At 43.8% G+C, this 112,732-nt stretch overlaps 1 protein-coding gene across 13 annotated transcripts; it reads right to left on the reverse strand.

The window, feature by feature from the left end:
- Window positions 1–10,846: 10,846 nt before the first annotated feature.
- Window positions 10,847–107,929, reverse strand: add3a (adducin 3 (gamma) a). 13 transcript variants are annotated; one of them, XM_076728848.1, is made up of 17 exons: window positions 107,701–107,828; window positions 88,152–88,189; window positions 43,282–43,526; window positions 32,337–32,475; window positions 31,468–31,619; window positions 31,302–31,382; window positions 26,042–26,191; window positions 25,541–25,684; window positions 24,824–24,922; window positions 23,352–23,528; window positions 21,745–22,002; window positions 20,922–21,026; window positions 20,571–20,657; window positions 19,674–19,697; window positions 18,811–18,934; window positions 15,940–16,032; window positions 10,847–13,910 (listed from the first exon to the last, which is right to left on the reverse strand). In XM_076728848.1, exons 3-17 carry the CDS (start codon window positions 43,474–43,476, stop codon window positions 13,660–13,662), a joined length of 2,079 nt encoding a protein of 692 aa, XP_076584963.1. In that variant the 5' UTR covers window positions 43,477–43,526; window positions 88,152–88,189; window positions 107,701–107,828; the 3' UTR covers window positions 10,847–13,659. The 13 variants fall into 13 exon arrangements, with proteins under 13 accessions (XP_076584963.1, XP_076584965.1, XP_076584968.1 ...); XM_076728850.1 differs by lacking the exon at window positions 88,152–88,189 and having other exon boundaries at window positions 107,701–107,929; XM_076728853.1 differs by lacking the exon at window positions 19,674–19,697 and having other exon boundaries at window positions 107,701–107,790.
- Between the last annotated feature and the right edge of the window lie 4,803 nt (window positions 107,930–112,732).

Genomic DNA, 112,732 nt, shown 5'->3' on the forward strand with positions numbered 1-112,732 from the left:
AAACCTCAGGGCAGAGCACGTGACCCCGGATGTTTGACGCTGGTGTGAAGGGGTCAACATCTAAAGTGACCCATGACTGTGCTCCACACCTGGGTGCGATGTGGGTCACTAACTGCTCAGCTTTGGCATGAGAGGATGAACAAGACGAGGGATTGGTCAAATGTGGGTTGAAGGCCTGTGCGTGATCCCACATCAAACAGTGTTTTTGTATCAAAGTGGTGTTCGTCTCATCAGCAAATGGAGATGCTTTCCCCTGTGGGAAGCATGAAATTGGGCAAACTGGGCCAGCAAATGTGATTCCAGTCAAATGAAATTCATCAAATCCTCAGTACATTTTCAGAGAAATATCTAATATTTAACCTGCTGCTCTTGTTTTTGTATGATTAAAAAAAAAGAAAAATATTGCCTATATTTTTCTTATTTGTAGTGCCGTTATGGCGTCAGCTTGTATATTTCTCGCACCGTGAGTCTCTCTACATCAACTAAACGTCAGGGTAATATACATGCAAGTGTTCTGGGGAGGGAAACTGATTCTGATATATTAATGTTCATTTTTGAGTCTTTGGCTGTCAAAACGAGATATGTACTATTTGAAAAGTGACAATTGCAAAACGCATTTTGGTAAACTGCTCAAGTTATTACAGTCATTATTTGCTTTGGATGGAAATGTCTATTTCTTTTGAGGGATACATTTTAAAGTGCAGGTTTTCCAGAAAATGGACACCATTTCTCATCCTCCTGTCTCCTTCTGTACCATACTCTGTTGTGATGCCTCTCACACCGCCAGCAGGAGCTCAAACTCCTCAGTAGCACGATATAAACAAGCAGGAAGTTTAATCTGATCCATGTTCTCCCTTCGCTGCAGTCCCCCAGCTCTCCTCCACATCTTACATCTCTCCTCTGTCTGTCTGCTACACCTTTCCTCCCCTGTGTCCTTCACCGCCTCCATCCACCTGTCCTTCCCTTTTTCTCCTCTTTCTCTCCTCTGCAGAGAGATGGTCACCGGGGAGTCACATTTCTATCTCTTCTCCCTCCTCCTCCAAAATCCCCCACTGTTGTTGTTGTTGCCTTCCAAATCACTGCTGGCAGACTATGGAGTGAGCGAGATAGGCAGACAGAAAGAAACAGACCTCTGCCTCCCAACCCCAAAACCATCCTCACCTCCCCATCCCCCAACTGTTGTTGTCGCCCCTCCAAATCTCTGCTGGCAGGCTATAGAAAGATAGAGAGAGAGAAAGAGGGAAGGTAGGCGGGAGGGAGGGAGAGAGAGGTTTGGGAGTCTTCTCGACTGGGGGATAGTTCTCAGGGCGGCAGGAAATTACCCATGTTGTTTTTCAGTAATCCTTTTTTAATATCAGGTTTTGGGAAGGGGGGGTAAGGAGGCAGGAGTGGCGAGAGGGGGAAAGGAGGAGAGAGACAAAAGAGGGATCCAGGCCAGACAAAACGATTGGCGGCTCCCAGGGGGACGATATGGTGTCTGTGTGTACATAACACACGTCTCGAGTGCTGGACATGAATAGCATTATGAGACTCACACAGTATGTCTCTGCTGCCCAGTGGATACCATTGGTATCCCCTGAAATGAATAACATCAATGAGGTTCAAAGTTTTTCTCTTTGGCAAGAACCCCCCCCACCTCGTTTTTTTTTACATTTACAAAGGCCCTTTCACAAGGCTTTGGTTCCAACAAGACAAATAAATGACTGAATGAAATACAGCTTCCTACACGTCCAAATAATTCTGCATGACAATCCAGTCAAAGGGGTGACTTGAAATTTTACTTAAACTTACTTGTTTAAATTATTCAGCTGTGTTTCCTATTATTTTCCATGATAGCATTGTTGGCCTTCCACAGTTTAACCAGGCTATAAAAATTTAAAGTTGCAATTGTAGTTTTACATCAGCAATGATTCAAATCAGTATATGAAGCCTAATGTGAAAAGCCTTACACGTAGTTACAAACTCACAGCAAATTATGCAGTGCAGTGTTCCTCAGCTCTACTGAGCATTTTTGCCTTTTTAGCTCTTTGTCTTGGTTTTCTTGCCTACAAACGGCTCCCATCAATATCATTTTCAGACACATCAAGCACTTGCGTCAACACTGAAGTCTCAAACCAACAGAGAGTTATCACCGTTTTCCAAAAGTCTGAACATTCCTTCAGAGGCACACTTCACTTCATACATCAAGGCCAGATAAGAATGGGCTTGTACTGATACGGGGGAGAAGGATCTTCCCTCATTCTCAGCCATTAATCAGTGTCACTTAGGGAAATCCAAGCCTCCCATTAGTGTTCCATTGTAGAGATAGTGGCTGACACAAAAGAGGAGGATCAAGCCCACAAGACACAACTCACAGTAGCCTGGTTGTAGCTTATTGACCCTCTTTATGGCAAATGCACCCCTTCCATAAGGGAGTTGGGCATCTGTTTTCGTTGTCTTGCACTCCGCTCACACCCCCTTTTCTTCAACTGGGTGTGGTGGACGGAGAAAGAAAAGAAGGAAGTAATGACAGAAGAATAGTGAGAAAAAGAAGACCATACAGTGTCTATTAAGTGATTGTCAGCAAACATGTATGCTTGTTTTGAGGATGCAGCGCGACTCTGGTATTTAGTGTAGGGATGATATATAAACACACTACACACATGCACACACACACTCCACAAATTGTCTAGCTAGCAGGAGTTGGACAATTGCAGCAGTTTCTAGGGGTCATGGTAGGAAAGGGTGCTTTTACTCAACTTAGTCCAACACAGGTCAAAGGAGGCCAGAGACATAAAATCCATTTCACCTCATTAACCCTAGAGCCTTGATAGTGCGGTAATCAGCCTAACAACCAGGTGTCTGATCTTTGATTATCTGATGTGTACACCTGAGGGGTCTCTGCGGCCAACTTTAACAAAGACTTGCCCTTCAGTTACATTTCACTTAAGTTCAAAAGTTTCTAGTTTAAGGTACTTGAGTTACCTTAGAGGTACTACGACTGAGGTACTACTAGAGGCATTAGGGCAGTGTCTGGTATATTGGACCCAAATATATTCAAGTTGTGTCAAGATCAGGCATCACACTGACTTTCTATGCTGTCTTTTGGTTTGATTTTATGGATTAGACATCTAAATGATATTGCAATGAAAGAACACACATTCGGCTTAGACATGCAGCTAAAACTAGTTTTGATCATATTTGGTGTCCTGCTTTATTGTTGAATGGATTTGGCTTGATCTAACCAATCTCATTACATCCTCAGTGGGTGCAGTTCAAGGCTCCTGGATTTATCAATAATTCTGTGGATTGCAGTCAAATCAGTTCATTTATAGAGCACATTTTAAAACAACAAACATTGACTAAAGAGCTTTACAGAGAGATTAAATTATCGGATTATTCAACTGATGATTACAATCAAACAAAAACAAATGGAGGATCAAATATAAACACAGACATAAATAAGAGGATATAAGCATAGAATACCTTGTTAAAATCATAACAGCATTGCACGAACAACAGATAACACACAAACAAACACAAACCAGCTTGTGGTCAGGCATGTGTTCATGATGAACTGGTATGAAAAAGCAAATTTTAAACCACAAGATTTCTTGAGTGGGACTTTATATTCAGTGACAGAGGCCTGAGGGCATTGGATTGTGGTTTTGGAGGGTCAAAGATTAGGATCTCAGTTGTGTTCTGGTTTAGCCAAGGAAAGCGTTTAGAAAGGAGCAAACACTGCATGGATCACAAGGAGGTACAGCTGGTTGTCATCAGCGTAACAATGATAGTAGATATTATATTTTCTGAAAATAACCCTACAGGAAGCATACGTAGGAAAAATAAAATAGGGCCTAATATGGAGCCTTGTGGTACTCCACAGGAGATGGGTGTAGACTGAAGAGGACACATTATCAGTTTTAAGAGGGCTGATCGGTCTTGGAAGTAAGAAGCAAATCACTGAAGGGTCTGTCCAAGAATGCCAACAATATGCTTAAGGCGGTCCAAGAGGATGGAGTGGTGGACTGTGTTGAAAGCAGTTGATAGATCTAAAAGAATTAAAACGGTGTAATTTCCTAAATCTAAAGACAAGAACAAATCATTTATCATCCTCAGGTGAGCAGACTGCGATGTGGTGTGTCCTAAAACCTGACAGAAGTCTGATAGACAGCCTGGTCTCACTCCCAGCATGTTAAATGATGTTGTATAGAGTGAGAAAGTCCACATTTTGAGGAAGGTGGGATGTTTGGGTGGTTGGGTGGGTCTAGCACAGGACCTTCACCCAGGAAACTGGGGTTCATGTCGCATGTGAAACCAAACGTGAATGTTAATTTCTTTGAAAGTGACGTTCTTTCCGTAATTTAGTGTCCATAAGTAACACATGTTATTAACATACTTATGTTAAGTCAAACCATGAGTGTGACCGTTTCACAACGTTAACCACGTTTAATATTTTTCTCTGTGTACTTTATTCTGAAAGTCTAAGCACACATTGCCAAACTGTCGTTGTATATTTATTATCACTAACTTGACCATGGAAAAGCAGTGCTCTCTGTATTTGAAAATTAGTGTGTGACGAGTTGGTAGAGAGAATGTGTTGGTAATTTGTTGGAGCACTAAAGATGAAAACTTCAATGTAGAAATGAGTTCCAGAATGTAAATACATTGAATGATTATTTCTGAAAATCATTCAATGTACTTCTTTACATCTGGCTAATCCTAAATGAATTCAACTGATATTTTTTCTGTTAATGTAATTAAAGTCAAGTACATTTCAGACCAATCACACTCACTTAAGACCAGTTTAGTCCAGTAAAGTCCAGTTAAATCCAGTTCAGCTGTTGTCAGTCTGCTAGTCCAGTCCAGCCCTCTTCAGTTCAATGTTATTGAGTGAAGTCATGCTCAGGGCAATCAAATCAGGCACAATTTAGCCTACTTTACCCCACTCCTGTCCAACCCAGCAGTCTGGCCCAGTTGACTCTGGAATTTTCCTGCCAGTTCATGCCCTCATCTTAACCTACATGACGAAACAAGCACTGCCCTGCCAAACCCATCTTAGATCAGCACACTTCAGACCCTTCTCTGTCTCTTCCTTCCTGCATCCCTGCTTTCGTGCGATAAGGAGGTCAAAGGGCAGCGTGTGTGTATGTGGTTGACAAGGGACTATAGATCACAATGAGTGGTCGTCGCTCTTCCTTTTTCTGCTGAGGATGCACAAACATGTCCTTCAATCACTTCCTTTGTGAAGCAGCATTGATCCCTGAATCGTTTACAGCAATATTACCAAATGATCAGGTCAGATTGATTAAGGTGATGTGGTGCTGTGCAGTTACGAGTATATGACGCTTAGACCCAAACACTATACTTCGAGCACATCTATCAGATGACGTATGACATGAGAATCCTCTGCTTAACCAATGGTCCTGCATTTTTCAAATTCTGAGCAGAAGTCCAGTCCAAACTAGTGTTGTATTGAATCCTTCACAAGCGAAGAGGAATAAAGAGGCTATTGATCCCCAGTGGAGGATTAGATTTCCAATGGGAGACCGATAGAGGTCTCATTCTACAAAGGGAGGGCCATGTGACAGAGTGGTCTATATATAACGCATAGCAGGGAGTCAATAGCAAGGAAAACAAATGATACTGTGGCTAAAGGCAATCTATGCCACTAATTCCTCTCAGCAGTCGCTGCATTTGTCACGTGGATCTCTTAATTGTATGAGCGTATAAGGCAGCTTTCCATCTGTTTCCAGAGCTGAAGTCAGTGGGAGCTCCTGCATGGTTTTTGTTTAATGGCGCTTCATATACATCACTAACGATTAGCTGCAGCGTGTGACCACTGTTCCTCTTTGCTGGGCATTGTTTCTCTGTTCTTTTAGTCCTGGCGGTTTGAAGCATTGACTTTTTTTTTTTTTTTTTTTTTTTTGTAGTTCTGGGTTGTAAACTGTATTTCTGTTTTTCCACACTGTAATTCTGCCACTGCTATGTCTCCATAAAAGCAGCACTTATATAATGTTTCTCTGTCCTGTTACTCCCCTGAAATCAAGGGACTAAGGACAGAGGGTGTTGCATGTTTCTGACACAAACTTTGACTACTGTGTTGGTTGAAAAAAGCTGTTCTTGAAAATGAAATTTAGTCCAGTTCTGCTCTGTGTTGCAAGTAAAATGGCTGGCCAATGGGCACATACACTGAGCATTAATAGTTACGGGATGGATAAGCATCTTGTTTTCACTCATTTTCCATCCTGCTAGCAGCTTAGTCAACAGTCTTTCTAGTAATCTGTACTTTTGGAGTGTGTTCCACTGAAGCCAATTGCCTTCAATGAGCTGCATTGTTTTAAAGTTGCATTAATCAATATTCCCACACTAACAATTATTTTTTTAACCACCAGGCCGTTGTTGAGGACTCCATTGTGTCCCCTGCCTTTGAATGGAAAAAAAGTGGTAGTGGGTCATCTGCTGGGAGAGGAATGATAACACACCAGGATAATGCTGCACAGCAGATTTCGTGTCTTGGTTTCCTGAACAGCATCTATGTCTGTCTGACGGCCTTCAGTGAATTAAAGATTAAGGGGCAATAAGTGAGATCCTTACTGGCCCATAGAACAAAATGAATATAATACATCTTCAAGGATTGGATAGAGCAGTTGATCAATAACAGTGACTCCCCAAAATAATCTCCCCAAACACACACACACACACACACACACACACACACACACACACAAACACAGACTGACTTGCACTTTTCACCTGCTCAGTGATGGAGGGCAGGGCTGTGAGGGGACCATTATGAACTCAAGCCAACAAAGCCAATAACACAGCAGTATCATAATCACAGTTTAATGCATTGAGATCACCTCATCACAAGACACTTTTGCTGCAGCTCTAATTACTTAGCTAACCTATCTCTGCTGTGAAACTTTGGCTGGGCCACTGGGACCTCAAACAGTGCTCGCAGAAAAAGTTCAGTCAAGGTCATTGATTACTTAATACACTATTAAACTTGCATTAACTGATTTTTTCTGGCCTAATGCAGACAGTATGGAGGACTTGTTAGCATGTTAGCAAACAGTTGCTCATTTGCACATCCAACAGTTATGGATCAACATCATCAATCATTTGTATTTGTGTTTGTGTCCACCTGATGAATGTAAATCCACTGTCTTTTAGCTCTGTTTTGGCCTCCACCGACTCCTCCAGGAAAAATATCTGAAATTTAGCTGCTAAATGTTCCACTTTGTTCACCACCTAGTTGCTAACTCTGCCTTTTTAACATTTGCAGATGCTAAGCAGGTAGCATATAGTGGGTTTTAGAACCTTTTTGCTGAAAACTTCTTCCTGCTGCAGCTGGAAACATTATACTAGCTTTAATTTAACACTATGAAAGGCCTTTGTGGCTAAAGACATAGAGTAGGGTAAAGCATGGATCAAGGTTTTAATCCGTACTGAAACCACTCTGCTAAAGACATATGTATTTGTGGTAATGCATGTTGGATAAAAGCATCCACACCAAACAGCCTCTGCGATGTGAAATGTCACGACACATGAGGAAGGTAAAGAATCAAAGAAGAACTTTGGTCTTTTGGTGACAACAATCTGAGGACATTTAACTCATGGCCTGTCAACAAGTCCAGATCCAGCCTTTACTCCTTTCTTCACTCATCGTGTTTCTCCACTCATCACATGAAAAGCATCTCGGATGAACACAGTTTACCACCAGCTTGTTGTATGACTGTGTGTGTGTGTGTGGGTGGTCCCATGGGGTATGCATTTGGGCTCAGACCTAACTGACCCCGTATGTTGTTTATCTGTCCTTAATTCATCCCAGTGGCATCTGGGCATCACTGCAGTCTCTGGTGGCCGTGAACCTTGGAATGGTGGGGTGTCTAGTCGGGTATGCTGGGGTGGGGTGGGTGCTTGAGTGTGTGTGTGTATGTGTGTGTGTGCGCACGTTTGTGAAGGGGTGTGGGGGTTGCCCTGAAAAAAAAGGCCTATCATGGTTTCCACACTCCCCTAACAGAGCATCCATCTGGACGCAAGTAGGCTCATTGTTTTGACACTCACAGCGTGGTGCTGTCTGGAGAGGAGCGGAGAAACCCCTCTTCACCTCTGCTGAACATGATGCAAAAGCATGAGTGCAGTGTTTCACTCAAGCGCTGTATTTAAGTACAAAGTACTTGTACTGCGATTTTATGCAATTTAAATTTCTATCCCTCGACATCTCAGAGGTAAATATTTTACTTTTTACTCCACTACATTTGTCTGACAGCTTTAGTTACTAATTACTTTTCAAATTACAGTTTTTCATACCCCTCCTGTGCGGTAAAAAACATGTATCTCCTATATGGGTTAATTTCAAATGTGGATGTTTGTGATAAACTGAGGGATCGAGTGCTCCTTTATGTGTTGAGAAAAATCTCCTACTTCTCCAATTAAATAAACTATTTAAAAAAAAATGATGATCTCGCACAAAATGCACCAAGTCACAGGATCGTTCATACGCTTTTATTGTTCATATCAGGAACGTCTCCAAGTAAAGTGCTGCATACTGGTCTCACATTCACTGACACCAGGACAGGATTACAATGCTGTTAATACGATATATGGAAGCTACATCTAGCAATATGTTAAACATTAATGATCCCAGATAAAGACAAGGGAGATGGGGAGAAGAAAAATGGGGCCAGTCCAGTTTCTCTCATGTAATTCTGTCCTTTCACAAACACACTCTGATTTATCTCTTATGGGGCATCAGCAGAGACAAAGATCGAGTCAAACAGGATTTGATGATTCTTAGTGTTTGTGTTAACCTGCTTATACGACCACTAAAATGACATTCAAATATCTTTGTCTCCAACCATTCAGGCATTTACTAAATGCTCAAACTCGAGTATCTAGTGTGTAAGTATCTTAGAAATGTCATTTTTCAGAGTAGCTGAGTTTAATGTTTGAGTTCAAGTTGCTGATAGTGACTCAGCAAAGAGTTGAGAAGGTGAAAATAGGCCAAAGTGAGAAAAGGCATCATTTCTTTGAATTTCTAATCTTATCTAAAAAGAGACATCATACGGCGTGACGGAGAGTGTGTGGATCTGAAAACTCTGCTAGATCTACTTCTAAATCTAAATATTCAGTCAATTGGTAGATACTGAAAAACCGGAGCACACGATGTCTTGATATAGGTTTTTGCATATTTTGTTTTGCATCTACGGATATAAATGCAGTCAAGGCACATTGGCTGCTCCTATGCACAGAAAGTCCCTCAGTTGTCTGCATGCTCTACTGGACAGTCCACGCTCACTGTGCAGCACAGACGCCATGTTTGCTCAACATGTCATGGACATGAGACAGACATCCCTGCTGTGACTGGAAAGATAGCAGCTGGTTTGGATTTGAAGCAAACTCTTTTGGGGGTAGAGAGAGCATCTGAAGACACATCAAAGGGACGTCAACAAAAAAATCACACATACACCCATACACAAAACACGAGCACAACATAAGCATTGTTGAAAGCAGTGGTTCCCAACCTTGTTGCTTTTGACCCCTGGACGGGGAACTTTTACAGATTTTACATATGAAAGTGTGTTTACAGGTCCTGCAGAGTACGACTGCAAGAGAGCTGTATAAAGCTTTTGTGGCTCCAGGGGGAGCTGTGTGAAATCTGATAAAGTGCTTCAAGTGATGCCACTTCAGTCCGTGTCAGCTGGACCTGAAGGCTACGAGTTTGACACTGAAAAAAATCTGGAGGTTTGGGATTAGCCAGACCTCTGTAGCTCTGCTCCCCATCTCTTGTTGAGGCTACATTAGCAGCTACTAGCATAACACATGCGACTGAACTGTCTGTAGTTGAGTTGCATTGTGGGTAATGTAGGCACCGGGTTTTAAACTGACCATATCGCTGGTTCTGCTGCAGATACTTGAAAACCTATCATGCATCTAAAAATGTCATATACACAAATATCTATCTATGTATGCAACCCCTCATCACAGGATGCAAGTCTATGAGCAGTGAGCTGCATGATTCTGTTTTAATTGGACATCTTTCAAAGGGGTAAAGTGGTCAAAACTATACAGCAGTTCATTCAGGTTCAAGAAAGAAAGAACCAACACTTATTACCTACACCAGTAATCACCACCCATCGTGGAGGTCCTGGCTGCCAGGTAGGGAACCACTGCTCTAGAGGATACATGAGTTTACAGGTAAACACAGTGACATACAGTATTTAGGGTATGTCAGAAACAAAATATCTCTCCTATTGAGGGGCAAATTTCTTGTAATAAGTACCTCCTGAATGAAAATACAGCATTTTGGAGAAATAATCTCTTATGTACTGCTCTCCCTTTTTCCAGAGGCAGACCACCTCTACAGTTATGGCCATTGGGTCATGGAGAAATGCATATCTCAGTATGTGGAGGGAAGTGTCATTGTGCTCACTCTATACGTAACAGCATGTCTGCTCAAGTGCTTCCACACTCCCTGTGCCTCTGTTAGGATCGCCGTCACATTTTCACTTGCATTTAGTTAATCATTCCATTAACAGCTTGATTGAACTATTCATACATTCTTATCTTTTAACATCATGGATGGAGATAAAAAAAAGGCACCAGTTACTGTATTTTCCTGCTCATTTAACACTGAAGTATTTCAGCATAGGCCCATCTTTTTGAAGCCGTTCTACAGTACTATAAAATTAGGATGAAAAATGCAGCATTAAGCTTGTGAATCTGTGAATCTGTACACTTCATCATACAACTGCCCCATTCATGGTAATGGCATAAAGCAAAATGAGTGTGTATGGATTATGTTGAACTTAAAAGCAGTTGATGTGATTTGTGATGCGTAAACATGAAAAATGAGCTTCCGTTTCTTAAAATAGTTTTATTTGTGAATTTACACTGATTAGCAATACATCTAAAAGCAACTCCATTAGATAACCATTTATATAGGATTTTCACAGGTCACAAAGTAGCTTGGCTCATTCTGGCATGCCAAAGCAAAACTCGTTCTTTTTTTAAAAACAGAAAAAAGTGGATAGAGAGGCATTAGTAAAGCAAGGTGCAAACAGTCGGAAACAGAAGAGGAGAAAATAAAAAGGATGCAATGCACATTCAGTTCATTTGGGAGCAGCTTATGCTCTTAAAATGGTTAATAAAAAAAAAGCCTAGTGCTCTCTGAAAGCTAAAAGAAAAGAGAAAGCGTACTGCGATACAAATGGAGGATGAAAAAAAGGGAACTTTCCTGGAGGAGAGATGGTATGAAAAAAAAAAGACAGTCTGAGTGATAAAAACATGGTGCGTTAGTGTCAGGTTGTCCTTACCCCCTGCCCCTCTCTACTACACACACGTATGCACTTCCATTTCCAAACTCACACCTCCCTTCTCCAGCTTTCAGTTGTGTGACCTCGGCTCTTTGCCCAGAGCCAAAAGCTATCGTTTAACACAGCTAAAGATGTGTCTCTAAACCCTCCCTCCCTCCTGCCCTCCCTCCAAATCCAATACTTCACATTGCTAGCTGGGATATTGGTACATCTGGTTAAACTGCGGGGGGAGGATATGTGGCAACCCATCACACTTTGGCTTTGCAGAGTTCAACTGTGGGTCATCTGACAGCTACAACACGATGGTGTTTACTAGCGAAATTACATGAGGGGAGGCTTTAAAAGCTGAAATGATGACCGGGCTCGCAGAGCGATCAAATCAAATAAAATGTCCACGTGACCTCCTTATAATGTTCCAGTTCCAGGAGGAGATAAATGGCAAATTAAGCGAGGAAGCGTAGCTGCTGTAAATGTAGCTACTGGAGGGGGAAACCCCCCCCCCAAAAAAACACAAAGTTGAGCTTTTGGGAGCCTGTGGGGTGTCGATGCAGTCACTGGGGTGATTTAACAGAGGTCATGTTAGGGTCCTTGACGCCTGAGCAGGCAGACGAGAATCGCAACCCTTGTCTCATCATTAAAAACGATGGAGGAAAAAAAAAATTACAATATGGCTTTAAAAACACACACACACCAAACAAAAGATGTCACCACGCCACACTCCACGACCCACGACTCTCATTTCAGCTGGCGACTGCAGATAGTTTGACGTCGTATATCGGCACTACACTTCCTGTTTTTTTTTTTTTTTTGTTTGTTTTTTGTTTTTGAGTTGAGAAGTAGAGATCATTTCTCACGCGTGACACCAATGAAAGACTACTCTCCCTTTTGTCATTCGACTCACTTTCTGGGTCCCGACCTTTCTCCGACACCATGCCTTGCTTGCTACTTGCACAACTTTTAACCAAATACTTCACAATCTCCTTCACTGGTGAAACCACCTGCAACTAAAATGTGTTATATACCACAAGGAAAGTGCAGCACAATAAAATAAAAAATATATAGTTAAAAATCTATAGCCAACATATCCAGTTTTCATATATCTGTGTTATATAGTAAATTTGTGTACTCTGAAGATTAGAATATAATTTGAGCAATCAGGCATCACTACAGAACATAGTCAGCCATAGAAATTCAGTTCTTGCAAAAAGAGAAAACATGCGTAACATCTGTATTCTCTGCAAAAGCTTAGAAATGAGTACAAAACAGAGTTGACTAATACCAAATTTGTGTTCAATAAAAAAAAAATCAAATTTCATGAGATGACAAACGAGACACAAACAGTGACGCTTTACTAAAATGAGATTGTTTCGTCTTTTCTTGCATTTAGTTTGGCAAAAAAAAAAAACAAAAAACGCTGAGATGAAGAGGAGGAGATATGAAAACGCTACATAAATATTCTGAGTGAGTCAGCGGCTCTTTGAGATAATGTCAGCTTGGTTGTGACAGACCGCCGGCCTTCATCCCCACTATCTCGTCCAGTCTAGTGACCCTTTACTCAACTGCAGTTCAACCACAATCAGCTGAGGAGAAGGTTTGTATCAGAAGCCTGCACTTAAAGAAGCCTGAAGAGCGTGAGAGGCAGAGAGGAAACTCCCCTCACAGCAAACATATCAACACAAACCCTGTGGCTGCTTTTCTGAGACCAGTTTTCCAGTGTGACTGCAAATGTCATGCGGCCTCTCGGTTCCCTACGCAGAGTCAGGTGACCAGAATGTAAAAACAAACCCTTAAACGATGGCGGGAATCTTGACAGAAAAGGTTTCGTTTCGACGTGTGCAGTTTTGCAACCCTCGTGCTGCAATCCGATCATTTACTAAAACTGGATTTTGAGAGGAAACACTCGAGGTGGTTTCAAGTTCTGTTTTCAGCCTGCGAAACAACACAGAAGGAGCCAGTTTTTCAGGATCTAAATGGCCTCAAATGACACTTTACAACTTCTAAGGAGTCCTGTTAGAGCTCTGCACAGGTGATCAGGTGTGTAGACACCAGACACCCACCCGAGTCACCCTACCTCTGCTGCAACTTTAATCTGTGGACCCACATACCTATGGCAGACTTTTAACACCTGACTGCAGAGACCTTTCTTTTGTGTTACAAACCAATTCAATTTTCATGTTATCCATTCCTCTGCCTTTTGCACATAAAACCTTTTTGTTAAAAAATTAAAAACAAAAAAGGGCTTCAAAACAGAGACGAAATAAAAACACAGACATTAAACAGAAAAGGTGGCTGCCGCCGCTCTTTCTTCTTCTGTGCAGGTGGTCTCCCTGCCTGCCTTCCTCCCGCTACCTCTCTGCTCTCAGGCCTCCGTCTTCTCTTTCTTTTTGTTCTTCTTCAGGAAGGACGGGGTGCGGAACTTCTTCTTCTTCTTGGTGTTGGGCGACTTGGAGGGCGAGCTCTCGGGGGACAGCGCCTCCTCGATCTTCTCGCCGGAGCGCACCGTGGTCTCCATGCTCTCCACGCTGGTGGTCAGCTGGCTGACGCGCTTCGACAGCTCCTCGTCCATGTCGCCGTGGTTGTCTTTGCCGTTCATCAGGCCCGTGTGGTTCTCTGAGGGAGGGAGACAGAGGTTAGCTGAGGACAGGTAAGAAGAGGACAGAGGACGGCCACGTCACTTATTTCTGCAAGACGCACGTTATCAACAGACAACACTCACAACAAATAAATAGCCATATGACTCGTGGTAATAATATCGGAAAAAGTTCTACCCAGTTGGGTCAAATCCTCTGTTTTTCTGTAGAAGAAGAATGTCATAAGATTCTCTAAAGTTCAATTTTTCTTGCAGGAATACTGTATTGGACTGCATCATATTTTACAGGTGTTCATGTTATTGTGTCCACCCCCTCTCCTCATGCAGTAAATGTGAGACTTTGCTGTCCCTGCTGTACCAAACACACTAATACCATTTGAACTCCCACCGAGAGGCACGCTGTCCCTCTGCTCTACATATTTCATAACATCCCGGCGTAAAACTCCACTGACCTCATAGCCTACAGAGTCTGTCCTCCTTTCACCTCGAATAAGTGGGACTACACCCACTCCCTTAATGACTGTTCACGTAACAGGTCTGCTGGTGTCACGTCCCTTTCTGCGGCTTGCAGATGCAGGTTCGTGAAAGCAGGGCAGCGGCTTCACGTTACTACGCTAACATACGGAGAGAGCGAGGTCGTCTCTGGTATTTTCATCTCGGCGACATTAAAAAGCACCTCACACAACAGCTGACCTGGTTCGAGCACAACAACTGGCTGACCTCACAGCGGTGGTGTCAGAACATAATGGTCCCCTGAGCCAATGTGCTGTCGTGGGTTAATTGTTACTCATTGTGTGGTTTGTGCTGGAGGGAAGCTGACAGGAAGTCAATCCCACAGTGTCATTATTTACAACTTGTACAGGGGCGTGTGATCTTTGTCTCTCTTGGATGGACACCAACTGGCTTCAAATGGCACACACAAGATTTCTAGACTGTAGATCCAGCAAGAGACGACAATTCAAGTCATGTGACGTGACATCACAACACGCTCATGGTACCAAGCCGGCACGTGAGATGCTGTATGCCACAGATTTCACAGTTACAGTTAGCGGTGCGGACAAGGACGCTCCAGCAGTCAAGACTGAGAATTAGCTCGTAAAAAGCGTCTGTGCTCTTTAAAAGGCATGGTTTGACGCCACCCACAAATCTATGGAGCTAGAGCTAGGAGGGTGTTAGCATAGCTTAGCATAAAGACAGAGTTGCTGGGTGTACAGAAAAAAACTGCTGTCCATCACGTCACAGTTAGAAGAACAGACATTTTATACATTTCTTTTGTTTAACTATGATATATAACATTTGAATTCTTAAGTTTTACTGGTATTAGTAGGCGTATTTTTGCTTCCAGTCTTAATGCTAAGCTAAGCTAACTCATCTCCTGGCTCTAGCTCCATACTCAATGTACAGACATCGGAATCACGTTTAACTCTCTGCAACTAAGCAAATGATAACTAACTCCTTTAAAATTAAACCCAAAAAACGATAAGCAAGAAGCAAATATGTACACTCACAAAGTGAATTTGGTCTTTCTTCTTGCATTGAAAAGTTTTGGCTTTGACAACATCTGAGGTCTTTGTTGTGCCTGAATGCACCAACAAGGAGAGCTTTTTAAAAGCTGTTCAAGCGAGGTCAGAACATTGCTCCTGTGACGGATTACCTATCATAAAGAAGTCTTTACTTGATTCTCATATTGAACTGAAATGAAGGAAAATCTGTGGTAGGTAAGAAATGTACCAGTGTGCATCCCAAAATGTACAAAATATCAATGCGTGCTTTGAAAAGAAGTAATGTAAAATGAGTCCATGAGTGCTTTAAAGGTTAGCTCCATCACCTCTGGTGGGCGAGGACGAGTTTTTAAACCAACAGCGGAAAGCGCTTTCATTGATTTCGACGTGAAAGTTCTTACATGAAAAATCATTAGTGCAGTTACAGTTTAGACGGAGCTCTCATGCACGCACACACAAACACACATCAGATCATATAGACACACAGCAAGGCAGTGAAAATCATTCAGAAAAGTTGTCTCTCTCTCTCTCTCTGAGTGAGTGATACCTTCTTTAGCTGGAGTGCTTTGCGGGGACTGGGTGAGAGACAGAGACTGAGAGAGAGTGGAGCCGTCGTCGGAGGTTAGCTCGTGCTCTCCATCTGCAGGGAGGGTGGGGGTGAAGGATGGATGAGAGGATTGCAGGGTGGTGCAGAGGATTGAAGTAGTGGGATGACAGCAGGGGTGAGTGGGATGAGAGGGGGGCGGGATTTGGGATGAAGGGTCAGAAGGGGGGGTGGTTGAGGAGGGTTCGAGAGATTAGTGGTGACACACACATGTTAGAATCAGGCCATGCACAGCTGCTTTTCCACAAAATTTCCCAAATCCTTGTCTGTTGATCATCCGGCTCTCGGAGCGCCACGACTCCACTGTGATGTGTTTCTCCTGGTGGATGAGCACTGGAGCTTTTTGCTGCGCCTTAAAATTTTTGTCTGATAGCACACATCGCTAACACAGTTAATTGAAAGAGTCATTACTTTGATCATTTTCTGTGGAATTTTACAAATGTTTGCTGCATCTTGATGCTGTTTGTCTTGATATCGGAAAATGTTCTTTTTCTAAAACTGTGGAATCGATATTGATCATATCACCTGGATGTTATCTCCACCTGATGTACACCTCACAACTGGCAGCATTTTTTAAAAATAAGACTTTTAATGCCGTTCACATGCTTACTGAACCAAGAGTATTTAATTATTTATTTCATCATCAGGTTTTTTTTTTTTTTTTAATCTCTAAGAGCACCATATGGTTCCTGGCCCTTAATGAATTAAAACCTTATCGAGCATTTGGCTTTGTGTATCTCTTACATGACAAAAAAACAACTTTTGTACATACAGTAAATGTTGCTGTCCTGCTCAGCGTTAGTAGCCTCATTAGTCTTAAACACTGATTAGTGTGACTGAGTGACATTCACTTTAACACATTAAGGAGTTACACACTCAGAGTTACACATTCGGTTGAGGCGTCACCGTCATTCACAACTCGTTCATGTGCAGCATATAGAACGTGGTTGCATAACCGCCTGATCTGTGCTGTGAAAGTGCTCATTATGTTCTCGTATGTGCTCATCGAGTGTTACAAGTTGAGTTGAGATTTGAGGAATGAGCTCAGTTTGAAGTCAGTGCATCGTAATTTAAACCTTTCGCGATCATCTGGTGGCTGCACTTTGATTAGATCAGTTTAGACATTTAATGTTTAAAATAATCTCATTGCAAAATGAATACACAGAGTGGACGTGACTAATCACAGCCTAAACCTATAAGTGTGTGTGTGTGTGTGTGTGTGTGTGTGTGTGTGTGTGGCATATATCAGGCCATTACAGACGGTCTCCAGCTTGCATCCAGATTGGCCACCAGGGATTCATGGGGCTGTGGGGGCAACAGTGTCATAGCAACGGCCTCCGTTCATGTGGCGGGTGTGAAGACCTGCTGTCTGTTCGGTCTGCCATCTTAGTCACACCAGCCCCTCACTCACACACACACACTTGCACCATGTTTCCCCATACTAAGAGCATTTGGATGATCCTGTAAACATGCATGAACACATGTGGCTGCTGATGTACACACGTAGGTACAAAATACACACTTTAATCTGGTCCAACGTGGCAGGAGTCTGTGCGGGGGGGGGGGGGGGGCGAGTGGACAGCCCCCCTTCACTATCTGTTCTCTATTGGTTTTTCCGCTGCCTCTCTGAAAGGCAGTGGGACAGAGGGCTAATATGATTAGAATTGACTATCCAGTGTGTGAGGTTAATGCAGATGAAGGCAACAGTGGGACACGCCCTCATGCTAAAAGGTATATAGGTGTGTGTTTGTGTGTCATACCACAGGCAGTGTGTGCTAGAATATGTGTGTCCACTGGGGTCGCTGCTAAGGCCCTACAGACCCGGGGGTATATGGATGTTTAATAACAAGAACGCTGAGAGAGCACAGAGCAAACTCAAGATGTTCAGTAATCAATCCGCAAGTCAAGATATGAGGAGGAAGGGGAGGACGAGGAGGGGGAGGAGGAGGAGGAGGAGGAGAAGGGGGAGGGGGGACAGATTTGCAGGTTTTAAGAAATCCTGATTTGGTTCGAGCTCAGTTTGAAACCTGCTCCAGCTGTTTTAGCCGACTTGAGCGGTTGAAAATGTCAGATGGTGCTTGTTAACAACTGTAACAGGCTTCAGCAGGACATGTCCTCATCTGGCTGTTAGGATCGGGGCTTTTCTGCAGTTGAAAATCTTTTGGCGGCTGAAAAGGCTCACGGGGCGTGCTGACGCCTCAGAAGGAGGAACTACAAGTTTGAGACTTCACTTCCAGGCCACATTCAACAGATTTTAGTCTCAGTGTGTCAGAGATTTGGTGGTTTTGAGGTTGGTACTGGCTGATAATATCGGTCACTGATACATGAGCAGGGTCTAATGCAAACTGCAACTTTTGAAGACAGCAAAGACCTGCTGCTCACACAAATCTAGTGACAAATCTTGCTGCCTCAAACTAATCTCTCTCTGTGTACTTTCACACTGGTTAACAGATTGATTATTGACTGATCGCTTTAAAATGCGCTCAGTAATTCATTGTTAAACAAACCTTGACAGACCGAGTCGGATTGTTTGCTGCTCACAATGAGGGACACGTCTCTGGCTTAGAATACATGTCACTCTGTGTGTGTGTGTGTGTGTGTGTGTGTCTGCGTGTGTGGCAGTGTGTCCAGTCCATATGTCTCTCAGTGTGACTGGGCTCTTGTTGTTTTGCAACTTGAGCGTGAACACGTTCAGATTAATAAAGTCCACACATGTATGAACACTGATTTATAGACCGGTGTGTATCAGTTTACAGGTTTGATTAAGTGAGTGTGTTTTCAGTATGAGTGTGTGTGTGTGTGTGCGCGGCGTACCGCTGAGGCCCAGGTGCCTCCTCTCCACGTTCTTGCGGTACTCCTCCATGTTCTGCTCTGACAGCTCACTGAAGGGGTTGGGAGGCAGGGGAGCCATCTGCTCCTCCTCTGTGGGCACGTATGGCTGGGAGGAGACAGGGACAAGGGTGAGCATGGGAGCGCACGCACGCACACGCACGCACACACACACACACACACACACACACACACACACACACACACACACACACACCCACCCACACAGAAACAGTCAGGAGGCACATGCACGCACTCTGAAATGCTTAAAACAAAGCACAAACACAGGAGCACACACGCTGTCTCTCAGACTTATTTAAAACACACAAATGGAAAAAGAAGACAATCATTCATTACGACATAACTACGGCTGCTCATATAAAGATAAAAGTGACGACCACATCACACAGAACTCATCTAACCACAAACTCTACACAGAAACTCAACCAATTAGTCCCTGACTTGTTTGCAACAGACTCTAGAAAAGAAATGAAAGCATGTGACGTGTATGAAAGCACCGTCGTACTCATAAAACAAGCCTCACGCATGCACACAAAACACACACTTTATAACGTGTCTGCTGAGACTTTTGTGTGAAAATACGTCCTAAAAAACCACCATGCTCTAACGCAACATCTCATCTCAAGAACTCACACACGGGAAAACAAGCAGTGCAACTCTGCCCGAGGCAGAAAGGAAACTGGTGGAAACTGGTGTCGATCTCAAAGCACAACACTGATAAACACATGCAATGTTTTCTGCTCTGAAAGGACAAAAAAAGTGTCAAATAATAGAAAAAAAAAACACCACTGCATACAGCAACACTTAAGACACTTGTGGATATTTACCAGAACTTTTATCTGCACCAGATCCTTCAAGACAAGACACCAACCACAAAAGCATCAGCATCAAAATGTCTAAATGTGACATTTTTATCTTCATCTTTCCTTTGTGTTAAGAGTCGTCTGCTTCTCATTGAACCTACTGGAGGTTCCCTTTGCCTTTGCAAAATGTGCTCGCCTGCCTCCACCTAGTGGTCAAGAGGTGTCATTAAACTGCATCAGTGGAACATGGACAGGTGTGTGCATTTGTTTGACTGATTGAATCTCTTCTCATGAGTGTGTGTTTACTGCACTCCTCTTTGTCTTGTTGCACCTGCGACAGTTTGCACCTTCGTCACCCTTCTAAGTTTAGCGACCTCAGGTAACTTCTAGCTTAGCTCTACCGAACTGCAGCCTGAGCAGATGAGCCAGACTAACTTAAAACACCTTTTGAGTTATATTGCTCAATAAACAAGCAATTAGGGAAGCTTGTATCGTTCCCTCAGTGCAGCAGGGAGGCCCAGCGGTTCAACAGACTGTGCATCCTGCAGTAAACCACAGCACGCTCATAAACAGACACATGCTGGACCACTTTCTTGGTGCATTTGCCAAAATCCTGAAACTTTAATATGAGGGAAATGTCTCTGACTCTGAACAAAAAGAAAAAGGAAAAGCAGCGACTGTTTTTGCTGGCGCTGCTGTGCATTATGAAATTTAAAAACAGGCAAAGACTCACCATGAAAATGTGAATTTGTGTTTCTTAAAATTTCTATCATTACTTCCTATGAATATTCCTGGTGTCCCCACTGTCTGGCACCAGTATTTGAACACAACAAAGTCCGGCTGGAAGGCCGGCAAACCAAGTGGATTTAGGGTTTGTTTTTTTTTCTTAAGATCTGAACATGAGAGAGAGGACGTTCTCACCCGTCGCGGTACATCATCGGGGATGCCTGCAAGGTGCTGAGAGCGCGGCCCCGATGTCATCACATCAAACCGGTTCTGCTCTCTGATCTGCAATAGGACAAACCACATGATGATATCATCAGGAAGCAGGAAGCGTGACTTTCAATTGTTTCAGTCAAAAAACTGCATTTTGCTCAGATCTTAATTCAGCTCATTCACCTAATTACAGTCTTCAGCTTTTAGATTTTCATCACCTTGATGTAATATCAGCTTCAGGCTTCTGCTGTCACTCTAAACAACATCACCAGATGATGCTACGACTTCACATCTAACAATCCTTCACAGAGGTGGAGAGGAAAGACTGAGACTCACTTTGTTCCTCTTCAGCAGCACCTCACTGGGGTCTGTGTTGAGAGGGACAAACTGATTGGGGTCCTCGATCCGGATCGGGGTTCCCGTCTCCTCCGCTTTCATCCACTGTAGAAAGAAAGCAGGTGAAAACAGGTGAGATCAAAACTGTGTGCTCAAAATAACAGTGGCACACCACTGTAAAAATATGTGAAACTCTGTTGTGACTATTGCATGTAACCCTATTTACACATATAGAACATTAAAAACAATGTTTAAAACCAGGTACACTCAAACAAGACTCAGCTGTAATAATTTAAATTGTCATTTATTATGAAAAGGATGCAGGTTCATTTTCTATTTACTGCTATATATTACAGGAACACATCTATTATCTATAATGTCCTGGATCTAGTCTAAATACTTATCATCAGGAAGCCTGGGCTGCAGGCATTCAGTGCAACAGATGCAAAATCAATGTAGTTCTCTCTTCAGCCTCAAGGTGGCGATCTAATATCAGATTTTAAAACACTGGGAAACAACTCCAGTGAAAACAAACCAGTTACAAACTAAATGAAAATGAATTGAATGACAAGTCAGGCTATGATCTACTCTTTGAAACTCCTTGTTTAGGTTTATCATATAAATCTATAATCAAGTGCAAACACACAGACTTTAAAACCACACAGAAGAGTTTTGGTTCTTATATTTTCAAGAGGATATAAAGATCCTCCTGTTTGCTGTCATGTTTTTCATATCAACACACACACACACACACACACACACACACACACACACACACACACACACACACACACACACACACACACACACACACTGTGCTCACCGTGGTTGTCCGGCTGTTGTAGCGCTCCTCTCCGCCCTCCACGCTGACCTTGGTGTAGCTGTTGGGCGAGTTGAGCCAGCGCGTCTTCTCCCTCTGCTGCCGCTGCTGCAGGAACTTGAAGGGCAGCCGCGTGGCACCTCCGTCCACGTCCTCCACGAACGTGAACGCCGTGACCGTGGCGGGGATCTCCACGTCACTCTTGTGCCTCGGCTTATCCCTCACGATGGGGTGCCTGTAGGCGTAACCTGTCCTGTAGCCCTGCAGCAAGATCACACATACAGTTTGTTTTCTTTGATCTGAAGTTATTTGGTTTGTTTAGGTTCATGTGCAACGGCCAGGAAACAAGACCACCTCATGGCCTCAGGAGGCTAATTCACGTTTATGTTGTCCCCACTCGACTCCTCCTCCTCCATCCACTCCTTCCACTGCTGTGGCATCCTGTTTACCCCACGAGGATCATTACATGGTCCTACTTCATTACATCATTACACACATATAAAGGTTCTAATTCAGAGTGTCATTTTTACACCAGCAGAGACTGAACTGAACCAAATGCAGAGTAGAAATTAGTATTTATTCTGTGACTTTTCCTTCCTGTAATGCTGATCGAGCTGCCAGTTTCACATTTAGTCGAATGGAAAAGAAGGAGAGAAACAGAGTTGAGACTGCAGGGTTTCTGGCAGCACAGAGGACAGAGTCAGAGAGCCACTTCCTGCCTGACCCTTTCTCTCTTGCCCCTCTCTCTCGCTCCCCTCATCCCCCTCCTCTCTATCCTCATCTTCGCTTTTCTCTCACACCGCCCCCTCCCCCCCGTTGCTGAACTCTCACTTGATCCTGATGTTTTTCAGGCTTTTTTCCACGCTTGGCTTGACAATGAAGTTCCGTTCTTTTCCGTTTTGTCCTTTTCTATTCATCCACGGCTGTTGAACTTTCAACTTGACTCAAACCCCTTTTTTCTATTCAGAAACAGTCAGCTGGGCTGCCGTGCTCCTTCCCAGCAATGTCCTGCTTCATATTCCCACAATTTTTACACGTTCCCATCAAGAAGTTCTTTGCACTTGTATGCTGGTTGCTAACGACTTTATTTTCTTCACCCTCGTTCTCATCACTGTGTCTGGGTCTTGTACTGAATCCAAGATCTTATCTGACTCAAAGGCTGTCTTTATGAGGTGTGAGAGAAGAGAAGGATGGTGGGGGGGACACAGAGGTGAGAAAGATGAAGAGTGCGGGGTGTAGAGTGACGCAAGGGAGGAAGACGATAAGAGAAGCTGAAGCTGAAATGCTTCTAGGTTTTGTCACTGTTGTCTTTTATCAGTTCATGACAAAGAAACAGACAAACTGAAATTTATTACACGTATTACCAATTTAAGGACTGGTTTTGTAGGAAAACAACCTCTCACCAGTGCACAATCTGCTCAGATTGCAGAAAGGAAAACAAATCTTTTAAGTACCCTGGTCTACAGGTAAGTTTAATATTTACCTGTGAGCTTATTTGTAGGAGGAGTACACACAGAAATGAAGTAAAAGTGAGGGTTAAGTGGCCTCACGATACCACTGTGATTGTGTTTAATGTACAGATCTTCTCACTCTGATGTCTGTGGACTCACCAGGTTGTCCAGCATCCTCATCAGAGACTCAAACTCCAGCTCGCCAATCTTCCACTTGTACTGGCCGGCCATGTTGACAGCTTCCGCCGAGGCCAAGGCGTGCACTCGGGATTTGTACTTCTCCTGGTCCAGCACTATCAGGTTGTCCACGCCGCCAGCACATGAGATTGCATTCACCTAAAATCACATGGGACAAACGGTAAAAGTAAACATGCGAGCCTCGACTGACTGATGGCTTTTGCGACACAAAACAGACGAGCAGAAGAGCTTTCTCTCACCAAACATCTGCGGCATTAGATGGTCCACCTAATATGAAAATGCTTCCTGACCAGTTTCCGTGCAGGAGAAAGACGTAATTTACCAAAACCACAATGAGATACCCCTCAATCTAAAGCCACCGCAGCACCAAAGATTTACATGTTTGGGGGATTTATTTATAGAAATTAAGCTGGGCTTTGCAGGATGGATTAATGTTTTCTTTTGCTTGACCAGGGAGAGTCAATCAGGAGATTTGGTATGCCTATTACATCCAAGGCCACAACAACATCTCTAAAATCCTCCACACAAGTGAACAGCAAGACACGCAAGAATCCAACAGCACAACACCACAGAACACCACACACAACACTATTGTGCCATCACTCTGCAACAGAAGTGACGACATGTCACTGAAACGCCAGATAACTGTACATCTGCTGATGTTAGCACTGTAGTTTATGTATATCGTCCCCCCAAATGTCTATGTGATATTATAACAGTATTTCTTTCTTACAGTCAAAACTGTCGATGTTTAGTTTTGGTGAAGTGTGGATTCGTACTGCTAACTGCAACTTTAAGCTAACTATTTCAATGGCTCATCCATTAATTTAATTAACATTTCAACTTTTTTTCCATTACTATTAGCTATTTCAAGCATGTATTTCAATTGCTACATACTGCTAAGAATTACTCTGCTATCTTCTGTCCCCTCAGGAGCACACATGACGGAATATTTCAGTGTCTTATTGGCTAAGATTTTTAAAATACAATCCGCCAATAATTAATCCCGAATCAATAATCATGCATTCATTTCTCCTGCCTGATCCATCCCTCGTGAACCCTCTGCCAGCTTCCTCTCAGCGTTCTTACTGGCTCAGTATCTAAAAGGAAGAACACCACCCTTCTCTAAATGCTGCTTTGGACCGACATCAACAACAACACATCAGCTTGTTGCTCTCGTCATCAAACCACTAACGGCCAGGCTGTAAGGCTGTTCAGCCAACATTTTCCACAAGGCAAGAGATTAGGACTTATGGACTGTTGTTAAAATAGTGAGAGCGGGGAAACGTGAATACCGCTGTGGAGAGATTAGATTTAGCGGGAAAGCTGCCGCCCTGCTGGTCTAATGCATGTGCAGGGGAAGCTGAGTGGTGCTGGAATTTGCTGGATACCCAAAACAGCAGCAGCTAGCTCGTGTGTGTGTGTGTGTGTACCTGGATTTCGCAGGCATACTGGGCATTGTAGATGTAGTGAAAGGCCTCTTCAATGGTCTCCCCGAGAGCAACCACGCCGTGATTCCTCAGCACCAAAAGCTGGAACACACACGGCGACCAGGAACAGAAGAAGAGTCAGATCACAGAGTCTTTAGAGGTCCATTTGTCTAACCTGCTTTCATTGTTAATCTACAATTATGTGACAGTGCGCCCTGTAATAAACAAGTAGCCACCAACATATTTCTGATTTCATGCATCAACAAGGGTTGGGCCACTGGATGATGACAGCAGGACCTGGAAACAGACCGGTGGTGGAAATTCCCTTGAATTCCCTGAATTTTTGCCAATTTAAATTCTGTCGATCTGTGATCATTTCAAAAAAGGAGCCAAGTGCAAGAGTGCGCTCATACTGGGAAGCAAATGCAGGCACAGAAATAAGGAGGCCCAGAAGGTAGAAAACACCCCTAATATTTCAACAGGATGTGCTGGTCTGACTGTCTTGCTACTGTTTCCTATTGGAAATACACCACACCCTGATAATTAGTTCATTTCTCTTTCTTGACGGCAAGGACAAAGAATAAAAACAGCCCTTCCTTAAGCAAGTTAAAAATACCTTTTCAAGATATCATGTCCGTGTTTCTAAACTCTCTGACAGAACGATGGGGACTGTCCAGCTGGAAGACCTTTCTCAGCGCTAGCTTTTCTTGGCTGTCCTACCTTCGCCGTAGGCCCCAGGGCCTTCTGCAGCTCTCTGCGCTCCTCCTGGTCATCCAGGCTGCCCTGGTAGTTGTAGTAGGCGATATCACCCAGGATCAATGCTTCCTGGGAAATGGGCAGGATGCCACACTTCATAGATGACACCTAAAGCAAGAGAAAGGTGAAAAGAAGGCAGCAGAGACATATGGGAGATAAGGAGCTTTGGCAGGAAGAGTAACTCAAAACTCCTTCTCTAAAGACTGCAGAGTCGAGCCTCTTTGCTGCACATCACAAACACTTCTGATAACAGCGCCTATTTACAGATAATTATCCCTTTTCAGCTGAGGTGTGATATAATTACACCATTCACATTTCCAAACCTCCCTGACTTCAACTCAAAATCCATCGTCTGATTATCTCTGTCAAAACAAGCTTTGGATGTCCTGCAGGTTAATCAGGAGGCTCGTCGGTCATTTGCTTGCAAGGCGGGTATGAAACCCTCGTAGTGTGACGTGAACTTACAGCAGCCGTGGCAGGAGTGTGCACATGTATGACACAGCGGATATCTGGACGCATGGAGTAGATGGCAGCGTGCGGGCTGAACCCCGCGGGGTCGATCCTCAGGTTGGTGGAGCCCTGTTCGATCACATCCCCGATGATGTTAACCTTCACCTGCGGAAACAAGGAGAGGAGAGTCAGTGGATGCTTCATGAAACTGGGGCCGATGGATGTAAAGCGCTGACAATTTTTACCCCAAACCTTTTTCTACTTCCTAACTGATGTAAAGCACTCAAGCACAAGCTAAACAAGCTTTTCGAAAACTTGACAGCAGCATCATCTCGACGGCTCTCCTGAGAAGAGGGAATATGATGAGGCTGGAGGAGAGCAGGGGGAGACATACTGTAAAAATAACCATGCCTGGATCAGTGTCATCAAAAATGCTCAGGCACTAAAGCGCATCCAGAGACTGACACATGATGAGATCTACAGACACAAACAGAGCTGATAAAATGTCAACATTAACTAAAAAGGCATAAACACCAGCCGAAATCAATGAGCATGTTGACAGAAATCGCATTATCAACGATTCCTCCCCTCCAGGAAATGAATTGGAGCCTTACCAGGAAACAAAATATAGTCAGGGAGTGGACATGATGTCCTTTACTGTGACAACTTCATTACCAGGCAGTTAGTAGTTATTAGATTACAAGACGGAGAGAAGAGCGATGGAGGGAATGATAGACGTAGAGACCAGGAGGGAAGAGAGTTGGATAAGCAGAGGAAAAGAGAGAATAGAGACAACTGGGCGATGAGAATGAGGTTTAAACCTGAAGGAAGACCAACTGCAGATGTCAGCCCTCGCTATAAAACCAACGCCAAGCACCGGCTTTGCCTGCAGAGCTTCTACAAAATTGCCATCACTGTAACCACATGTTCTGTGATACAAACCAGAACCTACAGGCTCACATTTCCCTTTCACCATGCAAAGCCCGACCGTGTGTTATCACACCAGGAAAGGGCATCCATTATCCATTCTGAGCATAATGAAATGCACCCAGTTCGGCTGGAGTCGGCTGAATGTGCACAAGGCCTCATTTTTTTACTTGTGTGCCTCAGTTCTGCTGCACTTTGCTCCTTCCTTGAGAAAAACCCGTGTTCCAGGAGTAACTTATTAAGCAGGGGGTACATCAGGGAAGGGCTGCTGCAGTGCAATGACAAACCAGACAGCTGCATTAGAAGTAACTGGTGCATACAACATCTCTGGTAAAGTAAGGAGAAAAGGCATATCAGTGTTGGCCTTTTAAGACCTGTGGGCTCCTTTCTCTGAACCTCATTTCTCATGAATGTCACACGGTTGAGAATTATCAGTGATAATCATAAGCAAATACAAGCATTTAAACTGCATACCATGACGTTATATTAATTCTCTTCTGTGTTTTTGCGTGGTCATTAACAGTATCACAAACTAATGCATCAGCGTACTTGGCTTCACATGCAAACAAGTGAGGAACATTCCTTATTTCAGCAAAGAAACACATGTTTTGGTATTAGAACAGACACTCAGGTGCTGCATTGGCACTGAAAGAGACAATTATTGATGAATTAAAACACCAGGGTGGAGTCCACAGCTTGCTGGTGGGTCAACTCAGCCTGAATCTCCGAATACATGGTGCTGTGCCTTTTAAACAGCCATATGGATGTCTGGATGGATGACTGCCTATTGATCTTTCACCCACCAGAGGAAAGTGAATGGCACCAGCCGAGCGTGACTAACTACCGCCATCTTTGTCTGCACACACAGCCAGCTGCCAGGCGAATCGAGCATCGATCGGTTCGCTCATCACATGTCTGGTACAGTATCAGTTCACCCTGTCACGTCCTTCAGAACGCAGCGGCCTGTCAGTCAAAGCCGGTCCGCCGCTGAGAGGCCCTTCTGACCAACCCAGCACTTCTAATTATAAAAAGATGTCAAAAGACGTGTCAGAAAGACTTTGAACTGTGGCTCGGCTGGTTAGAAAGCAGATGATTAGAAGTCCGTAGAGGAGAGTTGGGCCTGAAGAAGAAGTGTGAGCAGCTGAAACTCGAACCTGAATTTCTTCAAAGATAATTCAAGTTAAGCAAATTGAACAGCCTGCCTTTAATCTTCTGACCTCCTGATGCGAAGTCGATCTCTGTCGTATCATAAGCCTCTCTCTGAACTGAACGCTGAATGTTACCTACAGCCAAAAACAGTCGGATGAACCCAACTCTACAAACTCAAATGACCCCACCTTCATCCCAGAGCTCAAGCAGAGAGATTGAGAGGGAGAGGCAGATGGAAACTGACCAAAGTCAACTGATCTCTCTGACACTATACAGCCTCCGCCCAGCTGACCCCGGCACCACCTCTTGCACTCTTTATTCTGGATGACTTCCTCTTCATCAATCTGCTCACCTTTCTGAACACTTGAACTCAACCATGTGTAACCACGGAGATCACAGGATGAAAACAGGCTGAGAGGAGAAGAAGAAGAAGAAGAAGGGGAGGGATGGCAGCGACAGGCTGGCATCAAAACACAAACAGTAAAAAACGCAGTCAGGGCAATTAGAAAGTGCCAGACATCTTAATTTTGTTGTGTCTCCCATCAGCTGCAGGACTGTGGGCATCGCTCTCATACAGACAACCACAGCAAAGATGGATGCAGTCCAAACTAAAAATACTTTTAAATGATGACTTGAGCCGACATTTAACCCGCTGTTTTCTAGGATTGTAGCTATTGGCAAAAAGTTTAATCATGAGCTGCTTAAATACTATGTTTGACTGGGTTTTGTACTGTCTTGACATTACTTAAGATCACACATTTGGATATTGTTTTTGGTAGCTGGACTTTTTTTCTGTGGCACACTGTGCGTCATTCTTTCACTTTAATCTTTTTGCCATAGATGGCAAAGATGATTTTGTCAGTAAACGCTAACTGATATGAGCTAATATCACAAAGCTGTGCTGCAGTCTTTTATCTCCTAAAACATACTGTTTCGCTTTTGCATGCAGTTAGCGAGTTATGAGAGGTGAGCTTCCTGTGTGAGGCATTAAAATAAGATTAACTGCAGTATCATGCTGGAGGAAGAGTGCAGCATCTGCTCTTGTTTTGCGGCAGCTAACTGCAGCCACTACATCTTTTTGGGGTTGTAACGTTGATCCAGATGTTACACAGACAATTCATTTATCTATTAATTCGACAGAGTAATAGAGCCACTGTCTCTGTTCTCTGATTAACCTAACTCAGGTAGTTAGGATAAAAAGTGATGAACAAACACATGAACTAAAATCAACTTTCTTTGTATTTTAGGTCGTGGCTTCACGTCAGCCGATAACATATCATCTGCACTTTAATCTGCATCAGAATAAATTTTAACTATCCAGGTGAAATTTTGAATTGCTTTAACGCACATCACTTTATTTCCCTTGAGAATAGCTTGTGACAGATCATTCTGCAAAAGCAGCTTAGTTAATGATCTGACTTTGCGATTTTGTACTCGACACAGTTGTAAACCAATCCGCACTGCCAATGAGCTGCAGAAAGATTTTTCTTTTTTATTATTATTAAAAATCCCCTCCTCACTCTCTTGGCTATCAGGCACCAGCAGAAAGCAGCTGGAACTAAACTTCAGATGAGTTTCATTGCAAATCTCCAACCACAGCAGCAGGTCAAACAGTCAAATCCGCCTGTCAGCAGTACGGCTACTGCATCCAGCTGTCAACACATACCTGCAGCCCTATTACACAGGTGTGTGTGTGTGTGTGTGTGTGTGTGTGTGTGTGCGTGTTTGCACAGGTGTTGAAGATAAAGTAGGAGAGAATTACGACAAAGCAGAGACCAGATAAAGACGATATGATTCAAGTGCTGAGTGACTTTTATGTAAACTTTTTGCACTGCCACAAAACATAAAAAGTGAATTATTGTTGGGGGGGGGGCTTAGATTGGTAGGTGCAAATAAATATGCTTCATGAATATCAAACAAACCACATCCACCATAAGATGAAAAGCATTCCAAGAATGTATTACTACTCTGCAAGTTGGTGTATTTTTAGTGTCGGTTCATGTTTTCCATATGTAAGATTTTATGGATTACAATAAAGGACAAGAAATATATGCATGGCAATACTCTGAAGCACACGGCCACGCAAACATGAGTGGTGTTTTATTATGGAGGCAAAGTTTTACAAAACTCATATGTTGTGGTTGACACAAAAAAAACCTGTATTTTTAAAGGAAATAATAATATTAAAGGGCTTTTTTTTTGTACATCAAAACTGAAGCATCCACCTGTCTGTTCACAAGCATTGTTTTATTCAGGCTATTCGGTTAAAACAACAATAAAACAATTTAGGCCATAAATTCTGTTAATACCACAAAACAGGGTGTTAAATTAAAAAATTAACACAGAGAGAAGCTCATTAATTTATACATTGGAATGAGCAGCTATAAAGACTTGGATGGAGACCAGAGGGAGAAACTAGAGCACGAGAAAGAGGAAAACAGAGACGCAGACAAACGGATAGAAATAGAAACTGAATTAGAGGGAGTTAAAAGGAAACGGAGCTGCCAACAGATTATAGCACACGTCTACTGACACGGCATGCCCAGCACTGTGACGACGTGTGCACTCTTTGAACCGAAACTACACGGACAAACAGCCAGAACCACAATATTTGCTGACTTGAAACGGACGCAGCTGACCGAGAGAAGGATCGCTCTGGTCAGACTCGTGTCAATATGAGCAGAGCCAGTGAAAGAGAGCACGACAAACAGAGGGAGAAAGGGAGGCACGCCGTCTTTTGTGGAGCTCAAAAACACTGAAATGAGGTCCATCTACTACTATTTTATCCCCTTCGTACAATTCAAGGAAGTATATGGTTGATTAAGCAAAGTGGAAAAACATTAGCCCTGTCCAGTGAAGGACAAATCCATAACACTCAGAGGACACACAGACTCGGACACTGACAGACATTTACAAGCTATTTTATTTGTGTGACTCTGACCAAGGGCTTGCTGAAGTCAAACCATTTCTAAATAGTCTCTTTGTTGTGTGTGTCTTATTTTGTCTTTTATTTCCAAATCTGCACAAACCTTTAAATAAAACAGAACTGTCGATCATATTTAAAGAAAGAAATCCATCTCCCTACTTGTTACAGTCACCTGTCAATGAAATGGAAAGATTATGTTTTTGATGAAGGGAAGCTGGGTAGTGCAGCTGGGTATATAACTCAATCACTATGTCGGCTTCTCATGTGTCTTACCAGGTTTGATGCGGACGCCTCGGCGAATGACAGTCCTCTGGGGATGATAAGGATGTGGTCTTGCTCTTTACTGACTCGACCCTAAGACGAGGAAAAACTCAAGTAAATCTAGTGCACTGTGTGGTGAAACAGGGATCTAGGCGTGCTCTTGGCCGCAGCGTCTTACTGTGATGTAAGAGTTGGCGAAGTGGGCCCAGCTGAACAGGTCCACCAGTCTGTAGAGGCTGGCCAGTTTACAGCGCGTCAGCTTCTCGCCTTTCACCATCGTGGTGGACTCCACTCCGTACATGTCGTTGATGGGAGTGACCATCCCCAGACCTGAACAATAATGGCATGATCAGCGTTAAATCAAAAGGAAAATGCATTAACGAGAATGCCGCTTGCACATTGGTTGCACACCAAGTTGCATTTAAGTGATAAGTTTGCATTCAAATCTACGGGAACAAAGTGACTTTGACTTCAGTTGCGTGTTAGAGGACATACACTGTACACTTCTATCAGCCACACAGGACCATAATCCAACATCTGTCGTTCTATCTAATGATGCATCTGACACATCTGGCTCCACGAGCCCTAAATTCCACACTGAGGTGATGTAAACAACACTGCAACCTTTAATACTTTGTTCGCTGCCAACGCCTCCTTACACTTACTCATTATGGGTATATTTTAAGGAAGGAGCTAAACTGAACTGCCATAGTGCCTTCGACGTGTAATTCAGCATTAGTCGTGCATTCCAGCGCTGTGATTGGAAGCAGACTTCACATATGGACTCCTGGACAGAACTCACAAAGGATCAAACCCCAGAGAAATATGCACAGCTCTTCCGGAGTCTGGGGTTGGGTCGTCTCGGGGTATTTATGCCCCGAAGCGCGCAAACCTCATGTTTGAGTATGGATCTCCTCTCTTCACATGCCGAGCCATGTTTTTCAGCGCCGTTCAAAGCGGCTGTACCCTGGGCGAGGGTGGCATGTTGTGCTGAATGTTAGCGTCTGGTTGCCCGGGGTAATGAGCCACAGCGCTGTGAGTACTCACTGAGGGGGGAGGTGCTGAAGCCGGCCACCGAGCTGGCCATGAAGAAGTCAGCGATCTGTCTGAGGGCCAACAGGCCGGTGGGGTTGTTCCCCTTCCGCTGCTGCTCCTGGATCAGACTCTCCAACTCCTCTTTGAAGGCCTGGAAGAGAAGAGAGGAGAGAGGAGTTGAGAGAGGAAACAATGTGACACTGAGAAGATGCCATGTGTGAAATGACAGAAACTGAATCCACAGATTTCCTGAGATGGGAAAGCACCAAAACACCAAAAAGGCTACACCAAAGTTTTAACACTGTTGTAAACATTTGGATTAATGCAAGGACACAACTCAACAAAAATATATAACTTACAGCAGGCCTTGTCATTTTTCAACATTTTAAGGCTGCAATGTTACACGTTGTGCCTTTCACGAACTTAAAAAACTTCACTAGCAAAGAAAAAAACATTTATTATACTCGGAGGCATCTTCAAAGTGAAGCAAAGGACCTCCTTTAACTGTAATGAAATTTCTCAAAAAAATGAAAAGATGGGAGAGATGATGGCGAGACATATTAGAGTAGAGGGGAGGAGAGAGAGCCGGGGATTAGTGGTGACAGAAGGATGAAAGAGTAAAAACGTGGGAACATTAAGATAGACAGGAAGAGTGGGAATAAAGAGAGGAAGAACGAGGGAGACGAGTTAATCACAGATTAGACAGGCTCCTCGGGTGTCAATCTGAATCGTCCTCAATGCGCTCTATGAAGCTGGATCGGGATAGGCTGGCTACTCAACACGCTGAGTCAGGATTGGCTGCCTGGCTAGCTTGCAGCCTGTGCTGTGATTGGCTGCTTGGTGTGACTGGGAGAGAGAGAGAGAGAATGTGTGTGTGGCTAATCCTCATGTCCAGACTATGGTCATCTGATGAACCCACAGACACAATACAGTATATGCAAACCTGCTCTTATGCAAGACCAGATACACGCACACGCACACGCGCACACACACACACAAACACACACACACACACACACACACACACACACACACACACACACACACACACACACAGCTGGCTGTTACATCATGTAAAGTGCTGTATGGTTTTATGTTTCCAGTTCCCTTCAAAGCAAATGTTCCTCATCACGCAGCAGCTCATAAATCTAACATTCAACAAAGACGTCTCAAGATTTCTCAGAATGAAGATCATGACACAAAGTGTCGGGACAGTCTGGACGTGTTGATGAAGGGTTTGTAACTATTGCACACATGTGATATTAATTCAAACTGAGGCTGCAGAGGGGAACAGCCGGCAATACTGTCTGTATGGCTGCTCATAATCTTAATACGGCTGTTAACCTCTCAGGAGGCACAGTCACCTTTACCTGCTGGCTTATGTAATTAAAGCTGTGACCAGTACGGACGTCTTGATTTGCACTGCCTGTTCACATTGTCATGTACTTGTTTTTAAGTTTGTCTGCAGTCAGTTCAACACATGATCAGTTCCATTTGACGAGAGAGTTAACTGGCCGAGCAGCATCCAGCAGAAGCACTGATCTCATGTTTGCCTTCGGTTTTCTGTGCACTGATTAATGCAAACATTCACTATAAACCTTCATCCTCTCCTCAGTTCACAGTCAGACATTGGTATCATCTGCGCAGCTGTCGTAAAAACCTCAAAATATGGAAAAGCGAATGGAAACCCAAACATCTCCTGGTTCAATCGTACCATCTGCACCATCTCACTGTTAGACGATATAAATGAGTTGGCCATTAAGAACACTTTTTGGTCTGTCTGTGCACTTTGAGATTTTTTTTCCTGAACATTTTAATTATGTTTTCTCCATCTGGTCCACCATCCTAACTTGTATCCCACTTTAGAAAGATTTTTAAGGAAGTTTCACCAGTTTAAAACTTTAAGAGCTGATCCATCAAAACCCTGATGTGTAGTGCAGATCAACTGTAGGGACGCACAGCATCATTTGAAGAGACGTGTACATTACCCCCATTGGATCTGGTCTTGAGTCTAAATTGACTTCACCTCATCATAGAGTGAACTGACTGTGAGTTCACTTTAACTTCCTGGTGGAAATTTAAAACCACTGATGGAAATCTGTGGCAGAATCAGCACAGTCTGCGCCTGAAAATAGGCCATGACACTGTTTCCATGCAATGACTCCTCTGGCAGGCCAGTGTTCAACACATCCAATATTCATGCTTTTATTTCATCTCGGCGCTCCTTTAACAGTCAACACATTCCAGACGGAGCAGAAAAACATCTCTGACACTAAACGTCCCCTCGTCTCTGCCCCCACCCCCCGCCCTCACCCCCCACATCCAATCAAGTCACCACATGGGATGCTCCATTAGTGTTGTGCGAATGAGAGTCTGGGCTTTGGGTTTTATGCCCATGCGGGGCTGTTTTGTTAAAGTGGAGCACCCCCCCGTGACAGGACGCATAGAGTCCCGGAGCACCGCTGATTCTGAACCCAAGCCAGACATTCCTCCGTCCCTAGTGGCAAGGCTGCTGTGGCAACCAGCCTGTTGCGGGTATGTGACAGTGGCGGGTCAGCAGGGTTTTTGGTTTTCAGTTGTAATTGTTGTTCAGGGCGTTTCTGTTTCAGACTGTTGTGCCATCATTGAAGCCGCAGCGCTAAAGATGCAGTTTACTGGAGCAAAGACACTTGACCCTCAGGCAGATTCTGTGCTCCTGACTTTGTTTTGGGTCTGTGGTGAAGATACTTGCTAGCATGACACTGTCCACTGGTAGCTACTCACCGGTTTCTCTTAAAAAATATTTCACAAGGACTTCCTTTCAAAAAAACAAACAAACATTTGTTTAGAAAGAGTACAATGTTTCCAGCCCAGCTTGGCTTTTCTGTCAAAATCATCTCTTTTTGGCTGCTTGTATAATATAACAACTAGCATCAGAGAAAATCAGTTGGTCCTATGGAGCCTGCATTCATTGATTTCTTTGGGTTCAGTGATACAAGCTGTGAACGCAGCACTGTCATATTATCACCTTTTAAGACCTTCTTGACAGTTGCTTATTTATTCATCCAGCAGAGATAAAACTACAAAAACCAAAACTTTATCTCCTTTTAGCTTTGTTTTGGTCTCTACCAGCTCCTTTGGGAAATACCTTGCCGTTAGCTGCTAAATGCTCCACTGTGTCCAGATAGTTGCCAACTGTGTCTGTCTGCTGTCTGGCGCTGAGCAGGTAGTGTTCAGTGGACTTTCAGAGCTTTTTGCTGAAAGCAGCTGCTATGGCTGAAAATGACACTATGCAAGAGGTGAGAGTGAACCAAAACAATAAAGTTGTGGCCCCGCGGTGTAGTGTAAGCGACCTTGTGAATTAAAAAAGCCTATTGCTTGAATATAGCAGTAGATTCCCCTCACAATCATCCTATTTTGAAAATACCGTCCAATCAATTTTCAGACCAACTTTCAACACATCAGTGTTTTTGGAATGAAACCTATTAGACAAGACATGAGCACAATAACACACACATTCAAAAACACTGACACGCACCCCCCCCACACACACACAAAATGTGGTGTGTGTGTATGTGTGTGTGTGTGTTCTCAAGAAGATTATGACAGCAGGGATTTGATTCCCATCATCTAAACAGATTAATCCTGGGGCCTAATGTGGATCTTATCATTAATATTTCAGAGCAACCCCCACATCTGCATCAATGGAAATAACATCACACGTCAAGTGTGTTTTTTAGCCGCTGTGGCGTGACTGCTCAACTCTGATTAACACCCCAAAGACAGGAAGTCAAGGGAACTTTCAAAATGACACCACGTTACATCACGGCAGTTGCAGCCCTTTCACCTCTGGAGAGAAAAATAACACAAGCGTCCATCCTCTGTCCTGCCAGATTAAAATCACTCGCAGGCAAGCAGGCTGAGCAGGTCTCTCCACTTACTGCAGGGAAAAATGTGATCCAATCAGAGAAATGAAAAAGTGTTTCCGTGCCCGCTCCCAAACGGCAAGCGCTAATCTTTCGAAATGGAACTGTTGCAGTCTTGAGCGTATTAAGGTGATATTCAGATTGGAGCTCGGCCAACTCTTCAGTGGAGGAGCCTGAGAGTGGGGAGGGTAGGAAAACATGGCCACTGGTGGGGAATAGTTCCTCGCTTTCTTTCACATCAGTCTGGATGAGTCAGGGCAGATGCTTCCTGATGCTTTATCGGACTTTTCTAGTTCGACAGTGAACAAACATACATTTTCACATGCATACTTTAGATCATTTGGGTCACATTCGCAGAGACAATAGAAACTTTTCTTCGATTTCTCACTACAAAAGGAAGTTTCCGGCCTTCCAAGAGTTCATGCCATATAGCTTCCAGAGAAGTTTCCTTTTGTTGTGACTCCCATGTTTCTGGTTTGGTCATTGTTACAGATACAGGTGACACTTAAACTGTCATGCGTCATCCTGTGGGAAAGGAAGACGGGACGTTTTATGACTTTGTTGCAAGCAAAGCCGATGATCCTGTTGATCAGTACACAACACAGACGTGTGTGTCGCTCCCGGTGGTTTCAGCATTACCTCACACGCACTCGTGTCCTCATGTGAAACGGTATTATCTGACTCACTACAGCAGAGTTTAATTACGTGCATTTAAAAAAATCTGGTTATTGTTTAGCAACCAGGGCTTGAAAACAAGAGTCAGGAGCAGCTTTTAGTAAACAGAGCTGAAACTAGGCTTCATCAGCTGAATATCAAATGTCACACTGTGTTTTGGGGTCATTTCCGGTAGCAGGTTAAGATTACGTTCTCACTCCGACAACACTGCACCGCATTTCATCTGGAAGAACACAGTAACCTGCATTTTCAGCTGTCAAGCCCAAATTACATCAATCTCAACAGGCCAAGCATACTTGGCATGAAAGGACTCTTACATACAGAAACATACATGCAAAGACAGATAAAAGGCAAACACACACACACACACATTACCCTAAAGCGTGTAGAAACACACGTGTGATGCGTGAGGCCTGTAATTTCAGCCACAGCCTCGCTAGTTATGTCAGCACAACGATGTTCTTTCAAACCACCAACGTGACAGAGTTACAAAACAGGAGTGCCTGCCTGCAATCTTGCCAATGCTATTGATTGTCCCCATCTCACCTACGAGTGCGCGACAGTGAAACCGGTCCCCGGCTGCAGCTGCAACGGCTCCCTCCTCTGCATGAACTCTCTGCTCTTTTTCTTGAGGGATGAACTAGTTCACCCCGACAGAAAGTGCAGGAAAATTGGAGCACAGCAGATCATTTACACTGATCACATTGTGTTTGCAGATGACCTGTATAATGTGTGTGGAGGGCTGGCTCTGATGTGAATGTCACTGATAAATGACATTGATCTGGAAAGTACTGCACTGATGTGGATCGGGCCTCATTGAATGGGTGCACATAGATTCATGCATCAGTCTCAGCAAGAAAAAAATCTTTACATTCATTTTGCTTGGTGACTAAAACATTTCTATTTCTGATTTTGATAGAAAAATGTTGATTTCAGCTGCCAGATGACAAAAATAGCGTAAAGCGAACACGCTAAGCACAGAGGGGATTCTTTTGATTTTTGGCCTATGCTTTTGAGGTTGCATGAGCTAAAGTGGACCGGGTAACATTTCAGTATGTTGCCCTCTAATCCTGAGAGCACTGCTCCACTGCTGGAGGTTTTGCTAAGTTCAGCACCCAAGAGATGTCGTGAAATGCCAAAGTGCAACACAGCTGCCGAGACATGGCTCTGAGGAGAAAGACAGTGGTTTTAAAAAAAGAGCCTCTGGAGTGAGTTCAGCCACTAATGTTCGATCAAATGAGCCCTTCAGGACTTAAAAAAGAAAAAGGGAAACAGCATACGGAGCAGCCGTGACATTTGCCTCACTCAAGGGGGTTCTCGGCAGAACCCGTCGAAGCACTATAAATTATCCACTTGTGTTTTCTGGCAGGGGGTGCTGGAGAAAATGTGCACTTCCTCTGAAAACCACGGGACCAGTGCAAATGAGGCTGAGTGAATTGACCGCTTGGCATCACTAAATCATTTCTATGGATGATGAACAAACTGTGCCACAAGACGCAGGGAAGAGAGGAAAAGCTAATAGCAGGGGAAAAGGCAAGATGAGCGGAGGTGCAGAAAATAGAAGCAGCATGTGGACGGACGGCTCAAATTCAATTTCATCTGATTTAATTTCAAGCTTCTGAAGGCTTTTGACCTTTTGACTTTTTAGGTTGCAATAAAGTCACAGTTCCAAGCAGCTATTACAAAACACAAAGAGACGCTTAACCACAGACTTAAACGCCAGCAAATGAATATCATGATTTACCATGCATGACATCATGAGACTTGGATTTGCAGCCAAAATCTGTATCCAACTTCCTTCTGGAGTACAAAATGCAACAGGAAACCATCTCAATATGCCTCCCAAACCACCTCAAGGCAATGTCAATCGCTGCATGTCATACAGGACACGCTTTGTGTTAACCAACATTACCACCGCAAGCCTTCTGAAAAATCCATCACTTCCTCTTTCTGGCTTCCTCACATGACTTAAAATAATCAAATAAATCAAGTAATATGAACACTGACAGCAGACTGATACAAGTTTTTTTTTTTTAACTGCACTGCATCTAAAATCTTGTTCTAATTTCTATAGAGGGGATGAAAACACATGCATCAAGGCACTGCCAGTGTCCACACAGGCTGGTGGGACTAGATGGTAAAGTAGGGTCCGACAGGGTTCAAGGTTCAGCTGAAGCCTTTGACTTCTAAAGGTAAACACTGCTGCATGAATGAAGAGGGTGGATAAGTCAGCTGAGTTGATCGAGTCCCGCCTGGTCTATATTGGTCCCACTTTAAATACAACCTGCCATCTGAGCACTAGAAACATGTAATCTGGAGCCACCACTACTCCCATAACACTGGAATGAAAACAAACAGACAGAGATAGAGAATGAGGGATGAAGATGGAGAGAGAGACAGAGACAGAAAGAAAGGGGGAGGAGAGAGAGAGAGAGAGAGAGAGAGAGAGAGAGAGAGAGAGAGGTGGCACATGTGTGGACACCCAGCTGGTGACACACTTGTTGTTGTTGGAGCTCAACATGAGAGCGACAGAACAACAGGCTGAGAAAGATGGAGACAGAAATGGAGATAATAGCAGAGAGAGAGAGAGATGGGGGACAGGCACACATGTGCATGTCCAGCTGGTGACACACACTTGTTATTGTTGTTGCTGATTATGAGTAAACCTGTGCTCAGAGGCCAACTGTCCTGATGTAAAGGCTGGAAACAGTCTGCGGCCTGCAGGGAGCCACCTGTTACTGCTGACTGAGGGCTGGTTGGCTCACGCCCAAAACCACATGAAGCAGGAGTAATATACATAACACTGTATGACCGCAAGTGTAACACAGCAGTGGGTAACCTCTAATGTCCAGCTGGTGAAATTATCACTGGTGATAGCAAATAGCCTTTACTTGTCAAAAAAGGTACTCAACATAATGGTATACATGGTACAAACCAGAAAGAGAAGAGCAAGAAATATACTTAGAGCAGCATTAATTGGTACAATACTGGCAAATCATCATCATATAAAGTTGTTATGGTGTATGTGTTAACAGTTGCCTTCTTACCATCTGATGAATGTGATCTCTTTTAGCTCTCATTTTGGTCTCCACCAACCCTTGAGAAAAATACCTGGCTTTGGTCTCTAAATGCTCCGCTATGTTCACCAGCAACTTGCTAACACTGTCTGTTTGTTGCTGAGCAGGAAGCGCACGGTCTGTACAGTTTTATCAGAGCGCTTTTGCTGAACAGTTGCCAAGACAGCAAATTAGGTTGATGACAACAGTGAGAGTGAACCAGAAGAGCAAAGTCGTGGGCCGTAACACCGAAACAATGAGCTGAAAGATGCTACAACACTCTAGAGCTGATGGGAACTGCAGTGTTGAGTGATAATTCCCTCTGAGTTCACCTCTACAAGCTTTGTCTTTCACATTGCATATAATCACTTGATCTGCTGTTAATATATAGTAAACATATTGATTAGAGCAGCTAGACTGTTTTAATATTTAAGATTTAATATATTCGAATTTACTCTGATATACAGCATGAGCTTAGACTATAAGTATCAACCAAGAACTACAGCCAACAGGAACTAGAACATGGCTTAAATGGGGCACTTCATCACACCGTAAAGACTAGAACCAACAATCAGCTGCTTAACAGTATCCGTGTGTAACCCTAACCCTAACCCTCGTATATGTCCCTCATAATAAGCAGTCAGTGGCTTGTCTTCTCATACAAAAACAACACAAAGTACACAAACGAAACAAACTAGCCAACCAATAGCTAGTTTCACAATAGCGTGAAATACATATATGTATGTATTTAATACAAAGTTTAAAGTGTTTGACAGAGCACTGCAGCTGGGGCTCTCCTGCTTTGCCTTGCACTGGCGTTGTCAGGTTGTGGCCCTCTGCATGTGGCTCAAAAGCCAGATGGAGCTGCTGATAAGGACACACTGGAGCCAGCTGTGCCAGACACACGGCAAACAATCCCAGTGACGATCAGCCGCAGACGCTCAATGACGACCCAACAGTGTCCTGCAGGCGGCGTCGAGCAGGGCCCTTAAATGTACTCACTCATTTGCTCACCCCAACTGCACTTGCGGTGCTCAATCACGTACACACAGGCATTCACAGACATATGCAGAGTATCAAGTGGAAACCTGCATCAGCAGCACCACGCTGCTGCCCTCCCAGACATCTGGCACAAAACGCAGCCTGCCAAGAAAACCACACAGGGCATGTGCAGAATGCAGATCATATTTAAAGCTTAAACAGAACGAGTCAGATCACGGTAGCGACGACAGTCACACACACACTCAGGCTAACATTACTCTACCTGTGAACAACGCTCATTCATGACGTTCATTGCCGAAGCGACATCTAACCATATCTTTTACCTAACTTTGACTTCACCAGACATTTGTCCGTCAAAGTACAAAGGCAAACAAACACACACCTTGCTTCTCCATATGTAAGACCACATTGTAAACAGTGAGGAGTACCTCAGTTAGAGAGCAGCCTTGAGTCAATAGTGTAGAGTAAATATTCTTAATACCATGTAGGCTGAACTGAAAGGCAGAGGGCCTGTTGTAAAATCTGCGCACAAGGTGACGCAACTGTTCAAAGGGCGCAATACAAACAGCCCGACAGGACAACATTGTGTCGTCTTTACATGAGCTCGGCTTTCATGGCTAAATGAGCAGAGTGAGTTGGAGTATTATTATCAGGGTTTTGTGTTGAGACAGCGATGCAAATGCATTCACGGTCAAAAAGGAAACAAGCCGATCCACGAAGCATTACGAATATTCAGCAAATGGAAGAAAACTGTGGTATCTGTTGTGTTTCTGTGTGAGCTCACAGCTTTGTTGCTGTAGCTTGTGCTCCATTTAAACTGCTCCCTGTTCTGATCACAATCTTTGCACTGCTTTCTGATCTTTGCAGCAGTTGCAGCTGACGACAAACCTACAGCAAAGATACAGCATCCTGGTGCCACGAGTGCCTAAATAATTAGTGTGTGAGTTCCCAAAGGGGCTTAAAACTCTAACTGTAGCAGTGCAGTCAAGTTTGGCAAGAACAGCAACAGTAATTCTCCAGACCTCCAGGGAAAGAAAATCAAACCACAACATTGTGCATGTTGGCTGAAATATGCCCTGTGCTCACAGACTTGTTTACTTCAGCAAAACCTGACCCAACATGAGAGCCTCTGGCCTGGAGGGCACTTGAAGAGCTCCAGCAGTGGCTCTCTCTGAGCGAGGGTGTGGTAGCTGTTGGTTATATTAGGGTTTTAGCAAGCCGCTGACTGCTGTGATTCTGTGGCCAGTGTCACAACAGCAACACAAGCACAAACACATAAGCACATGTGATGCACTCGCTGCTGTAACGTCTTCAGTAATCACTTGATTGGGGAATAATAACTGACAGAAAGAAAAAATGGGAACTGATTACCCAAACTATTAGTCAGTGAGGTGAAAAGTTCTTCGCTTGCAGCAAGTTCTCCATCGGGTCTTCTGTAATCTTGCAAACTCAACCGTCGTCTTCTTTGGCAAAAGATATTCTACGATACAGATAACTTTCCCACTTTACTGTCCAGTCCTTCAGTTAAACCGTATGTCTTACTCAGGGTTATGGGGGGCTGGAGCCTGTTCCAACATGCACTGAGGAACTGGTGGGGTACACCTTGGACAGGTCAACGGTCTATTACAAGGCCAACAAATAAAGACAGACAAACACATTTACTCCCACATTCACCCCTACAGGAGCCCAGAGCACCCAGAGAAAACCAAGACTTGAGCCAGTCGATGAATTAGAACCCAGGACCTTCATGCTGTGGGGTGACTCTGCTAAACACAGCAATTAACTTTCTCTTGCCACAAATATCAACTCAGCTTGAGGAGCGTCTGTCAGCTCTGTAGGACCTCAGGGGAAAGTACTGCATCTGTGATCAAGACACTCTAGACAGGACCTCCATGATCAGTCTCACCTTACTTTCAGGACTCTAAGCTCAATGCAGTGTATCTTTTAAGCGAGAAAGCACCTTTCAAACCTAACAGGGCTGTGTATGACTTGTGTTGTAAGCATGCATCTAAAGCTGCACTCAACACCCATTCCCATCTCTTTCACACATTGTGTAACATCATGGTGGCTTTAGCTAGCAGCATTATACTGTCTAACCAAACTGTCTTTTCTTCACCAAACATTCTAGCAGTTTCCCAGCTGTCCATTGTAGGTCTTGTTCTCCTCTAGACAATCTTCCCTCGGAAAGAAACTGCAGGCATTACCCTAATAATGAAGCCTAAAATTGAGAAATGACCACTAGCCCAGTTCGTTTGAAGGCCAAAAGTATAAATGGACGTTCTCTGGACAAGATGTCCCCTTCTCCCTCCATTGACTTACGGGACTCTGTAAGATCTGTGTGACACGTTTCTTCTGTTCCAGAACATTGAAGTCCTGCCGGAGGTCGGGTGACATGTTCCTGGCCCTGATGTACTCCGGATCATTGACGTCGACCCGGTCAAAGTAGCGCTCCTTAGTCCCTCCACTGGGCGGAGGAGGGGTTGTCACCACCCCCTGATGGCTGTCCACACTCATGCCTGCTTCACCTCACTGGTTCGTTCTATGGCTGCCGCTCTGACTCTCTCCTGAGAAGAAGAAGGCAGAAGGGTGGACATGTTAGAAAACGATGTCAAACATCAACGTTATACAAATCATTCGAAAGGAAAGAGAGCAAAGTTGGATATTTCTGAACAGATTTGTTGGTAGACAGCAAAATGCAACAGTAGGTTTTATGAATTAAATTCTTATGGTGCCATATTCCTACTGAAACAACTACCACAGAAACAACACAGCCTTCACTAATGGACACACTACTCATGTTCAGTCTCCCCCCACCCACACTTTTCAGTTAAATGACTGTTGTCATTCTTTCAACAAGAGCTTTCTAACATGAGTAATTACTCAACTGGGCATGCAAAAAGTAATATATTACTCTCAAAACTAATGAAAAACATTGGGAATCCAATTTACTGACAAATAACAAAATGAACTGTCTATCATTTATTCACAGCGCGTGTTTGTCAAACAGGAAGAGCACAGCCCTGTTATTGGTGGACTTCAGAGAGGTGAAGCTCTTTGGTTTGACGCAAATAACAAGCGCCTGCGCCGCCCTGACGGCCGACTTTTCTTCCATAAACACACTGTCACAGCCGCATGCAGGCATTAGTCAGGTCACAGTGACACACCGCCCAACAAAGTGTACAAGGAGGACAGGAGCAGGTTTGTTTGAACCTCCATTTACCTCTGCCGTTCATTCTCAGGTCAGCTGGCATGACAACAAGCATTTTGCAGGATACGGGAATTGTTACAGTAAAAGCAACAAGTGCGACTGACCCTCGCAAAGCCTTATTGTCCCGCCAAGGGACACAAAGGAAATGCGTTTGAAAATATGGCAAAGTTTGTTGCTTTCTGGATGTGAAAGAGTTGACTTTGTGATGTGAGATAAATTTTAGAGGAATAAAGCAAAATCCAACTTCAAACTTGCCACCAATTTCTTCTTAGATATCCTGAAACGTAACTGACAAACACGAGATCAAATACATAAACTCCTTGGAAAGAGATAAAACGAGGAATTCACAGGAGACAGTCAAAGCACAGAAAACTGCATCTTCCAGAATCCCTTGCAACACTGTTGCTGTAGCATCCAAAGATAAGCTGGTGGTGTATTAGGGAGAGGTGGGGCTTATGGGAGCTCCACCAGATGGTGTTTTGGCTTGAAGAGCAGAAGAACAAGAGCGAGAGAGAGAGCAAGAGTTTAAGGAAGGCATCCTGCTGCTTTCCCTCTTCAAAAGCCCAGTGGTAATCTGACAGCAGGGGGATCAAAATTTAGGGGATACTCTGCCAGAAGTGACTCTCGCTCCCCTTTAGCCTTTTCTGCTCTTACCGCTGTATGATGGGAAACAGGGGGCTGGAGAGGTGATTTGGTGTGCGCACGCTGCTAAGCTACTCACTCAGGTCAAATGGCACCTAAAAAGATGTTTGAGATTAGTGAAGTGGCACAAAGCTCAGTGTATGGAAGAGTCATACTCAGACCAAACAAACAGTGGAATCCTTTCAAGTGGATGAAGGTGCACTGTGTGTTTTTAAAGGGGGTTTTTTCTCATGACCACTGTGTTAAGACCTGGCATTTACTGTTACTGTTCCTGTACCCATTTAAACATGCAAGAGAGCCTGCAATAGCAATCAACACGTCCTTTCCAAAGACCTAAAAACATGCCTTCCCTATTCACCTGATAACGTTTATTTAAGGTTTTTCAACACACTTATCAAAATTTCTCAGATCTTACTACAATACCAGGGTTACCAGCCGAAGTTAACGTTAGGAACTTGACCTGGTAGCCCTGTCACAACCTCTCTATGCAGATGATCCCTGCATTTTATAGACGTGGCAGGTCAAGGACATACAATTACAAGTTTTAGGAAAAAGTAGAAAGAAAAAGAAACGTCCACCTCTACTGCGGAAAAATCCCTACAATTGAAAATACCAAAACATCCATGTTATCTGTGAACAGGAACAAGGGAAAGCTCCTGCTCTCTACCTGATCCCACAACTAAAGCTGTGATTATATTACGAAGATGAAGAAAAGCCGGCCAAAAAAATCCTCTTTAATTGAAGGCATCTGGGCAGAGCAGAGTTATGCAACCTGATACTGAATCCATCCTCCTGCTCGCCTGCACTGCTCTGCTCTGCTTACAGAGCAGCCCTGCACTGGACAGGCATGATCAGACTGCAACACGACGGGTGACGGGAGCAGCGCTGTACTATAAAAATGAAGATCATCAACTTGTCACAAGCTGTGAATTCCTTTTCTTCACATGCTTATTCTTCTTCTGTTGCACTTGTTTAAAGAGAGCACCATAAATGAAAGGTCAGATCAGCTATAACGCTCTGAAACACATACGACAAGTTGAGATTGACAGCAGAGGCTCATGCCTGAAGTTTTGCTGAATGAGTGGAATTCTGCACGGCCGAATGCAACAGCTGTAGCCTCGCCAAAATAAAGTAACACCCCCCGAGCTCTAACCACTGTCTCTCCCCTCCTTTTACTCACACACCAGCACACCATCCCATCCCTGCTCTGTCACAAGACACACAACTCCAGCAGTCCCCAGCATGAGCTTCCACCCTCCCTCCCCCGCCTCTGTCAATAGATCATTGTCCCCGTCCAGAACCCCCTCGGCCTGGTCTCATCCAGAGAGATCGACGGTTGGGAGGCTTGGGAGGGTGGAGGGGGGAGAGTGGTGGTGGTGGTGGTTTGCATGTGAGAGTGTGCACAATTAATCTGAGTAAGAATGAAATCTGATCCTCGCATCACAGCATCAATGTTTATAATTCAAATTTCATGCTCCACGGCAGATGCTCTCTTGTGATTCGCTCACACACTTCTTGAATGACACACAATCAAGCTTCATAACAATGCCAGAAGTTTAGATTGAGCTCGCTGACCGACTGAAAATTCGAGGCACAATTGCCCTTTAACGATACGCCTCTGGAGGAGAGCGCTGTATTGTAATTGATTTCAGCTCCATTAATCTGTGGCAGATAGACGAGGCAGGCCGTGTTTACTGAAGGGCACTAGACTGCGACCGCAGCCTGAGGCAAGGTGACCGCAACCTCTCACCCCGTGACCTGTAGTGACCCTCCCTCCCTCCCTCCCATGCTCAGCAGCTCTGCAGACATAAGCCGTCTTCATCAGTGGGCAAGTTGTCCTTGAACACTTTCTCATCTATAAACAATAATTTTAAGGGTGCTATAAAACTAATTACTGCCATAAAACTTGCCATGCTTACCATGCTTTTGGTTACTCGGAGTTACATGATGAACGAAGTGATGAATGGCCTTAACCTTAACAATGGGCTGTGAAGAGGGTGAGATTTATAGCACTCTGCGGGTTTCTTCTATGTTTTAAACACAACTGGGCTGCAAAAAAAACATGAGTTTAGGTGAAAGTACTTTCTAACGGGCTGCAACCACTGATTATGTTCATTATAGGTTAATCTGGCAGATTTTTTAAATCCAATGTGATGTGACCCAGATATTCAATTTATAGCCACATAAGACGAAGAACAACAGCAAATCCTTATCATGAAGAAGCAGGAACTAATGTTTGTTTTTTTTTGATTGAAAGGTGACAACGGTTATTAAAAATGATCAAAACAGTTGCTGATTTATTTCCTGGTGATCCCCTAACCTAACCCTTTCAATCAAATAATCGATTATTTGACTAATTGTTGCAGCTCTATCAACGCGTCACATCCTGACTGACTTTAAATTGCTAAATTGTCTTGTGAAACCTCAGTGAAATCAGACTGATGCATTCCAATCCAATCCAATTAGTCCCTTCCTTCATTTCTATTATGGGAGCTTACTGTATATCTCTACGACAGAGTGCTCACCCATAATGCCTCAGTCGTCATCTGATATTTGGAGCTGGAGCAGGGCCAGCGGCTCAGACAACACACAGCTCTCATCTTCATCTGATGACAGCCAGCTAATCTGGAAACCTACGTCTACCAGTGTATCTGTCGCTCCATCTCTCCGTCTGCTCCGTCTCTCTGCCCATCGTTCTCTTTGACTTTATCTCTCGCTTCACCTTCTACTTTCTGTCCTTGAAAACTCTGTACGACAACCAAAGACGTCACAATGATGCTGATTAATATCACAGGCGGTAAACACAAACACGCTGCATAAGGCGCTCGCCAACACCACCATCACCACACACACACACCCATCTACCCACTCACACACACCTCATATCTTTATCTTGCCTGGGGGAAGCTTCAAAGCGTGCCTTACTTGTGTCTCTCCGAGCCGCCACCCATAAAAATAGACACGCTGCCTTTTGGGTTGTGTTACAACCCCAACGGCAACAATACCAGGAAAGAATCTGTATGTCGGCTAATTATAACCCCACACACACACACATTGTAAATGGCACGGTGAGCACACACACACAAAAATCTGCACACAAGTAACCTGCAGTGTCAACCCTGTGAAGGCAACTCGGGCACACACATACACAAGGTGTGTTTAGGTGTGTCCAAACATGCCAGCATGACAGATCCAGCAGTGGAGCTGGAGGACGGCGCGAGAGCCAAATGTTCAGCAGCTTACAGATCCTCCAGCAGCTTTACTATGACACACAGAAAACTCTTCTTCTGAGACCACCAACGCGCCAGCAGTCAGTGTTTTTGTCTGTAAGTGACACATGGCAGCGGCTGGTTGTAGTTTGGGTTGTCGGTTTCTTGTGCAACCTTATTTCAATGCAGCATTCGCGTCTTGTGCAGGTTGCAACACACTAAAAACTGGGTTCTTCTGACGAGCATTCCCTCTAAACTATTGCTTTATGTGTTCAAGAAGAGTGTGCTGACGGCTGATTCGTGTTGCTGCAGTGACCTTAGATATACCTGTGTCTCCCTTCACATACAGCCTCTACTGTACACACGAGAGATAATAGCCAGAGCTAATCTTCCCTGGTGCTCACACTCACTGTACTGTTACTGCCAAGTGTGTTTATAGTGCAGGAGTGTGTGTGTGTGGGAGTGTGTGTGTGCCCAAGCATCCATACTACCATGGAATTCCCCTAAAACTACAAAATCAGTTCCAGGGATGGTGATCTTTGGACGCATGCTTTGGCTGCTGGGAACACAAAAACAGACGACGAGCTGGATTCTGACAAGTAATGAATGGGAGGATTGACTGTTTTTAAAAGACACAAATACTTAGAATATATATTTACGCCAGAGGAACCAGAATCCAAACAACCAACCAGGTGGAATGACACAAGAAACCAGTGCATAAACAAATAATCCAAGCCCAACCAACCTTGTACTTCCTCTTTAGTCAGTGAATGGGAGAGAACAGGCAATAGTAGCAGGCAGCTGAGGCAAAACACATGTCTCTATTTTCCTCTGTTGCTCGCTGTCTGCGCAGAGTCCCAGAGAAGAGCCGGGAAAGAGCGCGGGATACGAACGGCAGGGAGCGAGAGCCAGGCTGCGATCAGAAAACCAGTCGGGTCACTCGTCTGTCCAGATTTTCCACATAGATGCTCTTTGGTCGAGTTGCCAGCAGATTCTCCCAGATTCCTACGGGCTCTGCTCGTCGGCTGCCCCGGCGCTCATCAGAGAGAGGAGTATCAACAGCTGTGAGTGTGTATGTGAGAGGATATGTGTGTGTGTGTATGTATGTATGTGTGTGTGTGTGTGTGTGCCCTCTGCGAATGAGGGTGTGTGTTTGTGTAGAAAAGAAGCTAAAGGGACCACGTGATGCAGGCTTAATCCCCCGCCCACCGGCTAGAAGCGCACACACACATACAAGCTTCTAGACCAATCAGAGCTCAGGCTCACACACACTAATCACCCCTCCTCCTCCCTCGCCTGCTCTCTCTCTCCCTCTCCCTCCCTCTCTCTCTCTCTCTCTCTCCCTCGTCATCTTTTTTCTTCTGTCTTTTTTCTTTGATCCATTCACTCTCTGCTCTCCCACTCCCACATTCCACAATCCTCTCTCGTTTTCTATCTTTTCATGTCCCTCATTCACACCCCCTGCTTCCTCGCCACCTCTGCGGGCGACTGTACTAAAGGTCTGTGTTTATGAGTTTGTGGCAGCAGTGGAACAACAGCCACACAGCACGGCCTTTTCAGTCACTTCGGCCCCTCAGATTCAATGATATCTGGCTCTGTGGGGAACTGAAGTGCCAGATGCCTTAAAAAAAAAGTCAGAGGAAACTGTTAAAGACAAGATTTTAAAATAAAAAAAAAATTACAGGTAAATGGCTGAAGGTCACGTCCCAGGTCAGAGGCCGGGGGAAGCCACATAACAGCTGAAAACAAAAACCCCATTATAAACCTGGCTTCTTTTCCCCCATCCGTGTTTCTGCATATATATTTGTTACGCCGTGACTACTGGCCAACTTACATTTTGCTTTTCTACTGTAGATTCCCACATGACCCCAAAACCACTCAAACGTTTTCATCGTTCTTCTTGCACTATATTTACCGAGACACAGTACAAATACATGGATGAAATGATGAAATGTCAGCTCTTCCTACAGTTTTGTCTGTTGCTCCATCACTTTACTCTTTGCTGGTCAGCAGGAAATTAACCACAAGTTTGACCGATAACTAAGGCGATATGACTATGTCACTGGCTACATAATTAATACCAATATTGTTAAGATAGTGTGAATGCAATGTATGCATGTATCCAACTGAAAAAAATCCCATCCCCTCCCTCCAAAGCCACTCCCACAAAACACATGAAGGCACACTGCCTGACGACTGCTGGAGAACGAGTCCACGAGACATCACTGTCATCATTGCGAACTCATTCACATGTAAGAAAACACAAAGCTGACACTTTCACAGCGAACGTAAACAGGGAAGGTGGCTATTGTTAGCACTCACAGCTGTCATGCTAGCATGTTACTTTGGGGGAATTTTGGCTGCAGTCTTGTGCTGTGAAGATCAAGATCAATATTCCTTTATTTGTCCCGCGAGGGGAAATTCCAGGAGGTAAACAGGTAAGTAGGCCATCCAATCAGTTCAAAGTGAGGCCCAGTGAAATGATTGGATGGGTTTATTACAGGCCTGCAACAGCGACAGATACCAGATTTTTTCTTTTTGTTTTCAGAGCATTTGATGATGAAATACAAGAAAAAATGCTTCTTAAACTCCTTTGAATAGTAGACTTTGAATGGTAAATCATTACCGAGCCGAACTGACATGTCAGACTGTGTTAAAGGTTGACTTTTGGATCGTGTTTCAAACTGACTGATAGGATGGAAATCAAGGCTTTGTGCTTCAGGGCGTACAGTGGGGACAGGGAAGTTCCTCCATCTGCTGATCCTCCAAAGCAGGAAATGAAATGAAGTTGCACAACCGCAAAACAAAAGCCCACAATCTGAACCCACCCAGAGGAGAAGAAGCTGAGCCGCAGATGACTGAACCACTGGAGTAAAAACAATTTACAAGTCACACATGCACAAGAAAAACAAATAATCCAGGCAGCCGGCAAGATGTCAACAACCTGTCAGCCGACGCGTGAGTGATGCTGTTTGGCTTTCACAGCATTACACTTCAGCCCGACTGTTATGCAAATGTACATGTTGATCTCTCACAAACACTACGTGACACTGACTCAGATTGTTCTAGATTCAGTAGTGAAGAGAGAGATTACACACACAGGTGTGATGGATGGCAGCGCTGAAGAGTCAACCACAGGTGCTTTTAATTCAAAATGCCTAATAATATGTGTGACATACATACTCTATTTCCCGGTTTAGCGTAGGACACAGAGCTGGTATGTGAATTAGCAACCGTCTCTCTCAGCAGGATTAATTTTGAACTTTGAACTGTCTTATCAAACACGTCACTATCTCTCCTTGGCAGGAAACTCTGTCATAAAATGTAGCTACTAATCTACGAGAGTAGATCTGCAGGTTTCAGTGCCAAAGCTTTTTGGCTGAGAGCTTTTGTGCATGTACACACAGACCGCCATCACCTGATAGCCGAGATGATAAAAAAACTTTTTGTTTAGGCTCCTGGAAGAGAAACTTTAACAACACTGTTACAACAGACGCCAAACCGAACCCTTCTGATGACAAGCACTGAAACTGAAAACCTGCCAACCTTTTTCAAGCTGACGAGCAAATTCTAGAGACTGACATGTTGAATTTATATGTTCTACTAACTATTCATTTTGTTTTGTTCATATGTTATATATTTATGTTCATTCTGCATCTTTTTGCATGTCCTTTCTTTGTTGTGAAGCTCTTTGAGCTGCATTTCTTGTATTAAAGGTGCAGTATGAATAAAGTTTATTATTATTATTTAAGTTTAAGTTTCTCTTTGTCAAACTGTCTCTCTTCTTGAGTCTAACATGTTCAAAAATACTATAATAATAACCTCATCAATAATAACCAATTTGATAATAACATCAGTCCACAAATAAAAAAGACTATTGAAGGTTTTATATTGTGATGCATGACTACATCGTCCAATACTGAGCTTATCTTTACAGCAGAGGAGGAAGATCGTATACCTAGTGATACTGGCTGACAGTGCTGACACACACACACACACACACACACACACACACACACACACACACACACACACACACACACACTGTGTGTGTTATGCATTCCACGGACACGGGAGGACTGGGTGCTGCTGGCTATGTAAAGCAGGCTGATTCCTCTAAACAGCATCACATGAATGTGGAGGAAACTAGCAGAGTGTTTGCTCGGGGGCTGAAGCTGGTTCGTACCAACAAAGAAGAGCTATCATCCCGCAGTCGCCCCATGACCGTCTCCTCTGGAAAACTCTCCTCTGTAGACAAGGAACAAAAACGAGCTCTGAGGAGTCACTTGAGCTGCTGGTCTAAGATATTATAGTATGAACAACACTTAGAGAAAATGTCCCTTTATGTATTAAGTAGCTTGGTAGAAGCAGTTAATTTCAAATTGAGAATCATCTTCTGCAGCGCTGTCTTAAAGAAAACCTTCTTGTAGTGCAATAAGGGATTTGTCTTGGTGGAGAAACACAAAGTAGAGCAGAAATACATAACTGATGGAGAGTCTGCAGGTTTTCTGTCCAATCAAATGCTGACAGAGCAGATATTTTCCATGCTTGCAAAAGGCTGAGCGATACTTCACTGTTGTTTACTTTCTTTCAATGCAGTCACTGTTGAGGAACCCTGTTACTCTAAGCTGTAAATGTTCTGCATAGAATACAACTCTGTTTGCAGTATTACTGACAGAAAATACATAGTTAGGTAGTAATTACTGCAATTGGTACAACATCAGGTTTTTCTCTACTGTCCAGCCCTGCACACAGTATTCTCATCCGCAGTGCAGTGAATATGCCAAGTACAGACTGGCATAGAGAGGAGACTGATGTCCCTCCACCACCACCACCACCACACCTCCTCCTGGATGTTGGTGCATCACTCAGCAGTTTGAGCCCAACTCTCCTCCACACACACACACACACACACACACACACACACACGCACTTACCCTAACCTCACTAACTCCCCTAACTCAAGTCCTCACCCTAAAATTTAACGATCTACATTATAAGGACCTGCATTTTGTCCCCACAAGTAAGGCAAGTCCCCACAGTGTGACTGTGTAAACAGATTTATGTCCCCACAATGTGACTTATACATGGGCGCGCACACACACACGCACACATCACCCCCAGCTGTCACTGCGAGGCCTGACTCAGGGAAACAGAGCTCTACACACACACACACACACACACACACACACACACACACAATACTGAATGCGGCCACTTTAAACAGACTCTAAACACAGGCCACAGTATAAAGACACGACACTGTAACACTGACACAGTACGTTTGGCCCCGGCTGCTGTCGTACTGTATATTTATTAAAGCCTGTAGTTAAACAACAAAAGCATTCCAATGACCAACCACTTCACTCCGCCCAGACTGTTGTCAACAACCACTCTGAAATACAACACACCACCTGAAATCATGAAACTTTTACACGAACTTCACTGCATCTTTGGTTTTCTACAACGGCGAGTGCAAGGAGGGCCAAAGCAAAGGGAACCCATCGCACTGGGACAGTCCCAGGACAGTGTCCAAGCAGCTATGTCTCACAGCAGGCTTGTCTCTTAACGATAGCTAATCACGACCCTGTGGACACCCATATTACTGTTATTGCTTTAAACTGACTCATGTGACACATTACAGACAAGGTTAGACCAAAGCCAGACAGTCCAATGCCTGCTTGATCCTCTGCCGTCTCCACGCGACTATTACCAAGTCTAATGATTAATGAGTCCTTTGCACACTGCGGCGCTCTAAGGCAATCCTTAATTTCAGTTGAAGTCACCCCCTCCTCGACCTCTGTGATAAGCCGTGGATACACACACAGCCGAGGAGGAGACCTGAGCGCGTGCTGGCCTAAATGCACGCCGGTCTCCATTTACTGCCATCGGCTTCCTGTCAGCGTTTCCCACCAAACGCCAAGCAGTAACAGGAGAGGAGTGAGGGGGCTCGTTCACTGACGCTAACCGTTCAGGAATGTACAAACACTTGAGCTCATGATTGGGACGACTGAGCTTTTTCCCAAGAACAGAGAAAATGGCCCGACTGGCGCTGGAGACCCCATGGTGGGACAATTGACAGATGTGGTTATGCTTAAGAAAATAAAACTGATTCGGTTAATGGTTGTGAGGCGACCCCCCAACATAAGAGAAGCACTTTTTCATGGAGCTTATTTTGACTACTTTCACTTCAAATGCCTTTTGCCGACATAACAGGGAGGTCAAGTCGATTCCTGGAGGACAGTTTAGAGTCACACGACGGCTTCTAAAATAACTCTTGGCAACAGCTTGTCACTTCACATTTATCATCATGTTTGCATCACCAGCCGACCTGCAGGAAAGACTGAGGACGAGCGGGCCGGCAGAGCAGACCGACTGTACATCTGCCATGGAGGATTTCAACTTCACTTCGAGGTTTTCACACGTTTCCCGACATTCACAATGAAACGGCACCGGGCTGGAAAAAAGTCAGCAGCATTATTCTTCGGAGGCAGTGCAATTTTGCAATTTAACAGCAGACACTGCGGGAAAACACACAACATCCACTGACATCCACTTAAACCCCGCAGGGCTGAAAAAAAAAAAGTCCCGTTCCCATTGCCTTGTGTACACACACAAACATGAACGCCCACACACACAGAAAACCTGTGTAGCTGTCACTCCTCTGTTTATCCGGCTCTTAACGGCCTGTCTAGTTTTACACTTGTATGGGAATGATCATAAGTAGCCTCTAATCCATGTTTGAGGGGTAAAGAGGCATTTAGAGAGCAGCTAATGTTTAACACACTAAGACGTGTTCAGATTCACTTCCTGGAGCGCTCACCAAGAACAATGCTGTCACTGTCTGAGCAGCTGTGCTACTGAGCGAGAAGAAGGAGGGCACACACACGTGCACGCACACACACACACACGCCATTACAGGGATGTAGTCAAGCGTGACCAGGGAAGTCTGCCTCTGTCTAAGGGTTCAGGTAGAGAGATAACAGACTTCTACAGAGACAAAAGCGAGCGAGCTAGGAAACCGTGTGTGTGTGTGTTTTTTGAGGAGTTACGCCGTTACTCCTTCATTTCCTCTGTCGAAGGAGATGAAACGAGGCCTGGAAGTGACAATGGGAGGACGCCGCCCAGTCGCCACCTCGGTCAAGTGTGCTATTCCAGGTCGAGTTGAACGAAATGCTCCCCAGTGACAGAGTGCTTGGGAAATACAGTGTTTCTCTGTAGGAAATTTATAGAATAAACAGGAACTTTTCTGTGCTCCCACGAGCTCATTTAGAACCCAAAGTTAACAATGACTCACCTCTGACAGCTCATAACTAAAACTAAGATAAGGACGGAAACAGCCAATGATAAGGACAAATTCATTTCTCCTCACTGTTTCTTGTTCTGGTCACACGCCGGCCATAGACAACACTCAGCATGTAACTTCACCCCATGTGACAGTACAAATGACGCTCCTCTTCGATTAATTTTCTTGTGGAAAAGCGGATCACGAAGCAGACTGAGACCAGCTTCTGTTTCTGTTTCTGAAAAGTGATGCTTTAGCAAAGGTTAGCTTCCAGTAAACAACGGTGTGTCACATTTCTATGCCTCAGCATATTTGGAAGAAAAGCAGGTGGGAGTTGCACTGAAACTAAAAGATTACGTATCTCTCGCAATATTTTAAGGCTTGAAAAATCTGAGGGATTTATGGTCTGTTGAGGAGGCCTGTTGTAAAGCACTGGGGTTAGGTTTCCAGGTGGGATCGTTCAGGTGTGCTCTGTTTCTCATGTGGAGTCTCGAAACCCATTCTACACAGACCCTGCCATACTGCCCTCACTCCCATAAAATGAACAGCATACCAGATAACCTCACACACACACAAATACACACACACGCACCTTTTCCACTCCCGGTTTACAAGAGAATGTCATACCCTCCTTGAGTCAACAGAACAGGAGGACAAACGTTGAAGATAATATCACAACTACAGCTTTCCAAATGTTCATAGGTTTTCATGCTGCCACTGTATTGAGCACTTCTGCCTCTTGATTGGCCTACGCTGATTACCCAACCAACCAACGAAGGTATCGAGTAGCAGCCATTCAGAGGTAGAGTAAGGTAGGTCATGCCTTTGCCATCCTATGAAAAAATAACTGCAGCACACTATTAAATGGTGCGCATTTGTAAGTGGGTATACGCAATGCCAACTAAAAAATAAGTGGGTATACGCCGTATACCTGTGTATACACTGCACCACGCCACTGTCACATCCCCATTGGCCAATTCCTCTGAATCAAAGCCGTGAAAGGGGGGGGGATCGCCCACTTTTATCTTTGCCACTGAACGGCACAGTGCACCCAGGATGAAAGGAGCCAATGACCTTAAAACCTGGAGAATGTGTGTGTGCATGCACGTCCCTGTGTGTCTGCATGTCCAAAATCTAAACTCAACCATCGGTATCCGCCAAAGCTGCTGAGCAGTGAGTAATAACTTTGTGACACTTGATTTCGTGTGTGTGTGTGTTTTTAATGGTTTGTAAAAGTCACATGAAGCCTGGAGCTCTTGTAAAAAGCTGAAACAAACGCAATTTTTATCATCATATCAATATTATGGAGTGTTTGCAATATGAATGTCTAACATGACATACTGACATTAGTTTACTACAAAACTGGCTACAGGTCGATTATTATTGTTACATTTAAGCTAAATAAAGTATTCTGATAATTGGACTTGCTCAGTAAAGTGATTCTGACACTGATGTTTGAACAATCTGGGACATTTTAAAACGGACTGCACAAACACACCCAAGTAAAAAGTAGGAATAAATGCGCACACGCACGCGCACACACACACACACACACACACACACACACACACACACACACACACACACTGCTGGCTGCTAATCACCCTGTAATTATAGCCGGTAATGACAGTTTAACAGGACCCCGTTGCTTTAGCCACACAAACAAAAACAATCCTTCGCCGGGTGTCGCAGCTGCTAACTGCTACCGTATGTCCAGACGCTGGCTTTACAGTCAGGCGGTCCGAGCTGCTCCATGGCTACACAACACAATACGCTTTTACAGGGGAGCTGCATGCTGAATTAGCTGCGGTGTGAATTACTTGACATTTTCTCAAAGCTCTTACTGGCATCAATGCTGGACTGAGAGAGATTCTTTGAACTTGTTTTTTAATTACGCCCTGATGGTTTCTCCAACCAAAAACACTTCAGAAAACTTTTCATGGTACCTGTTTAAGATTCACATCACAGTTTGTGCTCTGTAGGTCTGTGTGTCACTCAGCCTCAGCACGACTATCCAGGGACAAACATACTTAGCTGAGCCGCTTTGCTCACAGGCACAGCAGGATTCAGTGTTACAGAGACGTACAGCAGTATTTAGTAGCTCCAAATGACTTTTGTAATTGCTGGTCCGCCACTTGGCATCAGTTAGCGAGCCTGCGAGCACGAATCCCAACTTTCATGCCTGCATTACTCTGACACACTCTCAGAATACTGTATATGTAGCCAATGCTCTAAGCGAGAGGTTAGAAGACATCCGAAACCAAATGGAACTATAACTCCCAAAATGCTTTGCAGGATGTAAGTAGTAAGTGTAATCATTTTGCTCGGTAGTTCAGTCATACATGACTAATGTATTAGAAAAGTTAGGCTGTACCAAAACTGCAGTTTCTCTTTGGGTGTGAGCACAAAAGTTGTGCAGAGGAACCTTTCCTAACCTTTCCTTTTATTTACAAAGTCCCTGGAGATATCCCTTTCTATGCTGCAGCAGCTAATACAGATTCCCTGCAGTAGAGGACTGAAATATATTTCTGCCCTGGATTTCCAATGGATAGCTGAAGTTACTTTCTGGCAGTCTCAGGGGCAGAAGCTGCACCGAAAAGAACGGTGTGTCACTATCACAGACACAGTAGACATTTCATATTGGAGGGAAAAGTTTCATTCTGTATGTTTGGGAATAAATAAATGTGTGGGATGCACCAGTTAATACAAGGGAATTTGTCTTTGATGCTCCCAAACAGGCAAATGAAAATGAACAACTGCGGCTTGAAGACAGAGAGGTTGTGGCGCCCTAAAGCTTAGCAGTTCATTTCCAAGGCAAATGATCTCTGTGCCAATCCCTCCGCATCAATCTGAGCCCTGTCTGCACCAGGTGAGCAAACACTTTGCCTGAACTGACATGAGGGAACAGATAGACAAATTATCCATGCTGCACCGTATTAGCTTTGGGGGATTTCTTGAATGTTGTCTCTTGAGTTGATGCATGCTGGTTGTAATCCCTGACTTCCTGCAACAACCTTTCAGAGTGGACTGGTTTGAAAACTGAGTCAAATTTTTTTTTTATTCACTCAATTCCATCAACTCGAGCATGCACTGTGGCAGTGTTTGTGAATGTGCCTTCTATAACAGTGAATACAGCCTTTTTGTGGAAGACCACAGTCACATGGCGGATCAATAATAAGGCCTTTAATAACTGTGTACATTTACGCTTTGGGGGAAAATAGATCTTCCAGAAATCTTTGCGCAATGAAGCAGAACTTTTCCCCTCAGAGAGAGCGGCATTCTTTTCCACACGGAAAAGATTTCTTCCCACTGACTTGACTCTCAGCTATAACAAATGCACATCAAGAGTTGGGCTGTGTTCCACATTTTCACACTGCCCGAGATTAGCAGCTGAGGAACGTCAAGTGTTTGACCCCAGGTGATAAGGTGGGAGTGGGAGCGGTTCTGTAACAACATGAATCACTGAAATACGGCACATACAGTTTGGTGCAGAGCCCTAAAGTACGAGGGTTCATCGTCAGTTCATGAACTTTCATTTCTCTTTTCTAAAGAGTCGTCCTGATGCAGAACGCCATTCAAATAAAATCCAATTCCACAATTCTGAGCTATATGAAATCAAATTATCAAGCTATCATGCTCATCTGTGGTCCAGCAACAAGGCACAACACTGAGGGGGCGTCGGCTGGGGAGCTGTGTGTGTGTGTGTGTATGTGTGTGTGTGTGTGTGTGTGTGTGTGTGTGTGTGTGAGTGTTTGGGGACTATCCATTACACAATCCGAGGAAGCAGACGGATTTGATATGTCGGGGTCTGTGTCTGGATGAGGTCATTACGCATGAAGCAGAACTGCGGCCCCATCACACCAGCACAAACACACACACACATATACACACACAGTGGCATGAGCACACAAAGAGCCACACGCTTTTGAGTTTCTATGGCAACTCCAAACAAACAGTCCGTGCATTTGCTGACCCCACCCCAGCAGAAAAGAGGGAGAAACCGAGACAGCGAGGCAAAAACAGACATGAAGTTGGACAGAAAACGAGAGCGGGGATGAAGGCGAGGGACACGAAAAGAGATTCTGCAGCTGCATACGCTTCGCTTTGTGCATGCTCTATGTCTTATTCATAGCAGAGACTTTAAAAAAACACCACACGCATAGAAGAAACCCCGAACCATATGCACACATTTGCCGCTGCCCATAAAGATCCTAAACTGTGTTGAACCTTTGGTCAAAACTGGCATTTAAATTCCTAAAACCATCCTCACATTTGGTAACAACCTAAAACTAGAGTCTACTTTTTGGTCCCTTGGAAAGACTTGATTTCACAAGAAGACAGAGGAATGGTGAAATAACTTCATCCCACCAGTATCCCATGGGCCTCTTATGTTGCTCCACCACACAGGTTGGAGCCTGAGCACACAGTGACCACACAGACAACCAGCTCCCACAAAAGGCCTTTTCATTCACCTTCGAGCCCCAGAATCAGAAAAGGGAACAAACCAACAATAGACATGCAGCTTTGTATCAAAGTAAAGGCCGGTTATGGAGGCTTAGTGGCTTCCAAGGTCAATCAAGGTTGAAGACGCCCACTTCCACACATAAAAAGGATACTGGCATTTAGATGTTTTCTTGGTTGACGAAACCTCTGACCACTTGGACCTCTGACATTTCCCTCTGTGTTTTCTAAGGTCCATCCTGCGTGGATGAAAGCTGGGACTCTGCTGTTGCTGGTGAAAGGTCATGGGTTAGATTCCAGTGAAGCAGTAAGCACCTGTGGGCACCAGGCGTGGGAGATGCCAAAACTTAGATGTGTTTCACTGCTTCGTGGTTGTATGAATAAAGAACAAATGAACCAGGTTAGACAATGGGGTCATCATAAAACACAGTTTCTCCAGTTGAAATCCTACATTGTGATTGATCACTGCTGATTGTGCAGCCATACACCACCTTGAAGATATGCTTCTTTTAACCAATAAGCATTTTAAGCATTGTGTTATAATGTCTTCTTCCCACTCAGCTACAGTGTGTTCCTGCCATAACAGCTGCTACTTAGCTTGATGAGCTGTCTATGTCGAACCAGCCTGAAAGAGGCCTGCCAGCATCAATTCACTTATGGTTTTTAGCCTGTTGACAGTAAGAAATATATACAATATCACAAGCCATGTTAATTAACTTCTTCGCCCACATCTCTCCACTGTTGTTTTTTGATGTCCCTGCACTCTGACAGCCACTGTCATCTCCACCCAGATCATCAGTACCAGCTGCCTGTGCCAGGAGATGGTGGTGTGCGCGACACACTTGACAAGAAGAAGCTTTACCATCTCTGTGCAAAGAGGCTTGGAGCAGCAATGCCAGGAAGTCAGTCAAGTCAGCAGCCAACCACCATCAAAACGGACATTTAGTTGATTAATCAACAAAGCTGGGGCAAGCTTAAAGGTTTAGGGTAACAGTTTTCTGCAGAAAACAGGGACTGACAGCAGGGTTCAGCCCCAAAAGCTGCTCTCTGGGCAAGATTTTTTGGACTACAGCATGGACCCATGCGGACCTGTGGATCAAATGGGTGGTCTCCACAGGCTGGATGTTGGCCAGGGCGCTTTGATGAGTTCTTGCTTTATTTGAAAGGAAATCTCAGCATGTCTCTACCACAACAGGAAAGGAAAGAAGCAGAGTTCCTCTCAGTGAGTCACTGTCACTGTGCTGTGCTTTGACCCCTTCCATCACATCTGACCGTCCAACGACACGCTGTCAGAGCAGTGGGAAAAGAGCCTTCACTGTGTGTGTGTGTGTGTGTGTGTGTGTGTGTGTGTGTGTGTTAGCGAGTATGAACGAGATCCTCCATGTTTCCGGGCCTGTCAAGCTCGAGCCTTGGGGGTTGCGACACAAATCCATACAAAGCATCCATCATGGAAAGGAAAGTGGCCGCGACTGATGCTGATGACATCGAGGCATTTTGCTGCACGGGACCCCGGGGTCTTTCCTTGCCTCGTCAACAATTCATTCACTGAGTTTTGCTGTCATGAGAGTCCAGCACTCATGGTGGAAGATAAAAGAGTTTCAGCTCTGAGGAGGAAATAAGGAAACAGCTAGTGCTTGTAGTAGCTGTCCAAAGTACGAGTCTGTGTCTGCATTGAGAGGAACGATGGAACATGACATGTAAGTATCCAACATTTCTTTCATGGGAATAAATACCACACAAAATGGCACATTTTGCACAGTAGTGCTTAAATACTTCATCAATTATTTGATGAGTTGATCCACAGAAATGTATCAACATATCTTTGGACTGTTGGCCGGACAAAACAAGCAAAGTGAAGACATCTCTTTGAGCGTCTCTTTGGAAACTGTGGTGACAATATTCAACTGTTTTTCATTTTATACACAATGATTCCTTGAGAAAATAAATAATAAATGGCAGCTGTGACCTTAAAACAAACAGAAGGTTATTATCCCTTCATACGACATATGAAAAGCTTCCTGACACAAACCATTGTTTCACTGTTTGCTTCTGACTGCAAGTTTCAAGTCTGTGCTCAATGATGATGATGATGTGATGCGCACTGACTACATCTCGAGTTTACCTCTTCATCACTGCAGCAAAATGATTTTCAACCTGACCTCTGGCTTTGCAAATCTGTTTCCCACAGTCATCTTCATATAGCATCACATATTAGTTCTGTTTGAAGCCAAATCATTGTGCAGCGATGCTTTTGTGATGCCAGGCCCACAACATGGGGTCAGAGCTCTCGATATAGGAGGTCCTGGTGTCATTTAGGCACCATTTCCCCCCATTTGTGGTCTGCATAATTAATTCTATTCATCCTTTTCATCCCTGTCTCCTTATCGCTGTTATTTCATGGTTGTCTAAATGTGTAGCCTGCAGAATTTCAGTGCCTCTCTCCCTCTGTGACAGTCACACATACAAGAGTGTGTGTGTGAAGGAAGGACAAACTTCCTGTCAGGATGTGGGGTCCAGCAGGGGGACTGTGGCACTTAGCCAGAAGTCATAACTTTCTGCTGAAACCATGTGTGTCGTAGTGTGTGTTTGTGTGTGTGTGTGTGTGTGTGTGTGTGTGTGTGTGTCCTTGTGGTGCACGCATTCATGTGCAATTGTCCGTGTCTTGATTGCTCTGACCACTGAGCGAGCGTACTTCATATCGGAGGAGTCATTTCATCGACTGGAGGAAATTCTTCTCCGGCATCAAAGAGATTTCGGGCCCGTACCGCAGCAGAGCTTTCATTCATAAACTCCTGACCAGCGGAGCTCCACATGAACCTGAATAAGGCCAATTATCAGCATCTCTCTCACACCACAATCATAGTGGAAGGCTTCACGGATCTCTACAGATAATTAGACCACCAAGGAGGAGAGAAATACTCGAGAGCCTGGGCCTCAGAGATGCCCTTTCTTCCTCTCCGCCGGCCTCTCTCCTCTGTCTACTCTCTCCATTAATCTCCTTTGCCTTCTCTATCAGCATTCTCTCTTCCTTTCGCCACTGTTCATGTTCGTTTCTCCTCTCCGTCTTTCTGCCAGATGAAATGCATAGAAATCACAATCGCGCAATCTTTGATGTTCTGAAAAACAATTAAGCTTTAGTGGCCATGAAATGTGATGTTGAGGAAAGTGCTGAAGGAAGAAGAAAAAAGTAGAGAACTATTTGCATCATGACACATCAGAGACTTAAGTGTCACTATGGCTGTTGGGAAAACTGGAGTCTTTTCACCATCACATGAGATCTCAGGAGGATTCATATGATGTTTTCATTTCTGTAGTATCTGTACTTTTAGGCCTTAAGAGCACAGACAAAGTGGCAGGAAGACAAATGGCCACAACCAACTAGTATCATTTTATATACACCTTGGCACAATTCAGCACAAACGTAAAAATGACCTCATATTCATGACCAATCGTACGGATGAGGATGACTGTTTCTGTGTATGTTTGTACGAGTACATCCAGCTGTTTCCTCACACAGCCCTCACATTCCCACTTCCACACCAGTGCACACACAACTACCATCCTTCCCAGTCAGGAAGAGCTTAAAGGATATCCAGAGAAGCAGCTTATCATCATGTCAACTCATTGTTCCTGACAATCAGTGTGCTATATGACTCACAGTTGCCACAGAGACCGAGGCCTCGTGATGCAATCAGGAAGGAAAACTTTTTTGTGACAATCACCACAGCTGAGTGCTAGAGTACATTTTCTGTAAAACTGAGGCGAAATCTAGAGCTTCAAGAAAATTCTTACTGTTTTGAAGAGACTTTGTTTTTACAGCTAAATGCAGTTTTCCTGTAGAACATCTCGTGGTGATTAAAAAAATTTATTATTTGAATTTAGGGAATCTCAGCCGATCAAACTCAACTACGATTGCAGCCGTTTGCATCTGTCTTACCTCCACCACAGCTCCCATTTCTCTCCCCAGATTTGAACTGTCAGGCTCCAGTAACCATGGTGAAAAGCAATAAAACCCAAATCCAGGTTTAGAAACATCCTTTCACAACTTAGGGTGATGTCACAGACCGCATTATTCTCTGTGGAGTGAGCCCTTCAAGAAATAAACACTAGGTCTTTGGTAAGCAGCTCGAAGCTTAGCACCATATTTTTCCCAGCAATATGGCATTTTTTTTCATTTTCAAAATGAAGGAACAGTACAGCCCTGAACGTGCAGAAAGCTTGAACACATCAATAGTGCTTACTCATGGTATTCACCTGGTTTGTTTTGTCTCAAACGCTGCCTTTCTCTTTTATCTATGTGGTATGTTGACAGCAGGATCTTTAGATTTTCCACAGCTGACTTGCAGCGTGCCACTCCTGCCATCACACGAGTCACTGTCAACTTGAGACAGACAGGGAACATACCAAAGGATCTAGTGACAGATACCTTAAAGCTACTGTAGACGGTGAGACCTTTGAAAAGACAGAACAAGAGCAAAGCAGGCAAAGGAAGGATTACACAACGGATGGCAGATCAAAAAGCACGAGGGATTATTTCTTCAACCTTCGAGCATCGATGTCTGATCATTTTCCCGCCAGGATGAAGATCACTCAGACGTTAATTCAACAACACCTCCTGCAGGCTAATGGTTCAAAGCAACTAGAGCATGTCACTTTGCATCAGCGTCAACTCAGCTCACTTATCTGAGAATTTAATAGTTAAAGATAAATCAGGAGTCATTTTGTATGACAAAAGCCTTTTATTGAGGCAAAGTTGTTAAAGGCCAACATTCAGAAGTTAAACCATGAACACCTGCTAGACTGCACAGTGGATGACAATGAATTCACCAGCAGAACGAGCTTACTCCACCAATGATACAAGTAAACTGTTCACAGGATCAGACATTTTATGTGTCTTCAAATATAAAGTATGAAAGAGGTTTGTCCCCATTAGTACTAATCACCACATTCATCACAAAATGGCCAGTGGGAGCCGAACACATCGTCATCTAAGCAATCACGTCTTTAAAGTGACTCACTCAAGGGCAACAGTAAAAACAGAGTCAACCACTTCCTGTGGTTTAAAGCCTCAGTATGCTTCCAAACAGACATGGGAATATGACGTGTTTTTCAGCCACGCCTAAAAACACAACGTTTATATCATCTGAAAAGTCTCACTTGAAGGCAGCATAAACACTCTACCATCATAGTTTCTTCCTGGCTGGATCCCTCTGCCTCCCAAACTGGGCACCGTCTTCTTTGATTAGGTAAGTTTTAACATAAATCAAGGGAAAACTTTGATGGGAGTGATAAACATTACAAGTCTGACTGATGCTCTGTTTGACTGATTGATGATTACAATTAGTGACTTCAGCATGTGGGTATGATGTTGCCAACAATTTGGGTAAAGCTGATCTTTGGCATAAATGCCCAAGATGAACTTGGCATTTGTCTTCAAGTAATAACCTCAATTTACAATATTCCACAGTCATTTCTAAACATAAAAGATTGAGTCCGACCCAAGGTACTGGTGTCATGTCAGTTATGCATAAAAGCCACATAATGATTTAAATTGGCTGATACTTGATACTTGGGTATATGTCAAAGGCCACAGCTTTCTGGGACAGAACATTTCGGCGGGAGGGAGATGCAGGTTCTCGAGTTATGTTTCAATTAGCCACCGATTTGTCGGCGAGACAGGTAAATTCTGGGATCACCCCCAGGGTCCACATAGCAGTGTCAGTTTCAATTAGCATGATCAGACACAGGGAAATAGAGAAGGAGAAAGGAAACTCAGAAAAAACGAAAGATGGAGATGGAGAGGGACCTCACTGAAGCCCTGTAGCTGAAATCTCCATCTCCTGGCCCACGATGAGGGGAGTATCAGCAACAAGAAAAATTGCTTTCATACATTTTTCAGCTGTGCAAGTCGATGCCGCAACTATGCACCAAGAAATTCCACAACTCCCTTCTTTCTCTCTCTGCCTCTTCATCCTCCTAGACTGAGTGCACCATCCTCATCCCTCATTCCCTGTGGTGTCCTGACAATCTTTTCATCCATTATCATGGGTTAGTAGATAAAAAAAATGAAGGAAAGATGAATGGATGGGAGGCTGCTCAACACTGCAGCTGGCCTCACTGTGGGTTTTTCCTACGATCAAGCTACTGTCAGAGCAGATGGTGAACAGAATATCGACAAGAAAAAGGAGAGTACTGAAGTTCTTTGAAGTCGTGGCTTCACTCAGTTTGCAAGGTGCCTGATAGAACAGGCAGACTGGTCATTTCTGTTTTGTCTCCCACACATTCTCACACATACACAGAAGTATATTATAGTATCAGTAACACTCTGCACCAATATCCCTTTCAAGTCCTCCCCTCTGTTTAACCAATCAGAAAAAACACCCACCATCACAGCAGGCCATTTTGGATCTGGTGTATAAAGACGAGCATGAAGCGATCTTTCCACATATAAAATGAAGGCAGGGAAGATTTATGGCTAGTTGGTGGGCGATGTAAAGCATGACTGTGTACTGCATATGGAGGAACTAACTCATCACAGAAAATGAAACACCATCCGAGGTCTCTTATTAACAGCCGACAGTGCTGGATGGCTTTAACAGACGACAGTGGTGCGTAATGAGAAGCCTGAGATGTGCAAGGGGTAACGAACTGACGGTCTAATTAGCTCTTTTTGTTAGTATTAAAACACCTGATGTCCCGCCCTATTCAAACAAGTGAGACACACAAGGACAAAAAACCTTTCATGTGAAACAACCAAACCTGGTGTAACTTTGGCAAACCTCTGTGTGTTCATGTCTGAGCCCATCCCTCAAACTAAAAGGTTGATGGAGAAAACAAGTTTTCAGGGTCTTTAAAGGACAACTTGTTTTGTTACAAGCTCTAAATCAATAATTTCACCTCATTGCTGAATGAAAAAGCTACAAAGCAATATGGAGTAAGTCACTTCTTATCCACCTTATTCCTGGTGCCATGATACACTCTGTGAATTATAGCCGCGACCACCAGTTATTCCTTTCACTGAAGCAGCCTCTGCCTTTTCTTTGATATTTTTTTCGGGGAAATGATGTGGGGAACACCCCGCCACACTTTAAACTGGAAAATGTGCAGTATAATTCATGCAAAGTATTGTGGGGCCAGGAATAGCAACTATTTTTTCCATCCAAAGCTGGAAGAACCCCGCACTTTACGTGACAATTGGACAAAATGTGGCCTTTATATCTCTTTGAGTCCTTCTCGTCCTCCATTCTTCTCTCACGCCTCCAGCCCGTCTGTGCATCCATCCGTCTCTAATCCTCTTCCTGTACGGCTCACTGAAACCTCAACGTTCATTTGTGCGACTCTTTATTTGACATCCAGTAGAGGGTGTCTGCCTCTTCCCCTCCATTCATCCCTAAATTTTCCCTTCTTTCAACCACTTCTGCTCTAACTCCACCGGTCTATCCTCCGCCTTCCTCACTCCTCCCCTCTCGCCTTATCTGTCTTTCATCTCCTTCCTCCTCAATCAGGTACTCCCTCTCTCTTACACTCTGTCCATGGTCCGTCCTGCTGAGAGAAGGACAGTGCAGAGTCCTGGCAGCTCTCCACCCTCCCTGCCTAGGCGGAAAAATAAACAAGCATCCACATGTTCCCAAGGAATTTTAATGACTTCCATAACTCTGGCTTCTTTACCTGCCAAACCCCAGGCAGCATAAGGGAAACAGTGGACTCTGGACGAGCCAGCTTAGCGGCACTGATGACGAGCTTTGTGAGCCTGAGCCAAGTAGTATCCTTTGAAGAGCTGAGCAGCTTTAAAAGAGGCCAGAGGTTATTCAAGTGAGAAACCATATAGACACATCTATGGACTAAAAAGCGTAAAATAAAGCTTACAACTAAACAACATTAATCTAAACATGCTGACCAGTGCAGCCTCACAGCAGGGAACAACTGCAGTGACCCATGATATTGTGGTCCTACTAGGTAGCAGGGCCAAACCATGTCCGTCTCTGTCCTTAGCTGAGCTCTGCCATTGCACTTAAGTGACTGGCACAACATTTGTGGTCAGGTAGGAAACTACAGAGAAAGTGGCATTTAAAAAAGTCCTCCGTACGCTCAACTTGTGGTACGTCTGTCGGTCCTATGGAGGGAAGCCTCTGTGGTTTGGAGTCTTGCCTCACTCCCAAATTGCTTCTTTGAGCTATTTTCTGATCCACACTTCTTTCCCGAGGCTACGATTAGAGATGTAATTGCTGTAAAAGATATTGATAAAGGGTTTTGTTTGCTTGAAACATGCAAGTTTCTATGGCATGTTGTCTGACCACGTTCTAAGGAGAAGGTGTTGATGGCTGATCAGAAGGTCCATTCTTGAAGGTGGGGCGAAAATCCTTCCACCATAGCCTTCCTCTGGATGCACCCTCTGCCTGTCCAATCTCTCGCCAACAATTCTGTGTTTTTTGGGTGTCTTTATATTTTCTATGAAATTAATCATCTCAATGGGATATGGGAGCACATCTTCAGTCAGTCTCTTCTTGAAGGCATTATGGCGTTGCATTCAGGTGTACTCACGATTATATCCGCTTGACATGGACATACTTGGTGGGCTGTTGGTGTCCCACCCTCCGATTCTGATGCAAGAAAAGGGGTTTCAGAGGCTGTTACAAGACCGAACAAGAACTGTGTTTCAAACATAGGATACTGAGCCCACTACATAATCCAAACAGTTGCTTAGAGTTTGACATGCTGCAGGTATCACGACGGTATGAAAATCTGGCAAAAGAGACTCTTTCCCAGTGTGGGATGGTGTCTGTTGTGTGTGAGTGTACATGATTGTTCATGACCATATGTTTGAGGCTCACTGTCAGGTGGTAAAACCCTTGTTGGGAGTGTATTTTAATGGGGCCATGACCCACAGACTGTCAGGTCAAACTCTAGTGACCTGACATGAGAGTGAATGAGGGGTTGGAGATCTCAAGGGCCAGGGCAGGGCAATAAATCTGTGGAATTACTCTTGTCACCGTAAATGTTGAGAGCTATTTAAGAAATAGAGAAACAAAAGAAGAACAAGGATCAGTCGAGGTGTGTTCAAACCACCACTGAGAAGGTTTTTAGATCAATACTAAAGTCATCAAAACAGTATTATGTAGTAACCAAAAAAAAACTGTAAACAAAGCAAAATACGTTTCATATTTCATATTCTTCAAAGTAGCCGCCTTTTGCTTTGATGACAGTTTTGTACAGATTTGTTGGTCCATCGTGTCCATTAATATCAGTCTTTAACTTTGTGAATCTTGGTTCACTGCACTGACTTATTTAACATAAGGGCTACATTACATCTGTGCATTTTTCTCCTGCCTGGCCTTCTCTTCACCTTCATTAGCAGGACATTATGAAATCAGACAATGTGTTTTATTACAGATGTGTCAGCGGTGGGGAACACCCAGCCCACTGGCAGGATCACTGTTTAGATTTCTGATCTCCTCAGTTATGTTTTTCTTTCCATCTCAACCCCAGACCAGCTGCAGAGGAAATGACAATATGAGGGGGAAAACAACAGAGATTAATAACATCTCCTCCCACCTACTCACGCTCCTCACTCAATTGCCCATTTCTCCCTCCATGTATGCCAATCTGGTCTGTTTCTGTAGATGTGGCTTGTTTGACCTCCCGCCCCACTCCTCAATCTGCACTTCTACTCGTTTCATCTGCAGGGTTGCGACCCTTGACTCATGAAATTGATACGTCACTCTGTCTTGCACAAACTCAGGAGGCTCACACACTTGCAGATTTAGTTTCTCCCCTCCTTTCCCTCTTTAAACCCTGTTCTCTCTCACGCGTGAGGAATCTGGGCTGTGTTCCCCAACTTCAAGTCCACGATGATTAGCAGGCCTTGGGGAGTGGAGCCACAGAACTCCCTCAAACTTCTGATGTCAGAGCTTTATGGCTCAACACAATCAAGTGATTTATATCTGTGTATTTGAGCAGTAAAACATCTTCGCTCTTTTCTATTCCCCTGACAGTTTACGTATTTCTTCCATCTATTTCCATCACTTTATCCATTTACAAAGGTTCAGACCACCACACAGAGTTAAGACGTATCAAAATAGTGTATTTTACAGTAAACCTGTTAAGGCAGATCATGATGAGCATGTATGACAGTACAAACTAGTCATCCTCTCGCTCTAATCCAGTTTGTGTGACAAATGTTGGAGTCAAAAGGAAAGTAAGGTAATTCTCACACTGAGGCTTTCACAGAAACATAAGGCTGCAGCTGAAACATGGATGATCTATGTGAAATTTGCACTTTGAGTGACAGTTGATTTGGATTTGATTCCCTCAGAAGTGACTTAATCCATTCCTTAAGCTAAACCCAGACAGTCAACAATGGGGGCTGTCCAGTGAAATATCATGCCTACACATAGCACAAATAAACTCATCAAAAGAACATTTCAAAGTCCATACAGTCATTCTTCTTTTTCTTCTTACAACCACAAAACTTCCCGAGCTTATACTTTAACCCTCTAGAGTCAGTTGACATGCTTTAGTTAACCCTATAATACAATGCAATACAGCCTGCTCAGGCTAAAATGTAGCGGTGAATTCCCAATTTCCCCTCATGGTATCTTGTACAGAGTCTCTATGCCAATGCTACTGACCCACAGCAAAACACCTGCTTGCACTTGGTGATTTGGGGGAGACTCTAATTATTAACTGTGACTGTGGTAAACAGTCTCTGCTTTAGTAACTAGGTTTGGTTAAATCCAAACATCAACCCACAGCTGGTTCCAGCTCTGAGATCTTCAGCTTCACTCTGATTCAATTCCCTTGATGGGAGGTGTGGGACATCAAACTGGGGTCCCCTCTCACTGGGCTCTACTCAAATATCCACTTCTGGATGAGAGAAACCCCATCCTGACTTCATAAATGACTTCCAGGTTTTGGTTCAGAAGGAGGGAGGGAAGGAGGAAAGAAATGATACAAAGAAAAAAAAACAAAGGAGGAGAAAGAGATTTGAGGGGAAATTGGGAGGCTGTGTGCCCAGCCTCCTCACCATCAGAGTCAACCTTTGCCAGGACAGAAAAGCTTCCCACTGAATGATGATGTCATTGTTTTTGCACTTTAATAAACAAGGTCCTAGATGGCTTTACAGAGTATCCCGGGGATGTACTGTGGATGTACTTTAGTCCGTTCACATGTGTTTGTGCTGGTTGGTTGGTATGACTCCTAGTTCTGTAAGAACTGACCAAGCCAGCAGACGTAAAGCAACACCTTCCCTCCTGTGTGCTCCACTGCTCCTTTTACAATCGCTCAACCTGCCACGCATCACATTAGAGCTGCAAATCCCCACAGACAAATGTCACATCTGGAACAATCTGACGATTAATCAAAAGAAGTTCTCCCTTTTCTTTGAAATCCTCACTTTCCTCTCAGAGCTCAAAGCACAGGCTTCCCCTCGTCTTTCTTTCTTCCTTACACAGTAGAATTTAGGGTTTCAAAAGTCTCTACTATTGAAGGCTTTATCCCAGGGAATTGAGAAATTAGCACTTACTACCTTGCGTTTGTTAGCAATTATAGTGAAAGTTAATGGTGCATTAAACATAACAATAAAAAAAACCTCATAAAACAACTTTCAAACTGTTCCTTACCTTTTTTCTGTACTTACCACAGCTACCGAAAACCAAGAATGGCTTCAGTTTGATGCCAAGTGGTGGTTTCTTGCCTCAGCATTCTGAACCAAAGCTGACAAAAGGCTAGGCTGATGCTGGGTTTACACAAACAAGAACCCCTGAAATTCCTCCCTTCAAACAGCTGAACTGGTGTAAGACACATGATAGTCCCTGTGACTCAGCATTAGTCTGCCAAGACAAGCTGGGAAGCTGTCCTTGACAAAAGGGAGACTGAACACAAACTGCACTTATAAGCCGCAAACAATGTGTTATATCTGCAGATAAAATGTTCTTCATGCATCTCAGAACAAAGCTGAAGTACACCTCTAGGTCTTATGACCAAGCACATCAAATGAGTGAGCAGTAAAGGAGTGTGCAGCTTAGTAAGACATGAGCACAAAAGGAAGGTAAGCATCAGGGAAAGTTGGTCATAACTTAAGAGGAGAAACGTCCTGTTGCATCGTGTCCTGAAGGCCTGAGTCATGTGGTGTTTCTGGGAAATATTAACCAATATTTCATCTGGTGGAAACTTTTACTCATGATGTCTTGCAATATTCAGTAACTAATTGTCATAGTAACGTTCATGAGGTCAGAAACAACATTAACTGTTTATTTAGCACCTATGGTAAGCATATTAGGTGCATATGGATTCTCTCTTCTTTCTGTAGAGATGAGCGTGATCCAATTTTAGCACCACGAGAGAAACATGTTGGCAGGTCCTGCCACTGGGTGAAGACAGGTTCAGCAAAGCTTTCCCATGAACTGTGACCTGGCCAGGGCAGTCTATATAAAGTGTTGGGAGAAGTTCAAAATGTAATTGGTTTCACCCTACAAGCCTCAACTCAGTGTGGTCAAGGCCGACTGGGAGCCCGGGGTTACAAGGGTCGAACCACTGCTGGGCAAAGAGAAGAGCAAGACAGTGCCAGACATTTAGCCAGTGATCTGATATGACTGTCCAGAGGAGCATATAATGAACATAGTAAGAACAGTTTCTCTCTCACTGCTCTCACAGACATGAATCCAACATTAACTGCAGTGAAAGATCTGGTCCTCAGTAAATCAAACAACAGTTCAACCTCACAGCATCAATCCCTGTTTTTTTTGAGGAGTTTTCAGGAGTCTGATTGAGGTTCATGACATGGTTCAATCATCTGCAGGAGAGGACAACAATGAGTGAGTGAACCTATGTCAACAAACCACCAGATATGAATATGAGTCTGGAGGAAATTGAAGATCACTTAGCCTTGTCCGTGGGAAAATCAAACTTTAGAAGAGCTCACTGTTTACTAAATAAAATGACCTAGACTGTAGAGATGGCATGTTCTTGCTTTGCTTTCTGCAAAGAAACCTGATCACAGTGAGTCTGGGCCCCTGCGTGTGCACCTGCATTAAAGCTGAAATGTGTGTAGTCCTTTGTCGGGGCTCAGATCTAGGCCCCTCAATGGGACCCAGCCCAAATACATTTGGTTTAACTTAGAGCTGGACAGCAGAGTTCAATCAGACCCGAATCACAATCATCAAACAGAACCGAACCAACAACAAAAAAAAAAGGTTCCATGAGCCAGAATCTGACAGCAACGATTTCTTCGCTTGGCGGGCCAACAGGTGACACTCCACAGACCTTATTGAGTGTGCAGTTCCACACAAATTATGAAGCACTCATTTAAAACACACAAATATATAGTTTACACACACACACACACACACACACACACACACACACACACAAACACACTGTGGTTGGGGATGACTTTCTTGAAAACTAAATTAAATGCAGCAGACTCGGACAGCTGGAAACCATGCTGTATGACATAATTGCAGGCAGGCTAGCCAAGCTATTTAACACACACACACACACACACACACACACACACACACACACACACACACACACACACATTACATAAACCAGTGATTTACAACACAAGTTAGAAAGAAGAGTAACACCCATTTCTTGGACGATAAGACAACCCCTTCCCCTCTCTTTGTAAAACACACACTCACTCACTCACACACACATCATCCGTCCTAAAGTGGAAACATAAGGAGAGGTGCTCGGGTCACTGGGGTTGATTGGGACAATACTTCACCTCCTCAGACTCAGCGTGGGGGAAAGGTAACCTCTTTTGGCTGCTTTTAAAATGTTATTGAACTACATGCACACGATTGCAGTGCAATAAGTCACATGTAACAGAGAAATATCTGTCTTAATTTGCCACAAAGATATATCTCAAAAACCTTGACCCGAGAGCAGACATTCCTCGGGAGAGGAAATCAAGGCCAGCGTGACTGCAAATCATTCGGCCTGAAGCAGCAATATTTTCTTGAAGGGCCGCGCACACACAGTCTTTCCTGAAACAATGTGGAAACCCTGGAGAACGGCCTACAGATGAAGACCAAACAAAGCCTGTTGCAAGGGTCCTATTTTATTACTTCTCTGCAAAAGAACTCTGGACAAATATTTGATGAGATGTTTCAGGATTCATTAGAGGACCGAGGCCATCACCATGACAGCGAGTGCCATGGAGGCAGGATGTATACGCAGATTATACATCTGCTCTGCAGTGAGAGCTGAATTCCACAGCAGACTATACTGCAGTATGTTAAAATCTCTGCAAAGCAAGACTATTAGCAACTGAAACTGCACTTCAAATGACCGTGCACATTTTGTTTCTTTATCAAGAGGCTTGAGGCTTTTGGAGGGCGACATGGATAAAAACTGCACATGTGAGTTTGCACGTCAACATCCAATTCCAAAACATCTTATCACAATTAGTGAGCAATCTTTTTATGTCATTTAGGACAAGATCCAAAACATTTCAAAGTGAAACTAATCTACAAATCAAATGTTTCCCCTACAGTTTTATGAAAAGGTTTGGGAACCCAGATCAAAATGTCTGTTACTGTGAAGAGTTAAGTGAGTAAGAGATGAACTGATCTCCAAAAGTCCCAAAGTTTAATATGAAACATCCTCATCAACATTTTAAGCAAAATAAGTGTATTTTGTTTGGCACAATTTTAGAGTGGAAAAAGGAAAACACCGTGTGAAAGTTTAGGCACCCCAAGAGATTTGAGCTCTCATAACTTGTACTAAGATCTCTGAATCTCCGTCTCCTTTATCAGCTTGTCATGGCTGTGGCTTGATCACAGTCATCGTTAGGAGAGGCAAATTTCAAAGCTTCATAAATACTCTGACTCCTCAAACCATGTCCCAACAATCAGCAGCCATGGGCTCCTCTAAGCACCTGCCTAAGAAATGGTAGTTAACAGAAATGGTGGAGGTCGAGTCGAGGGCTGGAAGATCAGGAAAACCCTCAGGGATAACTGCTTGTTGGATTGCTTAAAAGGCAAATCAAACCCCCCGTTTGACTGCAGAAGACCTTCATGAAGATTCAGCAGTCTGAGATGGTGCTGCACTGTTCCACTGTGCAGTGACACCTGCACAAATATGACCTTCATGAAAGAGTCGTCAGAAGAAAACCTTCCTGCTTCCTCACCACAAAATTCAACATCAGAAGTTATCAAAGGAACATCTAAACAAGTCTGATGCATTTTGGAATCAAGTCCTGTGGACTGATGAAGCTGAACATTTTGGCTGCAATAAGCAAAAGTATGTTTGGAGAAAAAGGGTGCAGAATTTCATGAACAGAACATCCCCCCAACTGCCAAGCAGGGGGGTGGATCGATCCGGCTTTGGGCTTGTGTTGCAGCCAGCAGCAGGGGAACATTTCACTGGTTGAGAGAAGAATGGATTCAATTAAATACCAGCAATTTTGCTTCAGGCTTTTTTCCATTTTTGATATTTTAAAACTGCAAAACATGGAAATAAAGAAAGGAATCACACTTGAAATATTAAAGAAATGTGTCAACTTTATACTGTCTGGAAATCAGAACATCTTTTACTTGCCAAACTTTTGCATGCCACTGCATCATCTTCTATATTACTGTAGCACTATGCCATCCTATCCTGTTATTACACTGCTGTAATCAGTAACATTGTCCGACAACCTCAAGCTTAAAGCAATGTGCTCCATGGTGACAACAACACGAACACCAGAGGAGGAAGCGTGTGTGCAACATGCGAGGAGCTCACTGCCGTCAGGAGGCAGCGGCGTGGACGCAGGTGTCAGTGTCGCTGATGTGAATCCATCAGCTTTCATTATTTCAGCACTGACAAGACGAACTTGACAGCAAGTCAGACTTCATTTGCCAGCGGCTGGGAAAATATTTCAGTCTGTGCCTGTGCTTGCACTTTGTAGTGTTTGATCTATGTGGACATGACACTGACATTTTGAAGCTTTGTTATCTTATCACAGTTCAGCACACTGGTTTATTTTATTGCACTGCAGAACCTCAAAAATAACTGCAGCACAAACAATCAGCTTGGATCTAAATCTTCGTACTTCGCCATCAAACCCAGCATACAATTTCAGGTCGCTGTCAGATAAAATGCTCAGCAGAGGGGAAAAAAATTTGCAGCAAAACTGAAAATCCAAGAGGACTGAGCTGAAATGGCGTACAACCTCGAGGCCTGGAATGCATATCGTCAGTCACGCAAAACACCTCAAGCAATATAGAAAATTGAATAGACTGAAGCAACTGAAGACAGCAAATTCAGTCCTGGCAAACAAATAACAACGTGAGCAAAGAGCAAGCGAACCACAGACTTTCCCATCAGTCAGTCAGTTATCCAGCCATGAAAGGGGGCCTTTCATAGGAACACCCAGAAAACAACAGCCAGAAATAGAAACGAGCAGCTCCTAACGGCTCTTATCTCTGCTCAGTCAATAGTAAGCAGACACCTATGAAGTAAAGCACTTGACTGTATCACTCCGCCTCTCCCTCGGGGGGTGAGGAGCGAGGTAGGAGCCACGAGACAGGAGCAAATATTAGAAGTCGTGAACTTTAAAGACAAATTTCAAACAAGTAAAAGACTAAATCCAGAAAAATCTCCTCTTTTCTCAATGCAGAAAACTCAGGGCCCTCTATAAAGCACAAGCCCATGTGCCTACCCCCCGCCGCTAAGCATGCTGACACTTGAGAGGGCGGCACCTCATCTCAGGCCCATTCACAGCTCCCGGCTCTATTCTTCTCCATAGTAAAAAGAACCCATCTGAAAGGAGGGAAGAGGGCCTCTGCTTTTTCATTTAGCGCGAAGCAATCAAAGCAGAAAGTCCTCTATTCTCCTCCCAGCTCCCAAGTTTCTCCTGTAGCCTGAATCTGTGTGCATGCGACACACATAAAAATGCTTGCCCTCCAGCTTGAAAACATGTATGAGTTTATCACACATTCATGGTCTTTCTCTTGGTACTGTCAGCTCTGGGAAATGTCACAACTGCACAGAGGCAACATGAGCAGACAGCAGAGAGAGAACACAGCATCTATTATATCACACACACAAACACACACACGCACACACACAGAAGCATAAACCATGCAACCAATCAGCTCGCACTGTAAAGAAATTGCACTACAAACCTGCTGGACAGCCAGTTGGAGTTGAACTGCTGCCTCCGAACCTTCCTCTTCACCAGACAGCTGTGATCCACCTGCACTGCAGCGAGTCCTCTGCCTGTACTGCTCGCTCTCTCGCCCTCTCTCTCTAACACGCCTCTCCCATTCTAACTGGATGCGGTGTAAAACTGTTGCGCCGGCTCTTTCCTTCACGCTCCTCCTACAGTATCTCCCTTTATTTTTTATTTTTTCCTTCCCCACTAAAGCAGGAGCCGCTCTGCTGGATGTGGTTCTGTGCAGAGAGCAGCGCTGACTGAAAACACAACTTGTCTGCTGCACGAGCTGCGGAGGACTAGCCAGCGTGCAGTGACGGGGGAATTCAGTGGGTGCTGGGGGGGGGGGGTTTGCAGAGGGGAAGGGGGGAGGGTCAAACCCGATTTAAATTCACACACACACACACACCCAAGCACAGGGGTGACATGACATGGTCTTTCCCTCTCGGGGTGCTTCACAGATCTTTTGCCTTTTTGTTTTTGTGCCTTTCCTTTGTTCAAAATGTTTTATTCATCGACTCAGACTCTTGAGGGCAAATCGAGGATTCAGAATGAAATTAAAAGTAAAAGTCCTCAGACATGAAAACACTTATTGGTTGTTTTCCCTCCGCCTCTGTTTTTTCATTCTTTTCTCCTCCCATCCCCTCTTTAGCTAAGCTTTCTTGTCCATCCCCTCCTTTCTTTTCAGATAACACTTTCACATTTAAATTTCTCCTCTCCATCATTGTTGCAAAATTTTCCAAAGTCCTTGGCAAGGCACAAAAAAATGCCAGTTTCTTTCAGCAAGGTCTGACAAGAGAACTACCCCTACGCACCCTACATTAAAGGGTCCCTCCCTCCCCATCACACAAAAGAAATTCAGCACTTTGCCTGACAGCAGCTTAACGACGTCCTCATGCATTTGGAAATTGGGGACCTGCATAAAATCAAGATGTTGAATATTTTGTGAGCTTTTTTGTGCTTTTAGAAATTTCAGAACACAAATATACACAGAATATGCTAATTCACTATTATGCAAAGATGTAAATGAAGAGAGAATTAGCAGACCATTAGCTTAGCTTAGCATACAGGCTGAAACAGCTAGCTTGTAGAAACAGTCTGGAACATAAACTGGAGATTTTGCATTTTTGTACAGTAAACTAACAAGATATAATGTGTTGATTTGTGAGTTGTAGAGGTGCTCGTGGGTAGATTTTTCTTACCTTTGGACAGAGTCAGACTAGCTGTTTCTCCTGTGTCTAATCTTTATACTAAGCTATCAATATTCTCACCTCATTCTCAGCAAGCCAGCACATGAGTGCACCGTCCTAGATGTTCCAAAAGCATTCTTCTAAACAAAAGGTCACACATATAAGTGTGTAAGTAAAATGTTAAATCCTACATGGTTGCTGACATTGTGGGTACTTTGAGCAGATTTGAGAGGATACAGATAGTTTATTTGTTCCAGTGCCGTCACAATTGGTCAATTTGTTAACTGGGGGGATAAAAAAGAGGCCAGGGGAATGACACTGAATTAGCATGTGAAAGGCTCACTCAGTGACTTCACACTGACCAGGCTGTCCATGGTGCAGCTGAGGAGGCACCTTCACACGTCTTCCCTCCATGTCCCCTGATCAGCGCTGTGCACTCTCACCAGAGACAAACGAGGCCCATTAGGCACATTACAGGCTTTCACGGACATCATTTCATTATTGGCTTTTCAGCTGATGGAGAGAAGATTGATACTGAGGAAAATCATTCCCCAATGGCCTTCAGTTTCTCAGAACTCTGTTTAGAGGAATTAAAATGGGAATCAGAGGACATTTCACTCCCTCGTGTAAGGCAGATTGTTGATGTATGTAATTTAGGGTCAGTTAGAGCAATAAACAAATCTCGCATGAATTTTTAATTACTGCTTCCTCAAAGACGCTTCCATTTGGAGGGTAAAAGCTTCGCTTTATTGCTGACTAGCACAGAAACGAGGCAGACAGTAATTATAGGAAGCAAAAATATATTCTACTGGCCAAACGCGGCAAGAGCTAAGAGAGGGGGAGTATGGGAGACACACTCTGGCCAGGCTACTGTATACCCAGCTGTCAATCTCTCCGTGGCAGGGATTCCCTGCTTACTCTGCTTGTCTGTGCGGTGAGTGTGGTTTTATGTTTGTCAAACTACATCTCAGACCAGAGGCTCGATCCAGGAAACTGTTAAGTCGTGGTGTGTTGGAATAAACGGCATCCTCAGTGTCGTCTGGAATAATGTGTAGTTGACAGCTAATGGCTCTTGCTTGCAGGAAAGTCTCCAACCTGCATAGTCCAGCACTGTCTCATGACCCTTGAACAGCCCATTAAACACAAGAACCAGAACCACATCCCCTCTCAGAGTCTCCCTCCAGCTCCGAGTGTGCATACCTGTCCCAGAATAAACCTCGCCCTCTGGCCTTCCGCAGCAGAGCCAGAGCTGGATGCCTGGTCTAACATTAGCACATATTTGAGTGAAATGTGCAGGGGCCCGGCAGTCTCCGTGGGTTAAAAAGGGATGCACGTCTAGATTATTTATGAGCAGGACTGCTAGTTGTAACTTTCGACAGTAACTCCTTTAAGGAGAGGATGGAGGAAGATGGAGCAGTGCACTTTGCAAAAGGCAGATGGTGTATACATACTGTACGTTAATAAGCACTCATAGCTGGGTAATTCTAGTTCAAGTAGAACAGGATGAGCTCTTAAGTCAGTATAAAGTTGTAAATCTAAGCTGCTTGTTAATTCAGCTGTGTGCATATGATCTCTGCACACCATAGTAAGATTCATACATTATAAATCATCACGTTGTGGAGTGCTTGTCTGTCACTACCCTTCCAGTAATTGATCCTGACGTGACATTGCTCCATGATTGTGTTTGCATGTATGTGTGATGATCCTTCTGCCAGATGTCCCTGACTCCACATGCTGCCGAATGTCACAATGTCAGCCAGACGAAACCCCCTCTCCCCCATTTTTAGCTGCCTTTTGTTCCATTTAGTAACACCGTACATGAATCTTACATCCATACATATACAAATAGCTTTTTCTAATCAAAAACAACCAAGCACACAGCCGCAGCAGCAGAAGAAGCCATACCATCAGAACTGCAGCATCAACAAGAAGAAAACAATACAAAAGCTCTTTTTATTTGTCGGACTGTATTCTTCTGGAAAAGAACACAATGTGCCCAAAAATCTGATAAAGTAGTAAAAGAAACATAATGTCTGTGCCCAGATTTCAACTCTGTGCATGCAGAGTAAATAAGCCCTTTCTACTCCCTGCAAACACCAGATGACAGTGGAGCAATTTAACTGCTGACGTAAGCTCGAAGGCCCCGAAAAGGCCAGAGGAAGTGCTGGGATCCACCTGCAGCGGCGTGCAGTGGCCTATTGGTCTGCGTCCAGTAACATTGAAGTCGATGCAAGAGGGACTTCATCACAGCGACTGCCTGTCCTTTTTAGACAGAAATAAGAGCCATATAATGTGAAACTACACAGGAAATTCAGATAATAGTTTATTTAGTAATAAAAGTCCCTGCCTAACATCACACAACACAACCTGTAAATAGTGGAACTGTATGTATGTTGTGTTCATGCATTACTTATTAAACTCCTTCAGAAGTCTATAAGGTTTCACATTTCATAGCTCTAGATGTTAACAAAATATGACATTTAATAAATAATTCATGGATATATGTCGTATTTTATAATAACTAAACCTGACAAAAAGGCCCTGAGCACTCTGCTTTGTTAATCATCCAGATTTATTTTTCCGTATTTATTCGCAGAATTCGGTCACCTCGAGTCCTGAGGCAACCTCCCCTCCCAGCGTGGGGTGTGGAGACTCTTGGCCTATTTGCATTGGGGAGGGGTTCCTCTTTAATTCCCCATGTTGACTGTAACACCATGTGACAGAGGTAAACACTGTGTTTCAGCTAATGAGTCCATGGCTGGCACAAGGTCAGGAGGTGCTCATTACGGTAAAGAGGCACGCTGTGACAGGGACTTCAACGTCTCCGTGTGTTGGGTAGAACATGTTTGCAGGGTTACCCTGTGTTCACTCTAAAATGAATAATCCAATGCATAAACTGGCAATGAAGGCACATGGTTTAAAACTGACCTCAGATCAGATGAACACCTATTACTTTTCTTTCCTTTGGACAGAAAAATGCTCGCGGTGGTAGCTTCATAACAGTGATGTCAGGTTCAGAAAAAGCATAAAAGTCCTCTTTCTACAACAGGTCGTAAAAATATGGACATTCAACGTAATCTCCCAGCGTGGACAAGAGGGAGCTGTTAAGACATGAAGTAAATCTCACACATATCCGAGGGAGGGGGGCTGTCACAGCCCCTCGTCGACGGGAGGCCTGGGTTTTAAGTCTGCCTGGCTCCAGTGGAGACAGCGAGGGTAAGATCCAGACAAACACAGATCGCTGCCAAGCATCGTTACTTACAACACCCACTCCACTCCACAGCACATTTCCACTGCCAGCCGCCAGATTCAGCAATGATGATATTAGATAAAAAAAAAAAAAAAACACAAAAAGCACAAAAAACACAAAAAACCTCTCCTGCAGAGCAAATGAAATTAATTTGAGATGAGCTATTGGAAAGAAACGGGTTTGGAAATTTTGAGTGTTTTTATGCATTAAGGCAGAATGACTGAAGAGTGTAAATATTTTTGAATCATTGTGTGGCTCCATCGTGAATAATGATATGCAATTGTGGCTGTCAGTACCCTCTAAAATCTGGGGGTTTTGGATGTGAAGCTTGTAAAATAAAGCAGAACAATGTTTTCGTGGTGCACTTTCATGACAACTATAATGAGGCGAGTCGTGAAATCCTCTATAATACATCCGGATCAGTGTTACTGAAAACCTGGTTAGGTAAGGTAGAGTGAAGAGGCCCCTCACTGTACACACAATACAGATATTTTCATATAGTTTACACTGACACACATAAAAACCAAGTATTTGAGTGTGGATTTTTCTTTGAAGACTGACCTGACCACTGTCAGGTCGTGTCAGACAGCAGAGTACTGAGCTGTAACACTCCTGTCTCCTCCTCATCCTCCCATTACTGCAAGTCCATTTTCTCCTCTAGTGTCATGAGGAGGCTCTAATGAATCAGCCTACTGAGCCAGGAACAACTGTGCACAGGCTTTGACACTGCCAAAGTGTGTGTGTGTGTGTGTGTGTGTGTGTGTGTGTGTGTGTGTGTGTGTGTGTTGCGGTCCAACTTTCCCAGCCTCCCAGAACACAAAGCTGTCGTTTGTGGCCTCTCAGCACTACAAAAGCCCCACAGGCCACCAGAGCTGAAAGTGAATGTGTGCAAGTCTGTAAGTCTGTCTTTGACTGTAGCTCTATGTGGTTGTGTGTGAGTGTGTGTGTGTATATATATATTTATGTTTAAAATCAGCTGCAGCTTTTTCATATCTTGTGTTTGCATGTGTGTGTGGTCAAGACGTGGCCACATACACCCAGTCTGCATTTGACTGGGATGCGCCTAATGATTACAAGACGCGTCACGTGGCCCAGAACACAAACTCAACCACCAAACCACAGCACGCAGACAGACAACCACGGAGCTAAAGATATACGACCGCTGCAACAAGACCAGAGCTTTGTCTCAGATCTGAACACAACTACAAATAGAGACCAACAAATCATATCAAATATGGCCATAAAACACAACCCAAAAACAATTCACGCGCAATCAGGCACAGACACAAACACACAAAGCAAGCTGGCTGCTGTCAGGACTGATGAGTCACTGAGAGGACAGCTGCTATTTATCAGGAAGACACCCATTCTCATTATAATTAAAACGGTTTGTAACTACAAATCAGCATGTGTCAGTCCTTGGAAAGACCCCTTTAAATTATTATCAATGCACATGATCACCACAAATCTATGTGTGTGCGTGTGTGTGTGTGTGTGTGTGTGTGTGTGTGTGTGTGTGTGTTCTGCTAGGTCCATCAGAGTGCGAACTTGACCTTTTCTACATTCATCTCTCTCTAACCATGCTGTCATCTTTTGCGTGGTGGCTGAACCAAACTCTATAAAAACAAAAATATAAGCCAAAATGGTTTGGTTTGTCTTACTCACTCAAATTTGAACACTTATTCAATACCTCAAGATCAATAAATTTGACACATTTTACAAGATTAACAAGAATAAACTTGGAATGAACTCAGGCCCTCTCATGCTGGAGGGCTGGGTTGAACATCATTATGTGATTATTCATGTCAGATGTGCCCCGCGCCTTTCATGATTTACACCAAAGACTCCCAGAACAGCCCGCCTTTTATTGTTTCCACCCTCTATAAAATCCATCACTTTGGCTGGAAGCCTATACTCTTTTTATGTTTTCTGTATCGGGGCCTATACCCACCAACAGCCTCTCATGGCTGCAGGAAAAACGTGTATAATTCAAAACCTCCTTCAACCTGCAGATTTTGCCCAGTAGTCTACAAACTGAAGCCAGCTTAGCATGTGTGCTGATTTGTCTCTGGCTGAGTAAGTGAGTGTGTGGCACGGACGCGTCTGACTCCGGATGTGTGTGGGAAAAGCAAGAAGAGATACATACAGTATGTGGGCAGAGATCCTCAAATCCACCCATCTGTTAAGGGTATAATGGAGTTCTGGAGTTTGCACCAGAAAGCAACATTTTTGCACTTTAAATTATAGTTTAAAACCACACGGTCCAAAAAAAGTCATGCTTATGTTTCAAACTGCAGTGCATTATCGAAAAAGTACAAATATTCAAATGGAAGGGTACATGCAGATAGAAATCCCGGGGTTAGAGCAAGACGTTTCACAGAAGAGTCGACGACTAACAGCATCTAAGGTTTTTAGAGAAGGAAAGACTCCAGCTATCCCTCTAAGAAAGCCATTTTGCTATTAGCTGCAGTCAAACAGTTTCTCCAGCTTAGACAAGCTTGCTGGAGGTTTGGTCCAATCAGATCGCAGCTCCTTTGTAAACAGCCTCTCAGAGCCAATCAAGGCTAGTCACGCCTACATTTGAAACCTTTTTGACAACAACTGATCATTGCTATTGGGCCAAAAAACCCTGATACATCGCTGTAATTAATTAAGTAATCGAATACTTTGGGGAGTTGATGACTATGAATGGCAGTGGGCGTGACTGAACTAGCCTGGATGGTAAATTAGTTTTACTTTGAACTGTCATGTGCTAAACTATAAATCAACCCCCATATTCAATATTCCCGCCTGTATTTGGCCTGTTGTGGAATGACAACAGTCATATAAACAAAGAATACATTTTTAATAATAAATCAAAATAAATAATATTCCTTCAGAATAACAAGCCAGTAGAGAGGTACGCCTGAAAAGTTTGCATTTACAGTAAGATTTTCATAAAAACGCAGATTAATATCCGTCACCATATGGAAAAATGTCATCGTCATATAAACCATATTGGTGCACTCCTGACTAAAAATCAAGGTGCTTTCAACTGGCAAAGGAATTTCCACCTACACTGAACCCTGATGAATTTACCAAACTCCACTACGTATGTGTCTCTTCATGGAGACAGTTATGTGGGCGGCCGAGTGCATGAAGTTTGGACGAGCCTGCAGATAGGAGCAGCTGTGACGCCGTCCAGATGACTGCAGAGGAGATAGCGAGTCAAACCAGCCGCTCAGGTCACAGAGCTGATGAACTTCAGCACGCATTCAGCCTGAGGAAGTTATCTGGATGGAAACATGCCATGCTCTGTATTAATACGGGCTTACTGCATAAGAGCAGGCAGATCCCAACAAGCCACTGATTTCATTTTCCTTCTGCAGAAACTGGCTATGACTGACATTTCAATCAGGTGCATGACATCAACAGGGCGAGGAAGCCAAAACCGGGCAGCACGCTGAGGCAATTCACAAAGTCACAAGATGAGGAGACTTAAAATGAGGCCGACGCGAGACGCTGAGTAGAGGACAGCTTGTCTTACTGAAGGAAATGTGAAAGAGGAGAGAGGGAGAAACGGGGAGAGGGAGGCAGGAGGAGAACAGGTGACAAACAGCAGGACAACTGAGAAGAGCATATACCGTGGAAGGATAGAAAAATGAGAGTAGAGACAGAGAAGAGAAGAGAAAGACAAATAAACCAAAGACTTACAGAGAAAGACAATGACCAGGGGAAAGTTTTGACCTAAGCGGCCACACTCCAGTGAGCGCTTTAGCAGTCATGTGGTTTTATATCTCTTTCCTCGTCCTTTGTATTTTTTGCTCGGCCCTCAAATCGTCTTTTCAGCCGTCCTTACTCTGCAGACACCCTCTAAAGCCTCAGGAATGCCTGGTCCCGTCCTTCTTTTCCCACCTCTCTTTGTGTCTCTGTTACCTGGATACATGGACACCTTGTTTACTTTATGCGATGTTTCGCTTTCTCACCTTCAACCTCTCTCATAGACATTAGTCACGTAAGACTGATTTGGAGAAATGTTTAGCTAGAGAGAAAGAGGGAGAAAGGACGCGATCTTTTCAGAGACATACATAAGACTTAAAGCTGCTATAATCACTATTTTGCGTGTTAACAATACATGACATTTTTGCCTTTTTCAGCACAATATTTTGGTTTTCATGGTCCACAGTTTTACGGTTTCACCACTGTCATTGGATTTGCTTGCAGACAGACACAGTTAGCAACTAGCAGGCGAACACAGTTGGGCATTTAGCAGCCAAAAAGTCAGATATGTCTCTCAGGAGATGGTAGAGACCGAACACAGAGTGAAAAGATAGTGGATATTGGACCTCTAATCGCCAGCTGGACGCAAACTCAATCCAAATGGCAGATAATGTTGCGCCACTTGATGTGTAAACAAACAGTTTCACTAAATGAACTTTACAAGATGATAATATGTTAATATTGTGTTCACAGCTTGTTGTGCTGCCCCAAAGTGACGAAGGTCTCCACTCTCATCTCACTACCACCAGGTTTCTGCATCACTGGACGACGTCCACATGCCGAATTCGGTACAACAGTGTGTATTACTTCTGGATTCTGCTATCAGTGCAGGATAAACCACATCACAGAAAGCACTACGAAACTCATTAATGGATTACATCAACAGCTGTTAATCCACTTTCTATTGTGGTGTAATTTGTAAATGGAGCATTAGGAGCTTAGCCAGATGGCTTAGCTGTCGTTTGCACACTTAATGGCAGACATGTCCAATCACAAAGCTATCAGCTCCCGTGGGAATCCTGTCCTTGAGTCCTTGTTGGTAATTACGCTGAATAACTTCGAAAGACTTGTGATATTTTTTACGAGATTAGACAAGATTAGATTCAGTCCTAAAATCTGAACACTGTTATTGAATCGATCTGAGACGTGTGACCAATATCAATCGTATCATATGCGACATTAAAAAAAACCACAGCAGAGCATGTTCTGGTCTGGATCAGAGCAGGGAGCAGATGCTAAGTGCTTAACTTTATATGGGTGTAAGTGCTTGATGGTGCCAATTAGAAAATGAAAAAAAAAAAAAAACTCATTTCAGCCTCATGAAGGCTGCTGCTGCTGCTGCTATCAGCCTCTGTGTCCTGATGAAACACACACATGCATGTGTATCAGACAAGCAAGACAAGCAAAGAATCAAATTCCCAGCCATACTGAGTGTAATACCAACCAACAAACTGATGTAAATATAAAGCACAGTATCATCAGCTCACAGTGATCAAAACACGCACAACTTCAGCTCTCAGCAGCTAAACCCGGTGATGCTCAAATGATCCCATGCAGGGACACAGCAGCACCAGCAGCAGTCCTCCGAGACGTATCTGACACATTATGAGACACGTCAGCAAGCTGCACTGTCCCTCCTCGACCTCGCAAGGCATGCACCTGGGAGATCTGCCAAACTGGCACTGAGACGACGAGAGAGATGCTCTAAAAGTATCTGACAGAGAAAGAGGGAGAGCAGGACGATAAGACTGACGCTGAGAGACAAGACGGGTGAAGAGAGACACGGAGAGTGAAAGCCGTTCTTGGTACATCATCTTTTTCAATGAATCTTTAAAAATCCAGCATCATAAAACGTATCCTTAACTCAACGCAAGACACACACACACTCCAAAATCTAGCTTGACACTAAAATACTCTACAGCTTTCTTGCACACGAGAACATATCGTATTTGTTTTCAGAGGCCTTTCTGGAGTTGGATGTGAACATACTGACACTACTGAGACACACAGAGGGGGGTGAGGAAGGGAAAGACGGAAGAAATAAGAACTGCAGAGACAGAATAGGGAAACCAAAAAAATAAATGAGCTGTTAAATACAAACCAGCACACCAGTAAACTAGCGAGTGCTGCTGCAACAAATGGGAATATCTCCGTCGAATCTGAAAAGTGAATTTGTCTAAAGAGGGGAAGGTAGCAATTCTCAAAAAGTGGTATTTCATTCTCAAACACTGAAAAGTCGACGGTGAAATCAACAGGTGTTCTCCAACTATAGGGCTGTTACAGCTGAACGGGCTTTGTGATTAGGCTGTGAAAACACTGGAATGAAAAACAAAGACGAAAGAGTTCGGCAGAACAAAAAGTTAATGGGAATAGTGCAAGCATTCACAGGCTTTACTTCAGGCACCAAGAGTGCTGGTGAAGTGTGCTTCAACAGCCCAACCTTTGCAGTACTTTGCAAGAGCCACAGCGGCCGTCAGGAAGTGCTGCTGCGTTGTGGCACTCGACATGCCCTGCCTTCAACAGGCAATTCATCCATAACGCACTTGTTAAATAAAGTGGTTCACACTCTCATCCGTGCTCTTTCTATGAGCTACTGACAGATGGTTAAAAAAAAAAAAAAGAGTTTTGACAATGCCAGAAAAATACGATAAAAATATATATATCCAGAGAGAGAGAGAGAAACTCGTCATTATTTCCTTTACAGGATAACTTCCAGCACAGTAAAATGTCTGGCCAGAAGCGGTTTGTAAGCTCACCACTGACCACAGCCATGTCATTTATTCAAGGCTCTCCAAAAAGAGCTCACCATCACTCTCCCTTTACCTTCTGCGTCCCTGAGAAAACCAACGAGGAGGGCGGAGGCGTAGGGCCGACGGACCAAAGCTTCAGTCAACACTACATCTCAGACTTTTTTCATTAGATTTCCCATCAACTGTGAGTGTTACGGCGTAAAACAATACTCAGAGCAGAGCTGTCCTGTTGATGCGCTCAACAGGTGTTTTAGGAAGGAGCTGAAACGATGCGTGATGAAATTCTTACCTCTCAGGGGACAGCTCGGGTTTATGACGTCTCGCCAACTAGGACAAAAACAGACACAAACACATTATGACTTTCTGCATTCAAGTGTTCTGCCAACAGCTCTCCACTAAAACTCTGACATATTCTGTGTCTGAGTAGAAGTAATCTGTCACAATTAGAAGCAGACGCGTTCTTTTGCTTTAAATACTATTTACGCATCGTGTGTTTATTGAAGTCTGTAATGCCGGGACACAAAAACACAAATTAGCTTGGAATGAGTGAAATAAAAAGCAGAAATTAGAGGAAGACAGCTCCCACAATAAAGTCTGCTTCATAGCCTGAAGCCTTTTTAATTACCCTTGAAAACTCTGTTTGCTCTCATCAAAAAGAAGATATTCCATGTTAGCAAATACCTGTAATCTTATGTCCTGTTATACATCCCCTGCCTTAGGTGTCTTTTTATGCATACAGGCCAATTTTGACATACGGCAGATCTTGTAATGTTAAATGTCTGTCTATATTACTCTTTTCCAGGAAGAAAGACTGTGAAGATGAATGGACATGTCGTCCAAGTGTCCGTCTCTCTCTCTCTGCTATGCTACAGGAACCTCTACCATCTCTGGATGTGGCTCAATTACTGCCCACGTACGTGTGTTTGTACTGCTAAATCTCACGAGTGTACAGGCGTCAGTGTGTGTGGTCTCGGTCAAAGTGATCAGCAGTTTCCACTACAGAGAGTGGGCTGCACCTCCGTACTGTACTGCGTCACGTGACCTGAGGGACTCGGTCTGCCCTTGATAATCATCTATGTCATCTGCACAAACACCAACTGTGTCAACACAGCGAGCACGGCTCACCGTAGGAGAACACTGAGAGCTATTGATAGCATGTGAGATGTGTTATTGCTGAGGGGGCTGCGCCTGCATTCCATTACAACGATAATTGGCTACTGGGAATTTTTGGGATCGGACCAAAAAAACACGTTAAAACATATTTCAAATCTGTGTATAAAAAAAATGGAAAAATTTGAAGAGAAACAAATTGCGCAACCCTGAACAAAGACGTGATTAACATTGTGTGAATATAATGTGCTGAGATAACGTCTGCACATCTCCCAGATGATCTGAAGACACATCTGACACACTGCCATCATCAAGCTCAGAGATCTCGGGTTCAACTCCACCCTCTGTGACCGGACCCTTAACTTCCGGACAGGCAGACCCCAGGCTAACCACCTTGCACCATCACATTCTCCACCCTGACTCTCAACGTCGGTGCCCCTCAGGGCAGTGCGTACAGCCAACTTCTGTACTGTCCGTTCATGCATGACTGCCTGGCCACCAGAACTCCAACACCATCATTAAACCTGATCACTGGTGATGATGAGAGGAGGTCACAGCCCTGATATCTTGGTGCCAACAACCACGTCAACGCCAGCGAAAAAAGAGCTGCTTGTGTGGACCTGACCTGGACTCACCGTACCAAAACCATCACACAGACATGGCAAGCATTACAGAGAAAACTGCACAGGCCTGCACCTAGATGAAGCTGCCATCCACGGAGAACCTCTGCACCCAGCAGTGCAGGAAGAAGGCCGACAGGATCATCAAACCACCCCAGTCACAAACTGCTCTGCCTGCTGCCGTCTGGCTGACAGTACTGCAGCATCCAATCCAGCAGCGCTCGGCTCAGGGACAGCTTCCACCTGCAGGCTGTAAGACTGTTAAACTGTTGACCTCTGAAGCTCATTACGATGTTACTTTACTCACACTGCACTGCTACACTTTCTACTACTTTTACTTAATGTTACTAACAGTTTACATCTGTGTGTGTGTGTGTTTGTGTCTATCTGTTCATACCTACACCACAGGACCATTGCAGTATGTATGCATATTACCTGTCTACAACCAGCTCTCATAAGTATACACATTTACTACATTTCTGCACATTCTTTCTACATTACAGTTTATCTATTTCATTACTACTGTACACACTCTACCACAGTAGACTATCTCTTGTATTGGATTCTCCTTTTCTCATCTCATTTTACATGCCTGATTGTCTTTTTATACATATTGTATGACAATAGTTAAACAGAACCTGACAACAACAATGTAATTGCCAAAGACAGCTTTACTGCTAATTGCTGCGCACATGACTTGAATCCACAGGACTCACATTAGTTTTAGTAGTATTATTTAGCAGAACAGCTGAAAGCTGAATCTTGCATGAGTTTGTGCAGTCCAAATTATGTAACTGCAGGCGCAATGAGTGGAGGTGCGTCTGGGAGTTGTGCAAAAGGTTTTAGAACACCTGAAAATGAAAAACCCCAGATGGTGCAGCAGTTGTGGAAACATGGTCCAGGTTGCCTGAATGAACAAGAATTGAAACCACATTCATGTGAGCGGAGGCGGAAAAAGGAATTTTCGTTAATTTCTCAGGTGTGGAATGACAATGAGAAGCATCAAGTTTGTTGACAGCAAGTGTACATTCATTCATAGCTCAGATGTTTCACATAAAAATCACTAAGAAGTTAGCAAATCACTCAGTTTAAAAATCCAGGGATGAATTTCAGAGTAAATACGTCTTCAGCGGACAACAGATTCTACTCGGCTTGTTTATCTATACGCCCAAGGCCTGTTCAAACCTAGTTTCATGTAACCAGATCTATCAAGATTCTATATAAGCTGGGATGCTGAGATGGGCAGCAGCTCACACCTGGCATCAGCATCAGAGTCTCAATTTCAAGCATGTTTCGATTGACTACTTGTGGGGCGGTTGTGGCCCAGCAGATAAAGCAGGTTGGGAAGCTCAGATTGGTGGGCGGCATGGAGATAGACAGCAAGGCGTCCCCCAATCCATACATCCTGGATTGCCCACCACTTTAAAATAACATGAGTGCTCTCATCCATGACACTCTAACCATGAAACTCTCAGGAAACACAGCGAGGCCACGATCATTAGCTCTAACTCGTACACAATGCCCGGGTTCACACTGTTTGCAGCATTAATAACCAGTTCCACAGCAACTGCAACAACCAGAACGAATTCCACTTCAAGTCATTAACTCAGCCGGGCACTGCTCTAGACATACTAATTATTTTTCTTTGAACGAGATGCAGAGAGACAAGGAAAACCAGCACAGTTACATAACAACCTTTTCTGCTGACCGCTGTGGTGGCCTCGGCGATTTGGTGGATGTGACTGTCCAGCCACGTAGCATGACCCCCTCCGGCCTCATCATATAAAGTCCAGACAAATTCAAAGTGTTATTTGTGACTGACTATTGCTGAAGCCACATTAGGGGACTTGGGGTCACTTCTAATAGGCAGGATGTACCTTCAAGCATTCAACAAGTGGCTTGACATGTGACCTGAGCTCTAAGAGACACCACTCCATTTAAAAAAGCCCATGGATGGGATGAAAGTCAACTTTACTGTGCGTCTTGTTAGTTTTGCTGCAGTTACACAACAATCCCAACATCTCATTAATCTGATTCTGTCAGATGGGTTCAGAGAGTTGCAGTGTGCGGTCTGTTCAGCCCCGTCGCTCTCTGACGGCGTGGTGGTTGGAGACTCAGTTAATTCGGAGGTATGAGGGGGATGACGGGTGATCCTTTCACTGCTATTCAGCTCATTTGTGTAACTTGTGACTTTGAAATTGAATGAGGAGAAGTGAGATGAGGATATGGCCACACGAAAGGCAAAGACCTGAGGCAAGATCAGAGCAGAGGCCAAGTTCCAAACTGAAACTATTTAGTGGAGCCTTAAGCAAAAGCAGGAGGTGTTAGAATTTGTTTATCTTCTCTGTCACAGAGCAGATGGCAGATAAGATACTGCATCTGGACTGTGTTCATTCAGCAGGATACAGCAGATGACAGTCTGAAAACGGTCTGTTCGGGTGTGAAAATCAACCCATTTAAGTAATCACACATGAACGTGACAGCATCCCGCCATGACAGGTTAACAAGGCAATAGCTGCACATGTGTGACAGCAAGCCTGATTTTAATCTTTACCAAAGTCTTTTACTTCAGTGTGATGCAGTTGCAGTATGTTAAAGCAAGACTAACCTGAAGTGGAACAAGCCAGCTCGTACTGAAGGACGCAAGCCAAACCACCCTCCAAGAAAACCAGGTCAAACTGGAGCAGATACTACTTTAACCTGTGCGGCATCCAGCCTGAATGATCTCTTCCACATTTCAGACTTGGATCTTGATCTTGCCCATTTTTCTTTTAATATTCAAATGTGGATGTGAATGGGATGTAACCTTGGTGCCTGGCTGAAGAGCAGTTTGCACCTGGTGACAGCAGTTTTTCAGATGGTGTGATTCTGTCTGTGCTGCCGTCCACTAAAAGCCCCCTAATCTGACTACTGTTGACTCTGCTTTATTGGGACGTGTGTGTGTGTGTGTGTGTGTGTGTGTGTGTGTGTGTGTGTGTATGCGTGCGTGTCTGCCACTATGTTACGACTTTCCATAAACCAAGTAATTACTGACAATGACTAGAAAAGGCAAACCAAGATGAATGAATCAAGATGTATTCAAATGTATTGGATTATTCTATAGTAACCAACTGTTTTCCTTGAATCTAAAGCCAAAATGAACCAATCACAGGAACCTGACTGTACGGTTCATCATCCACTGATTTCTACCATTTGCACAAAATGGGGTTTCTGCTTGGCCTGCCAAAATCTGCGCATTGACTGCACAGCTGATGGAGGCCCCAGGCAGGAGGTGAATCTGTGAGATGTTGTCTTCCAGTAATTTCACTGGAGAGAACAGCAGTACACAGACAAACAGGGCACTGACAATAAAAGAGGATAAACACAGCCGCTCAGGTCTGGAACAGTACACACAAGCACACATACATTCACGGAGTGTGCATGTACAAACACGCAGATCTCTTAGCAGCACAGGTGTAAATATCAAAACAAACTGCATAAAATCATCCAGAGCTCCAGTGCAATAAACACGACTGTATCTTGGTGACACAACACTGAGGCAATCTGTGACGCAACAGCAGCGTTGTCCCCTTCATCTCTAACCCCTCAGACAAAAAAAAATGGCAGTGTTCACTTCGTACAACTAGCTATCTCGTTTCACAATGGGAACCCCACCCATAAACAAACACAAAGCCACTTGAAGCTCTGCAGCCCCCCTCCACGTTTTCCACCGTGGAACAGCCTCGAGGAGTTTGTCTTCAGGATGAAAACTGCCACATTAACATAAGCAAACCCAAAGCAAATGCAAATGTACTGTAAATGCACGAGAAATCATACATTTGCACATGATCAAACCAGATTTTACTTTTTTGGTGGCAACAATGGGTCACACACACGCATCAATACACAGTCACAAACACGGACCCCAGACCAGCAGGAACCTCTCCACCCCAGACCAGCATGATAATCCAATTTGCATGTTTACTGAAGAAACAACACCACACAGGCTGCAGAGAAGCGGTTGTGGGTATCGTGGGTAGGAAGACGATACTTTAACCGAGGGGTCAAGAGTCAGAGCCCTGACCAAAGCTGACTGAAGAGCATCACTTGAACACTTTATGAAAAAAATGTGGATGCAAACATATCTAAGATCATCATTTCTAACTTCAGCATTCAGTGGTCATGGGTACTGCTGAATGCTGTCTGTTGCTGTGGTCTCCTCCTCACAGGTTGATCTGCGTTCAGTCATGACAGCCCGCCACTCTCTACGAAGCCCTTCTGAGCAGATCACCCAGACAGCTGTATTAACAGGAAGAAACCCTCGCTGAAGGATGAGTTCAGGCAGAGTGTATGACCCGACTCTCCTGGACACAGCCCAAATAAACACTCCGCTTTGTTTTCATTTGTCGTATTAATAATAACAACTCGGAAAATGAGATACGCCATTAATCCAAGCGGACAAACACTCCACTTCAGGGAGGTCAGGGGTCGTGTTCAGACGTACGACGGCAGAGCCTCTGGAGCTCATGCAGATTCAGTGCTTTGCTCAAAGGCACATCAGCTGGGCGAGTGCTTGACGATGTGACACGGGTCACGCAGTTGAAGAATGCAACTGCCCAGCATGCTGCCAAAAACGGTTAGAGAGTTTTGTAAGTGTTACCGCGACTACTGATTCCTGTAAAAATCCTTAACATCCACATGAAACCACTAATTCAAGATGTGACAGACAAAAGGTGCCAAACAGGTATCTTTAAGAAAATAAACAAGCCTAAGCTTGCGAGGTTGAGCTGTAGTTGTGATTTCTTTTTGCGGCTGATTGTGAAATCCTTCAATTCCTACATTTATCTCTCCAACACACATCTCTTAGTTCACACAAGCTGAGGCTCACACTGCAGCGATCCTACAATTCTGCTCTGCCAATGAAAATAATACCAACACATCACAGGAGCACCAACAACGACGTGTGAGTTAGAGACAGATCGCATGTTCCCAATTAATGCAGGCAAGACTCCATTATGACATAATCGCTAACTCAACTTCTTAAGAAAGATCCTGTTCTTATGTCCATGTTGGGAACATTTTGGACTTGAAAAACATGTAACACACACACACACACACACACACACACACATATATATATAGACACATCACACCACACCACAAGCCTATTTGTCATTTTTTCCACTTGCTGTCATGTCCCAGAGGCCATGAAACACATTTTTTCCGGAACACCAGACTCAGGCTCAAGCTGATGACATCATCTTTAGGACACACCACCACAGTCCCTTTGACCACAAGACAGATGACATCACTCGTCCAAGTTATGCACAACAATTGCTGCTCAAACATCACATTGTGTAATTGGCCCGTAAAGGGCACAGGAATATGGTATGAGGGGATATCACATGGCCTTGTGCTACACATTGTGTGTGTCTGGCTTCCCACCCGAAGTGTATCAGTGACCGTCCTGGAAGGACAGAACAAAAGATGGGTCCTATTCAGCGATTTCCTCTGCTGAGGTAAAGGAAATGGAGCCCTGCCATATTTCCCATCCTGCGACAAGAGTCTGAAACATGTGACATGACACCATGCACATCTGACAGGGTATCTCTCCCCGACTCCGACCAGATACATCCTCAGTGGAAACTGTGAGTCTGAGTGATTGAGGTGGCGGCGATCCATCAGGACGGGGAACTGATAAGGAAGGAAGGTCTATTTGTCATGAAAATCTGTGTTTAAATGCTCAGAAGCAGCCACTGTCATGTTTACTATGGGGGCTTCCTTTCAAAATAAAACTAAAGATTAAAACTATTGTCTGTCTTTGTCCCATTACATGCACTGTACCAGGAATGAGCAATTTCTACTGAGATTTAACTATTTCTCTTTACAGTTTACAATGGGAATGACTATTAGAAAAGAATTGATTCATAGGACATCTTTGTTCCTATGTGTGTATGACAGGAATAGTTTTTCTCTCAGTTTTTAAATCATAATCTTAGGGTGGATCTTTCCTATAAAGGAAGGGTTGTGTTGACGCCTGAATGCACAGGATGTCATGCAACATCACTCCTTGAGTAACTGCTGGTGACATACAGGGAACACTGGGCGTGAGAGGCTGCAGTCTGCTATCAGATGATCAGCTTGTTTGTTTCTGCTCAGCCTCAGCAGGTTCTCCTCCGTAGTAACTGAGAAAATAATATCACAGCCCGGCTGGAGAGGATGAGTGACAGCCGGTGGGAGCAGAGACAGATGGAGAGAGCTCTGCTGACATTTGTATACTGTTTTAATATTAGGGCCCAAAAAATTCACACAAACCTCAGTTTTACTCAGCAAATAAAAAAAAGAACCAACAGAGAGAAACATTTACAGCTTACAGAACATCCCCCTGATTCTTCTTCTTGCAGTGAATTCAAACACACCCAAAGGGAGATCGCTTGGTTGTATTTCAAAATGTTAACAATGCATACACGAAAACACGTCAGTCTGTGCACTATGCACACAAACAAACGCACCCCGCAGGCACACATGAACTCACAGGCTGCTCGGTGATGCCCGAGGGGGCTACTGAGCAGAATGCAACATGCGTCACTAATGACATGCATCGACCCTGCAGCAGAGAAGCACAGCGACGCCAACAACAGTGTGAAGACAAAGTGTTCCTGTACGTACAGTGGAGGGATTTGTCCTGCAGAAACACTGACCTGAATACTGGACGGAGGTGAGAGCACAGGCTGCTTTATATAGCACCTCAAAGAAGACACAGTAAATGGCTCAGTATAGGGTTTTTACATCATTCACAATGAAGTTATCAGTTACACACACTTGAGTGCATTTGAGAAATATAGCTTGATTTGCAAGATGGTTGGGCTGCACCAGTTAAAGTTAGTAGCCATCCTTCAACATACAAAATAATGATAATAATAATAATATGTAATGGAGCAGACACTGCTTTGTGATGTCAGCATAGTCTCACTTGTACTCATGCTGCTTCCTGTGCATGTGTTAGAAAATAAAGCTATTACCATGTTACATTCATCCAATATTTCCTCCCTCCATCTGAATGGTATCCTCTGTGATCTTATGATGCCCCGTCCTTATAATTTTTATGACAGAAGTCATATGACAAGTCACAAAAGGACGCATTAGCTGCAAAACTACTCTTTGCTCAGTGTATCAATCAATCAGTACCACAGTAATTCAGCCACAATGTGCATACTGGGCAAATTTCAAAGAGCAGTTTCATATTGTGCTGTAAAGTAGTATTTGCTGTACCTCTGACCACACCCAACTGCGATGTCACAGTGTACTGAACATACCCTGGAGTGCAATTTACATCACTGCAGAAGTGTTAGCAGTTAAGTCGCTCTTTGAAAATGCCTACGTACATGACAGAGCTAATTCCAGATATCTAACGTCCCTTTGAAATGTCAGATGTAACCATGTACAGTCCAGTACTCTGAGGGTTAGAGGCCACTTTAAAATGTGTCTGCCCTGTTTGATAGAACACACGAGTCCTGCTGTCACATTTCAACCAAACATCAGTGGTAAACAACACAAAGAACTGGAATATCCAGACAAATCTTAAGGTATGCAGTGATACACTACATTACTGACATCAACAACAACACTGAAAACAAGCACTGTGACCACTGGGCTATATTCAGATGCATGATGCCCTGTGTGGTATTTCTGGCCATGTGTGCAAGAATGAGAGGTCATATTAGCAGATGTAACTGAATAAACACACACAAGGGCAACGTGACTATTTGTGATCCAGCAGGAGGAGAAATAAACACTCTGTGGATTAGCACCACGGTGGTCCCGCAGATCCAGTGTCACCACACACATAGCTCGCACTCCACCACCGGCACCACTATGCTCGTGATGCGCTGCAACTTTAAATACAACCTATCTCTACGGCCATCTCGGTCAGTAAGCTAAAAACACATACACTTAACACACGGCTGATTGACAAGTGATTTCTGGCCACCACGAGAGCAGAAACACCAGAAAATCGAGCCTGTGGTATCTCAGATGTCACTGAAAGAACAACAGCGATCACTCTTCTCTTCCACGTAAACAACGCTGTTTTCTACCACACATCTAAACAAAGAGCGCTAAATCAATTCAAACCATGACTACGGACAACAAGTAATTGTCACAACACAACATTAAGACCACAGTGGGCAGTGCTGACTCAGCACTTCAGTTCAGCGGCAGCGAGGATGAGAATCAACATTTAGTACACAAGCTGACCCAGTTAGAGATGAGACAAGAGAGGAGGACAGCTCAGTACATACCCACAGCAGCACCAGGACCCAGCAGACAGCCAGGCTCAGCACTGCCAACAGGGATTGTCACTGGGTGTGTGTTGTGACAATACCATGGTGTGTCTGTGTGTGTGTGTGTGTGTGTGTGTGTGTGTGTGTGTGTGTGTGTGTGTGTGTCCAAAAACAGGAACCAAGGCAAGGGTGTGCCTGCTAAAACAGTGGCAGATGATTTGGTAAATGCAGATGTTTGTTCAGAGAGGCAATAAAGCAAGTTTCCTGGACACAGGAGGCCAACAAGAGTTCACATGTGCACATACAAAAACACACACACACACATTCTAATTAGCTGCATTTCCAAAAAGCTGAATAAGAGTAAACTCGTATGAATGAAGACAATTTTCATTTTCTTGGTTCATGGTAACACATGATGGTGAACTGAATATTCAATAACACTTTTAATGGCAACATCGTGTCTCTAGGATATTGTGATGGGGACTTTTCACTATTTTCATGCCTTTTATAAACGATTAATTGAGGTGTTAGCTTCCCATCAAAACAAACTTAATGGCGGTCGCTGGTAGGGGAAACTAACAAAAAAAAAAAAAAAAAAAGAAGAAGAACAAAAGAAATCAGCCCAAAAACAAAAAAATTGAGAGTCATTAAAAAGGAGGGAGTGAAGTTCTGGAAAAGAAAGAATCACTACAGTTTAAGACCATTCACACACTCATTCATCAATGCCACACACAAAACCAGGAGAGCCAACTGAAGGTGTTAACTCTCCGGTATCACACACACAACTAAAGCAGAGCCACAAGCCTCCTTTTATAGAGCAGCCCGGCTGATTAGTTCCAGCTGCGCTAATGAGTGAAGGTGCCATCAATAGGTGCACATCATTGAAGGGGTGGAGCTTACTGCCTACCTTCCACCATAACAGCGTAACCCTAATTAATCGACACTGAAAATAATCATTAGCTGCAGATCTATGAATGCACTCGATGTTTGGCCATTTAGCTTTTTCAATTCATCCACGAAACTCTCATATTTATCATTAGATTTATGCACTGTGCTGCACAAAATGTGCTGATACTGTAATTTAAATAAAGGTTTATTAAGACATAGACCAAGAAGTTCAGGAAATACATCCACCAACACCTAAAACAGAAACTACTGTGGCATTTAATGTTACCGAGGTTAAATCTGATGAAGATTTTCATTCTCACACCTCAAAAAACTCATTCAAACAACAACCAATTAACACATCCACATTCAAATACAGTGGATCAACCTGACATAAGATCAAAATTATCAACCAACCGAGAAGGTAACCGGTGCAACAAGTGCTACCACATTTTATTTTACGACTAGCGCAGTGCTGACGACATGTTGTGTCCATGGCTGGTAAGAACAGAAAGTTCAGAGAGTGCTCCTTAAGAAACACACACTGCAAACCAGCACGACCATTACACAGAAGGTCAGTTCCAGAGTGATTTACCTTTCTGCACAATGATCAGAACATAAAGGGTGCACTCAGAGAAAGTCACGCAGAAAGAACAAAGCACGCCGTCAGAGCTGAATGTCACTGCAGGATTCAGGGCTGAGGTTGTGTGTTTCTGTGTGTGTGTGTGTGTGTGTGTGTGTGTGTATATATAGAAGAGTTATGTTGCTCTGTAGGACTTTTATAGCGCGGTAACAAAGCAGCAGAGAAATAGAGAGAGGAGAAGAAAACAAAAGAGACGACCAGGCAGTATAATTAGAATTAGATATGGTGTGTATGCACACACATGTGCGTGCGCGCACACACACACACACACACACACACACACACACACACACACACACACACATACTTCCCATCACACTCAGAAATAGTGACAGTGCATCCTTTTAAGATCTCCACACAGCAAAGGGATCAACACCCGTAATGAAGGCATCCACAGAAGCTTGTCACGTGGCCAGACACACACACTCTCTCACACACACAAGCACACTCTCTCTCACACACACACACCCTCTCACACACACACACAGCAACAGCTATAAATGAACTCACATGAAAACACTACTCGTATTTTCCTTTGCCAGTAAATATGTGAGATGACCGTCAGTAAATTGACAGGTGACCTGGAAGATTTCTGATTAAATCTCCATATTAAGCAGAGCCTTGGGGCACAGTAATGGGGATGCCCCTCCCACCCCCAACCCCCCCACCCCCCCCACAAACAGTGGCAACACACTCATTCTCATGACTGGCAAGCAGCCCAGGCAAACAGCATACCGAGTCAGTGCCATTCTCTGCTCACAATGGCAGCATTTCTTTGGTCATCAACAGTAAAATCAACATTAACAGATTAAAGGCCGAATAAGGATTCAAGACTTCATGGATCAAGGACATAATCAATAGATTGCTCTGCTTATATAATCATAACCATCTGATGTTAAAAGAGCAGGTCACTGGTATTTCCACATGACTGCACGGTTGACTTTCAGCTCACATCTGCACAAGTTCATACACTCAATGAGTGTGTAATGAAAGTGTGATTTCAAGTAAGGTACAACTTGTTCAGCCTCATCGTTCATGAACCCTGCAGATGATTAAAACTCCAGCCGTCGAGCGGAGACGACATTCTCATGTCTCCTTCCTGATCTCAAACGTTTGACCCTCAGAGAACCACTTTAATAAGGTGACGGCTGGGGAGGGGGGGATCAAAAGAGCCACTGTCTGCTTCAAAAGCTCATTTGGCTCAAAACTTGGCACCTCTACTTCTCCCATGGTCAGATGTTGACCCCGTTGCCATGGGAAGACCCACTGCTTGTCGGGGTTGACGCTCTGCCAGGGACGGCCCCCGCACGCACAAACAGAGACAGGCCTGTGTGACACAAACATACGGTCAATGCAAAATAGACACACGTGTACATATCAACACACATGCAAACACACACACATCCAAGGTGATGGCATACTGAAGCACATGTGGACGCACACACTCCCCCGAGCTGGACAGAAGTCAGCTGTACTCCACGTCAGGCCGGATGCTTTCGGTACTTCATCCACCCACAAGTGTATAATAAGGTTATTGTAACCCCACCCCGCTGGGACCTCTGGCTCTGGCAACCAAACAACTCTGGAATCTAAACAGTCGGCCCACACATGTATCACATCAAACAGCACCCCGACTGCACAATAGCATGAAACAAGAGAGCGTTCAGCGTCACCTGACTCCTTCAGTCAGAGGAATCAGAGCATAAAAAAATAAAACACTGCAGCTGTAGATCAGTAGTGCGGCTCAATGTCACTTTATCAACATCATCAACATCACAGTAACGTCAGCAGTCGACCAGAACTGGTGTATTTCAACATAAACGAACAAGCACGCAACAGGTACACAGCAAGATCATTCGTTTGGGGATTTTTTCCACGATGAAAACTTATGATGAGTTGAGGCCTGGTAACAAATTTCACAGCATAATCAATTCATTCCCATGGAATCACTGTGACTAGCGTATTCACCCACAGATGTGATTTTTGCATCAATTTCAACCTTACTGAAACGTGCAAACAGTGCTGCTGACCTCTGAGAGCCGAGTCCAAAATAAAGGAAGGTACTGCAGCTTATCAGCTGAACTGCATCATCCATTTCTATTTGACCTCCTCCGCTGGAGTATGAACTGATCCACAAAAGAGGAATGTTGTTTACAACTGATGGTACAAATATGTCCTCTGTGGAGGTGCTGTCCCAGTTTCTAACTGTTAATTAGCGAGCAGTTAAAAAGAACATCTTCAATAAAAGTCTTTATTGAATGAAATCATGTACAATCTGGAAAACAACATGGAGGGGGGAGTGAATAGCACAGCAAAAAGGGAGAAAACAGACAGTAGAGAACTATATCAAGACAGTAGACTAGCAATATCAGGATAGCATGCTAGCTAGCATGTTAGCTCGCCAGCTACAGCAGTTCAACAGTTTCCCCTGCAGGTGATCAATGCATCACCCAGTGTCTTGCTCAAAAATGACATGAAGATTAATGTTGCAGAACAACTTACTGGTGTGATCGGACCAATTCCTGCCAAAACGTTTGGATACACCAACATGACTCCACAAGCCTCTGAGGTTTCATATCAGAAAGATGTTTAACTCAAACAGTCTTTGAAGGCAGGAATACAAATTTCAAATGTACTTTTAAGGAACAGTTTGACATTTTGGGAAAAATGCTTATTCACTGTCTTGCCAAGAGTTAGACGAGAAGATTGATACCATTCTCGTCTGTACAGCAGCAGAAATCTGAAGCTACTGCAGACACCAGTGAGCTTAGCTTAGCACAAAAACTGGAAACAGAGGTAAAATGCTAGCTTGGCTCTGTCCAGAGGCAACAAAATCAAAACGTTAGCCCTGTATTCTACGGTTGTGTAAGAATACGGTTAATGAAGTGATTTTCATCTGCTTTCAATGGGCCTAACAGACACGTAGACACGAGGCACGGTGCATAATCGTGTCCAACTCAGCAGGCCTCGACCCTGTCTGACCAAACCCAGAGCTAAACCCTGAAACAAGCCAAATGAATGAGAGATGAAGTCAAAACCCGGAGAGAGACGAGAAAACCCAAGACAATAAAATGAAGCTCGCTTGCGCGCAAACACACACGTCTTCTAACAAAGGAAAAACATTGGAGACTCAATCAATTTGCAGTGTGCAGGGAGAGTGGAGCCACATGTTTTTGATAAGTCCTCTAGCAGAGCGGGGTGAGGTAATGATGAAGTCATCTCTGTCCTCTGGACAGGTTCAAATTCACTGGGCCGTGTGCGTTTTTAAAGGCTTCGGGCTCACCAACACACACACACACACATATGCTTTTTTTTTGTGGGGTGCTACGCAGTAAAAAAATTATAGCACAAAAACATTTTATTTAAGTTTGCAGTCAGTATCGAGACCAGACAACAACGTGCAAGCCTCATCATCTTCTACACACCTGTCACTCAAGGAGCTTTTAAGAACAGAAAAACTACTTTGAACCAATATTTTCTCCTTTCATATCTCCCTCAGTTCCTGTTTCCCCAAAACATTCCCAAGCGATCTCGTCTTACTATGGACACGCCTCATTAACAGTCCCTGCACACTGAGGCCACTCTACCAGTCGCTGCCACTCTGTTATTAATCTATGAGGCTGTGACTCCATTACTCCGCCGTAGTGGACACTGTACTTCCTGTGTCTCGGCATGGATCTTAAGATGAGCGGAGCTTAATTGTGCCTCGGGTCGTTATAAAACCATTCATTAGAGCAGAGCAAATAAACAAGAGAAAGCAGCTCAGACAGAGAGACTGCTGCAGATGTGTTGAGACAACAGACTCCCCTCCCCAACTAAATGTTATTCTGCAAGGACTGTAAAGGTCAACGCTATGCACTGATTACAAATACAATGTGGCTATGGAGAATACTAATTTGTGACTGGATGGTGCACTATTTTGACACAGCTGCTTGGCCAAATGACCAAATAACAAATAACAACACTGTATATTTTAATCACTCGTGTCACAAACACATTCTTCAGCAGGCTAGCAGTCGGACTCTGGAGATTTTGGCACGCCTCCTCCTCAAAAGCAGCTGTGTGACAGTGTCGTAGTGTGTTGTACGCTTGTGTTTGCAGGGCATCTAAACCGCCTGACATCTAGGATTGAGTTATCACTGTGGACTGAGACGCTGGCTTTGAAGGAAAACAAGTGGGCTTGAGGATGGTGCTCTGCAGAACAAAATAAAATCATTTTGGGGGGAAATAAAGACGAGATGAGAGTTCGGGCCTTTAAACCCAAAGTGCAATTAAATGGCTCCAAGATACTGAGACTAAAATCTGCATGAGGAGACTCTGATGGGCCTGTTGTGTGTATTTTGAAGTTGTGTAAAGATGGCATTGACATCAGAAAAAGGCTGGGACTACATTAAAAAGACTTGTGTAATTAGTTTCTGTACAATACATGATCAATACGTTTTCACGTTTAAAAAAAAACTTCATTTCAAGCTTGTGAGGAAGGTAATACTCCTCTTCTTTACTCAACTGGATTAACAGCTTCACCATCCTGCGTCCTTCGAGTCCCATGCATCTGCAATATTCATGAGGACGCTGTGAAACACCCACAGCAAAACACGAGAGAAAATGGAGCTTACATCAAAGAGGACGTGCGGAGGTGGAGGAAAAATAAATGTGGAGAACGTTTGCCTTTTTAATCTGCTCCGTCACTGGCTCTGGGTTAAATATCTCACCTACAGAAAGTCCCTGAAGGGTTCTGAGTGAGGTCCCCCTTCCATCCGAGTAAATCAGAGAACGAGGGGAATACCGTTTTAGATTTCAGGTCCATATGGTGAACATTCGCTAGTGGAACAAAATAATGGAGGAGAAAAACAGAGAAACAGGAATGAAAAATCAAATATGTCAGACTGCAGGCCCTTTGGAGACAATTATCATATTTGTCTGGGCCCTTTTTAAGTCCCCACGGCCATTCTTTGGTATGGAAATGGATATCCTCGGAGAGTCATTACAGGTTGAGAAACAAGAGTCGGAGGTGCTGAGGAGGTGCTCATGGGTAACATGCGATTTGAGAGGGGGAGAAGGGTGGTTGGGGGGGGGGGGCACTTTTGATCTGCAGAACCTCGGGTTATGACAAGATGTTAAAGAGTCGAATCAGGGAAGAAAAAAATAAACCAAGAGGTGGAAAGGCAGGAAACTGAAAAAGACACGAGCTGTCCGCAAGAAAAGAGTGACGCCCACAAGTCACCAAGCAGAAAAGGTAAAAAGACATTACAGAGATATTAGAATCCCATAATGATAATAAAAATATTAAGCTGTGCTTGCTGCACTCCTTGTTGACATCAACGAGTAACCAGGCTCAGCTTGCACTAATGACACAAACTAGAAGTGAAAGGTTTCCATGACACATGAGCATGACATCACATTGATTTATGAATAACCGTCAATGACTCAGCAACAGCAATAATGAGAAAGAAGTATGGAGAGTTAGTCTGTGGGATAGTTTCTGCCATGGAGAAATAACAGCATCCTGAAGTGAAACTGCAAGTTAAACTGAAGACAGAGTAACTGAACCTAAATGTAAAGCATGCACACCTCATCTGGACTGAAAGTGATTTTCTCCTTTGGGTAAAAACGTGTTCAGACAGCAGTTCAGCGTGCGCGCGTAAGAGCTGCAGATCTCTTACTCTGGCGACTCGTGGCAACAGAACATGCTGTCACTGAGAGCAACCCGAAGCCGAAAGAATCACACACAGGGACACGGAAAAGGAACACGCAACCGTTTCCACTGGGAAATACATCTAAAAGATGCCATACACACATTAAAAACCTGCATGGGCTTTAAAGAGGCTCCTTACGATCAGCCTTCAGTGTTTCCCACAGGATTTTAGGAGACTGTGGTGGGAGGGTCTCTGACCCTCGGGGTTGGGTGTGTGTGTACGTTTTCAAGCCTGATGTATCTCTTTAGGGCATTTTGAGACCACTGAATGTAATATAAATTGCTGTATATGAACATAACAGGTTGGTATCATCCTTAAGAACATACAAGAGAGAGAGAGAGAGAGAGAGCGAGAGAGCGAGAGAGATCGCCAGACAGTGCAAGAGAGGTGGCATGTCCTCTTAATCTTCAGAAACGCTCTGATTCAGACTATTTTCTCCCCGTTTTTGTTTTTTTTTTTGTTTTTTTACACTTATATCTTTACAAATACAGCAGTAGGAGACCGACTTTCCCTTTTTGTTTTTTCGGCATCAGCCTTGCGATGGGACCCCTCATAACCGTGGGCCCGGGGCAGCCGCACCCTCTGTCCCCCCGCCGGCTCCGCTACAGCTTTTAAGCCATAACCTCACCCCTCTTCACCGATAAGGCTGTGGCAGAGTCACTGACTCAGTGCTGTCGGATCCCTCTTTTTTTTTCTTTTCTTTTTCTTTCTCGCCGACGAGAGATATTAAATAATTAATTTCATGTTAATTTTTATAAACGCGTAGAGAGAGAGCACAAACGACAGAGGGATGAGAGAGAGAAATAGCGGGAGAGGGAGAAATAGCGGACAAGTAGCTAGCTACAGGGAAATCAGCACCAGGGATAGTGGAAAGTTAGACTCTGTTTGGTATGTTAGAAGTTGACTGGTGCAATGAGATCAGCAACATGGCCGACACTGCTCCGTTATCGAACTTGATACCTTCCCAAAAGAGAAGTTTTACGCTAGTGGTTTACGCTTCTGCGTCGCGGCGACGCCGTACCTACGCCGTCGACGCAGACCCCTACGCAGACCCTACGCCGTAGCCTGACGCGCACCTCCAAAAAATCCTACGTGTCGACGCGTATTAATGTGAACTTCGAGGACTGTGATTGGTCCGTTCAGAACGTAATTTTCGGTTCAGTCGCAGCCCTATGGTCGCAGCACAACAACACCGCCATTTTCAAAGTTTCTGTGGTGACAGCTACAAGAAAAACTGGACCAAGCTGAAGAAAGAATTATCAAGGAGGTACGCAAGTACGACCACCTCTACAATTCCTCTTCGCGGCAGCAAGAGCCCCCCGAAACCATGCAATGACACAGCAACACCCCCCTAGCGGCTTGGCGGTGAATTGCGGAGCAACGCGTTCCCTCGACGCAGAACTATGAATGCTCAGTAACGGCGTAGGGTGTACGCCGTAGGTACGCCGTCGCCGCGACGCAGAAGCGTAAACCAAGCAAAGTCACACAATCTTGAAATGCCGTCCCGGCCTGCTGTCATGTATGGATCATCGACTGTATGGATGCGGTGTCGCCGGATCACGCCAAATGCAGCAGACAGTAGGACCGTCTATGAACGCGACCTGTTGGCGCGTGCGTGTGTGTTCACGGGCGCGCTCTCGCTCGCGGGCTATAGAGTAGAGTAGGCTACAGCTGTGTAATCGGCTGACTGACGGATCTGGTTATTATTATTATTTTTTAGGTGGGGAGGAGGGTGGAAAGCGGGGGGGTGGGTGGGGGGGGGGCGAGACTGTGGCGGGCCCAAACGAGACTGTGGAGGGCCGCCACAGTCTCTTTAATTGGTGGGAAACACTGGCCTTCATCTCCACACATCTCATCATACAGGAGAAATGACATGCTTGGATGCTCGCTGACGTTGCTGTATCACACACTGTGTCGTTCTTACCTTGTAATTTTGAATTTCATTTCTATTTTTATTTTATATTGTCTGTCTAATTGTTTATTAGTATTATTTTCTCCATTTATCTAAAGCACAAATCATTAAACTCTCTACACTCTGCCCAAACAGCGTCCTTTTCGGGAGCAGGTACTGTGTGGTATCAGTATACAGTCTGAGTGGATCAGCTGCAGCAGCACCTCCTGACCTTTGACCTTTCTTCATAAAGGAACACTACTTTCCCTCCAACATCAAACACGCATCATTTTAGAAAATATTACAGTTATTAATACAGAGTTAATGAAAGTAAATGCTCCCTGTCTACTCGTTAAACATACAAACTGAACTAATGGAAGAGTAGAGCAGTGCTGCTGTCCCTGACGCACCGCGTGCTGCAGGCTGGCCATGACATATCGTGAAGACTAAATACTGAGAATAAACAATGCTGCAGCTATTTGGCTGTCCCGGAGAAGTAAAGGCTGCATGTTTCCACAAGCTGCTGGACAAAATGTTACGAATCAAGGCTACAATATCTGAATAAAGGGCTGCCGGGAGTTTCTACTCACAGCGGCAGCATACGCCTCCTAAATGTGGAAACCGTGCACAGCTTTAAGCAGGTGAGGCAAGGAAGTGCAACCACAAAACAACGCGCATCCTCACGAAATGTGGATTTAAAAGTCAAAACTCGTGAATGAAATCACCAAATACCTCCTGTGGGGGTCACCGGGTCCCTGGCTGGGAGCTCACAGTCGACCCGCAGAAGCACAAGCGTCCCCGGATCCACGGTTTGAATTCAATGGTTCCGCTCAGCCGCGGCGTGTCGGAGCACTTTCACTGACGTCCAGTCAACAGGATGGTGTTAACGCCGCTCCCTGCGGGCGGAGCAGGCAGCACACATGTTGTGTAGATCCAGTACGCCGGCCAAAGCGGAAGCACTGGTCACAATGTGGCAGGAAGTGGAGTCCCATTCACACAAACGGGTGACGCAGTTTTTCGCAAATCCCTTGCTTGAGACGGAGCGCACGTGACAGAGGCGGGCTCCTGTTGATGTTTATTATTTATGTTTGTCCCAGTTCAGACAGAAAGGGTCCTTGTTATCTAGAGCTGCTTCTTCACCAGACAGCAGGGAACAGTACAAGCTTTAAATATAAGAAAACATATTTTAAAGTCTATTTGGGGAAATAAATATAGGTTCTCCGTAGCAACCTGTGTATTACTGACTGTATGCTGCATTCAAGGACATCAGAAACATACCACGTTAGAATGACTGTCATGTCTGTATAGCACATGGGTATCTGTATTGTCCAAACAGCCAATCATACAGATGCTGTCATTGACCTAACCAATGTTGATTTCATTTTAGTGTTTTTCATACTGCATTTTATATAGATGTTTCTAAAGTTTGTTTGTTTGTTTGTTTGTTTGTTTGTTTGTTTGTTTGTTTGTTTTAAGGTCTCTTTTCTTTGCTTCTGTTCTTGTACTTCTACTGCTGTGACATGGGATCAATAAAGTTTATCTAATCTTATCATTTAACTCAATCTGAGTAAGATATTGTAAAAGACATTACCTAATGGTGCATATAAAATTGTGGGTGAAGCATGAACTCATATTGATATTTCTTTGTACAAAGAATGAATCACTTAAGGTTCAGACACAAAGTTTAACAAAATATAGACATCAAATTAAGACACGTAGAAATATGCTGCACTGCCTCCATCTAGTGGCCTTGCTGATGTATACCCTGTAGATGGGGGATCCATTCACCAAAAGGTGTCATGTGATCAAATCCAGGCACGGTGCTTACCTAAAATAATGAGGCATAAATAGTAATGATTCATTTTTCATCATGGTAACGTCATGGTTGTTGTGTCCAAAGTGATTGTCGGGGAAAATGTAAAAGGTGTGTGTCTATTAACACAAATAAATTCAAATGTAAAGAAGAAAACACACACTGTCTATCCTCAGTTAGTACTTTACTTTGTTGTAGAGCAGGATTCGCTCCCTTTGCAGAGAAGGTGAATCTTGTGAATGGTTTCAGCATCACACTGAAATGTAATAAATGTTTGTATGTCCTTAGTGTGTCACAAGGACATTAGCATCACATGTTTTCAGATATTTTTAAACAGTAATGTACAATTCTTAGGTTTTATGGACTTGTGCAGTCACAAAATAAAAAATACAAAACAAAACTACAGCCCTTTTACCTGTAACATAAACATAAACTCAAAGCAAAAAACCATGAATGAAGCTCATTATAGAAATTGAAACTGAACTGAAACTGAAATTCCTGTGGAGGATCACACACACACACACACACACACACACACATACACACAGAGTTATGTTTCCATCATTATTTTTACCCTAACCTTAACCTAAACTTCAACTGAAGTCTTCAAACACAATATAATGATTTGCATTATGGGGACTTGCGTTTTGTCCCCATGAGGAAGGCTCCAGTAAAATCTGATTTAATTTCTCAGGCTACAAAATGTGCTCTTTTACCCATTGCATTAATTCACAATGTCAATTGTTAATTCCTCAGCGTGTTAATATGCATCATTTAGCTAATTAAAGCCATTTATTGCCAGTCTTTGTTGGCAAACTGATATATTCACGAGACAAAATATATTCATAACCTTCATTGCACATAAACTACAGGTATGTTATCAGCAGCCACAATCAGGTTGAGAACTTGTCCTGCAGGAAGAAACATCAGCTCATCTCAGCGTCTCACATGAGATCCTTGTCAAAGTATATGCTATACAGTCAGGAAATGCACTGGCATGCACATGGCACTTTTCTATCACTCTGCCACTACCACTCCTGAGTGGTATTTGTGTCAGATACAAAAACAATGATTCAGCTTTGATCAGTGTGATTTCACATGACTGGCTGAAGTAACACATTTATTTGTATTTAAATTTCATCACATTTGATAAAGGTTATTGGAAATTTGACTTACAACCCACAAGGAAGAGGCGACACACACCCTCCTAAGTGTGTGTGTGTGTGTGTGTGTGTGTGTGTGTGTGTGTGTGTGTGTGTGTGTGCATGAGTTGACCGTAACAGATTTACAGTAAATCTGATTTGAACTGTAACAGCAGATAGAAGATACTGTTTATCTCACAGCACATCCAGTGGAGGAAGTACATTCACTCAAGTACTGCAGTTTGAGGTACTTGGACTGTACTTCTATTTCATGCTCATTTATAATTACACTCAAAAAAAAAAAATAAAATGTTGGATTTATGTGAAAATGTTATGTCAAGTGGTTCCACAAAACTGGGTTAAGCAACTCCTGAGATACTTGATTTATTAATATGGACTATGGTTAAAGAGAACACGCTAATGTTCATGAACAATAAGGAGTCACACACACTGTCTTCACCAAAATTAAATCATCACTTTTATTTAGGCTTCAAAAGGTTTTTGTAGAAATGTAAAAAAAAAAAAAAAAAAAAGGACTCTTTCCTGGAGCACAGTGACATCCTCAACTATGATCACTACATCTTCTGGTGGACTGGAAGCATCTGCACCCTCAAGTTTGATGATGTGGATCCCGATAACAGTCTTTTCCATGTCGCTTCGTGCATCAGAGATTATGTCCTAAAAGACAGAAAAAAAGGAAAGACATTTCATTGAAATGTACACGCACAGAGCACTGTTCTCTTGTTTATTCAAAGTTTAATTTTGAATGTGTTGCGTGTCCAAATTGCACCAAATCCAACCCTGCATGTCCCACTAACACCGTTAAAAGAACAACTGGGACCTAGATATTCTTTTATGAATTTCTCCGGGTCTTCATTGAGATAAACAGCAAGTGCTTTGAGGTTGCAAGTTCTCCTTTCGGGGATGGTGTTATTCTGCAAACCAGAAGAGGAAATATGCCTGAACAACACATGTAAGTTAGACAGAAACATTCCACAAAAACAATTAACTCATCATTGTCCACAGTAGAATTTTATTATTTATTTTACAGTACAAGCTGAGTCAGGCACAAATCCATTGAAATGTATCCAAGTATGAGGCCAAAGCACAACTTTTTCTTATATTTTTCTTATATTTTTAGTCATTAGTCAAGAACGAGAGTAAATACAGATTCCCATGGTCACATGATCAAAAAAGATTTTTCATTTATGGGCCAGACAGACTCTGACTTACCGAAGGTTTCTCCCATTAAAACAGAACTTAGCTGGCTAGCACAACTAGCTAAGTTCTGTTTTAAGGCAGGGCTCTCAAGACACACGCATTTCAACCAGTTTACACGCCACACCTTGTATTTCTCACGCAGAGAAATTACCAGGATAACACCCACCAAGTTGCACCACTATTTAACAAAACGGCTCTTAGAGCCGGCTCCTGCAGCAGAACTGACTCAATTAGACTTTGAAATATACATTTGTTGAGTAAATTCAATAAAAGAGGATTGATTAAAACCAACAACACTGAGATTTCGTTTTTTGAGTATACACTCCACTATATTTATGATGACAACTGATGTTACAGGTTAGCTTTCAGATTAAGATTAAAAATAAACTTGAAAAGAAATTGTCAACTTTTGCTGTTGACGCTTCACATTTTGCTGATAATATGTTTGCGCTTTTACTGAAGTAGGACTTTGATTGCAAAACTTTTCTTTGTGATTATGGACTTTGACATTGGGGATATTGGTGTTTTTACTGAATTAAACGATCTGAGTACTGTACTTTTTCCACCCTCAGATGTTTGCAGCAGTCAGTGCAGGGTATAACAATCATTTGTCATGCTGATGAGCTAATTGCAAGTGACAATAAAGTATATTGTGACCTCAGTTTCTGGACAGGGGAGAACAAGTAGAGTAAGCGCCCTAATGTAAATTTCTGGTCCAACTGAACATAGGTGCTACGAGGCAGTGTGTCCTTGTGACACCTCTGTTAAATGATACCCACATGTAGATAAGTCATAAAACTATGGTTTTGCATGTTTGCGTGTTAAACTCCTAAGAACTGTGATTGCACTGGTGATCTTTTGGGCAGACTGCAGCACTGATTGTGATATGAATGTTAATCTTGTCAGTCCTGTCCTCTTACACGACCATGTGTATGTCTATTATGTCTGCTTTCATATAAGAAGATATAAAAGTTCATTAGATGTTTTTCTTTATTCTGGTTCTCTTGAAACTCACTTTATAAAACTATTGATAAGTATTCCATAGATTTTGAGACACTAAAGCTCTCCTAGGTTTATTAATGCTGTGAAGGGCAACCCCTCATTAAGAAAACAGTCTACTGCCACTTTAACGTCTCTGCCTTGTTTCTATTATCCCCAGGCTTTGGTTGCCAGTTTTGTGTGTGTGTGTACACAAATGGTCAAAGGGTGTGTATGTGCAGGGACAGAAACATGATCACATCAAGATTCCAGCTCCTGCCCCAATCAGTGATCTACACAAGTGAAGTGAAGGACCTGACCCACTTCACAGGCCCTCCAATATGTGTAAATAGCTGTGTGGCCTACCCCCAAACAGCCGCACAACGATGGGCCATCAGGCTGCTATTCTTAGAACAAGTTACTATTTTCTCTCCTTCTTTTCTCTCAACCCTGTCACAAGGACAGTCGAAGCATATTCTGTGAGGAAAAGGAGGAAGAAGAAAGGTTGCAAGATGGAAACGAAATGAATGGATCCAGGAAAACCACAAGTCAGCCTCGGGTTCAAAGAAAACTATTCAAAGAAAAAGGAACTGCGAATGTATGTGAGAAT

This window comes from Chaetodon auriga, chromosome 4, assembly GCF_051107435.1.
Source record: "Chaetodon auriga isolate fChaAug3 chromosome 4, fChaAug3.hap1, whole genome shotgun sequence".
NCBI lineage: Eukaryota > Metazoa > Chordata > Actinopteri > Chaetodontiformes > Chaetodontidae > Chaetodon > Chaetodon auriga.

Coding starts and splice junctions, on each gene's coding strand:
- add3a (XM_076728850.1), bottom strand. CDS start 43,476: ATGAGTGTGGACAGCCATCAGGGGGTGGTGACAACCCCTCCTCCGCCC. Junction 32,476..43,281: donor CACAGATCTTACAGAGTCCC/GTAAGTCAATGG, acceptor CTTCTCTTCCAG/GCCTTCAAAGAGGAGTTGGA. Junction 26,192..31,301: donor AGGCGTCCGCATCAAACCTG/GTAAGACACATG, acceptor TTGTTTCCGCAG/GTGAAGGTTAACATCATCGG.